The sequence below is a fragment of the Delphinapterus leucas genome, chromosome 12 (genome assembly GCF_059928025.1).
Source record: "Delphinapterus leucas isolate spDelLeu-1000000601 "Yukka" chromosome 12, BTC_Dleu_Yukka2, whole genome shotgun sequence".
NCBI classification, from domain to species: Eukaryota; Metazoa; Chordata; class Mammalia; order Artiodactyla; family Monodontidae; genus Delphinapterus; species Delphinapterus leucas.
This window is the reverse complement of record NC_143140.1, coordinates 95757356-95879251: the sequence shown is the minus strand read 5'-3', so window position 1 is coordinate 95879251 and position 121896 is coordinate 95757356. Positions and strand designations below refer to the sequence as shown.

The 121896-nt window shown below is 44.3% G+C and overlaps 1 protein-coding gene and 1 pseudogene across 1 annotated transcript; both read left to right on the top strand.

The window, feature by feature from the left end:
• Positions 1-2204: 2204 nt before the first annotated feature.
• WDR27 (WD repeat domain 27) lies at positions 2205-56950 on the top strand. Its single transcript, XM_089921689.1, is given in 33 exon segments — positions 2205-2623; positions 7488-8001; positions 9409-9520; positions 10590-10641; positions 11364-11434; positions 13356-13419; positions 13422-13807; positions 14272-14477; positions 15683-15786; positions 16703-16773; positions 17004-17125; positions 17552-17634; positions 19007-19188; positions 19562-19569; positions 20902-20999; positions 22262-22371; positions 24285-24401; positions 24785-24952; positions 25177-25506; positions 25731-25964; positions 26144-26299; positions 26474-26883; positions 27759-27832; positions 27835-27889; positions 28633-28686; positions 28688-28728; positions 30315-30351; positions 30353-30548; positions 33025-33271; positions 33823-33962; positions 34569-34989; positions 35751-36091; positions 38165-56950. Coding segments are annotated over 33 exon segments (5754 nt in total). The 5' UTR covers positions 2205-2211; the 3' UTR covers positions 38303-56950.
• Positions 56951-70413: 13463 nt separating this feature from the next.
• On the top strand, positions 70414-82773 carry LOC111167905 (eukaryotic translation initiation factor 1 pseudogene; annotated as a pseudogene).
• Positions 82774-121896: the final 39123 nt, after the last annotated feature.

Genomic DNA, 121896 nt, shown 5'->3' with positions numbered 1-121896 from the left:
GTGTGTCCTGGGGAGATCGGGGAGCGCACAAGGCCTGACTGGGCCTGGTGTCTGGCCTTACAGGTGCTAAAATAAGGCCTTCTATCCACCTCCTATTGGAAGTGCTTCCTGCCTTCTTTGGGGTTATTTCCAACAGAGTTTCCTAGGTAGCATGTTTTTGTTTGTCTCCTTTGTCTTGTTAAATCGCGACCCCTGCACCTGCAGGCTGGGAGGTGATTACAGCCCCACCCATTGACCCAGGAGGTGTATGCTGGGGGGTCACCCTCCATGAAGTGGCCTGGGGAGTCTAGATCTGTGCATTCCTCGTCGTGCGGGTGTGTGCTGCGTGGGAGCCCCGGCCTGAGGCCCCTCGGCCGGTCCCCTCTGGCAGTGAACTTCCCACCGCTGAGGTCCTGCGCTCCCGCTGTCTCAGATTGTGTGCTGTTTCTTTTCACAGTTGGAATGAAATCAGATAGTCCATTATTTAGGGCTCTCTGGTTGGAAATAACAGAATAGCCTAGACGAAGGGAAACTCCACCGAATCCAAGACAGAAGGAGTAGAACCAAATGCTGGGACCCAGTGGCCCAGAGCCAGTCCTGCTGTTCTCTACACAGCGCGTCCTCTGCTCCACACCCCACGGCAGCATCCCGCTTGCCCTCGGCTTCCGTGTTCTTTGCTTCTGTGCTAATGGGATTCTGGCCCCCGAAAGAGAGAATCACTGCAATTTTAGCAGGTAACCCACCAGGTTCTGCAGCAGATTTGAGGGACTTTTAGGATTGGCGTGACCCTTCACTCGCTGGGTGTTTGAGGGACAAATCTGAAATTCCCCACGGAGAAAGAAAGGGCTGGGCATGGATTGGATATGAGGGCAAAAAAAGGAAGGAATTAATATTCACCCAAGCTTTGTGCCTGGAAACTTGGAAACTAGGAAAACGGTTGTGCAGTTAAGAGAAATGTGGGGACAGGAAAGGTCTGCAAGGGAAGGAGAGGGTGGAAACTGAGGTGTTGGCTGACCTTCCGTTGTCCTTGCAGAGCTACTGACCAGGCTCTCTGGGCCAGACCCCAGGCCTGGGCTTGGCTTTAGCCACGTCGTCCCCACCCAGCCCCTCTCAACTCTGACCCCCGGCACTGTGGCCAGATTGACGTGTGTTTCCGGACGGGCAGCCCTGATTGTCTGAGTTCTTAGCTCCCCAGGGTCACCTGAGCATAAGGATGAGACCTGCTCTGCGGTCTGTTGAGCAGCGACCATCCCAGGATCTCCCCTCGGGAGCATCAGCTGCCCCCAGTTCCTAGCCCCACCCCATCTCTGCTGGCAACTGTCCAGAGTCTTATTCTGTGTTAACTACCACTTCCCCCATGAGGCCTGTCCAGGCCGAGTCCATACAGCCAGCATGGTGACCACATGGCTGGGTTCTTTGAATCTAAACAACCCGCTTGGTGGCCGGACGGCGAGGCGCTTTGCTCACGACTTTGTAGCTGAGGCTTCAGGTGTGTCTGGTGCCCGTGAGGCGGTGCGGAATCAGGGGTGACCCAGGGCTACTGCCGCGTGTGTATAACCTGGTAGCCGTTACGGAGTTACTGACTGTGAAGTGGGACAGGTCTGAGACTGTTTTCATTTCTGTCTGTGTGTCACTGATTGATGCTTTATAAGACACAGCCAGTGAACCAGTGGTTGTATAAGCCGAGGTAACCAACTTTAACGACCTAGAATGTTGTGAACTAGTTGAACGAGTCCCAGATGCACAACGGGTATGGATTTGTTTTGTAGTTCACCACTGACTTTGTTCATCAGTGTAGAATATAACTTTGCATCTTAATCGTTGCTAACAGTCTTCGATTTTGGTCGTGGCTCTCTGAAAGCACTTCTTGGTGCCGGTGCTGGAACATCGTTTGGTCCTTGCGAGGCCTCTGTGAGGGTGGCCGGCGTTCCCTCCGTTCCCAGTGGGGGAGCAGGCGCTCCGCGTCGAAGCAAGGTCTGCTCAGTGGGAGCCGTGGCGCTGGAACCGAGGTCTGCTTAACTTGAAAGCCCGTGAGAGCAGTGAGCAGTCATGACAGGGAACTTCCGGGGTGTCAGTGATTTTCTTTTTCTTGGGGGTGGGGAGGGAAGACGAGTCACCAGGTGTGACGTGTGTGTGATCATACTGGTAATTACGAGTAAACAACAGACTGTCCTCTGCATGAAATACCATACCCATAGTCCGCTTATATGTACTTTGTGTTTCAGGTTGAAGATGGAATAACCACAAGAGATTTTCTCCATGAATGATGACCACGCAGGTGATATAGTCGTGGAAAAATACCAGGTGGATTCCAAGAAGTCCGCATCCCACGTTCAGCTCGCCTGCAGTGGGCAGTCCTGTGCTTTCCCCTTAGATGGAAACGAACTTTGTGTATGGGACACCAAGGAACCTCCTCACCAGGTGTTTAAAAAGTTATACGTGTTTTTTGTTAAGTCACAGAAATTTGCCGTCAAGCTCTGTTCCTCTGATGCTGTTTGGGTGAGTTTGCCCTTTGTGGATTCAGTTACCAGCTGTAGGAGAAAAATGCTAACAAAACAAAGCATATTAAGTTTTGACTTAGGAAATAAACTGGAATCACTTTATTTAAAAATAAATTTAAATACTTTAAAATCATTTAAAATTTCTTCTTGAGTAAGAATATTATCAAGAAGAGGTTCTTCTTAACGCAATCAAGACAAGTTGAACTTTTAATTTTAATTGTAGATTTTTAATACAACATATAAGTGAGTTTATTGTGTTTATTGCAGAATCTTTAACATCAAACTGATAGGGTTTTAAAGACATCAATTTTCTTTCTAAAGGTTATTTCATGACTAATATAATTATCTTAATACTCTTAAAAACAGGTTTTATTGTAAAAAATAAAAAAGCAGAAGTCTATCAACATTTTTGGTTTTGGGATAGTTTTAATCTTCATTTTGGGCTTCAGGGGTTGGAGAATAGTGATGACAGTACATGCAAACCAAACTGTATTTGCTTTGAAATTTTCTTTAATTATGCTGGCAAACACCTTACTAATAGTGGAAGCTGTTCATTGCTGAAGGGAAATCTGTATTTTGATTTCTTTCCCACTTAGTTAAGAGAGGTTTTTATGTGTTTCTTCAACACAACTTGCATTGATGAGTTGACCCTACATTCCGATCTCCGGCTTGATCTCTCTTGTTTTTCTATCGAGCATAAAATACTTAGAAAAATGTGTCCCAGGTGTTAAGTGCACATTGTAGTGATAATACCAAAGTGAACACAGCCGGGCGGCCACTGCCCAGGCTCTGCCTCAGCTGGTGCTCCCTTGTCTCGTCCCCGGAGGTGGCTCTGGCCCCACTTCCAGCATGTAGCTTTGCTCGTGTTTGAACTTTGTATAAATGGTGTCACACATTACACATTCTTTTTTGCTGGTCTCTTTGGTTTGCCATTATGCTTATGAGATTGATCCACATTGCTTGTTTTCATTGCTGTGCAGTATTGCGTTGTACGGCTAGACCACACTTTAGCCATTCTATTATTACTGGAGGTTTGGTTGGTCTCCATGTTTTGATTGCTGCATTCTTTTATGTGTCTTTGACGCACATGTATGTACAATTGCTGAGTCTTAAGGGACGCATATATTTAGTCTAAAAGTTAAAGCTAAGATTTCCAAAGTGGTTGTACCAACCTGTCCTTCTTCACATGGTGGGTCCACGTCCTCACCTACACTTGGTCCTTTTAATGTTGTCCCTTCGGGTCGGTGTAGTGGTACTTAGTTATGATTTGCAATTCCCTGATGATTAATGAGGTTTAACTCCTTTGTGCACGTTTATTGGCCATTTGGCCATTCTCTTTCGTGATATATGTGTTCAATCTCTTGCCAGTTTTCTACTGGATTATCTGTCTTTTTCCTGTTGATTTGAAGGGGTTCTTTATGTATCTAAATATAAACTTTGTACTGGTGTGTGTGCATTTTCTAGAGTTTTATGTAAGTGGAATCAGGCAGCTTCTCCTCGTTTTGTCTGGCTTCTCCCACTTAGAATAATTATGTTGAGATTTATCTACATTGTTGCATGTATCAACAGTTTGTTCTTTTTTTATTATTGAGTAGTATTCCATTGTATGGATATACTGTAATTTGTTTATCCGTTCTCCTGTTGGTGGACGTTCAGGTTATTTTCACTTTTGACTATTATAAAGAAAGTTGCTATGAATACTTGTGTGTCTTTTGTTTTAGTAATGTCAGTTAGATCGAGTTGGTTGATAGCGTTCTTCAAGTCTTCTATTTATGACCACCTGCTCTATCGGTTATTGAGAGAGGCATATTGAAATCTATGACTCTAAAGGTGAATTTGTCTATTTCTCTTCTATCAGTTTTGCTCCACGTATTTTGAAGCTCTGTTATTAAGCACGTAAATGTTCAGTATCTTTATGTCTTCTTGGTGAAGTGACTCCATTAACATTATGAAGTGACATGCTTTATCCCTGGTAATATTTCTTACTGTGGAATTTTGGCTACACATTTCTTTTTGGATTCTACTTTTTACTTGCTTTTTGTATTTTGAGGCCATTATTTTTTAAGAGCAGTTTTAGGTTTACGGAAAAATTGAGGGGAAAGTACAGAGAGATCCTATATCCCTGTGATATGCGCCCACACATGCGTGTTTTCCCCCGTGCTCAGCATCCTCCAGATGGTACATCCGTTACAGTTGATGAACCGACATTGACGTTGTTTTCACACGAAGTCCATCGTTCGCCTTAGAGTTCCCCCGCTGTGTGGTACATTTTGTGGGTTTGGACAAGTGTACAATGATATGTAGCCACCACTCTAGCACCACGCAGGGTGTTTTCACTGCCTGAAATTCCGCTGGGCTCTGCTTGTTCGCACCTCCCTACCCCAGCTTCTGGCAACCACTGATCTTGTACTGTCTCCAGAGTTCTGCCTTTTCCAGAACGTTGTATGTTGGGATCATACGGATTGGCTCCTTTCTCTAGTCATGTGTAGTTAAGGTTGCTGCATGTCTTTCCACGACTTGATAGCTCATTCCTTTTTAGCGCTGAATCATATTCTACTGTCTGGATGGACCAGAGTTTATTTATTCATTCACCTACTAAAGGACATCTTAGTTGCTTTCAAGTTTTGGAAATTATGAATAAAGCTGCTATAAACATAAATTTCTCTGCAGATTTTTGTGTGGACATAAATTTTCAACTCCTTCGGTGAATACCAAAGAGCAGGACTGCTGAGCTGTATGACGAGAGTATGCTTCATTTTGTAAGAAACTCTAGTAAGGTGGCCACACCACTCTGTGTTCCCTCCAGCAAAGGACGAGCGTTCTTGTTGCTCCACATCCTCGCCAGCACTTGGTGTCGTCAGTGTTCTGAATTTTAGCCATTCTAACAAGTGGATAGTAGTATCTTACTGCTGTTTTAATTTGACTTTCCCTGATGAAAAGTTTCATATGTTTACTTGCTATCTGTGTATCTTCTTTAGTGGGGTGTCTGTCAAGGTCTTTGGCCCATTTTTAAATTGGGTTGTTTATTTTCTTGTTGTGTCTTAAGAGGTCTTTGTATATTTTGCGTAACAGTCCTTTATTATCTATGTCTTTTGTAAATATTTTCTCCCAGTCTGTGGTTTGTCTTTTTATTCTCTTGATAGTGTCTTTCACAGAGCAGAATTTTTTAATGCTAACGAAGTCCAGCTTATTAATTCTTACTTTCATGACTCATGTCTTTGGTGCCTTATCTAAAAAGTCGTTGCCAGACGCAAGTCGTCTAGGTTTTCTCCTGTGTTACCTTCTAGAAGTGTATCGTGCTCTCCGCTGTATTGCCTTTGCTCCTTTGTTAAAGGTCGGTTGACTCTTTCTGGCTCTCTGCTCTCTCCCAGTGATCTGTTTGTCTTTTCTTTTGCCAACATCACTCAGTCTCGATTGGTGGAGCTTTGGAGTAGCTTTGAACTCAGGTAGGTCAGTCCTCCAACTGTGTTATTTTACAGTATTATGCGGCTGTTCTCGGTCTTTTGCCTCTGCGTGTAAACTTCAGAGTAAGTTTGTTGATTTCATTCGGATTGCATTGAATCTGTAGATAAAGTTGGGAAGAACTGACATCTTGACAATGTTGAGTCTTCATGTCCACAAACATGGAGTATCTCTCCATTCATTTAGTTCCTCTTTGATTTCTTTCAGCAGAGCTTTATAATTTTCCTCATGGTGATCTTATGCATATTTTGTTAGATTTGTACCTATTTCATATTTCATTACATTTTTGCTAATGTAAATGTTATTGTATTTTTAATTTCAAAGTCCACTTGTTTAATGCTAGTATATAGGAAAGCAACAGAATTGTATATATTAACTTTGTGTCCTGCAAACTTGCTATAAATTGCTTAGTTTCAGGAATTTTTTGTTCATTCTTTTGGATTTTCTACATAGACAATCATGGAAACATCTGTGAACAAAGACAGTTTTACTTCTTCCTTCTCAGACACTATTCCTTTTCTTTTCTTGTATTAGTGCATTAGCTAAGACTTCCAGTATGATGGTGAAAGGAGTGGTGAGGGGGACATCCTTGCCTTGTTTCTGATCTTAGTGGGAAAACTTCTAGTTTCTCACCTTTAAATATGATAACTTTTGATATTTTGTAGCTATTCTTTATTATGCTTAAATACTAGTATACTGAGAGGTTTTTTTTTTATCATGAATTGTTATTGGATTTTTAAAATGCTTTTTCTACCTTTATTGATGTTTTTGTGTGATTTTTCTTCTTTAGCCTGTAGATATGGTGGATTAGTTGATTTTTGAATGTTGAACCAGCCTTGCATACATGGAATAAATCCCATTTGGTCATGGTTTATAATTCATTTTATGCATTGTTTAGTTTGATTTGCTAATATTTTAAATATTTTGTTGATTTTTGCATCTCTGTTCATGAGAGGTATTGGTCTGTAATTTTCTTTTCTTGTCATGTCTTTGTCTGGTTTTGGTATTCAGGTAATACTGGCTTCATAGAATGAGTAAGGAGGTATTCCCTCTGTTTCTTCTGAAGTGTTTCCTCTTATTTTTCTTCTATTTTCTGAAAGACGTTTTGGAGAATTGGTCTGATTTCTTTCTTAAATGTTTAGTAGAATTTACCAGTGAGCCCATCTTGGCCTGGTGCTTTCTGTTTCAGAAGGTTATCAATTATTGATTCATTTTCTTTAACAGATATAGGCCTATTTAGACTACCTACTTCTCTTTCTGCAATGTCTAATCTGCTTTTAATCCCACTTAGTGTGTTTTTCATCTTTCATTTTAGTTTTCATCTCTTGAAGTTAGAATTGGGTCTTTTAAAAATATATTCTAAGCCTCTGTTTAACCTTTTGAACATATGAAATGAAGTTATAATGACTGTTTAAATGTCCTTATCTAGTAGTTTTGACACCTGGATCAGTTCTGGTTTGGTTTCAAGGTCTAAAGGACTTGTGGGTGTTTTCCATCATTTCTTATTTCTCTTGTTTTTTGACCGAATGGTCTTGTCTCCTTGAGTACCTTTCTGCTCAGATGGGCACAGTGTCCCTTCTGCCTGCTTGCCGCGGGCCATAGCAGGTCACTGGCCAGGTGTGGAGCCGCGGCGGATGCAGGGAGGAGGGAGGATGGGATGCACAACTCACCTGGAGTCTGTGCGCGTGGCCTTCTGCAAGACACGCCGTCATCCTCGTGATGCAGTGTCTTCCCTACAGACAATGCCCGTGTTCCATGTGTTTCCAGAACTTTTCAATGTTTTTAATGCTCTCAAAGAGCCAAAATCAAACCAAAGCTCACGCCATTCTGCACGTAATCCTGGAATAGAGGGTTACGCTCTCAGCATCTCCCATGAGGTCATCTCGGACATTACACTAATGACCCAACCCCCTCCAGGGCGACTTCCACGAGGGACCATCCTCGGCACCCTCCTGGGAAAGGTGCTGTGTTTAAGGCCTAGTCCCACCGATCATGTTACTGCGGTGTGTGCTGGAAACAAAGTATTCACACTGGACGTTGAGCTAAGACCCGACACCGCGTGAAGTTCCCCGGCACGACGCCCATGGCACCCGGTGCTGGGCCTCACCTGCCTCTTCTCAGCAGGGTTTGTAACTGGGCCTGTTTTTGTAAAGATGTGAGGGGCAACGAATGAAAACATTTCTTTATCTTGCGATTGGAAAGCACTGGACCCAGATACTGCTGTTCTATGTAAATTAGGAAACCTTTCCAGGAAGTCTGGACACCAGGGCTCACTGAGCACATGTGTGGTAAACTGTGTTTCTCTGATCGGCTCCTACTTGAGCGGTCTCTTCAAGGCCTGGAAAGCGTAGTGCTTTTCTCTCTTCTAGCAAAATTTGCTTTTCATCAAGAATTGGCCTCTTCTGCCTTAATTCTCAGTTGGGATGAGTTTAAGTAGGTGTGCCACCTCTTGCGGGTTCTGTGCTTCGGTTGCTCTATGCGCTGGCCGGACGCCAGGCCTGGAGAGCAGGCGGCTTCTTCCTCAGAACTCACCTTCTGCCAGAGACGCAGCTTGGAGACAGATCTTCCAGGGCCTGGTGTCGTGTCTTGTCTTCCATTTGCCAGATGAATGCAGTCAGCAAAGCTAGTTGCCTGCAAGGCGTTTTCTTGCCATTTCCACCGGAAAAACCTAGCGTAGCAGGGACGTTAGCGCACCAGACCTTCACTGATGGTTAAGCCATGGGGCCTCAGGTGTGCCAGGCAGTTTGCGGGGCAGAGTGTACGTTTCTGTCTTCAAACAATTTTGGGCCAGATTGTGAAGTTGAGGGTCGCACATAACAAAAGGTCAGATGGTGGAGGTGACCTAGGATCAGGGCAGGGCTGTGAGCTTGTTCAGCGACACGTTGGCATTTGAGCTGTAAATATTTAAAACGTTTTGTGCAGACACCTTTTGATGGTTAACTGGATTAGCACTAGGTCACCCCCCAAACCTAACAAACACCATCTTCATGTCAGGGGAAGGTAAACCAGGATGAACAGGAGGACACTTAGCACGTACAGTGTTTGAAGGAAGACAGATGCTCCCGAAGAGAAAATGATAAGCCTGGCATGGAGTGCGGACGCCTCTGCAGGGCCGGCCTGGCGGCGGGTGCGGCGGGGCAGCGTGTGTGGGGTGTGGGCCGTGGGGAGGTGGGGCGCCCCAGATGCTGCTTCAGGGCGTGACGGGGGTGTCGGCCTTGGTCAGTCTCATTTCTTCAGTCGCTGCTCCTGGGGCCACAGGACCGCGGCGCTTCCCTCTCGGCTCAGCCCCTGAACTTTAGCTTCCAGCGTTATGCACAGGAAGTTACAAATTCGGACCAGGGGATTATGTAAAGTAGAATTAATTTTAACAGAAACTATTTTCTGTGAGATTCATAGAACTTATTAATAAAAATAATAATTACCAGAACACTCGGTGCCTGGTCTTCCCTCACCAATTCCCCCAGAGCTGGTCTACCCTAGCCGAGCTGCAGGGTCACCAGGGCCCAGTGACCGCGGCCGGGCTTTGCACTTGGCAGGCACGTGTCATCATCGCGGTGTCCGAGGACAGAAGCTTCGAGGTACGGGACGGGCATTAGACTGTGGTAGTGTGTGAACGATTTGTGTTGTGCTTTTGGTTCGTGGTCACCGCCACACGTGTAACGGCCGAGGGGTGACTGTCCTGGACTCAGCCTGATGTCTTGGCTGCTTGCTGGGCGGGTGTGGGGAGCCGGGGCTCATGGCACCCTCTGGTGAGCTGGCATTCCAGGTGGGCTGAGTCAGTGACGGGACCCTCCTTCTCCCGGAATCCAGGGCCCTGGAGAGCTAGCACCTTAATTTACCTCCACAGTATATCCCGGGGGCCCAGCAGCAGGGCCACTTTCCAACATCAGAAGATTCATTCAGAGCTAAATTAGGCTTAAGAAGGAAATAACGCAAAACGCAAGCTCAGTTCCCATCCACCAACAAGTCAGTGCACTGTGAGTATTTTCTAACTGACAAAGTGAGGATGTCCTATGTTGTGGCTGAAGAAAAGTTGGGGGTGATTAACAGGCATCTGCAGAGAGAGCGAGAGAGGAGAGAGATTGTTAAAATGCTTCTGTTGTCACCTTGAAATTTCGCACTTGCAAAAGCTCTGGAGCAGGCTGCTGGGGCCAGAACCCCAGCTCACTACTTACCAACTGCTGCTGACAGATTAACCGAGCTCGCCTGACCTCTCTTATCTGGAAAATGGAAATGATGGCCTCTGTCTCCTCAAGGGGTGTGAGAATTAGAGCTGATGTTTGGAAAACAGGAGGGTGCGCCTGTTGCTTAGTAACTGGTACTTTCTCTTCAGGATACAGGTGACAGTGACCTTGTCCCCTCTCCTGGGCAGTGCTGATGAAGTGCTGGAAATGTCTCCAACCTTCTCTTGTCTGGGTCTTCCAAACCTATAGGTTGTTATTTCTGGAAATGTTTATTTCCTGTATGTATGATGCTGATATCTTTAATTGTATTTCTGTAGTTTTATTATTTATATGCTTATTATTTTGTCCTTTAGATAACCATTCACATAAATTAATTTGTAATTTTGGTAGAAGTATTAGTTCAAACTATAGCAATAATGGCAAAATTTTTACCTCTTCTAAAGAAGCGTGTGTCTGTCCAAAGGTTTGGGACCATCGTATGGGATCATTAACATACAACTCATCAGTGTTAACAGGTAACTTAAAACTTTTACCTGTTTTCTGTCCGTGGGCTATGTGTAACCTAATACATGTTAACCTGTAAGCCAGAGCTGTGACAGTCAAGGGGGTCTGAATCCATTTATCAGTCTCAGGGATAGAGCATACTTCTTGGAATTATGTTGGAATTATTTTCCTGAAATTGACTATGGGGACTTTATTTGACTGTTAAGAAAACAATTATAAACTTGATTTTGATGTCATCTATAAAGTTTATTTAGGACGTGCAGTGTTTTCAATATTCATGTATCCTAACTCTCCTTCTAAATCCTTGACACTGTGGATTCACAGTAAGTTTTAAATGAAATGACATCCTAGGCAACGATTTAAAAAAGAGACATTCATTTAATTGCTGTTTTCACCACTAATTCCGTAGTCTTATCGTTTCTTACTTAAGAATCGTTGTTGCTGCGTGTTTAATGTTTGTGGTGCTATATTCTCACTCTGGGAGTTAGTGACTCATGGAGGCGCTGGGATGACCCCCCAGGCTTCCCCCCGGGCCGCTCCGACCACTGTCTTCCCACACTCACGCACTTTCCAAAATTTGTGTTCACTTACAGTTTCTACTTCCTGGTGAAGAACTTACTTTGGAATAGTTCACATGTGGCTAAAAGAAATACCATCAATAAAAGTGCTGGCTCCCAGTTTAAACTCTGTCAGGCGCCTTTAAAGCTAAGAACTCGCCTGCCCCCTCCAATAGCCTCTCCCCTCCCGAGTCTCCTTGTGAACCAGCGAAGGCTGCAGCTGGTCACCGGCTGTGTGGATGGCCAGGTGAGAACCACAGGCTAACTCCAGTTTTCAGACGTTGTTATGACTAAGTGAACACGTGCACAAAGGTCTCTGTTTCACTATTGCTTTGTATCCTTTGCTGAGGCCATACCTCCAGCGCCTGGTGGGGTTTTCATACCCGCGGGGCCTCGCCTGCAGAGAAGCTCGGTCCTCTGTAAAATCTCGTACAACCATTAGTGTCAGCTTTATATATTTTGAGAAATTTGAAGATATTTGATATTTTTAAAAACTTAGTTTTGTTGACTTAAAAAAATATGCACAATGTGAGAGCTGTGAGTTAAGTTTTATTTGAGGCAAAATGAGGACTGCGGCCCGGGACATGGCACTTCAGATAACTCTGAGAACTGCTCCGATCCGGCGAGGGGCTGGGAGGGTGAGGGCCAGGGTATGTAGGAGTTTGGCAGCAAAGGGCAGGTAGTCGGAACATCAAAGGACTATCGTTAAATAAAGAAATCCAGGCATCTCAAGTTAAGGAATCCAGCGCTTTTCTATGTATGGGAAGATGCAAGAGTCTGGCCTCAGTGAAGTCATTCCTTTGACGTGCACCTCAGCTACCTGGGGCCAGTATTTTCACGTCCTGAGTTGCCTCAGGGCTCGCCAGGGCTCGCCGAGGGGAGTGGCTGCAGTCTGATGGCTGCTAGATGGCAGCTTTCTTTTCAGCCCTGAGTTTCCTCGGCTCAAGTTGCAGGCAGGGCTGCAATCTTTGGTGACTGTGACATCCTTTGTTTATTGATGTGGCAGGAAATATTCCATTTATAAATATTCCATTTACCAGAGTTTAGGTGAGCAATTGAGGTTTACTTCACAAAGCATGGATACTGTTCTCTTTTAAAAACAGTGGCTGTTGATATAATTTGGGAAAGACCTCGCGTGAGGAGGTAACCCAGGTCTTCCTCCTGTGCGTCTCCTTGGCTTTCACATCGCACTCTTCTGATGCTTCTGTCCCCAGACCGGGGGGAGGGGGTCCCCCAGGAAGCCGGTCAGCACGACACCAGTGGGGGTCCCACAGTTAACCCAGTTCTGACACTGTCTACCTGGAGGTGGCTAAGGGCTCAGTCCTACGAGACTGCCCCTCACTTCAGATGCCAGTCGCAGGCAGTGGGGTCCCCAGGTCACCCACAACTTTGCTTGACTCGGCTGCAAATCAGAGGTTCCCACGGCCCCTTCCTCTGCTTGATTAATACAGGCGAGCAGCCAGAAGAAGAGCTACCAGGGCAAGGTTTGGGGGCGTCGTCAGCACAGGAGCTTCTGTTCCCATGGACGTGGGGGCATCGCACCCCAGGGGGGATGCTGTCACCCACCTGGATCTCCCTGAGCCTGTACTTCTGGGGTTTTTATGGAGGCTCATTGCTTAGGCAGGATTGACTCGATCCTTGGCGGTGGGTGATTGAAGTCCGTCTCCAGCCCCTGCACCCCTCCCCCGAGGTCAGGGGTGGTTCCCCCGGCAACCAGTCCCCATCCTCAGGTGACCTGAGGGCTTTCCAGCAGTCACCTCATTAACATAACAAGCGACACCGTGGTCAATCTCATCAGGAGATTCCAAGGGTTTTGGGAGCTCTGGGCTGTGTCCGCAGTGCTGTGTCTGGAGAGACCAGGCGTGTGGCGCTGGGGACAGGAGCACATCGTGCTTGGTCCAGTGTTTTACAGAAGACAGTGACCGCTGGGTTGTGTCTGCACCTCAAGTCGGCACTGCCCCCCCGACGTGCCGTTAGGAGGACGCCCCCGGGTGGGGGCATGAGGGAGGGAAGGATTGGAGGCCAGAGGAGAGCAGCCAGGGCGCCGCCTCTCACCCTGTCGGCTCCCTGCTCACTCTTCTTGGCTTCCTGCTTTGCATCCGACCACCTGGTGAGAGTCCTGTGTCTACACGTGTTCTTGCGTGTCTAGACGTGTTTTGCTTTTCCAGCTTCGGACCTTCGCTTTGGTGGAAGGACACCATTATCGCTGCGTGACACACGTTGACCTGAGGAAAGAGAGAGTTTCCGCACCAGGGGGGTGGAGTCCAAGCCATGCAGCTGGCCAGGTGATGCCCTGCAGACCCGCCCACGGGGCTCAGGCCCACAGCGACCCCCCTCCCCAGCAGGGGGTGGAGGGAGAGGGAGGAGAAGCCAGGGTCCCGGGCGGGTGGGGCGGGTGGAGGCCTGTCTTAGTGGACAGCGGGCCGCGGCTCTCCAGCCCGTTGGCAGTGTCACAGCGGGGGCTGCCCAGGGGTCCGTGGCTTTTCCACTGAGCCCGCTCGTCACCCCTCCCTCCCCACGCCTGTCCCCGTCGCCAGGTGCCCGAGTGTCTGCCAGTCTGCCCCAGGAGGAGCTGGGGAAACTACTGGTTTTACTGTTTAATCCCTCTGTGGATTCTCTTTCCTAGGCACCTGCGTCGATTCATTTTCTTGTTACAGCAGGTGTGTCTCTGCTCTGCTCGCCTTCAGATTTATCATGATTGGTGTTCTTTCAGTTTGTGATATATGTATATATATATATATATATATATATATATATATATAGGTAAATGGCTGTAAGCTGTTTCTTTTTAAAGTAGGTCAGAAATTGCCTTTATCCATTAGATCTATTTTTTCCTAATGTGTTTGCCTTGGCTTTCATTATTTCTTGTGTAAATACTCATTTATTATGAAGTAATAAGCCCACTTTAGGAATTCACAGTTATCTCTAAGTAGACCATTTCCTCCTCACCCCCTTTCTGTGGATCTATCCTTGAGACTCCATCTCTCTCCCTACAGGCCTCATGATATAGGGTCTAATGTTTATTTCTAACCTTGTGCTTTATAATGTATAAGCCTAAGGATTTTTCTTGATTTGTGATCTGAGCTTTCCAGCAACATGCATTTCCTACAACATCCCACTGGGTCAGCTGTTAGCTTTGACCTTGACATCATTTTAATGTCGCCTCTCAGATTGTCAGTAATTCTGTCCGTAGAAGACAGTCAGCCTCCCTCCACAAAGGCACCGGACACAGGAGAAGAGATTGAAGTGACACTTCCTGTCCTGAGCCTGGCGCCCTGTGACTGTGGATTGTAAGTACCATGGACTCCACCACGGCCGTATGGAGAAAGCCTCCTTCCTAAATTAGGTTCATTTTTTTTCTAGAATGATTAAAATAAAGCGAATTATCTTTGTCTGACATAACCGTAAGTGTTCTTAGGACTGCGTATTTTATGTCTTAAGGTTGATAATCTCGGCCAGTTATTTTTAAGTCTATTTAATTAAAAAAGCGAGATTAATTTTCTTCACCCAAATCTAGGCAGATCTTGACTTCTGCAATAGGGCAAAGGGTGATGTCGTGACCTCATTCCCCTTGGCTCCACACAGAGTTTGGAGAGCTCTGGAGATGACTAAAGAGCAGCCTCTGGTCCTGCTGGGGTGGGAGACCTGAGGAGGCTGCTGGTGCGGCTGCAGCCCTTCTGTGCTTGCGCAGCAGGCAGTCGTGTCTCTGCACAGGTGCCCCTGCCTGCTCCGGAACAGCGCCTGGCCTGAACTTGAGCTGACTAGTGGGTCTGAGGCCTTGGGTCCCCACCGTCCCTCAGGGAGCAGTGATCCCACTTCTGCTCAGACTCGCTTGGTCTCCCTGGGCTGGTGTTGGAGGCTGAGGACCCGAGAACAGCCTGGGCAGTGGCTGAGGCTGCTGTTTGGCTTCATGCCCAAAGCGCATGTGGGACAGAGGTGTCTGTGGAGCCGTTCTGAGTCCAGGTGGTGAAACCGGAGGTGGCTGATCAATCAGATTACAGCCTGCATCTAGTTTGTAAACGGAAAAACGAAGAAGAAATGGCAGATCTGTGTGTGCCTTGATGTGCATGCTGCTATCGGTCAGTCTCCAGTCTGTCAGCACCACCCGGCAGGGTCTTCTGTGCAGCCGTCACACAGGCGTGGAGCCCGCCCACGGGGAAGCCCACCTGTGTGGGGTCTCGTGGGGGCCGATGTGCTGACCTCCTGTGACATCAGGGGGGAGAAAAACCTCCGTCCAGAGTTGAGTTGGGCCCAGCTTGTGGCCCTTTGAGCTACCTGTCTTCCCTGGACAGTGGGTGTCTAGGAAACCCAGACCCTGGGATGTGCTGAGAGGTTATAAGTGATCGGACTGGCCTCCTGGGACACAGGCAGAGGGACCCTCAGGTCGCCAAGGTTGTGCGTCACCTGTTCCTCTCACGTGGATCCAGCGCAATTCTCGGTGCCCTGGAGCTGAGGAAGATCAGGACACTTTTTTCTCCTTTTCTTTTAAAATTAGTCTTTCTTCTGAGAATGCCAGCTGCTTGCGGACTGGAAGCTCAGCGGGTTTATTCATATTTAAGTTGGCAGACTTTGAATTGGAGGCCATTTTACGTTGCAAGGGTAAGACCTACGTTCAAAGGATCTTTGGTGTGAATTTTGTGTAACTTTAAAATTTTGCTTTGCCTGCTGCGTTTGGAGGTCAGAGGTGAGGAGGACAAGATGTGCTGGTCCCCAGCGCCAGCTGCTCTCACCAGGCTGGCGGGTCACCGCTGCGCTGCCCTGGCCTCTCCTGGTGTCCCCAGTCCCGCTGGCAGCCCGGCGCCCTCCCTCCTTGTCCTGGGGCTCGGCCAGGCCGCGTCAGGGACCCTGAAGTCGGCTCTGCCTGTGTTCTCGCCGCAGCCTTGGTGTGGTGCCTGGTCACCCTCACACCTGTCAGGCTGAGCGACGTCTCCTCGCCCCTCCTGGTGTCCGCTGAGCTGCAGGGATGACCGACTCCTGCCCGCCCCCCCCGGCCCCCCGTGGGCCCTACAGCCGAGGCCACTTCTGAGCCGGCTGCCTGCACCCTGCGCTCTGAGGGATCCTGGCCGGCCAGGGGTGGGGCCCAGGCCACACCTCACCTCCTCGTGGGACGTCACCCCTCCCTTTTCATCTGTCCGCTTACGTGACGGTCCCTGAACTCTCCAAGCCTCCACTGGCCTCGTGCCCACGCCTGCCCCCCTATCCCACTGGTCTATCCTTTAAGACCCAACTGGATGTCCCCTAGACCCAGCTCTGTGTTCTCACAGGGACGCTGCGCTTCCCAGCACTTTCACAGCCGTGTTATGTGTTTAGTCCGCGGGCTTGGGCTGGGTCGGCTCTCCATGGGCCGGGCCTTGAGCTGCGGGCCCCAGTGGCAGGGCCTGTCTGCTCCCTCCTAATGTCCTGGTGTCCTGAGGTCGAGCCCCCGGCCCCAGCCTGTGTGCAGCAGGCACTCAGGGAGAAGGCAGGGAGCACCCCTGCCATATTGCTTGTTTGTTCCTCTTTGCTGGGAATTAAGATTTCAGGAGCCTCCGCATTCAAGTTGCTGGCTCGTGTGCTGTGATGAGCAAAACCAGTGGTGGTCGTGAGGTCAGTCGTAGGCCATTCACTGTGCGTAGAGTCTGCACAGTGCACCTGTCTGTACTGTGGTTTATCCTTCTTTTCTCCCAATGGCGCTGTAGTGGCTGCTTACTGAGACTGTGGGTGTGAGAGTTCAGGGGATCACACGGGGCCCTGCAAGCAGCGTGACGATCAGCACAGCTAAAGCTGCGTCCACAGTTCGAGTTCATCATTAATTCTCTCACGACCGGTCCGTGCAGGCCTTCTGCTTGCTCACATCCATGTTCGAAAATCAGATGGCCCTGGTGGAAGTCAACCCCGCCACCCCGGTGAGGTCTCAGCAGCGCCCCGGCGTGGGAAGGGATCTGTCCGTGCCGCCCCGGTACAGTCTTTCAGGAAGGATGTGTACGTGTGGGTTTATCACTCGGGAGAATTTAGATTCCTTTTTATCTTAAGAAATAGAAGTAAAGTTTAGTAAACTCCCAGCTATACCAGCAATAAAGAAATTATTGCTCACACCATGGCTCCTATCTTGTTTAAAAGTAAATGGCTTGTGGTTTATTTTCATGTGAAACATTATTTTATTTCAGGATAGAAGGTAGACTTTACAACAGGACTTTCATTAAAAATATGAATTCATTTTTTAGCAGGATAAGAATAAGCTTGACGTTTTCCTCACTTCCAAATGCTGCACATCTGTATCTGCATGAATTAATCGTCCAAAACTGCCTTTAAGTTGCACGTCTCCTTGAAATAACTCCGTCATATAAGTTTGCTCTCACAGACCGGTTTTGTGTTTTTATTTTAGCTCCTGTGTCTTATCGACTCCTCCGCTGTATTTCGGACTTGTTAAGAAAAAAAATACTAAGCCGGCTACTCACAAACAATCTGGTTAGTGTAATGTAGTCTGAAATACAAAATGCAGAGGGGTTCCTTGTCTGAGTTACCTTTGTTTAGCTTCGCTCTGTCGTTTTGTGAATTCACGTTCGTCGAAGTGCAAATTCAGCGTTTTCTTCTTCCTTCACTCCTTCCTTTCTGTGCCTCTTGCGTGTTTTCACACGGTGTTTGTGGTGGGGAATGTGCTGACATTTCTTCTCCTGAGTTGGGTATAATTCATAGGAATTCAAAACATGAAAAATACTGGTGGTGGTTCTTTAGTGGCCAGCACAGAGTAGACTTATTGTGAGAAAAGTTTGTTCTTGTTTCCCTTTGCTGAAGAGTTTCACATTTTATTTTTTTTTTTTTTATTATTTTCTTTTTTTGTGGTACGTGGGCCTCTCACTGTTGTGGCCTCTCCCGTTGCGGAGCACAGGCTCCGGACGCGCAGGCTTAGTGGCCATGGCTCATGGGCCCAGCCGCTCCACGGCATGTGGGGGTCTTCCGGGACCAGGGCAAGAACCCGTGTCCCCTGCATCGGCAGGCGGACTCTCAACCACTGCGCCACCAGGGAAGCCCAAAGAGTTTCACATTTTAAAGTGAATCTCAGACATGATGCTACGTCTGTGTCTTGCATGTGCATTTCTTTTAATTTTTAAAATTATTTATTTATGTTTGGCTGTGTTGGGTCTTTGATGCTGCGCACGGGCTTTCTCTAGTAGTGGCAAGCGGGGGCTACTCTTCGTTGCAGTGCATGGGCTTCTCATTGCGGTGGCTTCTCTTGTTTGGGAGCACGGGCTCTAGACGCGCAGGCTCAGTAGTTGTGGTGCATGGGCTTAGTTGCTCCGCTGCATGTGGGATCTTCCTGGACCAGGGCTCGAACCTGTGTCCCCTGCATTGGCAGGCGGATTCTTAACCACCGTGCCACCAGGGAAGTCCCTGCATGTACATTTCTAAAGCACACTGACGTTTCCTTACCCAGCTTCGGTGCCAGCATATCCGCACCAGCAGGGATTCTTTGGTGTTTTGTATTAGCCAGGCTTTTCACCTTTGAGTATGACATTAGCTGTGGGTTTACCATAAGTGACCTTTGTTATGTTGAGATATGCTCCCTCTATACCAACTTTGATGAGAGTTTATCATGAATGGATGTTGAATTTTGTTAAATGCTTTTCCTGCTTCTATTGAGATAATCATGTGATTTTTAGCCTTCCTTTTGTTAATGTGGTGTATCACATTGATTGATTTGTGAATATTGAACCATCTTTGCATCCCTGTAATAAATCCCACTTGATCATAGTGTATGATCCTTTTTATACATTGTTAAATTCAACTTGCATATATATATATATATATATATATATATATATATATTTTTTTTTTGCAGTACGTGGGCCTCCCACTGTTGTGGCCCCTCCCGCTGTGGAGCACAGCCTCCGGATGCACAGGCCCAGCGGCCATGGCCCATGGGCCCAGCCGCTCCGCGGCACATGGGATCCTCCCAGACAGGGGTACGAACCCACGTCCCCTGCATCGGCAGGCGGACTCTCAACCACTGCGCCACCAGGGAAGCCCTCAACTTGCATATGTTTTGTTGAGGATTTTTGCATCTATATTCATCAGTGATACTGGCCTGTAATTTTTTTTGTAGTATCTTTGTCTGGCTTGGGGATCAGGGTAATGGTGGCATTGTAGATGAATTTGGGAATGTTTCATCTCTTCAAGTTTTTGGAATAGTTTGAGAAGGATAGGTATTAGCTATTTTTATGTTTGGTGGAATTCCCCCGGTGAAGCTGTTCAGTCCTGGACTTTTGTTTGCTGGGAGTTTGTAAATTACAAGTTCAATTTCACTGCTAGTGATCCATCTATTCAGATTGTGTATTTCTTCCTGAATCAGGTTTTGAAGATTGTATGTTTCCAGAAATTTGTCCATTTCTTCTAGGTTGTCCAGTTTGTTGGTATATAACTGTTTATAGGATTCTCTAATGTTTTTTTCTATCTCTGTGGCATTGGTTTTAATTTCTCCTCTTTCATTTCTTGTTTTTGTTTATTTGGGTCCTCTCTCTTTTCTTCTTGATGAGTCTGGCTAAAGGTTTGTCAATTTTGTTCTATCTTTTAAAAAAAATCTCATTTCATTGATCCTTTCTATTGTTTTTTGGTCTCTATTTTATTTATTTCCTCTCTGATCTTTATTATCTCCTTTCTTTTGCTGACTTTGGGCTTTGTTTATTCTTCTGTTTCTAATTCCTTTAGATGGAAGTTTAGGTTGTTTACTTGAGATTTCCTTGTTTCTTGAGGAAGGTCTGTGTCACTTTAAACTTCCCTCTTAGACCTTATTTTGCTGCATCCCATAGATTTTGGAAAGTTGTGTTTCCATTTTCATTTGTCTTGAGGTATTTTCTGATTTCCTCTTTGATTTCTTTATTGACCCATTTGTTTTTTAGTGGCATGTTGTTTAGTCTCCACATGTTTGTGCTTTTCTCATTTTTCTTCCTGTAATTGATTTCCAGTTTTATGATATTGTGGTTGGAAGAAATGCCTGATAGAATTTGTGTCCTCAGTCTCTTGTTGAGACTTGTTTTGTAGCCCAGCATGTGATTTATCTTGGAGAAGGTTCCATGTGCACTTGAAAAGAATGTGTATTCTGCTGTTTTTGGATGGAGTGTTGTAGATATCTACTAAGTCCAACTGCTCTGTTGTGTCATTTAAGACTAACGTTGCCTTATTGCTTTTCTGTCTGGATGGTTTGTCCACTGATGTCAGTGGGGTGTTAAAGTCCCCCACCATTATTGTATTGTTGTCAATTTCTCCCTCTATATCTGTTAATATTTGCTTTATATATTTAGGTGCTCCTGTATTGGGTTCGTATATGTTAATGAGTATAATATCCTCTTGTATTGCTCCCTTTATCATTATATAATGCCATTCTTTGTTTTTTTTTATAGCCTTTGTTTTAAAGTCTGTTTTGTCTGATACGATTACTGCTACTCCTGTGTTCTTGTAGTTTCCTTTGCATGAAATAGCTTTTTCCATTCTCTCATTTTCAGTCTGTGTATGTCTTTAGCTCTGAAGTAAGTCTCTTGTAGGCAGCATATAGGTGGTATTTCATGGTTTTGAATAAGAGTTTATATATATATATACATTTATGTAAACATATATATAAATGTTATGGAGTAAAGTTATACATGTAAATAGGGAAACCTTCACCTTGTTTCTGGTTTATTTTTTATTTCTAACGCCACTTCGGACTATCTCAGTTATTTTCTCTTATCCTCCTTGAAGTGAGGAGTACCCTTTGGACAGTCCTCTGTCAAGCAGGCTCATCAGGCAGTTTGCTGTGGCCCACGACCGAGCTGCCATGCTCTGTGTTCAGGATTCAGGTACACAGTCCAGCCGGAGCCGCGCTTCTCTGCATTTGTAAGAGTCTCTTATTCTGCCCACTGTTCCATTTTAAACAGATTTTTTAAATCTTGGTTACTTGAAGTTATATGACAGTGTTTGAGTCGAGATTAAAATCAAAACTCACTTCCCCTGGAACGTTATTAGAATTAGCCCAGAGCGTCTGTGTGTGCGTTGCAGTTCCCGCAACACGAGCAGTGGGTCCAGGTCTGCACTCCGTGTGTGTGGCCGTCTCCTCCATAAGCTCCAAGGGAGCCTGGCAGGAGGGCTGCACATAGAGGCTTATTCATAGACAAAGGGAAGCTGCAGAATAGCCACCAGCTGCCCCCTGGAGGCCTGGTCTTCTGGTTCCTCAGTGGGTTGAGCCCTTCCTCCCCCAGGTGGAGTAGGGCACGCAGGGCCGGGCACTCTTGGCCTCGTGGCAGCACCGTGATGTCAAGTGCATCAGAATGCCTTTAATTCCTTTCTGGGACCTCAGCAATTTCCTCGGTGAAGTTTGGAAGAAGTCGGGAGGCAGTTTTCATCCAGGCAGCTTCACTCTGAGCTCTTCTTTTCAGAAGTAAACGTCATTTCTGCTCCCTAGATTTGCTTACAGGTGAGAACATGCCTTTGCTCCCAACCCAGGGTCTGTTGTGTACCAGCACCCCCTCACCCTGACCTCCATGAGTGCTTGCCATCTGTGCAGAGCAGATCCCTAAAGCTTACGGTTATTTATAACTGTGCTGACTTCCTTCTGTTTTTCATATAGTTCTAGCCAAAGAATTTTTTTGAATAATTGTAGGAAATTAGACATGTAGTGTTATCGGTAAACTGAATATTTTTGTGATACTCAACATGCTTGCTTACAGAGTGTTTGATTAAAAAGTGGGCCCTCAAGTTTGAATGTTGGATCTACAACTGATTTCTCCCTTGTTTTAGGGAACTGTTCACATGGAATGGCTTAGCCGAGCATATGCCTCTCAAGAGCCGTTGAGTGGGTGGCCTGGGCTCAGACCTGCGTCCTGGGCGTGACCCTTGGCTCCCCGCCCTCAGGCTCCTCGCTGTAGAAGTCGGGCCACGACGTGAGGCACCCGGCGGGCCCTCGGTGCCCGGGCATGGGCAGACTGTTGTTACCTGTTTCGGGTTTCCTCACTACCTGAGAAAATGAGCGCCAGGTTAACCGGAGATTCTACATTTTATCTGCTGCAAGTGTGACTCCTCTGAGTTATGATTTATAAGGAGTTCCTCTCACGTTTTTAAGCAGGAGATGGACAGCAGCTGGCCTGTGGCGTAGTCAACCACTTGTCCCTGGTCTTCAATGACGATCTGCTGTTTTTTCAGGTAAAATGTAGAATTTTAGTTCATGTGGATTTATGAGTGGGTCTTGTTACCAAACTAGGTCCGTTTGCCAGACGCTGAGATGCCATGGGGTTATTCATGACGAGACGGGAGAGCACATCTCAGATTCGCTCCCCAAGGGTGGGGACTGAAGCCCCAGTAACCAAGGGACCCGTACGTCAGAGGCGTTATCTATAGAGCTGGCTAGGGAGTCAAAGATAAGGCGAGCTTGGTCGGGACGCGTTACCCGTGAGGGTCCTGACCAGCTCTTCCCTCACCTGCTGTTCTGTAGGACGAGCTCGAGGGTTTCTGTTGGTCACCCATTGCTGTTAACCCTGTGGGCATGGTTTCTGGACAGGCCTTTTAACCCTATGGGGCATGGTTCAGCCTCATTATGGTCTTGTTATTAGTTGCTAAGTGCAACTCTCGTTCCCTTCAAGACGAGGACAGACTAGAACCATGGCTTGAACTGGGGAATGAAATGACGAGATTTAACAAACCAGATTCCACTGAGCTCCGCTAGACCAAGAAGGGTGAGTGTAATTTGTGAGACCGGAACTGCGGGCATATTTGTGGCAGGGGCCCCGAGGTTTTGGGGGAGTGAAGTCGTCTTACAGACAGGACAGAAACATGGTTTGGAAGTTAGTAGCGTTTGTAAATAAACATTTTTATGAACGGAACAAGGCAAAGAACTTTTTTAAGCAAGTAGGTTTGAGATGAGGACAATGATGTTAAAATTACTGCCTCTTTGGCTTTGTAACTGGGACCTGTAGGTTCCTGGTCCTAAACCTTGAGGTCTCACCGCTCTTCGTGAGACTCCTGGTGCTGCTTGCTTCAAAACTTACACTTGGGGCTTCCCTGGTGGCGCAGTGGTTGAGAGTCTGCCAGCCGATGCAGGGGACACGGGTTTGTGCCCCCGTCCGGGAGGATCCCACATGCTGCGGAGCGGCTGGGCCCGTGAGCCATGGCCGCTGAGCCTGCGCGTCCAGAGCCTGTGCTCCACAGCGGGAGAGGCCACAACAGTGAGAGGCCCGCGTACCGCAAAAAAAAAAAAACACAAAAAAAACCTTACACTTGGTAGGTATTGTAACAACAACCGAAAAAACAAAATATCTTTCACTAGTCCGTGTGTTTTTGTGAACTATAGAGGAGGAACCAGGGGTCACTGGCCCCAGCCGGTGGGGAGGCCACACCCGGCAGTGGATGAGCACGCCCCGGCCTCTCTCCGGTTCCCGGCCTCAGCTCTTCCCAGAGTCTGCAGCCGGCTCCGGACAGAGGGAAGGAGCGGCCCTTCCCAAGGGCAGACCAGGGCCTGGGGGGCATGCTTCTTGCAGCGTCTCTTTTCCTCACCCACCCAGCCTCTAGCCCATGTAATTCCAGGACGGCCCGTGGCTCCGCCGGGCTCAGTGCCTGTGTCGGGAGTGCGCTTTTAGGGCCCCTCGTGCACGTACACCGGGCAACCCCCATGATGGGTGTCCACGGTGATTGCGTTGGTTGTGGACGTCTCTCTGTGGATTTTATTGTTGGCAAAAGGGCTTCTGCTGAATTAAGAAAATGCAGTAGATAGTCCAGCCTGCATTTTAAAATGGGCTCTATTTCCATTTTGGGGAAAAGAGTCATCATTAGCCCCCTTTCCTGTTATCAGCACAGCATTTTGCCCCATGCGGGTAGTTGGTTAATGGGCATACGGTTCAGCTTTGAAAATAGGATTGGTCTCTCAACGTTTACCCGGAAGGCAGGAAAGTGGGTTTTTGTTTCCATCATCGTCTAAGGGAAATAGGAGAAGTGTGTTCTGGATAGTTTGATTGTGGTCAGTATTAGGTGCTAAATTAAAATTCCCTCCTGGAGGACCTGACCTCTGAGAGCACAAGCAGGTGGTGTGTCCCGTGTGAAAACCACGGATCACAATGATATTTAATTTACTAACGGGGTCTGTGTTTATGCTTTAGGCTTTAGAACGTCGTTTCCCACCACACGCTGCTGTCCGGCATGGAGACGTGGGGAGCCTGGCCCCATGCCTCCTCTTAGCCTGTGCCTGGCACCGGGCAGACGCGGGGACAGGCTGGGTGGGTCTGAACGCGTCCCTGGGGGGCCCACCCCCTCTCATGTCGGGCTGAGGGCAAGGGGTGTAAAGCCAGATCCTGGGGTCAGTTATTTCGGAAGATTAAAGTAATTAAAATTTCATTAAGTATTATGGAATTGTATGAAAACGAATTCTTATAAAAGGATGCAACTGAGCTGAGAACTCTTGCTTCTGGGTCTTGAGTCCTTCGTCTGTCTGGGCGCTGCCGAGTTGGCCCCCTTCCCGCTGCCCTTCCTGTTGGTGGGGACCTTGCGCCCCATCCCTGTCCACCCACCGTCCGTCCTGCTTCTCGCCCGGGCGGGAGCCTCCTCCCTGGGGGAGAGAGGACTGCGGGCCTGGGTTTTGTGTCGCTCACTCTGTTTCTAGAGCGCGTCCCAGCCCACACCCGGCATATCGGTCTTCTTCGGAGGCGAGAGAAGAGAAGACGTGTGTGACACGTGGACACAGAGGAAAGCGCGTCCTGGCTGGGGTCCCTGGGGTCCCGGCGCTCACCCCGAGGCCACGCGTCGGCACAGGCCTCCGGCTCCGCGCTTCGTGTGCCCAGGCGGAGCTTGGAGGAGAAGGTCCCGTTGGGGTCCCGTTGTTGTCACTGGGAGTTGCGGGTCTGTCCTGAGGCGCCGGGCAGGCTCCTTATGGCGTCTGCTCCGCTGCGCCCCTGCCTGCTTGGGTACTGCAGCCGCGCCGTCGGGAGCCGGGGAGGGATGCTAGTCAGTGGTGGGAGGGCTGGGAGGACGAGAGGAGGGTGTCTCGCTCCGCAGTGGATGACTGGGGGCCCCGCTGGATCCACCACGCGTGGCCCCGCGGCCTCTTGCCGCCTGGCGAGGTGGGTGGTGCGAGCGCCCTCGTTTGACGTGCGAGGAAAGGCCGCTCAGCGCGACAGGGGCGCGTCCGGAGGTCCGAAGGGACGGTGTCCGGCCCTCCGCGCCCACGCGGAGGCCGCAGCGCCGTGTCTGCGCGGGGGGCGCGGGGGCGCGGCGTCCCGAGGAAGCGCCGAGGTGCCGCCCCTTCTGCGGCCTTGGTGCTTCGGCGAAGCTCCCGGAAACTTACACCAGAGGGCAGCAAAGCCATTTCGGATAGTTTTCTGCTCGGTAAATTTTAGCTCTCAGTTTTCTCGAGGTCATGTCACAGAGCTGCAATGTGCATCTTTCCCGGTGTTTCCAGTTCTTCCTGTTAGTTTTCTGACAGGTGTGATGTGGTGATGTTGCAAGTCACTGTCTAATCTCTAAATTACCATCTGTAATTCACACGCCGAGCCCACGTGAGCACAGGCTGCTGGTGGTGAGCTCCTTGCGACGGCAAGGATGTCTCCTAGCCCTGCTATTTCAGTCACGAAGTGTCAGACTCGGGAGATCTGAGGCCTTGGATCGCCCAGGATCACGGCGCCCAGGACGTGGGGCTGGAGCCCTTCCCAGCGCGTGGCAGCGGCTCAGAAGCGCAGCTTTGCTGCAGCACAGGGAGCATCGCTGGTTTTCTGGTGCGAGTGTCTCCCCGTCGCCAGCCGGCGCACCCGCCGGAGTCTAGTGGGCAGCCCAGCCCTGCCCTTTCCGTTTGGCACCACTTCTCGCAGGACCACAGTTTTCATTTCCCAGACTCCAAGAACCCACCTCCAAGAAGCCTCTCGCCGCACGGGCTCCTCAGCGTGGCAGGCGGTGGCAGCGTCTGGGGGTGACTTTAAGGGTGCCCCTCTCCCCCACCGCTGCGAAGGCCTTTCGAGTTGGTCACTAGGGCGGGGCGGGACGGGGCCCAGACAGAAGCCACAGCGCTTGCCGCCGCTTCATCAGGACGGAGCTGACGGGCCGGGCAGCCCAGCGCTGGGGCCGACGGGGCGCGGGACCCCTCGTCTGGACGGCCGTCGCGCTGGCCAGCGGCATGACCTGGGCAGTACTGCCTGTCCCTTCCTGAGCAGACGCTTATTTTCCTGTAAAAGGAGGGGATGGATGCAGTAAGTGATAACCGGTCCGTTATCTGCAAGTTTAATTATTCTGATGCTGTAATTGCTGGTCAAGCCGATGGGTTACGTCACAGTTCAACACCTTCTTCAGAAACCATATTTAGCCTTTAAATGAAGTAAAATCCACCTCCTTGGGCGTTGGTTCCTCTGGGTCGCTTGGCTCGGAAATGCCTCTGGCTTCCAGCGTTACTTCTTCCTGGACGAGGTGCGGTTCTGGTGTTTTGGATGAAGGTACTCGGTCCTTCCTTCCTGCTCTGTCCCGCTCAGGTCACGACAGAGCAGTGAGCACTGTCCGCTTCCTGGGACGGACGCTGAAGGTGTGGTCGGTCCGCAGGACAGAGCCGGCACTGCGTCTGGTAATGGTGACTCCAGGGAGACTGTCGGGCAGTCCGCTGTCCGAGCAGAGCTTCTCCAGGGTCCCCGTGTCCTACCCTAACCAGGAGGCTGGGCAGCTGGGCAGCACAGTGACACTGATCGATGGTTCAGGACTTTCTTCTGTGTGTGCGTGCGTGGTGTGCGTGTGTGTGTACACATACGTGACATGCATGCGTGCACAGCACACAAGTACATGCATGCGTGCACATATGTACACACAGTTAAATAAGCCTTTCGTTTGTGTGGCCTAAAAATGACAGCGATTAATACTAAAATACTGGAATAATTTAAATTCAACGTGATTTTGTAGTACAGATGAAAATATGCCCAAGGGATACTATGTGGAGGAAGTACCTTCTGGGGAAAAAAATGTTTCAGTGAACTTATAGGAGATCATTTGGAAATGGAATGGGAAAGGGGGACAGGAACATGACAGGAAAAGAGGTGATGACAGGAGACGTGGCTTCGATTCATCAGATTGTGCTGGCAAAAAGCATATTTTCAAGAAAGCTGTTAGCATTTATTTTCTATGAGCCTTGTAAAAAGGGACTGAATCCTGGGGAAACTAATCAGGAAGGGAAAGTTGGTTAATTCCCAGGCCTCTGCAGGGTGAGGCTCTTGGCAGCAGTGAAGAGAGAGGGAATTTGTTTTAGGCCCTTAGTCCTATCAACTTCTACCCTGTGACATGGGCTGTGCAATGAGGCAGCAGACACCTCAGAACTATGTTTTAAAACAGGTTTAGAATTTTGGCTTGAATATGTTTACTGCCCAGTTATTTTAGAGTTTTTAAACGGCCAGAATTCAAAACACTCATTACAGTAAAATTTAATCATGTAACATCTTTTAGAAAGTCAGGAAGAAAAACCAAAAACTAAGCTGGTTCTAACAAAGTACATTCTATACATTTAGAATAAATAGATGTTTGGTGTTAAGATGAAAGGATTTCATATTTAGAGCAGTAGAGTTTTTATTGACATTTATTTTGTTAGTAATAATTACTGATTTTCATTGCAGGGCAAAGACATTTCCTAAGTCTGTACAGTCTGTGCAGTTTTATTACATAGACGCGTTTATTTTGTCGTCCTCGGCCTTGAGTTTCAGCTGCTCGAGCATCACATCGACACCAGCAAAGGCGCCGCATGAAGGCAGTCATCTCCTCTCGGGCCTGTCCTGTCTGGACTCGGGGTGCCGCATTTCAACAAGGAGTTATGTGTAAATAAAGCGTTTACATTTACAAATGCCATCCAAAATGTGATAATAGCCTCCTGTTACCAGAAATCCCCCTTCTCCACACGTGGAGCTTCCCTGTAGGGCCGTCCCTGGGCTTGGGGTGATCTTGCCAGTGGCCGGGGCTCAGGAAAGGGGGTCATCACCCTGGTTCAGCAACATATTTAACTCATTTCGTATGTAGAACCATTGCTGTTTATAATAAGTTGAAATTACGGAATATTTCATATATATCCACAGATGTACGTTCGTGTGGGCTACTGAACACCTGCCTGGCCACACCTGACTTCGGCAGATATTAATGCTTTACTGTCTTTTTTTTCAAAACTTTTTGAGGAAACGAAACCTTGCAGAGAAAACTGGAGGCCTCCCCTCCGAGCCCCGTTCCCTCCCCCCGCTTTCCTCTTCCCGAGACCAGCGTGCTCGCTTCCCGTCCCTGCTCTGTATTTGCTGTGCTTCCAGGTGTCCTTGTGGTTTGATGGAGGGGTCGCGTGTGACGCGCCTTTCGTGCTTACAGCCGCGCTTATTCCTTTAGTGTTAGTAAAATATGATTATTAAGTGGCATGAAAACTTTTTTTTATTTTCAAGTTTTTTAAAGGTAGAATCTTTAGTTGTAGTGAAAGGGAAACAAAATGATGGATCATGTTTCGTTCTCTTCCAGGTATAAACAGAAGAGCAGGTGCACGCCTGTTTTCAGGATCCCCATGACAGATGCAGCAGATTACTAGCTTATCAGCAGTGAGTGATTTTTATCCCTGTATCCTTTCTCCTGCTGTCCTCCCATCACATCCTTACCATTGCCCTTCCAGCGAAAGCATGTGCTGAAGGTCCAAGCCCCAGGCTCGGGCTGAGCGCCGGGAACTCGGGGAGCTCATGGTCCTTTGTGTAATGGCTTCATCTCAGTAGTGAAAAGAGCCTCAAAGGAAAAATAAAACTGGAGGCAATAGAGCATATGACATATAGCAGGGTGATATAACCTGATGCTTCTGGCCTATTAAATAACATAGTAATTTAGTACATTTAAAAAGTAAACTGCTACACTTAGTATGTGCACCCTGTGATGAACTGAACAGTTTACCCCATTTCATGTGGAAGATGGCAAAAATTACAGCGGTTGCTGTTGAATAGCAAATTGATTCCAAAACTTTAAGTTTTGAGCTTTTGTGGCTAACATCATCATTTTAACATAAAGAGCACTGATTTTAATTTATTTAGAAGCAAAGCTCTGAGCTTCAGACACTCATTTTATAAACTTTTAATTTATTCAAAGGTCTAAGTCAAATTCTTCTGAAAAGTGTTATACTTGAAATTTCAGAAGGACTGATACAAGGTGTTACAGGTTCTAGTATATTTTGGTTAGAAATGTGACATCTTTATGCTAGAACCTTTTGCTAAAAGAAAACCCCAAACCAACCAACCAAAAAGCACCTATAGCAGAAATGTGTCACCCTGATTATTCTGGCCTTGAGTGAGGATTTCTGCATGTTTTGGTGTTAGCATCGGGTTTATTATTGAACCTAGTACTCTTTCTACTCTATACTTTTCCGCCACATATACTTTCTTTAAAAATTTATTTTATTTTATTTATTTATTTTTGGCTGCGTTGAGTCTTCATTGCTGTGCGCGGGCTTTCTCTAGTTGCGGCGAGCGGGAGCTACTCTTCGTTGCCGTGTGCAGGCTTCTCACTGCAGTGGCTTCTCTTGTTTTGGAGTGCGGGCTCTAGGCACGTGGGCTCAGTAGTTGTGGTCCACGGGCTTCATTGCTCCGCGGCATGTGGGATCGTCCTCGACCCGGGCTCGAACCCATGTCCCCTGCATTGGCAGGCGGGTTCTTAACCACTGCGCCATCAGGGGAGCCCTCCCACATATACTTTTTAAGACAGTGCTCTGGGCTAAACATTGAAGGTTAGGTCATTGGTACATTGTCCCTCCTATGCCACATTGATGAAGTTTACCCACCACGTGCTGTGTCGAGGGCTTGTCCTTCATGTGTGCAGCCTGTGCCTGGGGTCTCTCCCGCCCACGGCCTCGCCGTCTAACCTCTGGCCCAGACCTGTCTTCCATCTCAGTACCTACATGCCGGACGGCCGTTCCACCTCTATTATGGGGTGTCTGACATCTGCAGCCTCACTTACCTCTAAGTAGACTCTTGGCTTCCCACCTGGAAATCCATACCGCCCGGGTCTCCCCACCGTTTGAGCAGTGTGCCCACTGGCTCCGGCCAGTTGCCTGGGATCAGCTAGGGGAGGGGCTGTGGTCAGGCCTCTCCTGTTGGGCCTCAGAATCATACCTAATCATCCATCTGTACGTCTCTGGTTGGAAGGAGTTCCCAACCGAGTCACAGGCCTCGTGGTTGCTGCTGGCTGGAGCAGGACCCTGGAGGTTTCGACCTCAGTGCGGCTGCAGCGCCGCCATCACGGCGGGAGCCCATTCTTGTCCCGTCCACCAAATTTGTCAAAGGAAAGCGAGTGAGTTTTTGACAGTGCACAGCCTTTGTCAACTTTGTTTAAAGTGTTTAGCAGATGCAAAGGTACGATGCAATCAGTTTGCTGCCAGGTTCAACGGTAGTTTTTACTGGGCATGAAATTCTTCTAAGCCTTGACATTAGAAGACATTTTAATTCTGTATCGAATGTTAATGTTTACACTTTTGTCTTTGATTAGTTTATGGGCCCAGTTTTTGATTTTACTGGTAATCCATTTTCACTTAAAATGTGGTGGAGCGTTTGGGTGTTTCAAGCGCTAGGCAGACTGGGTGACAGCCATGGAGGTGCTGCGGGAATGCGAAGCAGCCTTTGTGAATCCGCAGGTTCTCTCTGTAGGATGTAGCTAGTCTGTCTCTACAGAGGATGTGTTTAAAAATACTCACAGCTGACGGTTGAAAATCGGGGAATTGAGGAGGTGGCCCCTTCAATGAATTCATTGCCTCACAGTTTAGTTCAGAAGACACTTTGTTACCCAAAAGAACAACTGAGATACTTGTGAACAAAACTTTTGTTTGTAGGACTACAGCTACAATTTTGATTTTTGATATATTTGGAATGGCTTTCTAAATTAAGGGTTTAATGTATAATGCCTTCTGAAATCTGCATGATGATTCAAGGGTATCCTCTTTATTTCAGTGAAGTCTTACCGCATTGCTTAAAAGGACTCTCTTTTTTTTACTGTTTTTTTTTTTTTTTGCGGTACGCGGGCCTCTCACTGTTGTGGCCTCTCCCGTTGCGGAGCACAGGCTCCAGATGCGCAGGCTCAGCGGCCATGGCTCACGGGCCCAGCTGCTCCACGGCATGTGGGATCTTCCCGGACCGGGGCACGAACCCGCGTCCCCTGCCTCAGCAGGTGGACTCTCAACCGCTGCGCCACCAGGGAAGCCCCGGCACAGAATCTTAAAGGGCAGAGGCGTTCACCTCCAGATGCAGGTCCTTGTGCCCCTGGGATGGCTGTCCATCCCTGGAATCTGCTGACCTGAGTCACAACTGACTGTTACCAACAGAAAGCAACGGATACAGTCCCTTACAGGAAATGAGATGTACGTGCTGAGGGCAATGGGTTTCTTGAAAAGACCAGTCTGCACACAGACTCTAGGGGTTATAGTTTGACGAATAGCACTTAGAATGTTTAATGTACTATTCTCAAAATGCAGTACGTAAAATTTATCTTAAAGATACATATTTCTAACATCCAAGTGTCTCTCTTGAAATGTTACATAGGTTGTGTATTTGATCAGTTTTTGCAGAGTTTCTTAGAGTCTTTAGTTAATATAATGCAGTAAGAATTGACTAAATTTACCAAATATCGCCATTCTTTAGTTAAAATGTTTCAGTCATGAAGATAAATAGGAATCGCACATGTGATGTTCCTTTAATGCTGTTAAGTGTTACATTTAAAACATACTTCTTTCCATGCTTTCGGACACTTGCTGTCTCTGAAGTATTATGAGTTGCAGTATTAGAAAAAGATTTCTTTGCTCATTTAACTTTTGAATGTATTGTACGTGACTCTTATTAAAGGTGGTCGTTTCAAAGCTGTCATCATCATTGCTGTCGTCGTCACCGTCATCATTTTCTGTGTGTGGAAAATGGCTTGTCAGCGTTTCCACTCTACATTTTCTTTTTGCATGTTCTAATCTTTATTTCTTTCTGGAGTTTATCACAGAGTCATAAAGACTTGATTGAAACTTGGCATATTAGAGCCTAGTGTGAGATTTTTTTTCAATTTGGTTCCCAAATTTGTTTCATCTGTTTAAGTTAAAAATGAAAAATACGATTTTGGAGCTTTAGACGCTCTTTTACTTATAAAAATAAAGCCCTGGCTTTAGAATAATGGTAAAGACGATTCTTTTCAACTTAGGTAACCAGTTTTTCTCATATTCTCAGAGAAGTTATTTCATTTTGAAAAGTAACGTGATGCTGTTTTGTCTGACATCTTCCTCTGTTTCCATTTCATAAAAGAAGATATGTTAACCTTTTGCATAGAATACTTTTCTCTGTTATAAGGATTAAATAAGATAATGCATGTGAATTTCTTAGCATATGCTAAAGTCATTAACTGGAAGCCATTTTTAAAATACAAATTTATGAAGGCTGGTGGACATTGCCTTAGAAAACTTTCGATCTTTGCGTGCAACTAATTTCACACAATTCGTTTGTTCCCACGAGTTTAAGGAGAAATGCACAGAATTTTGCTTCCTGCAGTAGAAGGTCAGAAGCTGAATTAGAAATGATTTCTGCTTTCAAAGAAATTGTCATCTAGAAGGTGGTAGATGTGGGCGTGAATAACATTTACACAAAGCTGACTCTTTAAGCATCGTAAAATGAGAGGAAAGGGTGCCGCAGAGCAATGAGGACTGGGACATTTATTCTGTCTGGAAGATGAGAGAAGTCTGCGTTTGGCTGGAATCCCACGTCCTTCCTATTGTTAGACAGAACTTGATTTTACGGGGACTTTGAAGGTACATAAAATAGAGAAGCAGGTTGACTGAACTCGTTCAACTTCCCATGTATTGGAGGGTCTGGACTGGTCCCCGGGTCTCCCCAGGCCTCTGTCTGTTCCCAGACTGACTCGTATTTAAAATCCCGGAAGAGGGTTGACGTGTGTTACCGCGGTGAGTGCAGACCCTCAGAAGGGAGGTACAGGGGTGTGCGGTCCAGCCCTCTGTCAGCCTTCCTGTCCCAGCGGCCGTCTCCTGCCACTCCAAGCAGCCCGTCTGCACCGGGCTCTTCCCCAACCACCCTGCTGCTAAAACACACGCCACCATTTCAACGTCTGGCTTTCAATTCCTCGAGGTCCCAGCTGCTTCCGAGTTGGAATCAACTTTGCAGGCAGACTCTGGCCACTGCTCTTGTCTCATCCCTGCCTGGTCTCCTCAGGTGTGGGTGTGGACCCTCTGGTCTCGGGCCAGGCATCCAAGGGGGGCCCGAATTGCTGGGCCCAGGCCATTCTCTTGCACCGTGGGCGCTGCTGTGACATGCACCAAGCCCTGGAGAGTTTTAGATGCCCCAGGGGCACTGACCAGGACAGAAAAAGGGCAAACCCCAGATGTTTCCCTGTCCCCTCTTGGGTGCAGTTGGTGATAAATACTGCTCACCGAGGGTTCCTATGCGCCACATGTTCCGGCGTGGTGTCCTCACAGGAATCCTAGTTCACAGACGAGGCGGCTGAGACCCTAGCATTGGCAAGTCCCGAGACCTGTGGGCCGTGCGTGTGACCTCAGGCACTGGCTGGCCGCAGAGCTCATGCTCTTAACCCTGGCAGAAGGCCACTGGGTGAGGGTCCCCACGCTGGCTTCTTCCCATCCAGCCTCGGGGAGCTGTTGCTAGAACACAGATGAGCTCACATGCTCCACGTCTACAGCACTCCCCCGGGAGGTCTTGGCAGATGGCCAGACTGCACCTCCCACCACCTGCCTCCGTGGCCTGGACCAGCGGCAAACTCCTGCTTCTGTGTCAACACTGGCCCCATCGCTGCCCCACGAGGCCGCCCTGGCCTGTCTGGTTGAAATCAGGGCCTTCCTTTGCTCAGCGGCCGTGCCTCCCTAAAGCTCTCCGTGCCGGGGGACGGTGTGTGACGCACCCTCCCCGTGAGATCCTGAGACTCCAACCTCCTTGAGGACAGAGCCGTACCTGGCTGACATACAGTTGGCGCTCAAAAATGCCTTGCGTAGTCAGAGCCCAGGGGGCTGCCGCGGGTAGTTTAAGGGGCCCATCTGCATGGTGCGGAGGCGCGTTTCTGTTTGCCCACGGGGCACTGGGAGGGTCTATCCTGCCTCAGGTTCTCCACGGCCCTGACGTAAGGCGGCCTGTGAGTCTCTTTCTGCTGGAACCTCAGCAGGGGTCAGTCAAGTCCCTTTAACACCCTGTGAACGTTTTATGTTTTGGCATTTTGGCATTTTAAATACATTTTTTGCTCTTCTAAATTGCCTTTTTTTCCCAAACACTGTTCGTTCACGTTAAACTCCTTGGTCCATGGCGCAGTATTTAACCAGGCTGGGATGCCACCTCCTTCTTAGCGCCCAGCTGAGCCGTCGGGGGCCTCGCCTCAGGCAGGAGGGACCCCGTGGCCTGGGCCGTGGGTGTGGTCTTGGTGAGCTGCTCTCTTAGATGAAGGCGGCTGGGTGTCCTACGTGGGAAGCCCAGCTCCTGTGTCTCGCCCCACTCTGCCGGGGCCGGCTCGGCATGGATCTGGTGTCACTTCCACCGGAGGGGTCGCTACGACGCGCACCTCCCGTCCCTGGGCGGCAGGCGCGGGTTCGCAGCGCTCAGCGCGCCTGTCCCGCACGCGCCGGTGGCGCTCTTCCCGGCCCTAGCGGAGCACAGCTCTCCTTGCGCCCGGGTCGGGCCATAAGCTGCTTTCTCCAGTGGGGGCTCGGGTGCAGCTCGATTCCGAGCAGAGCCCGCCGGGTCGCCTCGGGAGAAGGGCAGGAACAGCCGGCGGACCCGCAGAGTCCAGGGCCGGGCGCCGGGAGCCTCTCCCCGCACGACTTACCCTGCAGCGCCCTTTCGAGGAGATGCACCTTAAGAAGTGACACATTTCTTTTAAAGGCTCCCTGTTTTTATAGCTCTGACAAAAATAATGAGTAATAGTGGATTTTACATGAAACTTTGAGGAGATTAAGTTTTGTCAAGATCTGGTTTTCCAAGTGCTTCTCTTTTCTCTCTGTAAAAAATTCAGTCGAAATAACCCAGGGTGGTTTACTGTGGCAGTGTTTATTTCAACAACTCCCGCCTTAAAGCCAGTGTGTGGGTACATATGTGTATATCCATGTAACACGCAGTGCACATGCACACATATATGTGCAGGCTTTATGTGTACACGCGCACACGCACCTTTGTGTACATGTACATGTGTGTATATACACGTGTGTGCACGTGTGCGCATGTATAGTAATCTACCTGTGAATGAACCCCTTTAGTTGTATCATACCTATTGGTAACCACTGGTATCTGGCACTGTTCCAAGTACAGGGGCACATGAGTGAATGACACAGCAAGGTCCTGACACTTGAGAATTTTGTAGTCTTACAAAGAAAGAAGCAAGTGGGTTCAACGCAGGTCAGACACCCTGAGCCTGAGCCCCTTGGGGGACCCTCCCTGACAGGTAACCTGAGCCGCAGGTGTGTGACGTGGGGAAGGGAGCCAGGTTGATGGGGGAGCCCAGCTCTTGGGAAGCGGGGTCACGGAGGAGCGGGGTTGGACTGGGGGCGCTGACCCGGGCAGGGGTCAGTCCCTTGGGCTCATGGGCCTTGGTCACATAGGGTTTTGTTCCGGGCGGGGGGCCATCAGGAGGGGTTGAGGAGGAGGCCGGTGCCCTCACAGCGCCCGAGTGCATGCGCGTGGGTGCTGCGCATCCCCTTGTCTACGTGGACGTTGGAAATGGCTCAGTCGTGCCGCCAGGGGCCCAGCTCAGCCTCTGGGTGCGGCTCTGCGTGTTGGGGGCCGGGGCTGGGGTCCGGAACGGGCTGCAGGAGGGTGAAGGGGCTTTGCACTTAGCTCCTTCCTCATGCTCCCAGGAGCAGGCACCTGGTGACCCTGGCGGCAGCCCCAGCCAGGCTCCTGCTCAGGGACCCAGCACCAGCCTCCGAGGTTCCCCTCTGTCGGGGGTGTTCCCAGGTCCCCCGTGCTGGGTGGGTCCTGAAGTTGCAGTCTGAGGGTCCCTCGTTCCCTCGGGAGAGAACAAAGCAGCTCCGGGAGACCATCCTCCAGATTCCACGTGCTCTGCCCAGCGTCTGCCGTGGCCCCTGTCCTCCTGGTCCCTGGCTCTGTGGCCATGTCTGGACCAGAGAGCCACGGGGCGATGCAGGGAGGGCGTGGGGACAGTCCAGGCAGGAGGTGGGCCGTGACTAGACCCGTCTTCACACAGTGCTGTGAGGCCCCCTCACAGTGGGCACCTCTCTGAGCCAGTGCCCCTACAGGGGGGTGACCCTACAGGGGTCCTGGGAAGTTTCCTTCCAGATGCTCCCTCCTGGGCCATGAGTGACCGTCTGGGATGCCAGCGCGGGGAGAATTCCTCTCTCTGAAAACTGCGTGTCTTTTCGCTAGGAGTTTCAGTGCATTCGCTTTAGGAAATGGCTAAGGATGTCGTCTGTGCTGGGCAGCTGCTCACACAGGGACTGGACAGGGGCCCAAGTCACCGCAGACCCCAGGGTCTTTCAGTGCCGAGTGTGGTATTCCAGGACTCACCGTGGCGTGCTCTTGGATGAGAGGTGTTAGGTTGGGAAAAACGGTTCTGAGGGGTTTTGATGGGAAAATAACTGGTTTTACTTCCTGAAAATAAACATCTGAATGGTATACGATGGAATGAAAGGACAGGAGTTTAAGGTTACGGAGGTTTACACCATGTTTTAATAGCTTGTTTTCTTAAATTTCTGTTCAGTTACGCAGTGTACATCAAAGAGTTCCAACTAACCACAGCCCCGTAAGGCCTGTCATCCTGTAAGTCCAAATTCAGGGGAAGCACAAATCACAATTGGCCCAAATGTCCTATTTCCAGTAAAATAGAAAATAGGTCGTTTCTGATTTCTTCTAAGCTTACTGACAAGTGTAGCCACATTTATCATGCATCAGTGATGCTCTTTTGCAAGCATCCTGCTACACTGTAATGACCTCTTCTGAGAATTACCCCTGTAGCTGTCTCCTTGTGTTGGACAAGCAGAATTTAACTCATTTTATCATCCAGTTCACAAAAAAGTGAGGGCCATATTTTCATATTTTTGAATTATGTTTTATATCATTAAATGGCTTATTTTTAGAATGAAAGTATGTAAATCTTTTTTATGATTTATTGATATCTTTAAGAATTATAGCAGATGTTTTTTCCTTACATATTTAAAAAATCTGATTGGCTATTACTCTTTTTTTGTGTGTCTGAATGAGATTTTGCATTTGCATTTTTTTATGATGTAAATATGTAACACAAGACAGCTAATTTGAATTGAAAATCTAAAAAATATGTAAAGGTTTAAATAGTGTTTTTTTAAAAACATCTTTATTGGAGTATAATTGCTTTACAAAGGTGTGTTTGTTTCTGCTTTATAACAAAGCGAATCAGTTATACATATGTTCCCATATCTCTTCCCTCTTGCATCTCCCTCCCACCCTCCCTATCCCACCCCTCTAGGTGGTCACAAATCACTGAGCTGATCTCCCTGTGCTATGCGGCTGCTTCCCACTAGCTATCTGTTTTACATTTGGTAGTGTATATATGCCCGTGCCACTCTCTCACTACGTCCCAGCTTACCCTTCCCCCTCCCCGTGTCCTGAAGTCTGTTCTCTACACCTGCATCTTTATTCCTGTCCTGCCCCTAGGTTCTTCAGAACCATTTTTTTTTTTTTTTAGATTCCATAGACATGTGTTGGCATACGGTATTTGTTTTTCTCTTTCTGACTTTTTTCACTCTATGACAGACTGTAGGTCCATCCACCTAATAAACGTATATTTAAAACTGTTCACAGGGTATTGTGGAAGCTTATGATAGAAAATAGAAAGTATGAAGTAAATTCGTGAAGATGATAAACTTTCTAAAAGGGAAAAGAGGAAAGCACATTTCATGAAGTTACCTCCGTGGCTTAGGCGGCATTTTGTCGACGAGCTGCTGCTCTGATGCCTGGTCAGCTGGCGAACATACTTCAGCTGTGCACAGTTCCTTGTGGCTCATCCGAGTCGGCAGCGCGGAACACCTGTGCGTTCTGTCGTCTAGGCGTTCGTGTACAAAACCAGCTCCAGCACTTCCTGCTGCAGACTGGCAGGACGCATGGACACGGTCACGGCCGTGGCCTTCAGCCCGGCCGCTGCCCAGGTATGGTCTCCTCTGTTTCATACAAGTCTCACATCATAGCTTTTCTATCTGTCAGCCTGTATTTTGGTGCAATTTTGTAATATTAAAGATTACATGCCAGCATTCATCGAGTGCGGGGAGATGAACTTAGGAAGTAGACCTTTACTGGGGAGAAAGAGAAATCGAGGGTGTTTTCTTTTACAGTGAAAGTGTTTGTCATTTGGTGCCGATGGACAATTTCTCTAACTGAAATATAAAAAAATAATGAGATATCCATGGACAGGAACATTGAAGGAAGAAAGCAAGTACACGGCAAGTAAGGAAATGATTTTGAAATTCCTGTGAAAAGGATTTAGATGGAGAAGGAGTTCTACAAAATTTAAAGAATCTTAATTAGGAGAAAGGATTAAGAGAAAGTAACATCAACTGCAAATCAACCCAGAAAAGTGAATGATCTTCTATTAAAATGCAGAGGGAGGGGTTTCCCTGGTGGCGCAGTGGTTGAGAGTCCACCTGCCGATGTAGGGGACGCGGGTTCATGCCCCGGTCTGGGAAGATCCCACATGCCACGGAGCGGATGGGCCCGTGAGCCGTGGCCGCTGAGCCTGCGTGTCCGGAGCCCATGCTCCGCAACGGGAGAGGCCACAACAGTGAGAGGCCCGCGTACTGCAAAAAAAAAAAAAAAATGCAGAGGGAGATTTTTTGGTAAAAGATGTAAGCAATGTTAAATATTAATGAAACTTGAGTATTTGGGAATATTGATTTCACTTTGTCCCTTTAAGTTTGAAGCTTTGATTCCGAGAGTGCAACTGTTGTGTGATTGCACACGCGAGTGTGGGTGTGTACTATGTGGGGCTGTACCATCGATGCTGTTTTCCGTACCTGCTTCCTTTCCCTGACACTGGATTGCTGCAATCCAGGGTGTGTTATGGTGCCTGGCAACATAGTTTACTTTCCATTTGTATTCAATGTTGGAAAAATGAATAAATGAAGCTTGTGTCCTTGACTACAGAGCTTCCATCGCTGTCACCTGAAGTGTTCTTTGTACCCCATCCATCACTGACCCTAATTTAGCCTTTGCATCCTCTGCTGATGGGTACTTAGGTTTAAGTTTGTCTATCCTCGTATAAACAATCCTGGGATGTACACTTGGTTATGCTTCACTCATTCCCAAAATGAGGTTGTGCTGCATATACGGTAGTGTACCAGCTTTTCTTAATTCATAGTATGCATTACAATTACCTATTTTAAATTTTTACTGTGGTTTTTGACATTGTTGGATTCCTTTTTAAAGCCTTTCAGTAGCACAGCCAGTAATACTGAGGAGTGGTCATGAGTGACAGAGCCAGAAGAGAAGAGCTAGGCTAGGAGGCAAGTAAGGTGTGTGGCAGGGGGCTGGGTGTGGTGATTGACAGGTGGAATACTGAAAATTAAGTGTTGGCCTCAAAATACCCTTTAGCATAACTGATCAGAGGAACTTTTTTGAATACTTGAAAATTTTCAATTAGAAAACGTTGTGTAGGTCTCTGTTGCCATCGAGGTTATTTTCATGAATGAAAGAAGCAAATGTGACCTATGCACATGAGAAAGAATGGGAGGAAGGAGGACCAGCACTTCTTAGGGACGCGCTGGCTCCCGACAAGCTGCCACCCTAGAGCCAGCAGTTGGAGAAGCCGACGTTCGTGTTCAGCATCTCAGGAAACCACGAGGCCACGCAGAACCTGCAGGAAGGTTTTCAAACGTTCATACTCTCTACCACACTTGTTTTTGTAGAACTGCTATTAAATTGGAGGAATGATGATAAAATAATGCAGTGCTAAATGTCTTTGTAATAGAAATTTCTAACAAAACCCCTCATTGTTCCAAAGTCCTGTGTTTTGTCTGAGCACAATGGTCAGAAGATCTCTGTGAAGGAGCAACACTTCTTCAGTAATGGACTCACGGTGTGTTTAACGGGCTTTGTCTCTTAGTACCATATTTATCTGATTTAAGATACATGCTATCCGTTCACTAACATTTTTCCGAGATCAGGGTGAACCTTAGAATCCTCATGCTTCCTTTTCAGTATGGAGTATTCTTCTGTTTTATTGAATCTCTGGTGCACCTCACACTGATGTTTAAAATTGTGTCCATAGAACGAAATACTGGACTCAAGCTTTGGTTTTAAAACATATACTAAATGGTCCATCAAACAACCATTTGAAATTTCTACTTGTAGAAAAAGACCGCTCTGAGTTCTAATCCAGGCCTATTAACATTTAAAATGCATGTTTAGGCATAGAGGGTGGCTTGGTCCATTTCCTGACCAACAGAGAGTGGCCTGGAAGGTTCACCTTCCACGGCTGAGGTGTCTGCGTCTTGGGTGGTGATACTTACCTCCTAGTAGGGGCAGGAGGGTAAAAACATGCAAGGGCTGGCTTTGTGGTGGGCACCTTATAAATGTTCCCCTCTCCACGAGAGACAAAGCAAGTAATACCATGGGTGTACTACCACAGGGAAAAGTTACACATGACAAATTAGTGGGATAGGTACGTGGCTCTAATTCCTCTGAATCTTGCAGATTTAATGCTACAGCTAAAATGGCTGCCCTCCCCCCTCCAACCCTTTCCTCATTTTCTTTATTATTATTTTTCATCTCATGAATTTCAGGTGACTTCCCTGGATTTGAATACATGCGTGTAGTTCTAAGCCAAATCCTCCAAGCCCCTTCTTCCTGGTTGTGTGGTCAGCGCTGGCCGCTCCCTGGTGGCTGGTGATGCCCAGCCCTGCCCAAGGTTGTTCTTGCTGGACTGTGGAGAGAGGGACCCACCAGCCCTGCACGCCTGCTGGGGCGCTCGAAAGTCCAGCCCTCATGAGGATCAGCTGTGTCCATGAGCGTCGGCAAAGGGAGCATTAGCTCCTGCATCTCAGTCAGGAGGGTGATGTGGAGCTCCTGGGACTTATTCAGGAGCTGATTCAAAGTGACTGGCATGGTGCTGACTTTATTCCAGGGACATAACATAACTTTGGGGAAAGCAGGAGACAGATCCCATGACTAGTTTTTTCTTGTTTAATAAATTTTAATTGAGAGAGATATTATCCTCTTTCCAAAATGAAAGATTTGAGCCCCTCAGAATAAGTTATGAGATATGGTTCAAAAGTAGTGTTTTTCATCATTGACATTTGCTCAACTGTCAGAGTAAGACTTGTGAGTCTTTTGGAAGAAGATTATACTTGTACTAATGGAATTATTATTAGCAATGCATGCGGCTAAGAGTCGGGCTCTGAAAATGAAGGGGGAATCCTACCAGCTCAGGAGGAGCAGGGCCTCCACAGGGCGGCTGGGACCCGAGAGGCTGTTAGGATGCTGCTACGGTCCTGCCGGGAAACGCAGCTGTGCCAAGTGGGCCTGGTCCAGTGTGGCTCCGGAGGGCGGTTGTCAGCTTTGGGCTTATTGGACATGCGGAGGGCATTGGTGTATTTGTCTTAAGATATATCCATTTAGAGGGCTTCCCCGGTGGCGCAGTGGTTGAGAGTCTGCCTGCCGATGCGGGGGACACAGGTTCGTGCCCCGGTCCGGGAAGATCCCACATGCCGCGGAGCGGCTGGGCCCGTGAGCCATGGCCGCTGAGCCTGCGCGTCCGGAGCCTGTGCTCCACAATGGGAGAGGCCGCAACAGTGAGGGGAAAAAAAAAAAAAAAAGATATATCCGTTTAGATACTTCACTGTTGAGGTGGGAATAAGTTCATAGTTAATCTATCATTGCTGAGGTGATAGCCAAGCAAGACTGTGATTTCTGGCAAAAAAGATGCATATGGTATTGAAACCAGAGATCAAAAGAAGACAGAGGAGCATGATGTAGAGGGACGGGTGCCCTGGGTGAGAGTGTGGTCTGGGGTAGGGCTGCAGACCCAGGAGAAGTGCAGGAAAGAAGGTCAGGGAACTTGTAGGTGAGCCACGGAGGAAAACCGCTCCACACGGCTTTCCTCTGAGGACAAAAGTGCATGAAATTTGTTGGCAGGTATAACAGAGAGTCACAAATATACCTTTGCCTTATGCCATCAAATTTATCTTACATTAATATCACAATCACCAATTTCATCTGATGTCAATGATAAAATAATGAAATGATGGCATTAATGAAAGAATATAAGAGCCCTTTCTTACTGACAGTGGATTTTAGGGTATTTAGTAGGTATTCATTTTCAGTTTTCCAGTTCTGTATCATGTGGGGTTTATTATGGAATATTCTGCTTTGGTCTTTCCAGCGTTACTGGGTTGCATTTAACCATGTCACTAATGTTACCCTAGAACACGGAGGAGAAACATGGCAGACCTCAAATAGTTTATGCAAAGAGACAAGATATAGGTGGAGTCCAGAGCGCGGTGTGGTTTAGTACCTGGTGGGGGAAGAACCAGGAGTAGTTACGGGACATGCGCCCGATGCTGGGACGGCTGTCCTTCCCCTGCAGCCTGGCAGTACCCGGGGAAAGAGAGGGGAAAGTAAAGAAATGGAAATCTGAAAAATTATTTCGCTTTAAGAAAGTGATACTTCACTATCTTCTTATAGTGGACATTTAAGTTGTTTCTGGTGTTGTGAGTAATATTCTGATGTACATACTTGAGTATACAGGGTTTCTGTATCTAGATTTATCTTCTCAAGATTATTAGGAGTAGTAGCGCTGAGTAAAATAGCGAAACTTTGAAAGGATTCTGATAAATATAGACAAATATTTCTCGAAGAGTTTTTTGTTTCCTTACCACATTCAATTATTAATACCTTCATTATCTTGTTAAATTCATTATCAAGAAATAGTATCCCATTATTTTGATTTGCCTTTCTTTGACTATTAGGGAGAATATGCATTATCTCATATGCTGTTGAGTATTTGTTTTCTTTTCTTCTTCTTTTTTTTTTTTTTTGCGGTACGCGGGCCTCTCACCGCTGTGTCCTCTCCCGTTGCGGAGCACAGGCTCCGGATGTGCAGGCCCAGCGGCCATGGCTCACGAGCCCAGCCGCTCCACGGCATGTGGGATCTTCCCGGACCAGGGCACGAACCTGTGTCCCCTGCATGGGCAGGCGGACTCTCAACCACTGCGCCACCAGGGAAGCCCTTCATTTCATTTTTAAATTGCTTGTTATATCCTTCATATCTTTATATTTTGGGCCCAAAGTTTTGCTTACTGATTGTTCTAGCTTTTAATTTAAAATTGACACTTTGTCCTTTGTATTAGAGTCAATGCTTTTTCCCGATTTGGTTTTGCTTTTTATTATCTTGTTTCCTCTTTTAAAAATTTTATTTACTAAAGAATATGAGGATGAAATTTAAATCCACCTGTTTTAATTGGGCCACATTACTTTGAGAGTTATGGTTTAGCTCTTCCAAGGAAAAGGAACCTAAGTCTATACGTGGAAAAAGTCTGTACATGTCAATTATAAAATAATTAATGAAATGATGGCAGTTTTAAATGGAATTAAATTTAAAGTTTGTGATATTTATGATTGTTTTGTCAGTTTGGATCTGTAAGTCCCGTCTAAGTGCCTGTAATGCACAGGAGCTGCTCTTGTGACGGTCTGGAGCAGCCGAGGGCAGGCTCGGGGAGCTTCCTGGAGAAGCTTCCTGCTACCCGGCTGTGCTGTTCCCACCACTGCTGCATGGCCAGGGCTCCTGGTCCTGGTCTCCCTCCGCAGGCAGACAGATTTCCTGCTTTTTAAAGACAACACACGGGATTGGCCGAGAATGAGTACCCCTGCGTTCCGTAAAGAGAATAGATGATTTACTGAAAGTGTTTCTAGACCAGGAGGCACCAGGCACACTGGGTTTTCTTGTCTCCTTGCAAAGTGGTGAGGAAAACACCCCGTTTCTAAGCCCTGTCTTCTGTCTGGGTTGCGTGGTCTAGATTACTCATTTGTGCTGAAATGTCTGTGTTTTATTTCTGTCTTACTCCTTGTGTTTGTCCTGGTTCAAAGTTCGGTTTTTTGCTGCCCGGTCCTCACTCGTTGACTTTTCTGGAAGGCTGTGCTCTTCACCATATTCTCTGGGAGAGCTGCCTGTGGGTTCCTTGTGCCCGTGACTTTGATCGTGGAATCAGGAGAAGGCAGGAGAGTCGAGCTGTATCCGCGTGCGTTGTGACCACAAAGACCAGAAAAGTAGCTCAGAGGGAAGCAGCATTCAAGCACGTGGTCAAGTTGAGGGGGTCACGAAGAGTTACGTGTGAGCATAAAATTCCTCGAAGCTGTTCTCGGCAGTGTGGGGAGACAGCAACACACCTCCGGAAGACTAAATACAGCAAAGGTCACCTAAGGTCAGGAGCAAGTGAGCTGCCTGCAGACAGGGCAGGGGAGTCAGGAGCAGCTGTGCCCTGACCTCAGACTTACAGAGCCCTCCAGGGCGTAGGCTTGAGGACCCCGCCATCATCGCGGCGATGAAAAGGGCTCACCTGCACGTCTGCATGTGGCCTGGCTCCCCCAGAATGAGACCCCAACTTCCTTCAGATCAGAAAATGTTTCTTTAGTGCTTAGAATTAAATGTAGAGAAGTACATCCAACCCACACTATTAATAGATTTTCATAAATTTAGGAATAATCTGAGGATAAGTGGTATTTAAGGTTTTTGTAAATGTTTTAAGGACTTTGATATATTAAAATATCTGATTGTAATTTGAGGTGTGAACTGGCCTTAGACGCATGACTTTTTAATTGAGAAAAATAGGAAAATTTCACTAAGTTTGTGAGCAGCATTTTCATTTTTAGGAGGGCTTGAGAGTCACCATACTTATACGGTTTAGTTTTTTAGAGTTGTGAGAATTAAGAACTTGGGAGCATTTTGGTTTTGTAGTTTTGTCATTTAAAGTATGCTAGAAAGTGTAATATCTTAATTTGAAATGAATCGTGACAATTTTAAGACAATTTAAATGATATTAAATCATTGCCTCAGGGATTTTAATCTGTTCATCACGAGTAGATTCAACATAAACTGAAGGCGACTTTGCATGTGACCGTTAAAATCTGCTAGATTTATAAATATAATAAATAAGATATTAAGTTAAACACTTAAGGTAACTAGGTTTTAAAATGTAAACCCTTAATAGATTGGATGATAATTTAAGAAAATGAAAATGAGCACAAATCATTTTCTTCTGTATGAACCCTCTTGGCATGTCAAAAACTCACGTTGCCATGGCGTCCCAGCACCACCCTGGGTTGCATTGCTGGTCTTTCTGGCATTAATATTTCCTTTGTGGGATGGCGATTCACTGCGTGCCGTGTGGGTGAAAGAGGGCCACACAGAGGGAACGGAGTCTTCTGCTCCTGGGATGGGTGCTGGGAAGGTGCGTCACTGTGCCAGAATCACAGCCCCAGAGCCGCCAGGGGCACCACTCTGCCTTTACACCCAAGATGCAGTGCCACATCCCACACAGAAATGCTTACATACGTGGGACCTGACATGAAAGAACTCTATGTTTTCTCTCAGTTCCACTTCTTTTTTTTTCGGCTGCACCACACAGCATGTGGGACCTTAGTTCCCCGACCAGGGATCGAGCCCATTCCCTCAGCAGTGGAAGCGCAGAGTCTTAACTACTGGACCACCAGGGAAGCCCCTCCTCTTCTTAATAAGACTCGAAACCTTAGATGAAACAACAAAGAACACATAGGAAAGAAAACCCTCAGGCCCCGTCAGTTATTGCGAAGGTGCATTAATTCATAAGGAATTGTGAAATCATTCATCTCTTTTTGTTTCTACTCAGGAATATGCATTATTGAAAAGTAACCATCTTGATCTTATTTTCCTGGGAGAGAAAATGACCAAGTCCTCTGTTCTCTTCCTCAGCGTCATGAGAATGGGTTTCCCACGGCGGTGGCCGTGACATCATTTATTTCCCAACTTCATGTCTTTACGGATTCCAGCGGGTGTAGGTGCGTTTGCATTTTCAGTCTGCGCATGGCTGTCTTGTTCTATGCACCCCTCCCCCATAATTTGTATGTCGACGTCTCCTGTAATAGACTGGCTTTATCGTCTCTTTTTCAAGTTGCCCAGATTATTGTTGGAGTTGCAGCCTCAAACTGACATAGAAAAAGAGGCGCTGATGGGGAGAAGGTCCTAAGAGTGTCCTGACATTGCTGAGCCAGGGCCAGCCAGGCAGCTCACGGGCGGGGGCTTCTTAAGGTCTTGTCCGGCCCAGGGCAACTGCATTGTTTCAGAGGGTGGCACATGTGGAGGCCAAAATTTGTTTCTCAATCCATCTCCTTTAGTCTTGTGGTTATAGGAAAATACTTTCCAGATTTTTGCAATCGAATGTTTGTGGCTGGTGCTTGTTTGTGATGTTATAATTTTCATCTTTTATTTATTTATTTTTTGGTTGGAGACTGCTAGGGAGGCACCATTTGGGATTCTGAGACTGGTTCCATTTTATTTTATTTTTTAAAAAATTTATTTATTTTATTTTTGGCTGTGTTGGGTCTTTGTTGCTGCGCACGGGCTTTCTCTAGCTGTGGCGAGCAGGGGCTACTCTTCATTGCAGTGTGCAGGTTTCTCATCGCCGAGGCTTCTCGTTGCAGAGCACGGGCTCTAGGCACGCGGGCTTCAGTAGTTGTGGCTCACGGGCTCAGTAGTTGTGGCTCGTAGGCTCAGCAGTTGTGGCTCGTGGGCTGTAGAGCGCAGGCTCAGTAGTTGTGGTGCACGGGCTTAGTTGCTCTGCGGCATGTGGGATCTTCCCGGACCAGGGCTCGAACCCGTGTCCCCTGCATTAACCGGTGGATTCTTAACCACTGCACCACTAGGGAAGCCCTGAGCCTGGTTCCATTTTAACCTAGAAGTCGCCATAGAACTAAAACTATTTAAGAAGAACTTAAGGAGATCTCCTGTGATAATTAGTTTTATGTGTTGACGCCTGGTGAGGGATGCCAGGCAGCTGGTAAAGCGTCATTTCTGGGTGTGTCTGGGAGGGTGTCTCCAGGAGAGATGAGCATTTGAGCTGGTGAACCGAGTAAAGACTGCCCTTCCCACTGTGGGGCGGGGCCTCACTCAAACTACTGAGGGCCTGGAAAGAACAAAAAAGGGGAAGGAAGGATGAATTCCCCTCTCCCCTTGAGCTGGGCGTCCACCTTCTCCCGCCTCAGATCTCAGGCCTGGTCCTCAGGCCTCCACCCTGGACTGCATGACACCACCAGCTGCCCTGGGTCTCAGCCTGCAGACAGTGGATCCTAGGACTTCTCAGCTGCCGTAACCACGTGAGCCAGTTCTAGAATAAATCTCCTCGTATGTAATGAGTCTATATCTGTCCTGTTGGTTCTGTTTCTCTGGAGAACCTAACACATCTCCGTATTCGGAATTTCCTTATTCCTATTTCGTTACTCCTAAAGTTTAAATGCTTAAACTTTAAGCATTATAAATGATGTCACGGCCACCGCCGTGGGAAACCCATTCTCATGACACTGAGGAAGAGAACAGAGGACTTGGTCATTTTCTCTCCCAGGAAAATAAGATCAAGATGGTTACTTTTCAATAATGCATATTCCTGAGTAGAAACAAAAAGAGATGAATGATTTCACAATTCCTTATGAATTAATGCACCTTCGCAATAACTGACGGGGCCTGAGGGTTTTCTTTCCTATGTGTTCTTTGTTGTTTGGTACCAAAATAGAAACGCGCCCTGTCCCCTCCCATACAAACAGTCTTGTCAGGGTGCCTTACGCTGTAGCCCCTGTGCCTGGATTTCTTGTTTTCGTAGGAAGATGCGTTCAGTCGGCTTCTCAGCGGACAATCCTGGTGTGTGTGCAGCAGTCCACTCACGCCAGGGCTCACGACATCCCTGGTCCTTTCCCACTGACGCCAGGAATCCCCAGCCCCCCGAGGAGCAGTGCCACAGCCCGACGTGCCCTGATTCACTTCCAGATGACCACCAGGTCAGCGCAGGCCCCCACGGAGTCCCAGCCCCAGCCGTGCCCAGTTCCCTCCAGTTCTCGCTTTGTCTGAGGGGCTGCTCCGCCCGGGCCACTGTGTGCCTTTTAAAAAAATTTTCAATGAAACCAAGCAAGCATATTAAATATTCCTTTGTCATTCGAATCGAGTCCTCAGTTTGAATTCCCACACTTCGTGTTAACGCACACGTTTATGGCCAAGCACAAACCATGGCTGGTACGTTCATCTGAGTTCTCCAAACTGAGATCGGATATCTTTTTTTAGAAAACATTTCTCCAGTTTCATTTTGCTTCTTAGATACCACTCTCTAAAGAGGAAGAGGTGCTAGGATGAGGACCAGATGGTAAACCTAATAACAGTGATATTTATCAACTGATTTTTAAAAAAATTTATTGGAGTGTAGTTGATATACAATGTTGTGTTAGTTTCAGGTGTACAGGAAAGTGAACCAGTTATACACATATCCACTCTTTTCTTAAGATTCTTTTCTCATAAAGGTTATCATAGAATATTAAGTAGAGTTCCCTGTGCTGCACAGTAGGTCCTTGTAGGTCACCTGTCTCACATGAAGTAGTGAGTGTATGTTTCCCCCAGGCTCCTGACTTACCCCTCCCCCCTCAGCTGCTTTATAACTGCCGGGCTCTGAGCCGGGCGTTTGGTTAGTGCCGGTTGATCTAACAGTGTCAGCAAAAGTTAGTGGTGAGCAGCGCTGCTGTTTCTGTTTCTTCTATCTGAGGAACTTGGGCTCAGAGATGTTCCGTAATTTGTGTAATAATCACAGTAAAATAGAGACATTTTATATAAACGTGGTTAGGCTGTGGGCTTGGAGCCGTGGCCTCGTCAAGGTGTGCTCCCTCGCTCAGCCCTGCGAATCTGTCTCATCGCCTGCGTTGTGGGGAGAAGGGCTCCCGTGCAGAGCTCTGTCCCCAGGACGTGATGCGCGTGTGGTGGGCGCACGAGGCCTCCCTTCCCGGTGGTTCAGTGAAAATTTATGAGTGGCCATCCTCAAAATAGTTCTGTGTTTTCCTTTGAATGTAGCATGTTTTGAGGGCCAGGAACACCATAGGAATGCGGTCTGGGTCCAGGAGGAGAGACGCCTGCTCTCTGTGACTTTGGCAGGTGCCAGGGTCACCAGACCCCGGGTGACTTGACCCCTGCCCTCTCAGGGGCCCCGGGCCGGAGAAGAGGGCTGCTGTCTCCCAGAATTAACCCCAAGATTTTTAGAAATCGAAAGTAGCACTTTATTAAGTGGTGCTATTTTCTGTTGGTTACGAAATGCTTTTCTTTGTTACCTAGTTGATCAAAGGGTTCCTTTTAATGTGTGATCATTCGCAGACCAAAACACTGGGCTGTTGAAGAAAACTTGATAATAAAGGTAAAGAATGAACTTATAATATCGGCTAATGAGAAACTGGAGCTTGGTTTACAAAACTCACTTTTTAGCGCTCAGCTTTTTAGGAACAGGTTGGTTACAGGAGGTAGGAGGCCCCTCTGTGTGCAGACCCAGACCTGCCAGTGTCCGTGGGATCAGTCAGCACCCACTGCTAAAGGAAGGAAGGAAATCATTGCATATATCATAGATGTTTAATATCTGGGGAAGGTATTTTTGGTAGATGGGAGTCAATGATCCCCTTAAAATATGAAACAAGTAATAGATCAGGGCGGGCAGTGTTCCGTCTAATTCGGAATAGGGTATCGATCGCCCGAGGCGTTTCTACTTCTGAATACTGTGGAGAACTAGCACCGGATTTCTGTCTCCTGATGATTGATGCAGGATAAAGTTTCATTTTGGTTGAAAATTTTACCAAAGAAAGTTAGGCTCTACATTTAGGAATTGGCCCTAAAGTCCAGGCAAAAGCACGTGAAACAGAATTAACATTTTGTTGGGAAGGGAGCACTGCATTTCTCTGCCAGTTCTTAGCTGCCAACAGGCAAAGTATGTCAGGACAAATACAGTGCCGTTCAAGCAACATGAGGGTCCATCTCCCAGACCTGCAGTCTTCTAAAACCCCAGAGGTCACATGAAGCCCGGTACGGCTGAGTGACCTGACCTTGGCTGTAATTTCTCTAACTGGAGCAGCTCTCCTGGACTGCGCCTTCAGTCAAGGGGGCGTCTGAGACAACGGCTTACCTTCTGTTTTGTTTGCGCTTGGATTTCAACAGACGGCCGTGCATTCACATGTCTTGACTTTTGTCAGGAAGTTCTCAAACGTGCCCATTTTGGGAAGTGGTAGGCGGGAGCGGGGACTCTGTGTGTGACACGAGTGGACCTGAGCCCCTCCGTGGGCACCGACAGTGTGTGTGTCCTTCAGCCCGTCCGCATCTCGGCGTCTGCAGCCTCAGCTGCGAGCAGTGGCCTTGGCGCTGGCTTAAGTGACACTGGGTTGATCTGTTCATTTACCGGGAGTATTTCAAGAGCTCCCAGGACTGGTGGCAGCACCAGAGCCGGGCTAGGAAACAGGCAGAAGCCAGGGTGTCCACAGGGCTGGGAAGCAAGGGCCAGAGGAACTTTCCAGAAGCTGGGAGAGTCTGGCCAGGGCCACGCCCAGGACAGGTGGGTTCCAGCCGAGCCCTCCGTGCTGGAGTCAGACAGGAGCGCAGGTGTGTAGCCGTCTGGCCGCATCTGATGCCGCTCCCCGTCTACACTGGGCAGCGTGGCCAGAGCCCGGCGGAGGGGCCGCCCCCTGTATTTAGGTTTCGGGTGCCTGCAGTGGCGCCCGTAGGTTTCCCAGGGCGAGGAAGAGCGGATCACCCACAAAGTGTCCAGTGCAGCAATGAAAGGAAGGGCCTCCTGGGAGTGAGAGCACAGCCCTTACGAGGGACGCTGCCCGCTGGTCATGGAGGTTAAGTGTCACGTAGGTCCAGTTTTGGTGCCGGCCCGGCTCTTCTGAGGAAAGAGCTCGAGAAATGATGATTATCCTTTTAAACCTTCCTCCTACCCTCCTGCCCCCCAGGATCACAAAGTTAAGCCAACCTGTGAACTTGGAAAATAGATTTCCTTATCCTCATGGTTTGGATTTTAAATTTTAGATTTTAATTAACCTCAGTCCTTAAAAATTACATTGACAGGAAAAAGGCTTTTGCTACCACGCCTAACTACTTGAACCATTTCTCCTAACTTTTTGTCTCTTGTGAAAAAACAGATCCTTACAGGCTCCTTTCATTCTTGATGACAACAGTTAGAAAAAATCCTGCTTGACATTTTCAGTAGACAGCAGTCTGTGGTTAGTTAGGGATGTACTGACGTCAGCAGACGCACACTTTTGAAATTGAAGCCTGTTTAGTCTGATTTGGTGTAGGTGACACTTTGAAGCAGCGGCATCACTTTGCATCGGAAGTAGCTGCTCCTGTCAGACCTGTGGCCACCGCAGCTGCTTGCTGTCACCTTCTGACTTTTTCTTTCTTTAAAATTGACTCCTTTTCCTCTTTGAGTCAGTGATTCTCCTCCCTGGATGCTCTTAGAATTGCAGGAGGTCCCCAGCAGACCTCCCTAAGGAGGAGATTAATCCCCCAACCAAGGAGATTAAGCCAAAGTCTTGGCCGTGTCATGGGGGTCCTGGGGTGCTGCTTGCTGGGGTGCTGGGGGTAGGGTGGCCCCGGGTGAACCCCGTCTTCTTGGTGCAGGTTTTCTCCGGGCGGCTGTACGTTGTGTGCTGATTCTGAGTGCTTTGTCCTTTCCCTCACCTTAGACTCCTGTCTCTGGGCCTCTTATCCCCTTTAGACCCAGGTTCCATTTGCTGCTGGGCCTTCCCGCCGGAAGCCCTCAGCGTTTCCAGCTCCACGTTCCGACTCCAGACCAAGTATTTTGTCCCAGGCGCTGGCCCCTGGATGGGTCCTTCCTTGTTTGACTGTCTGACCGCCACCCACCCGGGAGCCGTGCCCTTGGTCTCCATCCCCACCTCGTTCACTCGCCATCAGACATAATCCAATCAACTATCAATCTACGTGTGATTTCTCCTCCACTCATCCTCTCTTCTCCCCACTTCACTTCTGGCAGGTTGTACAGACACTTCTTACCCACCTTCCCCATGCCTGGACTTCCATTCTGCAGCAGATCCCGTCGCGCGCCTCCTGCCCCCCGTCCCTCACCCCTCCCCTTTAATCATGGCCATGCTTGCCGTGGACGGTGAGACCCCGTGTGCCATGATGTGTGAGGGCGAGACCGGACTCCCGATTCCTGCTGGCCGGCCTTGCCGTCTGCCTGCTGCCCTGGATTCATCCTCTTTGTGATCGGAAGGGTCCTGGCATAGGTTTCTGCCCCGTCAACTCCCCTCCTTGCACTGCTTTATAAGCAGCATCCCCGCAGTTTTGATATGTTATCTTTTCACGCTCATTTAGTCCAACCTCCTAATTGCCCTTTTGGTTTCTTCATTGGTTCATGGATTATCTAAAAGTGTGCTATTCTGTTTCCACATATTTGTGGGCCTTCCCAAGATCTTTCTTTTATTGATTTCTGATTTAACTCCATTTGGTACATTTTTTGCATGATCGGAATGTATTGAACTTTGATTCACGGTCTGTGTTCACTTGAAAAGAATGTGTTCTGCTGTTGGTGGTGGAGTCTTCTCTAAATATCAGTTAAGACAAGTGGGCTAACAGTGTTCTTTGAATCTTCTGTATCCAGAATAATTGTCTATGTGTTCCATCAGCACTGAGAGTGGTACTGAAAACTCTGACTGTACTCCCGGGTAAAAGACCCTCCACTAAGGAGCCTCCACTAAGAGGAGCTCTTTTCCTTGTAATTCTGTCAGTTTTTGCTTCATGTATTTTGAAGCTCCTGTATTAGGTTAGAATAGTTATGTCATCTTGATGATTGGATCCCTTTACTGTTATGGAATGGTGTTCTTTCTTTATTTGTTTTGAAATATACTTGATATTGATATGGCCACTCCAGCTTTCTTTGGATAAGCATTAGGCTAGTATATCTTAAAACATTCTCTTCTTCAACCTGCTGGGTCTTCACATTGGAAGTGCATTTCTTACAGGTCGTATTCAGTTTGTCTTACTCTTTTATCCAATCTGATGATGACCTCTGGCTTTTAATTGGTATCTTTAGACCATTTACACCTAATGTGGTTATTGATATGGTTGTGTTTAAGACTCTCACTTTGCCTGTTTGTTTTCCATTTGTCCATCTGTTATTCGTTTTTTTTCTTGCCTTCTTTTGGCTCAATTGGACACTTTTTGTATTTCTATTTTATAACCCTTTTTTTCTGGATTCTAGGTGTAACACCTTGTTTTATTAATTTCACAGTGTATACTTTAACTTATGCCAGCCCACCTTCAAGTGATATTACCCCACTTTGTCTACAGTAAGAACCTTACAGGTAAGTAGAAGTTCACCTCCATTTCTCCTCTCCAGGTCTTTAAGCTATGATTATGGGGTATTTTACTTTTCCATATGCTATAAATTCACATTATGTTATTATTAATTTTGTTCAAACGTTACCTCTTAAGCAGATTTAAACAATAACAGAAAAATCTTATATATTTGCCATGCAATTCCTCACCAAACCTCTTGAGCCTTGATCTTCTTACCTCTAAAACTGGGTTGTTGAATGATATGATCTCTGTGGTTCTAGAATAGCTTTCTTCTCCACTAAGAGGATTGCTATAGTGTTGAATTCTGTGTGCAGGTGCACATGTGGGTGTGGTATTTTTTGTATCTGTGTATATATATTCTTTATTCCCCATACCTTATATATACATGTATAATTATATACAATATACAGTAAACCAATCTTAATGATTACCGTATGTACTGGATAGGTCACTGAGGATTACAGGGGTAAGTTGACCAAGGTCTGATATCCAGTGAGTGACAGAGCCAGTGTCAAGCCCATCTTTGTCTGGATTCAAACCCATGGGGCATCAACTCTCAGTTCTGATTTTGCCTCTGATGCCACTTGTGTTTTCCTGTCAAGTTGCTGCCAGCCTCCCTATGCACTGGGCTAAAATGGATGTCATTTAGAGTTTCTCTTCTTGGCCACATGCCCAAGCCTAATTTCTTACTTGTAGCCAAAGACAAAATGGTTTGAGTTCAATTTAAACATTTCCTTTTATTTATTAGATAGGTACTGTGTAATATCACTATTATAAGTGCTTTATTTATTTAATCACCACATCCTAGAGAAGTGGGTACTTAATTATCCTCATCTTACAGATAGGGAAACGAAGGCATGAGGAGGTTAACATACTTGAGCAATCCTTACTGTTGGCAAGTGGATATGCTGAGATTGGCTTCCCATTGAACTGGCTTCAGGTCCCACCTTCTGAAGCACTGTGCCCGCCTGCACACCCAATGAGCTGTGTAAGAACAGGAGAGAGAAATCCTAAGTGCCCCCAGTGAGGACCGGAAGGCTCCTAGGAGAAAAGAGGCTTGAAAGGCAAAGGATTTTAAGAGGCAGGAACAAGAGTGGAGACCACCTCTTACTCATGGAGACACGGGCACCAGCAGTATGTTCTCCATCTTAGATCACCTGACTAGAGATGAATTCTAAATCAAGATTTCAAAAAAGTTGCTTGTTTCCATTCTATGAGAGGCAATATATATTCTATTAATGTGGCATTAATGCTTTTTTTAGCCATCAAGTGCTTTCAAACATGTGTTTTCATATACAGTGTTCTAGTTCTGAAGAGTATTTTATTCCCAGACACTTCCTGACTTTCCCATCATGCCCACATCATAAAAGTTAATTTCACTTCTAAAGAATCTACAGTATCTCCCTTTTGGAAAATGTTCTGCAGATTCTAGCAAAGTCAACAGCCAAACCATAAATTTAAATGTAGTATAGACTTGAGGAGTAGGAAGCCTGCTAATGTCACATTGCTTATTTTATTTATTTTATTTTTTAAAAATTTATTATTAATTTATTTATTTTATTCATTTTTGGCCACATCAGATCTTTGTTGCGGCACACGGGGTCTTCATTGAAGCATGTGGGATCTTTTATTGTGGTGCACCGGCTCTTTCTTGTGGCACGCAGGCTTCTCTCTAGTTGTGGCGTGTGGGTTTTCTCTTCTCTAGTTGTGGTGCGCAGGCTCCAGGGTGCATGGGCTCTGTAGTTGCGGTGCATTGGTTCAAGAGCTTGTGGGCTTTGTACTTTGTGGCACACAGGCTCTAGTTGAGGCACGCGAGCTCAGTAGTTGTGGAGCGTGGGCTTAGTTGCCCCACAGCATGTGGAATCTTGGTTCCCTGACCAGGGATCGAACCCACGTCCCCTGCATTGGAAGGCGGATTCTTTACCACTGGACCACTAGGGAAGTCCCTGCATTGTTTATTTTAATATTCAAGCAATTTTCTATGATGGCCAAAAAAATGTACCACAAATTGATCTTTCACTGTAATGTAGGCATAATCTGTCAGGATGATTATTTAAGATGAAACAAATAAGGTATTGACTTCATGATTTCTGGTTGCTGATGGAATTTCTGCAACAGAAGAGGAAGGAAACTCAACGCTAAAACTAGTAGGGAATTATTGTTTGTGCTGGAAACCACCCGAGTCGACGAGGCTGTAAGAGCCACATGGACAGGGTGTCGTGTTGCACAGCACGAGACAGAGGATTTTCAGCTTGAACCGTTAGTAGCAGAATTTATTCCAGGACTCAAATGTGAACGACTTACCTCTCGCCAACAGTAGTCAACTGAAGTCTGTTTTTTGCTATAGATTTATGGCTCATGTGTTCTGGAGAAGTACTGGATCTATTTTAGCTGAGCAACAAGTACTCGGGTTGGAAAATCATGGTATATAAAATGTACTTGCATAAAAATCTCCTAGAGTGTTTCTAAAAAAAGTAGGGATATTTGTGTCCTATCCCAGATGTGCTATTTCCATAGATCCATGCAAGAGGCTGGGCACTTGAATTTTTCTCCAGACATCAGCATTTTGTTGCAGCTGGGCATCAGATCCTACTCTGAGAGCTTCCTTATTAAGTTACCTAGATGGTGGTGCAAGGCTGTCCACCAGATGCATTGTCTTCCTGATTGACCGCCAGTACTCAGCTGTCCAAACTCTGGGTTTCAACCCCTGACTTATACCCATTTTTCTAGGAAGACGCACATCCATCATTCGATAGCAAGAATCCACATGGATCTGAGCCCAGGGCTGTTCTTGAGCTCAGTGGTCTGGGTTTGCCAGGCTCCGTCTCCAGCCTGGCCAATGACAACATGGGCGTAATTACCTGCATGAAATCCGTGGTGCCCGAGGCCAGTAGGTTACACATTGGACTGACCTGTTAAAATAACAAAGAGAAAGTTCTAAATTCAGATATGATCCAAATCACTAATTAATATACTTTAAATGCAGATTACTTCAATGAGAAAAGCATTTTATATCCAGAAGCCATCATTTGTTTGTAGGAAATGGAAAAGTCAAGGGGAACGTTGGATTTAGATCAATTTCTGATGAAACGCAGGTCACACTTGCTTGTTTGAACCCAGAAAATATTAAATCACGTGGGGAAATACGATGACATTATTTACTCAATACTCACGGTTTTTAGAAATCATAAAATACGATAAATTTGAAAGGGTTTTATAGACATTAAAGTTTCTGTGAACACTGAAAAATATGTCTGTGCATTTTTACACTATAGTCAATGTATTTTTTAAGTCTAAAGTATTGTACAGTGTAGAAAATTACAATGAAGTCAGTCATTTTTGCTTCTAACCCTCCTTTCTGACCATTTTTTTACATATGTGGAGGGAAAAGCAAGATGTTTTTCTACATTTTGATATTTTTAATCAAAATGAAATAAATACCGTATGCTAACACATATATATGGAATTTAAGAAAAAAAAATATCATGAAGAACCTAGGGGTAAGACAGGAATAAAGACACAGACCTACTAGAGAATGGACTTGAGGGTATGGGGAGGGGGAAGGGTAAGCTGTGACAAAGCCAGAGAGAGGCATGGACATATATACACTACCAAACGTAAAATAGAGAGTTAGTGGGAAGCAGCCGCATAGCACAGGGAGATCAGCTCGGTGCTTTGTGACCACCTGGAGGGGTGGGGTAGGGAAGGTGGGAGGGAGGGAGACGCAAGAGGGAAGAGATATGGGGACATATGTATATGTATAACTGATTCACTTTGTTACAAAGCAGAAACTAACACACCATTGTAAAGCAATTATACTCCAATAAAGATGTAAAAAAAAAAAAGAAAGAAATACTTTAAAAATAAGAGATAAAAAGGAAAGATTGAAGGTAAAAGAGGACGGAGTTTTGAACGTTTATCCACAGTAGTGTTAAAATAAGCGTGTGTGGTGAATCACGCAGGATGACGCCTCTCTTTCTGTAAGAGGTGTGATTATCCCCCAGAGCTTGGGGCACAGCTCATTGGGGTGTGGGCAGATCCACACACCTGTGTGATGCTCACCCTCCAGATACACAACACCCTGCACCCCAGGATCTTCCACACCCTTCCCACCCGCCCTCCTGTCCACACTGCGGGGTGAAAAGTGTTCAAACATCATCTCAGAGGCTGGTTTGTCTTCTTGGATCTTCACGTGGATGGAGACCTCGGCTCTGCTCAGCGATTTTGAGATGTGTGCAGGTTGACACCTGCGCCATGGTTCCTAACTTCATGTGGTGGAGAAGGGTTCCAGTGCACGCGTGCAGCAGGGGCTAACGGTTTCTCAGTTGGGGAACTTCTGATGTTTCCAGCTTCTGGTGATTGTAAATATGATTATGAAAATTCTTATAACAAATTCTTGTGTGGCATGTAGTGTGTAACCTCGGGTGATGGGGTGTGCAGGCTTCAATTTAAAGTAACTGCCGTTAGCTTCCAAAGTGGCCACGCGTTTACAGCCCCACCAGCACTGCAGCAGGGCCCCAGGAGTTCCGCATTCTCAGCTGCATTTGGCTTTGTTAGTGTTTTTAATTTTAGCTATTATGGTATTTTTATTGTGGTTTTAATTCGCATTTTAAAAATAATGAGTGGTACTGAGCACTTTATTATATGTTTATAGGCCTATTATTATTATTATTGATGAGTTGTAGAATTTTTAAAAAGTGTATTCTGGGTACCATCACATGTCAGATGTACGAATAGTGACTATTTCCCCCTAATCTATTGGTTGTCTATTTATAATGTATCCTCTAATGAAAATAAGTTTTACATTTTTATGAATTCCAACTTCTAGTTTATGCTTAGTGTTTTCTGTGGCCTAAGACAGCTTTGCCAGCCCAAAGGCAGTGAAGATATTCTCATTTTCTTCTAGAAAATTTACAGTTTTTACTTATACTCAGGTCTGCGACCCACTGAGTTAGCTTCCATTGCTGCCCGGCAGTGCTGGCAAAAACAGCACACGTTTATTATCTCGCCCTTTCTGTGCTCCAGCAGTCTGGGCACGGCCAGCTGGTTCTCCCCCCAGGGTCTCTCAGGGCCGGGGCCGTGTTGTCATCTGAGGCTTCAGGCCCCCTCGGGTCGTTGGAAGGTTTTAGACCTTTGTAGTCGAAGGACCGATAGCCCCAACCTCTGGCAGCTACAGTCCAGTCGGAAGCTGCCCTCAGCTCCTAGAGCCCTGCAGTGCCCCCGGCAAGGCCACCTGCTTTCTCAGTCAGCAAGGAGAGACTCCAGCGTGAAGCTACGTCCCATCCCATCTGTTCTGTTGTGCAGGCCCGGAGCAAGGCTCAGGCCACCTACTCTCGAGGGGGGAGGCGTGTCCCCGGGTGAGAGCACTGGGAAGCCGTGTCGCCTTCACACCGTCTTGGATGAGCTTGCGGGCGTGGGGAAGAGGGGAGAGCAGAGTCGCTCTGTCCAGGACGAGGATCCTTTGATCCAGCAGACAGTCCTTAAGAATGTTTTCATCTTCCGTTGGATTTCGTTAGTGTCTTTGTTGAACATCGATTGACTCTCTAAGTGTGGGTAAAATAGCTTGCTTAATACCTAATCTTTTTATAATTTGGGAAGATATTTAAGTTTATTAACTTGGTTTTACTCGCAATGGTATGGTTGTTGTTGTAATTGTCTAGCAGAGAAAATTGCTGCCTCTTCTAATCATGGCTCTACGTATTTTTGCCATAAGCATCTTTGCTCTTAGCGTTTTTGCTGCAAACATTTTCGCTGCATAACTGACTGGCTGTAAGGCAATTTTGCCATAAAAGATAAAATAACCAAAAATTAAAAGAGGTACATTTAAAAGTACATAATAAATGAATAGCAAAATTAAAAAGACTTTATTGTGAAATACAAAACATTTGAATAATATAAAATGTGTGTAGATTCATGGCGATCCTGTGCTAATAACCGATTTTATTTTGTGGGTTGTACCCAAGCACCTGCCTTCCAGGTCTTTCCTTCATAGCATTTTATACTTTTTTTTGTTTGATTCATCTTCTCATTCAGCATTGCACTTTTTCTTTTTTTGCTAATATTTTTTTCTTCATTAAGAGAGGTACCAGCTTCCAAATACTGGGATGGTGTTTGTAACTGAGCTCTGCATCATGTCCTGAGGGCCTCTACCCTGCTGTGTCCTCTGGGTACACTGTCACCTGTCCCATGTCCGTGTGACAGCTCTGCACCTTCAAATCACCAAAGAATTTGCAAACTGATGAGCTAATCATTTTCTGGTAGAGTACGCAGTATGGCTTTACACTGTCTCATTTCACTCTTCCAGTAAGTTTTATCCCCATATTTTCTATCAAGTTGATATGCATGATTATAATCATCCACTGTTTTAAGGCCGCCACATACATTTGTCACTGTGTAGACCGTGAGGGCTTCGACTTAACCGCATCGATGGAGAAACGAAACCAAACCATCAAACAAACTGTCAGCCAGCTCTTTAATCTTTCACTGCAGAATTGCCTTGTGGCCCGTTAGTCACGTGGTGAAACCTCTGTGGCCAAGGTGCTTATGGGGAAAATTCTGGACGCGCCTAGTAACACTTCTAAAATGTTTTACAGCCTTGTGATTCCATTATAAAACTGAGCGCTCAATGTCATTCTGGAAAATAACTCAATATAATATTGTAATTGACCTCATGGTAATTATATGTAATGTGACCTCATGTAATGTGATCTCATGGTCACAGTTTCGCTTAATTACTGTATAATTTTCCCTCTAGGGTTTTAGTGAAAAAATGTAAATGAAAATTTAAGTCCTCCAGGATTTCATCCAAACTCCCTGGCTTGGTCAACGGGGTCTTAGCCAGCCCACTGCCCAGCTTTGTCACCCCACACTGTGTACTGCAAGTCCCGTGCTGGCCCGGGGACCACTCCTGTCCTCGTCCTGCCCCTCAGGGCAGATGCCCGCCTACCCCGGAGGCCTCCTCTAAATGCTGTCTTCTGTGACATTTCCCCTGAAATAAAGTCGGCTTCCTATCTTGGCACTTCAATAACAGGTTTTAGATACGGATGTAAAGAGCACATAGGGTGTTCCATTCTTAAATTATCAATTTATGTGTCACCTTCTCCACTAGAATTTGAGTTCCTCGGGAGGATAGGTTTTCATCTTCATTTTTATCTTTATTCCTGAGACTCAGGCCCATCACCAGCAGAGCAGCGGCTTACTGACTCTGGAAGAAGTGCATTGGCCGTGTGTTATGTGTTATGATAGCATCGTTACTTCTGACAACTTTGCTCACTTCCATATTGTCTCGGAATTACACTGCTTTTCCTCTGCAGGTATTTCCCTCATGTGGAGGCAACGATGCGCATCTACAACGCAGAATTCCAGGAAACTAAGCTATGCAGCCGTTCTACTTTGAAAGCATTTAAAGTGGTGAATTAGGTGTTAGAAACAGAGTGAGTTTTATGTGTAAAATGTAGGCTGTAATGTAACCAGAGGGTCTCTCACTGTACCAGCGTGGAAAGGGCAGCCGCGTCCACCGCTGACTAAATCGGAGGCTGGTGGCACCGCAGCCCTGGGAGTGAGATGCTAGGGTCTGAATGGAAAAGGGGCTGCACAAGGGACATCTATTTTGTGGCTTTAAAAGTTTGAGATCTGGGATCCTAAGATGTTTATATTTTCTAAGGATTCACTGCTTCAGTATTTTTATTTGGGTACACCAGTGCTATTTCAGTATTTAAAACTGCATTTTCCCAGTAATGACATATAAAAATATGAGGGTCATAAAGCAGGGCCACTCATAATGGCGCATCAGTGATTTTCTGCAAACAGCCGCGGGGCACGTGCAGCTCTTCTTCACATCGTCTTGATCAGAGGAACTTCCGGCGTTAATTGCGCTCCCCGCCCCCCTTCCTGCACAGGCCCATCAAGTTTCCGTCAGGAGGCTGTGTACATCTGTGCCCGTCTGCCAAGCCACTAAGTTCTTCCAGATCCTGAGGCTGAGGGAGCCTGTGGGCCGGGCTGTGTAAACCAGCCCACAGTTCTAGGCTTAGAAACGCGGGTCAGTATCAAATTTCCACGATTGCCTTAACTGGGAAGGAAAAGTCCCGTGTGGTTCGTTCTTTGCTGGTTCAGATAATTATGACTTGTTTGTCAGTCTTTTTGCTCACGTTAGATTTTAACAGAACTGGAACACTGCTCTGTAGAGCTGACAGTGACTGAGAGATTATAAAGAACCATCTCTTCATTTTCCATTTTTGATAGCCACCTCACCCCGCATTTAGAAGAGTCAGGGCCATAGAGCTAAGGTGTGGCAAAGCGCAGCAGGAAATCCAGGCTGTGGCCCTCCCTCCCCTCACTCCCTTCCGTACCCCAACTCAGCCCTGACACGTTAGCAGACACCCTGTGGCTTGTGCTCCACGTTCATGGAAATAGCTTTCATTTTTCTTTTCACTTTTCTAGGACCTTGAGAAGTCATCCTTATGCTTCCATAGCAAGTTATCATGTTCACATAAAATAAATATCTTTTTAACCTTCAAAGTCATCCTAGAAAGGTGTCATCATTTCTTATAGAAAAATAAACAATTACAGCGAGGTTGACATGGACCCAGGGTCACACAGTGGCTGGGAAACAGTTTTGAAGCAGAAATCCCATATCCAAAACCAGAGACTTCCCACGATAGCATAGCTGATCTGCTTTTTTCTGCCTTTCCATTGTATTGCATTTATCCTTTTGTGACCATTCATTCCTAATGTTTTCGGATAATAGCATTTTGTTAAAACAGCAAGTGCTTTCTATTGACTGTAAGCTTCATGACTACCGGTGAAGGTGCGGGGCTGCCTCTGTGACTCTTCCCCAGCTGTACTGAGGTGTACTTGACACATAGCACTGTGCAGGCTTAGCGCGCTGACGTGACATATGTTCCAAAGTGATTACTGCTGTAGTATGAGCTAATGTCTGCATCATGTCACCTATTTACCATCTTTGTAAGGTGAGAATATTTAAGGTCTACAATGAATTCCTAATTTCTATTCTCAGGTACATTATAAAGATTCAAGAAAACTTTGGCAGAGACTATTGTAATATTGTTCTTTCTAAAAAAAAAAAGGCACCAGCACTTCCTTCTGACATTTGTGCGATAAAGGGAAGAAGGGCTTAGTCTGCAGGGGGACAGAGCATGGAGGTGGGAGGGGGCGAGGCTGGAGGCCCTCGGGACGGACGGGTGTTGACTGGGCCACCTGCCGCAGGCCAGGAGCTGAGCCCATGGAGCCGGCCCAACGGAGAACGGCCGTCCTGCGCACGCAGAGCAGCTGCGTCTGGACGCGGCCGTGGGCAGTTGTCACATGGACTCCACTCGCCTCCCGGTCCGGGTCACAAGCCCCGCCGACTCCACCCAAGGGACACACGGAGCGCCTCAAGCACCTGGGCGTCGGCTCCCTGGAGCCCAGGCTCCCGCGGATGACCCGAGGCCTCAGGGAAGGGGGCCATTTTAGCCTTACTGGAGAGACAGAGGTCTTTTAAAATAGTTAAAAACTCCCAATACGCAGAGAAATGCAGATTAATTATTTTTACATACGTGGTGATAAAAATTCAACTAACAATGTTTAGACGTAAGTAGTAGAGAAAGTGACGTGTGACTATAACGTCAGAGAGGTTCCAGGGCAGCCGTTTATTCACCAGAGTGGGTCACCCTGTGTGACCTTGAGGGAGTCACATGACCTCTTTTATTGCTAGTTTCCTCAACAGCACACTGTTGAAGTGTTTATTCTACAGATATTAATGAAGCACCTACTGTGGGGCGTAGGACTGTTCAGAATAGACGTCACCCGTCCACACAATCCAGGTGCACAGGTACAGTGACTCCCACAGGTCCTGGGTGGGTTTTGCGGGTGTGAGTGAGGCAGACCGAGGCTCACGATGACGGGAAGGATAAGCCAGAGACAGAGTCGCTGAAGGCGACGATGAGGAGAGGCTAACCTCCATGTTAGGGAAGCGGTTGGCAGATCGAACCACGTCCTGTGGGCGCAGAGCAGCCGTGGTGCAGAGCGGCAGAGTTGGCAGCCCTGCCTCGGTCCTATCTCTCCTTACCGGGCTTTACAGAAGCCTCGTCCCCGTGGTAAGAGACCCACGCAGGCTGCTGAGTCAAGATAAAGATGTGGGGAGGCAGTGGACACAGGAGACGGAGGGGGAGTGGATGGTCAATCAGGAGAGAGAATGAGGGGACACAGGCTGGCCAGGTGCAGGGGAGCAGGTGCAGGGGGTGGAGGGGGAGGGGACACAGGCCAGCCAGGTGCAGGGGAGCAGGTGCAGGAGGTGCGGAGGGGACACATCCTATGAAACATGAAGCAACTGATTTGAGAAAACGCTCCTATTGTCCCCTTTTCAAGATTTAGTGGAACTTCGTGAAATCCCCAAAGCGAAGGGGGTCAATGTGAGTTTGGATGTGTTTTCCAGCTTTTCAGGAGAGCTGAGGAGACATGGGTGCATTCCGCCCTATGCTCAAGACCCCTGAAGTTTTCTCATGTGAAAAGGGACACAGCCTCAAAGTTCTGAGTGGGAGTGGAGGCACGTGGATTCCTGAGGCCTGAAGTTGCTTCATGTTTCATAGGATGTGTCTGAACTACAAGGGAAAGGGACAGTCTGCTCGTGTGGGCGTGTAGTGAGCTAGGTTGTCAGGGAGGGCGATTCCTCCCACTTTGTCCTCTGTCAAGATTGTCTTAGTTATTCTAGGGCATGAGCCCTTCCACATAAATTTTAGAATAAGCTTGTGTTTGAATAAAAAAGTCCTAGTTGGGGTTTTGATGGGAATTGCATTAAAACTATAGATCAATTTGGGGAGGATTGACATTTTTAGTTCACCCATGAACATGGTTTGTCTTTCTGTTTATTTTTGATTTGCTTTTGTCAGTATAATTTTCACCTTACATATACTGTATATGTTTTTAAAAGTTGTGTCTAATATATCATTTTCTTATTTATTTGTGTAATTATTTATTTATTTATTTTTGGCTGCATTGGGTCTTCGTTGCTGCGCGCGGGCTTTTCTCTAGTTGTGGTGAGCGGGGGCTACTCTTCATTGCAGTGCACGATCTTCTCATTGCGGTGGCTTCTGTTGTTGTGGAGCACGGGCTCTAGGCACATGGGCTTCAGTAGTTGTGGCACGTGGGCTCAGTAGTTGTGGCTCGCGGGCTCTAGAGCACAGGCTCGGTAGTTGTGGCATGCGGGCTCAGTGGTTGTGGCAAACGGGCTTAGTTGCTCCACGGCATGTGGGATCTTCCAGAGCAGGGCTCGAACACATGTCCCCTGCATTGGCAGGCAGATTCTTAACCACTGCGCTACCAGGGAAGTCCTATAATTTTCTTTAGAGTAGTTGTAAATGATACTGTGTTTTTAACAGTGGTTTCCATAAGGTCATTGTTAGTATATAGAAATGAGATTGAGTTTTGTGGTGATAGTGTATCTCGTGACTTTGATGAATTTACTTATTAGTTCTAGGAGTTTGTTGTTGTGTGTGTGTGTGTGTGTGTGTGTGTGTGTTTGGTAGATTCCTTGGGGTTTTCTAGGTAGACAGTCATCTGCACATAGGGATAGTTTGTCGCTCCAGCATGTGCGTACTTTACGTCTTATTCTTGCCCTTCTGTAACCGCTGGAGCTTCTGGTGGGAGCAGGCTTTCTGTCATTGTTCCCAGAGTTGGGGGAAAGCATTCAACTTTCATCAGTACATAGGATGTTTGCTGTAAGCATTTTCCTCATGGTCTTTATCAAGTTGAGGTAATTTTCCTCTTTGATTGGTGAGAGCTTTTTATCATAAATGTGTGTTGGTTTTTGTCAAATGCTTTTTCTGTATCAGTTGGTATCATCTAACTTTTCTTTAGCTTGTTGATATGGTTGATTGTGATATTTTGATTTTGTATAATGTAATGTGTCAGTATTTGAAGATCTGCATAGCTCAGTGAACTGATGTTTCCACATGATTAATGCATGGTGTTACAAAACCATGCATTGGTAAAGATCCATTCATTCAAAGTGGAAGAGAGGCCAATAGATTTTAATTCTTAAGGTTACAAAAAGTTTGCGGATATGGCTTCAGATTCTACAATTCACATAGCCTTTAAGAAACATGCACTCGTCATATTTTGGAGTAGTATCGAAGAAGATTATTCACGATTATCTGAAAGAACTATTAAAAATACTTCTTCCTTCCCCAACACATATCTTCAACCAAAACAACATATTGCAGCAATTTGAATGCAAAAGCAAGTATGAGAATCAGCTGTATTATTTTAGGATAGACATTAAGGAGATTTGAAAAATATAAAACCATGCCACTCATTTCACTAAATTTATTTTTGTTTTAGAATATATAGTTAATTTTCCAAAATAGATTATTTATGTTGAAACATAATGGATTTATTATTGTTAACTTAAATGAATTCAAAAGTAAATGAAAAATTCTTAGTTTTAATTTACAATTTTCTAAATATTGGTAGATGTAAACTACATAAACAAAAGCTCTTTGAGGTCCTCAATAATTTTTAAGAGTTTGAAGGGGTATTGAGACCAAAAAGTTTAGGAAATATTGCCCTATGATAGGATTACTCTGGCTTTAAATAATTTCTTGGATTCATTTTAGTAAGATATTTTTCTAAAACCTTGCCCATTTGCTAAGATTTAAAATTTATTGGCATGAAATTATTTATCGTATCCTGTATCATTTTTATTATTTGATTTTTATTGTAATTTTAAAATGTTGATACTGCTCGAAACTTATAGAAAAATTGTAAGAATAATACATGGACATACTATATAGTTTTTACCCAGATTAAAGAATAATTTTATTTTTGTTTTATACTGTTTTTAATTGATTTATTGTTTATTCATGTCCCTTCTTTCTTACTCTCTCTACATGTAGCTATTTGCACTTGAAATAAGGCTAGTTCAAATTGAGATGATCTGTAAGTCTAAACTACACAACAGCTTTTGAAAACTTGGTACAAAAAATATAAACTTTCTCATTAAAAAGTTTTATATTGATTATGTGCTGAAATAATATTTTTGTATACTGCATTAAAGCAAATATCAAAATTAAATCATTTATTTTGATTTTTAAAATGTGGCCACCAGAAAATTTAGAGTTATACATATGGCTTGCATAATATTTCTATTGAATTACATCCATATAAATTTATTTTTCAAAACCATTGAGGGTAAGTTGGAGACATAATAGCCTTTGTGCCAAAGCACATTATCATGCCTTTCCTAAGAACAATGACATCCTCTTACATAAATACACACAGTTACCAAAGCCAGGAAATGTGACATTAATACATAGTGTACCATCATCTATTGGTCTAATCCACAGTTCATTTCCAATTAACATTTAAACATTTTTAAACTATCTTCCCGTTCCAAGATGAGGCATTTCACGTTAAGGATCATGTCTTCTAGTCTCCTCTAACTTGGAAGAGGCTTTCTTTGTCTTGACCTTGACTTTTTGAAGAGCACAGGTCAATTCTTTTGCAAAATTTCTTCCTTATGATTAGATGCTTGTTTTGTCAGGAGTGATGTGTTCTTATTGTAGCAACACGAGATTGGTTTGTTTTGATGATCTTGTTTATGTTCATAACTTGGTTAATATTCTTTGCATCAGGTTTCTCTATTATAAAGTCAGTATTTTTCCTTTTATAATTAATAAACATTTTTGGGGTGGATACCTTGTAATTATATAAATATTCATTTGTCATTAAACTTTTACCTACTAATTTTAACATCCATTGATGAACTTTGCCATTTAGGAGCATAGATTTTTACTTCCTTTCTTTAAACTCATTTGTTTTCTAATAAATTATGGGAAATATGAAACGGTACAGATTAAAAGTGTTATCCTCAGGATTTCTGCAAATGTCTAAAAGTTATACCCCTTTTCTACGTAAAGTTTTGAGCCAGTAGCAGTGAAGTTATTTAACAGCTTGTTTATCTTCATGAATCATAAAACTGTCCCTTTCATTTATTATTTTTTTCCTGTTTATTTGGAAGAGGAGAAAGCCTAGAAATGGTCAATCATTAAGAAAAAAAATCAATCTTTGTTAACTGGCCTTTAAGATTTATCATTAGTTATTGCATTCAAATTTTTTAAAGTCTCAAGATATTTGTCTGATTTGTGTCCTTGCAGACACACCTGTCGGGTAAGTGTCAACACAAATAAACACCTTTTCTTTTCCTGTTGCTGGGTCGGCTCATGGCTGCATTCGCGGGGCACTTTTGCTAAAAACTTTCCAGTCATCTCCTGGTTAGATGAAGCTTATCTTTGACTACATTCCTCAGAAGGGCTCATGGTGACAGAACACCCCAGTTCTTGCATGTTTAACCCTGTTTTCTGTGCCTGGTGCACAGGTTCTCTTACTGAACTTTTGCAAATGGTGCTCCATTGTTTTGTACGTGGTTGTTTTTAGAAGCTAGATGTCTTGTCTGATTCCTCGAGGCCTTGAGGGTGTTGCCCTTCAGCTTTGAAGCCTGAGGTTTTACTGGCACACATCTCAGGGGCCGTTGTTCCCATCAGTTCCCTGTCAGGCCAGCGCTCTCCACATGTGGGTGGAGGGACTCCTTTCCTCCCCTGGGAAGTCTCCCTAGATGACAGTTTTACATGTTTACCCCATCCCATTCCTCGGGTTCTGGTTGCTCAAGATGTCTTTTATCTGCCTTTCATCCCACTTTATTCCATTTTCATTCTTAACCCTTTTACTTCTTTTTACACCATTTCCATTTCTTTTGGTTGTTTTCTTGCCTTTCTTCAATGCTCTTAATTACATTTTTTTTAAAACATCTTTATTGGAGTATAATTGCTTTACAATGTTGTGTTAGTTTCTGCTATATCACAAAGTGAATCAGCTATACATATACATATACATCTCCATATCCCCTCCCTCTTGAGCCTCCCTCCCACCCTCCCTATCCCACCCCTCTAGGTGGACACAAATCACCGAGCTGATCTCCCTGTGCTATGCGGCTGCTTCCCACTAGCTATCTATTTTACATTTGGTAGTGTATATATGTCCATGCCACTCTCTCACTTTGTCCCAGCTTACCCTTCCCCCTTCCTGTGTCCTCAAGTTCATTCTCTAAGTCTGCATCTTTATTCCTGTCCTGCCCCTAGGTTCTTCAGAACCATTTTTTGTTTTTTCTAGATTACATATATATGTGTTAGCATACGGTATTTGTTTTTCTCTTTCTGATTTTACTCTGTATGACAGACTCTAGGTCCACCCACCTCACTACAAATAACTGAATTTTATTTCTTTTTATGGCTGAGTAATATTCCATTGTATATATGTGCCACATCTTCTTTATCCATTCATCTGTCGATGGACACTTCGGTTGCTTCCATGTCCTGGCTATTGTAAACAGTGCTGCAGTGAACATTGTGGTACCTGACTCTTTCTGAATTATGGTTTTCTCAGGGTATATGCCCAGTACTGGGATTGCTGGGTCGTAGGGTAGTTCTATTTTTTAGTTTTTTAAGGAACCTCCATACTGTTCTCTATAGTGGCTGTATCAATTTACATTCCCACCCATTGCAAGAGGGTTCCCTTTTCTCCACACCATCTCCAGCATTTATTGTTTGTAGATTTTTTGATGATGGCCATTCTGACCGTTGTGAGGTAATACCTCAGTGTAGTTTTGATTTGCATTTCTCTAATGATTAGTGATGATGGGCACCCTTTCATGTGTTTGTTGGCAATCCATATATCTTCTTTGCAGAATGTCTATTTAGGTCATCTGCCCATTTTTGGAATGGGTTGTTTGTTTTTTAAATATTGAGCCGCACGAGCTGTTTATATATTTTGGAGATTAATCCTTTGTCCATTGATTCATTTGCAAGTATTTTCTCCCATTATGAGGGTTGTCTTTTCATCTTGTTTATGGTTCCCTTTGCTGTGCAAAAGCTTTCAAGTTTCATTAGATCCCATTTGTTTGTTTTTGTTTTTATGTCCATTTCTCTGGGAGGTGGGTCAAAAAGGATTTTGCTGTGATTTATGTTATAGAGTGTTCTGCCTATGTTTTCCTCTAAGAGCTTTATAGTGTCTGGCCTTACATTTAGGTCTTTAGTCTATTTTGAGTTTATTTTTGTGTATGGTGTTAGGGAGTGTTGTAATTTCATTCTTTTACATGTAGCTGTACAGTTTTCCCAGCACCACTTATTGAAGAGGCTGTCTTTTCTCCGTTGTGTATTCTTGCCTCCTTTATCAAAGGTAAGGTAACCATATGTGTGTAGGTTTATCTCTGGGCTTTCTATCCTGTTCCACTGATCTATATTTCTGGTTTTGTGCCAGTACCATACTGTGTTGATTACTGTAGCTTTGTAGTATAGTCTGAAGTCTGGGAGCCTGATTCCTCCAGCTCTGTTTTTCTTGCTCAAGATTGCCTTGGCTATTCGGGATCTTTTGTGTTTCCATACAAATTGTGCAACTTTTTGTTCTAGTTCTGTGAAAAATGCCATTGGTAGTTTGATACAGATTGCATTGAATCGGGAGATTGCTTTGGATAGTATAGTAATTTTCAGAATGTTGATTCTTCCAATCCAAGAACATGGTATATCTCTCCATCTGTTTGTATCATCTTTAATTTCTTTCATCAGTGTCTTATAGGTTTCTGCATACAGGTCTTTTGTCTCCTTAGGTAGGTTTATTCCTAGGTATTTTATTCTTTTTGTTGCAATGGTAAATGGGAGTGTTTCCTTAATTTCTCTTTCAGATTTTTCATCATTAGTGTACAGGAATGCAAGAGATTTCTGTGCATTAATTTTGTATCCTGCTACTTTACCAAATTCATGGATTAGGTCTAGTAGTTTTCTGGTAGCATCTTTATGATTCTCTATATATAGTATCATGTCATCTGCAAACAGTGACAGTTTTACTTCTTCTTTTCTGATTTTGATTCCTTTTATTTCTTTTTCTTCTCTGATTGCTGTGGCTAAAACTTCCCAAACTATGTTGAATAAGAGTGGTGAGAGTGGGCAACCTTGTCTTGCTCCTGATCTTAGTGGAAATGGTTTCAGTTTTTCACCATTGAGAATGATGTTGGCTGTGGGTTTGTCATATATGGCCTTTATTCTGTTGAGGTAAATTCCCTCTATGTTAATTGCATTTTTATTTGAGTCTGTTCTTCCTTGTTCACCTTGTAATTTATCCTACTTTCTGAGGGAGACTCATGTAGACAGCAAGCAATCAACTGAATTGCAGGCTAGATACAGTCATTTTCAGTAACACATAGGTATGAAGTTCACTCCAAGACACTCTTTCTGAGGAAAGAAATTTACTTGAGCAAATATTCCAATAAATTGAGGGTTGGGAAAAAAGGGAAGCCTTGAGATCCAGAACGTGATTAATCCAACCCAAGATGTAATGAAGGGAATCCCCAGACTTCAGCTGTGCATCAGGTTTAGAAAGCACTAGGTCCAGATTCCTGCATGTGGATGGAGGGTTCTGGGGAAATCTCCAGGAAGAAAGGGGCTCCAGGCAGTAAACAGTGATATTGAAAAATAGAACATCTTCAAGATATGATGAAAGTTTTTTAATTAATAAAAAATAAGAAGAAAATTAGAGAGTTTAAGAAAATGAAACAAAGCATTTATGGTCCTGGTATGAAAGAAATTAAAATGAGTTTAAGCATCATGATTCTTAGCAATTTATGTAATGTGAGAGTGTGTATTTGATTAAGCTTGATTCTAGGAATATTTTTCTTCTGATGCCTGAATAGTTGTCCTGTGGGGTCTTGGAGAAGGAGTGTTACTTGGCTGAATGATTAAAGATATTTACACAAGTATCATAAGGTAAGTGCTGGTTATGATTTTGAATTTTTCCTTATGGTCCATAAACTAAGGATAGAAAATTTGGTTATAGTTATAGAAACCACATAACTGTTGACACCTTGACCATTTAAAATTTGGCTAAGAGATGTGAGAGGTGAAAGTGGGAGGCTTGGTTGTGAGGGTGGGATGGCCCGTATCCTCGCTGTACACAGGTGTACACGCTGTGGACCACACAAAACGAATCACAGTATAATTGTGAGGCCCCGGGACCGAGAGGTCTGCAGAGAGTTCTGTGTTCTAACTGAGGTACATTCTGTTCTTTTGCAGTAGAGAGCCAGGAGACACAGTTGGTTATAAACACGGAATCAGCCTTGCTGTTGAGAGACGCTGTCTTTGAGGTGGGCTTGGGAGTGGGGAGAGCTGAGATGAACAGGTGTTGATTTTGAGCACAAAGTCTGAACCACACACATCCTCACCATGAACATCCCATTAATGTGATGATTTTTTGTGCTAAAGGGATGCTGGTGAACGTTTAACATGATTCTGAGAGCAAGAAAGAAGTTCAACATTTGGGGCACTTTGATTAATATGAAACACTGACAGAAAGAACTGACTACAATACTTTTATTTTGAATTATTACTTCCTGTCAATATGAAGTGTAATATTATTGTTGGGTCAGTTGCTGTCCTTGGTCCAGTTAACAGTGGACAAATGACATGGCAGTTCTGGCTATTACCCCGTGGGTAGGGGCAAGCTTCAATGCTAGAAATTATATAGTCTAAAGAGTAGTTTTGTACTTTTTAATTTGTGTATGAGATTATATCACAGAAATGTTATTCACTATGTGTATTGCAGAAGAAAACAGATTGAGAACTATTGCTGTATACATTTAGGATTTATTCAATATGGGGCCAATGTATGTGAATAAACCAGTGAAAAGAAAGGCCTTAATTGAAATTGCAAGTTCCTAGAAGGAAGCTAAGAATACCTGAGCTTGGGGAAAAAGGAGGAGGAACAGGAAGAGAACAATTTGTAGGAAAATCTCTCCTTTTGGTTTTAGGAATGATTTAAAGGATCAGCGTTTCAGCTTGTAGAAGACAGGAGAGCTGTCCTTAAGTCTGTAGAGTTACCATGTAGGAAGAGTCCACTTGTTTCTTGGCTTCCATGTTGCTGAACTAGGTCCCAGGGTTGGAAGTTTCTGAAAGATTTATTTTTAGCTCAGTGTAACAAAGAGCTTCCAAACTACCAAAGAAATTGATCACTTCCACCAATTAAAGTGGCTTAAAAAGAATGCATTCTGTTCAAAAGAACTTTCCTCCTACTCTAGGCAGACAGGAATCGCGGTTGCAGCGGCCAAGGGTGGGATGAGTGGTTCTACCAGTAACTCACAAGTTGCTTTACAACTCCATGACCATAGGAGTCCTGTCCCCGGACTGTTCAATTTCAAATATCTTATTATGAAAAAGTTTAAGCATATATTCAATACATAACAGATCTCCATGTACCCATCACCTAACTTCAACAGTTATCAACTCAATTCTTGTTTCAGCTCCCCACCCCCAACACATGCTCTATTTATTTTGAGGAAATCTCTGGCACGGTATACTTTTAGCTGTAAATATTTCAGTATATAGTAATATCCTCAAAAGATAAGGACTCTTGGCCATATATATTGAACCATCCTTTATTGAGGTGTAATTTACACACCCCTGGCCATAGTCTTGACAGGTAAGACAAATCCCTCCGTTTCTTGCCATGTTTTTCTTCTACCACCTTAGTCCAACCACCATTATCTCTCTCCTGGACCACTTTCACGTGACCTCCTCTTGTCCACCCGGCAGCCAGACCATCCTTCTGAAACATCAGGCAGACTGTGTCATTCTTCTACTCCCTGTGGTGGCCATCCCGCTGCCTAGAATAAGATAAGAGCTTCCCACTGTGGCCTCTCAGACCTGCCCGGGGCCCGCCTCCACCCACTCTCCTCCTGGTCCAATAAGCTCCACCCGCGTAGGCGTAGTTTAACATCTCCCAGTCATTTCTGTTTCACACCAAGCCGTCTGCGTTAGAAATTCTGCCCTTGCTCTTCTTCCCGACTAGAATGATTTTCCAGAAATTTTCTCATGAACGGCTTCCTGCCTTTCAGATCTCAGTTCCTTAATCATGTCTTCAGAGAGACCTCTGACCACCTGATCTGAACAGTCTTCTCTCTTGTTCTCTGTCCTATCGCCCCGTTTCAGTCTCCATAGCACACAGTTCTCTAAAAGCAGTCTGTCTGTGCACGTGTGCACCCTCTTACTGGCTTCTTCTCTGCACAGAATACCAGCCTCGCGAGAAGGGGGTTGCATGCCTGTCTTGTTTAATATCAGGGAGAAAGGTGTTAGGGCAGCTTGACTGTGATCTGTTTCCCTCTAGTTACTGGGAACACACAGGGGCCACTCGGGAGAGAGAAGGCAGGTAGGCTGGACTGTCTCTGTCACCAAGGCAATACCCCATCTCCTGGTACATAGACTCATGGTATTTGCTGGGAAGAGAGTCTTAATCTATGTGATGCTTTTAGCAGGATGTCTCTGGGTTAGGATTGCGTGTGGTAAGTAAATCTATGATCTGTGGATCTGTGAGCCATGGCTCCCTCAGAAACGTCTACAAGCTGCACAAGTACCTGAGGTATGAAGTGGAGATATTCCATAGCCTGAAGGTTCCCCGCTGTGTGAACTGACCCTGTGCTTGGCCCAGAGGCCCGGAAGAGGAGGAGGCTCCGAACTTGAGTCTGCTTTTTCATGCCTCCTGATGGCTTCATCCTTGAAATTGCTAGTGAAACCTGATCCAGGGTGAGAGCTCTGATTCGTGTGAGTCCAGTTTGAGTATCTGATCAATTTGTTGGCCCCACTGTCTGATGCCCAGAGCCTACAGCACTGCTTGGCTCGAAGAGCAAAATAAATCCTTGCCTGTGAATGGGCACGATCCAGTATCTTGGGGACGGTCGACTGGAATTAAAAGAGCCATCTTTTTTGTAGCAGTTTTCTTCACTTTTAAGCAATCCATGTTACTTGTTTTATTAGTTCCATACTTTATATGGGATACTCAGATATAAAGAAATATATCCAGATTAATAGTGACAGTGGCTAGAATCAAGGTTCATAAAAATAACTGACGTACTTTGGAAAATGCTCCCTTGCAAGCGTGTGTCACAGTGACCATGCGGGACTGATGAGGACTACGTAGGGCCTGGCTGTGCTGGTGTCCCACAGAACACATGGTAGGTGCGGTCCTGCTGTAAGGCGTATCATTGCATTTTTAAAAGCTTCTCCACAAGGGAATCTTGAAAGAAAAAATCCTCAAGTTAGAAACCACAGAAACTTGCGCTCTCATTTGAGCTATCAGCACAGAACTTCATTTTTGCTCTTTTGAGTCTGTTTTTGTTAACTGGCACAGAAGGATACTTTAATATTTTCCAGAGATGAAGACTTGCAGGCACACTGGCAGCTTCTGGGTTTGCTTCTGTAAAGTGATCCCTCAGTCTTGTGTGTGGTTGTTGGTCCTGATTCCTTTAGATGGAAGTATTTGGGAAAGGTATTGGGTTAAATGGAGACACAAATCTGAAATAATGTTGCTATTTTCTGCTGGAAGCAACTATTCCAACGTGGATGTATTGGGCATGAAAACTAAACAATAATTGTTTTTATTTATCATTAACAATTCATACAAATCTATATGGAAAACTGCATTCTCTGAACTTCATCTTTGGCCTCCTTCATTGCCCTTTCCTAACTTGCCAAGTTTTGTATTATCCTGACTTCAAAAAAGATGGAAATTTCCCAAGTATGGGTGGTCTTGTTTCAGGCAGATAGCACATTGTTAAATTATTACACCACATTTTAACCAGAGCACAGTTGTTTTAAGCTATATTAAGTACATCTGGGTAACAGCTAGTAAGTTTCATTTCCAAGGATAAGGTGAACTACTGGAAAATATCTTATTGCTTTTAAATTTTGCCTTTGCTTTCCATGATTTATGTCATATTATAAAAGAAAGAAAGAAAAAAGAACTTCTGATGGATGAGTTTGTTTTTTCCCCTGTTGCTGAATTTAAGAATTTGAAATAGTTCATGGTCTCCTTTATAAATATAAATAGTTCATGAGGTCTCCTCTCATGCCTTTTAATTGTCAAACCCAAGAAAATATAATAATAGATCTTTGAGCTTTAAAGAAAATTATGGAAAGGGAATATGGGCACTAAGTAGCGCTACCTTACGCTTGGCATGCCAGGAGACCTATGCTCAGACTTTGGTTCTGAGCAGAGTTTATTTGCTGCTCCTCAAGTTCTCTATGATTGATGGCAATGTATTAGCTCACAATCCTGCCAGGTATGGGAATTACATTTATAGCCTAAAGAAAATAAGTGACTTACTGAAAATTATGGAGCTAGTTCATAGCAGAGCACGTGTTATAAGAGGTCTCCAGAATCTTAGGTGGGTGTTTTCCCACTATACTGTGGTAGCCTTTCAGTACAACTTAGAATTTTACTTGTGAATGGTTAGCTATCTTAATTTTTAGGTAAGCCATCTTATAAAATTATACTTTAAATGGTTCACAGAATTAAAAAGATGTTCATAGATACCTTTTACATTAAAATATTCTTATAGATGAGTAGAAAATACAAATGATTTCAAGTTGTACCTGGATGAGAAATTTGTATATCCAGACATTAGAGTATATGAAGTTACCAAGGAGGGAATTTAAGATAAGAGCTAAAGGTGACCAAGAAAAAAGAAAGAAGACTCAAATTACTGAAATCAGAAATGGAAGTGGAGACATCACTGACTATCTTACAGATGAGCTCCTGTATGACAGTGATGTATGTAGCTTGGGTGAAATGGAAACAGTCCCAGAAAGATACAAATTAGTGAAATTGACTCAAGAATAAATAGAAAATTCTAGTAGATTTCTAACAAGAGACTAAATTGTAATAATAATTAAAAAACTTCCCACAAAGAAAATCCAGGACAAGATGGCTTCATTGGTAACTCCTACCAAACCAGAAGAATTAATACCACTTCTTCACAAAATCTTCCAAGAAATTAGAGGGAACACATCACAACTCATTCAGTGAGGTCAGTATTACTCTGATTAAAAAAAAAATCAAAAGGACTGAAAATTAAGACCAATATCTGTTATGAATATAGACACAAAAATACTCAACAAATGACTAGCAAATCAAATCCAGCAAAATATATAAAAGATTATACACCATTACCAAGTGAGATTTATCCCAGGAATGCAAGGTTGGCTTAACAAAAAAGTAAATTAATGTAATATGTTATGTCAATAAACAAAATAAAACATATGATCATCTCAATAGGCACAGAAAAATCATTTGACAAAATTTAACACCCATTTATGAATATTCAAACAATGACAACAATAGAAGAACTTCTTCAAAATGATAAAGTCTATCTATGAAAAACTCACAGCTAACATCATTGTTAATTTTGAAAGACTGGATACTTTCCCCCAAAGATGAGGAAAAATACAAGGATGTCCACTCCTACCACTTCTATTTGTGATTGTCCTGGAGGTTCTAGTTGGGGCACTTAGGCAGGAAACACACATACACATTTACATCTTGAGAATCATTACCAGCTGGTGATCCACTACCAGTTACTTATGGGATTGTCGTCCCTCTCAAGTGTCTTGGGATAAAAACAAATGACAGTCATTGTAATCGATGAGACCCAAGGTCTCTTCTGCCCATGTGGCTCTACGAACACAGAGCTCCTTTCCTTTGGGGTGCCCAGAAGTGGAATCTCAGTGCCATGCCATTTTGCCTCTGACTTTTCTGACTTTGAACACGGGATGCATGGTCTGTTGAAACAGGAGTCTGAGACCTTACTGCATGGCTGCCGTCTTTAGGAAACCCTTAGACTCCACTTGGGCAGAACTCTCTTAGGACCTTTCTCAGGATATAGGAGGATTCGCCACTAATTCCTGTTTAGTCACAGTTGTCACTCCCACAGAAACTCATTTTCAGTCATTCCCAGTCACTCCTGGGCGTGGGATATAAAACCCGTTGTGTATCTACTACTTGTTCCTCTAACCTCATGTCCTACTGTCCTGCAAAACTCTTTGCCCAACCTGCTAAATTCCACGCCCTTTCCATAGACTCTGTTCTCTCACACAGCTGTGCCTTCCCCTGTGCTAGCTCTTCTTTCTGGAAAAGTTCTCTCCACTTGTCCCCTCCCTAATTCTTATTTGTCATTCAAGGCCCTACCTACCCTACCCAGGGTGCTCTCCCCTGGGGCTTTGTCTTCTTCTGGGTGAGGATTACCTCCCAGATCCTTTACAAACCTGTTAACTTACTTTTCTGTTTCCGTTCTACACTTTCATCTCCTACAAACTCTGCATCTCCAGAGTCTAGCATATTAGTTACCATAAACCATAGATGCTCAAAAGTATGTGCTGAATTGGTATTGATAGTTAGATGACCTCATGGTGACACAGATCCAGTGATAGCTCCCCTTCAAGGTGTACCTTCATCCTAGGCATCTATTTTTTCTGAAGTTACCTTGTCCTGGGGACCTGGTTGAGACATTGTCTGAAGTAGGAGCCTAAGCTTCTTATTTTAGTTAAGCTGTGAAAAGAACATACTCTACCCATTGACCTTGACAGATACACCTTTATCACATCAAAAATTGAAAACACTTAAAGCCCTGAGTTTTATATGACTAAAATTAACAAAATTTCAAAAATAATTGAATATAATTACTGTGCAAGTTTGGGTGTTCTGCTGAAGGATTGGCAGTGGAGTTAAATCCTCACTTAATGAAAATAGGAATAAAAATAGGAAAATACGCCAGCCTTGGTGACAAGCACTGCTTCCACCCGCTGCTCACTTCCAGACTGAAGAATCCTGCAGGCACCTGCATCAAATCCATGAACCTGGGTCAGGGCTACACGTCCGTGCAGGGCGCTAGGAAACCGCCTCCTGGCCTCTGCCTGGAGATCAAGAGGTGGCCAATTCCCTAACATCGGGAGGGTCTTCGGAAGGTGCTCAGTGGTGAGAAAACATGACAAATATCCTTTATGGAAGACAGACAAGAGTCTTTGCTAAGTGGATGTGCGTGTGATGCCACGATAGTGGGATTACACAGAGGAGGCTGAACAGTTTCCTTTGTGCCTCTCTTACACCTTGGTAGTGATGTGGGGACATTATCCTGTTCATATCTGTTAGACGGGAGAATGTTTGAAGATGCTTGTTGTAAAATCAAGGATTTTTAAATGTAGGTGTTGTTAACATGCACTTGTTTCCCCACTAAGAGTTAACATTGCAGTAGTCTTTCTTGGTCCAAGGAGGGGCACAGCAAGGCTGAGCTTCAGCAGGAAAACATACAAAAGCTGAAGGTCATTGTTAATTGCAGAAAACATCATTGCTTCCTAACTCTTTCACACAAATATGTAAATATGAACGTGTGAAAACTGACCTAAGGAAACTGGCAGCAATCACTTTCATTAAAATATTAAAGTCAAGAGAATATAATTTTATGTATCAAATGTAACACATTCAAACATTCATACATTCATTCAATCAAAATTACTTAGTGCCATGAAAAACAGTAACAGACAGGCTGGTGAGATCCTTGTTTTCATAAAACTTAATCTAGTGAAGAACACAGACAGTAAATGCGAAAAAACCAAAATAATGCTGGGCAGTGTTAGGGTCTCTGACAAAAGCAGTGGGATTTGGCGTGGAGGGGCTCTCACGAGTGGGGACTATGAAATCAAAGCACAAATAAACTCTCTAAAATGCAAAAGACGTTGCTGTTATTTCAGAAATCATGGGTGTGTGTGTGTGTGTGTGTGTGTGATGTTTTAGGTAGGTTTGTTACACTTCTCAGAAAAATAATTCTCTAATCATAGACTTTAGACCTGTGTCTCAGGACAACGTTAAAATTCAACCTTTTGGTAAGCGATGTATTATTTTTATCTGATCCACAGAATAGAGAGGTAGAAGGCATTGTAAGTGGGGTAGGGGGGAGGCGTGGCCGCTGGACCTCTGACCCCCTTCAGGACAGAGCTGTTCTTTACCAGCAGCGAACACCAGGTTCACACACCCTGGAACCAAGTCCCTCAGGCGAGAGCCCAAAACCTGTGTTGGGTTTTTGCACAGTTGAGGCCATTTCCTCCCCCCGTAAAAGCCAAATGGGTACATGTGTTGTGAGGCAGACGTGGGGTCCGACGTGTGTGCGTAACTCACGGAGAATGGACGCGTCTGTGCATTTGGGTCCAGAGAACCAGAACTTTGTGACAGGAGGGCTTGAGGCCGTGGAGGCGAGGTTCCCCCTGCAGCTTGGGGACCGTCGGTGTGCTGGGCCCCGCGTCTCCAGTGACAGATCTGTAGCTGTTTGTACTTGCAGCTTTTGAGCCCTGGCCACGGAAGATGGTTCATATTATATTTAATGGTTGTTGATCTAATATCTGGCAAGTGCGAGAGCTCTGTTCCTGACGGTCTGGCGAGGCCCTCAGCTCTGCGCTCCCTCACCGCTGCGGCCTCCAGCCCCGAGCAGCTGTGGTCACATTACAAGAATGTGACAGTTGGACTGTAGTTTCAGGCCTGCTCAGTTTCTTTGTAAATGATTTATAAGCCCAACTTGAAAAAAATCTATCTTTAAATAAGTTGCAGCGTTGGAGTTATGTTCAACACATAGGATTCCTATTACACATAATTCTATTATTACTAGTTATGGCACAGTCCTAACAAAGTCTGTGAATTATAAAAATATGGCAAAATTTTTTTTGCATTTAAGGATAAATGGTGTTCAAGAGAACAGAATACCAAAGGAAAAGGTACAATAACAAAAGTTTCCACATATAAAGCCCACAGACTTTACTGCAAGTGTGCTGGTGGTAAATCTCCCTGAATTTTTAAGATGGTGGCCCATTTAAACAGGGTTTGTCCAAAGCTCACTGCTTTCATTTACTTACTGAAGGACAAGCCAGAGTTGAATTAAAAAGTGAATCATAGCCCCAGTCACTGAGCCGCCGCCGAGGACCCAGCAGCCTCCCCCTCGAGCCCCCTCGCTTCCCGACGCTCCGTAGCCCCCGCCCGCCTTCTCCAGCTGCCGCCTTCCGCAGGCCGTTTCCACCGAGGAAAAGGAATCGTATCGTATGTCCGCCATCCAGAACCTCCACTCTTTCGACCCCTTTGCTGATGCAAGTAAGGGTGATGATCTTATATCCATATAAGAATTCAACAGAGAAACGGCAGGAAGACCCTTACTACTGTCCAAGGAATCGTTGGTGATTACGATAAAAGGAAGCTAGTGAAGGCGTTTAAGAAGAAATTTGCCTGCGATGGAACTGTAATTGAGCGTCCAGAATATGGAGAAGTAATTCAGCTTCTTGACCAGCGCAAGAACATATGCCAGTTCCTCGCAGAGATTGGACTGGCTAAGGGTGATCAGCTGAAGGCTCATGGGTTTTAAGTGCTCCTGGCTCACTGAAGCTTAAGTGAGGATTTCCTTGCAATGAGTAGAATTTTCCTTCTGTCCCTTGTCACAAGTTTACAAACCTCACAGCTTGTGTAATGTAACCACTTGGGGGTCTGCTGTTAACTTGGACGAGTGTAACTGCTTCACGCAATAAACTGAAAACAGCCATGCTGTGTAGTCTTGAAGTCCCTCATTTAAACAGAGGTCAAGCAGTAGGCACCTGGCAGGGTCCGGCCTGAGACAAAGCAATAACAGTGATGTGTCAGCCAAGTCCAGAGCCCTGAGATCACAGACGGCTATGTCTGGCCAGAAGCTCCCAGCAATCCCTCTATAGAGTTCCCTGCCCTAAGACAATGTCGCCACCTGAACAGCCCTCGGTGAAGCTGAGAGTGGAGGATGGGGTGAGGCAGCGATGGCAGCTGTACTGCTAGAGGGAATCTTTGATCGTCAGGGGAAAGATCCCCTGATATCTCCAACGTGACCAGGTGGGCAGAGCTTAGAGCAGCCACGTTCATTCTACTGAGGTGATATGACATCTGGCTTGCCACCAAGGTCTTTTTGACCAGACATATCCCAGCTGATCGATGAGCAAACTAGAATGTGAGGCCAACCTTCTATCAGAGTTAAACTTTTGACAAGGGAACAAATTTCAAACCGATGTATTAGTCATGTAGCTGTAGAGCTCGCAACTTACTAGCAACAGCTGCCTGATGCCATGTGAAATAACAAACTGGTTTTTGGTTTTCTTTGGGGTTTTTTTCCCCTTCAGTTTTAATGTTATGTAATGTATTTAAACACTTATTTATATAAAACTTGTTTTCAGAAAAAAAAAAGTGGATCATTGCTCTGATATAATGAGTGTGGTTTGTCCATGATTAATAAAACCCTCTATTCTTAGTATAACTTGTAGAATATGAAGTCATTTTATGGGACATTTAAGATACAGATAAACAAAAATATGTTGGTGGAAATTTTTTTTTTACTTCAGAGATGATATTATTTCTAAATACGTGCCCACTTTTAAAGGAACAGTATATATTATTTTGGAAAATAGAAAACATACGTGGACAAAACAAAGCAAATGAACAAAAGGGAAAAACAAAAGCTCTTAGTTATTACGTGCTCACACCCGGAAGTAAGGGCTGTTGACATGTTAATGTTTAAACTTTGAGATTTTTTCCTGAATATGTGTGTATATAACACATGCACATGCATATGGACATAGGAATATGAGATCCTATTGCAGATACTGGCTTTTAGTCTAATTTTTCAAGTCATCAGCTTTGATGTTTGCATCTAGTTCTCATACAGGGGTGCCCCATGGTTCATGTAGTCAGTCTTCTGGTGCTGCATTCAGACTGCTTCTCATTGTTTTGCTGAGATGTACAATGCTATCATGAACACCTAGTAGATGCATTTTTATACTTATTATTTCCCTACAATAATTTTCAGAAGTGTAATTGCTGAGTCAGTTCCCTCACTTTTTTAACAGCTTTCGATAAATATTGACAAATTTTCTCCGAAAAGGTAGGGCCAACTTATATATCTGCTAGTAGAGTGTGAAGAAACTGTCTACATCAAAACATAGAAATTATTATTTTAAAAATATTTGTTAGCCCAGATCACAGGCCTATGCCCAAACTGTAAGGGCCTAGGAGAGACAGTAACTTACAGTTTCCGTTCTTGTGAATGGAGTTCCTCATTTTTGCCTCCACAACTCACGAAGGGGCTTCTCCAAAGCAGAAAGAGTCTCAGTTATTAGACAGCAAGAAAGGGAACTGTGCTTAGTATCTTGGGCATGTATTTCATTTTTCTGTGAATTATTTGTTCACCCTTTAAATTATTTTTTCATTAAAATACCTTTTTTGGGGCTTCCCTGGTGGCACAGTGGTTAAGAATCTGCCTGCCAATGCAGGGGACACGGGTCTGAGCCCTGGTCCGGGAAGATACCACATGCCACGGAGCAACTAAGCCCGTGTGCCACAACTACTGAGCCTGTGTGCCACAACTGAGCCTGCGCACCTAGAGCCTGTGCTCCGTAACAAGAGAAACCACTGCAGTGAGAAGCCCGTGCACTGCAACGAAGAGTAGCCCCTGTTTGCTGCAACTAGAGAAAGCCCGCATGCAGCAACAAAGACCCAATGCAGCCAAAAATTTAAAAAAAAAAAACACCTTTTTTTTCTCTTTAACTATTAACCTCTTTCCATATGTGAGCAATATTTTTTCTCAATTTATGATATTTAAAAAAATTCCAAGATCTGTTTTTTTATCAGACTTAGGAGAACTGCCCCCAAGATTACATATTCATTGATATTTCCCTAATTTTGTTTCATATTTACATACTTTGTTCTTATATATTTTTAATTTTATTTAAAATATAATCCTTGTGGATTATATTTGTATGTATGGTATGAGGTAAGTCTATTAACCCATTTATTTTTCTTCTAAAGGATTATGTAGGTATCCCAATTACTGATCATTTATTTCTTACTGATTTAAAATTCCAAATCCTTCATATAATGTTCTTAGGTCTGTTTATTAACATTATTTTCCATTCCAACACAGTCCACTGATTTTGATTATGCAGCTTTATAATAACTATTCCTCAGTATCCTTTTAAAAACATTTTACTTAGTTGTTCTTTAAAAATAATTTTATTATGCAAAGTTCCAAATATATCCAAAAGTAAGGAGAATGCTCTAATGAACCCACTCTTACCATGGCCAGCTATAAGTTTATCAACACTGAACCAGTCTATTGATATTATTTACTCCAACCCCTAACCTCAAGATCATTTTGAAGCAAATCCCAGATGTTACTTCATCTGTAAATATTTTAGTATGTATTTTTATCAGATATTTTTATTGAGGTACAATTTACATGACTTAAAATTCATCATTTTCAACTGTGCAATTCAGCTGGTTTGAGAGTTTTTGTATATTGTACAACTATCACCACCCATCTGTTCCAAAACATTTTTATCATCACCAAAAGAGGCCCCGTACCTATTATAATCAGTGTCAACTCCAGCACCGCCAACCCCCTGGCAGCCACTAATCTACTTTTGGCTCTTCGGCTTTGCCTTTTCTGAATATTTCATATAAATGGAATCTTACAGTATATGTCCTTTGTGTCTGGTGCTCTTCATTTAGCATGATGTTTTCAAGATTGTATCAGTGTTTCATTCCTTTTTATGGCTGAAAAATATTCCAGTATGCATATGCCACATTTTGCTTATGTATTCATCTGTTGATGGATTTTTGTGTTGTTTCTACTTTTTGACTATAACAAATAATGCTGTTGTGAGGAGTCATATACAAGTTTTTCTCTAAACATATCTTTTCATTTCTCTTGTGTGTATATGTAGGAGTGAAACTTATCAGTCATATGGTAATTCTATTTTTAGAAAGTTTGAGGAACTGCCAAACTTTTATACAGTGGCTGCATTATTTTAAATTTCTATAGCAATGTGAAAGGCTCCTGATTTTTCCACATCTTTGCCAACACTTATTATCTTCTATTTTCTTTTTTTATAGCTATTCTAGTGGGTGTGAATGGCATCTCATAGTTTTTATTTGCATTTTCCTAGAGATTAATTATGTTGAACACCTTCTCATGTGCTGGCTGGCCACCTGTATATCTCTATGTCTTTTCTGGAGAAATTCCTTCCTTTGGAGATATTCTATTCCAATTCTTTGGAGAAATTTTATTTAAGTCCTTTGTCCATTTTAAACTGGGTTATTTGACATATTGTTTAGTTGTAATATTTCCTTATATATCCTGGATATTGGACCTTTATCAGACAGTTAACTGGCAACTACTTCCTCCCATTCTGTGGGTTGTCTTTTTACTTTCTTTATAAAATCCTTTAATACACAAAAATCTTTCATTTTAATGATGTTCAATTTGTCTTTTTTTCTTTGGGTGCCTCTGGTTTAGGTGTCATATCAAAGGATCATTTGCCAAAGCCAAAGTTATAGAAATGTACTCCTGTGTTTTCTTCTAAGAGTTTTGTAGTATAAGTGCTGACATTTAGGTCTTTGATTCATTTTGAACTAATTTTTCCCTATGGTGTGAGGTAGGGGTCCAAATCCATTTTTTGGCTCAGGGATATGCAGTTATCCCATACTGTTTGTTGAAAGGATGATTGTTTTCCTGCATTGAATGGTCTTGGAAATCTTGTCAAAAATCAATTGACCATTGATTATGAATGTATTTTGGGGCTCTCAGTTCTATTCCATTGTTTTAAATATCTAACCCTATCCCACTACCACACTGTCTTGGTTACTGTAGCTTTGTAGTAAGTTTTGAAATTGAGAAGTGTGAGTCTTCCAACTTTGTCCTTTTTCAGGATTGTTTTGGCTATTCGGGTCCCTTGCATTTTATATGAGTTTTAGGATCAGGTTGTACTTTTGTGCATAAAAAGAAATTGGAATTTTGATAAGGATTGCATTGAATCTCTAATTCAGTTTTGTGGGTATTTGTATTGTAACAATATTGTTTTCCATACCGTGAATACTGGATGTCTATTTATTTGTTTATTTATTTATTTATTTATTTTTATGGATCGTATGGTAGTTTTATTTTTAATTGTTTGAGAAACCTCCATAGTAGCTGCACCAATTTAGAATACCACCAACAGTGCATGAGGTTTCCCTTTTCTCCACATCTTCACCAACACTTGTTATTTGTTGTTTTTTGATAATAGCCATTCTGAGAGGTGTGAGGTGGTATCTCATTGTTGTTTTGATTTGTATTTGCCTGATGATTTGTGATACTAAGCATCTTTTCATGTGTCTGTTGGCCATCAGTATGTCTTCTTTGGAAAGTGTCTATTCAGGTCCTCTGCCCATTTTTTAATCGGGTTGTTTTCTCTTTTGATGTTGAGTTGTATATGTTCTTTGTACATTTTAGATATTAACCCATTATTGGACATATCTTTTGCAAATATCTTCTCCCATTCAGTAGGCGACTTTTTCATTTTGTTGATAGTTTCCTTTGCTGTGCAAAAGCTTTTTAGTTTGATACAGTCCCATTTGTTTATTTTTGCTTTTGTTTCCCTTGCCTGAAGAGACATATCCAAAAAAATATTGCTAAGACTTATTTAAAAGAGAGAACTGCCTATGTTTTCTTCTGGGAGTTTTATGGTTTTAGGCCTTATATTTAAGTCTTTAATCCGTTTAGAGTTTATTTTTGTATATGGTGTGAGAAAGTAGTACAGTTTTATTCTCTTTCTATTTATTTAGATCTTATTTAATACAACAATGTTCCATAGTTTTCACTGTAAAAGTCATGCACATCTTTTGTTAAATTAATTCTAATGAATAAGCTAATTGTTAAACTAATTAATAAAACTAGTATTTTATTCTTTTTGATGCTATTTTAAATTGTTTTCTTAATTTCAGAATGTTCACTACTAGTATATAGAAATGCAACTAATTTTTGTATATCCATCTAGTATGCTGCAACCTGGCTGACCTAGTTTGTTAGCTATAATAGATATTTTTAATGGATTTTTGAACTTTCAATATATAAGCTCAGGCCATGTGCAAATAGAGATAGCTTTGTGTCTTCTTTTCCATTGTAGATGGCTTTTATTTCTTTTTCTTATCTAACTGTTCTGGCTGTAACCTCCAGTACAATGTTGTATAGAAATTATGAGAGCAAACATCCTTGTCATGTTCCAAATCTTAGGCAAAAGTGTTTAGTCTTTCATCATTAAGTATGATGTTAGGGGCGTCCCTTGTGGCACAGTGGTTAAGAATCTGCCTGCCAGTGCAGGGGACAAGGGTTCGAGCCCTGGTCAGGGAAGATCCCACATGCTGCAGAGCAACTAAGCCCATGCACCACAATTACTGAGCCTGCACTGTAGAGCCCACGAGCCACAACTACTGAAGCCCTCATGTCTAGAGCCTGTGCTCTGCAACAAGAGAAGCCACTGCAATGAGAAGCCCACGGACCACAACAAAGAGTAGCCCCCACTTGCCACAACTAGAGAAAGCCCATGTGCAGCAACAAAGACCCAATTCAGCCCAAAATAAATAAATTTATTAAAAAAAGTATGATGTTAGCTGTGAATTTTTCATAAATGGCCTCTATCAGGTAGAGGAAGGTCTTCTCTATTTCTAGTTTGTTGAATGTTTTTATCATGAAAGGGTGTTGCCTTTTTTTCAATCTTTTCTGTATCTATTGAGATGATCGTATGTTTATTCTATTGATATGATGTATTACATGAATTGATTTTTCTATGTTCTACTAACTGGGATAAATCTCACTTGATTATAAGGTATAACCCTTTTTATATGTTGTTGCATTCAGTTCTCCTGTATTTTGTTGAGGATTTTTGCTTCTATATTTATAAGGAATATTGCTGTATAATTCCCTTTCCTAGTGATGGCATTGTCTGGCTTTTGTATCAGAGAAATACTGGCCTCATAGAATGAGTTATAAAGCGTTCACTTCTCTTCTTTTTGGAAAATTTGAGAATGATTGGTATTAATTCTTCTTTATAGTTTTAGCAGAATTCACCCATAAATATATTGAGTGCTCAGTGCTTCTTTGTTGGAAGTTGTAGTTATATCATCATCATTATCACTCCGTCTTCTTAGCTAACAGGTCTGTTACTTCCTCGAGTCAGTTTTGGTAGCTTGTGCATTTATAGGAATTGTTCCATTTCATCCAGGCTATCTGATTTGTTGGCATACACATGTTCATGGTATTCCCTTACAGCCTTTTTAATTTCTGTAAGGTCAGCATAATGTCTCCTCTTTCATTCCTTAGTTTGTGTCTTCTCTCTCTCTTTTATACATTGCTTGCCCATAAACATAGATTTATATTTATTATTTATAATTATTGCTTTATGTATCTGTCTTTTATATCAGATTAAAAATACAAGGAGTTACAAACAAACATACATTTATTCTTTTATATTTACCTATTTAGTCTCCTTTACTGGTGCTCTTTATTTCTTCATGTGGACTCGAGTTATTATCTAGTGTCTTTCTATTCAGCCTGAAGGGCTCCCTTTAGCATTTGTTGCAGGGTATGTCTGCTCATGACAGACCCTTTTGATTTTTATCTGCAGGTTTCTTAATTTCTCTTTTTTTTTTTTTGGCCACACAGTGTGGCATGCAGGATCTTAGTTCCCTGACCAGGGGTTGAACCTGTGCCCGCTTGCATTGGAAGCACGGAGTTTTAACCACTGGGCCACCAGGGAAGTCCCCTCTCCTTCATTTTAAAGGGTAGTTTTTCTGGATATAGAGTGGTTGAAATGTTTTTTTTTCTTTCAGCATTTTCAGTATGGCACCCCACTGCCTTTTGGAATCCATGGTTTCAGACGTTAATCTCATTTGTGATAACTGGTACATGATGGATTGCTTCTGTCTTGCTGCTTTCAAGATCATCTCTTTGTTTTTGTCTTCGGATAATTTCATTATGATGTATCTAGGTGTACATCTATAAATTTATTCTACTTGGATTTTGTTGAGCTTCTTGAATGTATAGAATAATGGTTTTCATCAAATTTGGGAATTTTTCAGCCAATATTTTTTGAAATAATATTTCTGATTCTTTCTCTCTCTCCTTGCCTTCTGGGACTCCCGGTATGTGTAATGCTGGTACGTCTGATGGTGTCCCACAGGTTTCTGAGGCTCTTCTCCTTTTTCTTCATTCTTTTTCCTTCCAGTCCTCAGATGGGTACTCTATTGACCTAGCTCAAAGTTCATTGATTCTTCTGCCAACTAGAGTTGCTGTTGAATCCCTCTGGTGAGTTTTTCATATCAGTTATTGTACTTTTTTTTTTTTGCGGTACGCGGACCTCTCATTGTTGTGGCCTCTCCCGTTGCGGAGCACAGGCTCCGGACGTGCAGGCTCAGCGGCCATGGCTCACGGGCCCATCCGCTCCGTGGCATGTGGGATCCTCTGGGACCGGGACATGAACCCGCGTCCCCTGCATCGGCAGGCGGACTCTCAACCACTGCGCCACCAGGGAAGCCCTATTGTACTTTTTAACGTCAGAATTTCTATTTCATTCCTCTTTATAATTTCTCACTCTTTACTGAATAATTTCTATTTGGTGAGACATCATTCTCAAACTTTCCTTTAGTTTTTAGGCATAGCTTCCTTTTTCTCCTTGAACATATTTAAAGTCTTGGTCTAGACAATTCCACGTGTGCGTTTCCTCAGGGACAGTTTCTATTGTTTGCCTCCTTTTGTGTGTATGGGTCACACTTTCTTGTTTCCTTGCATGATTCACACTTCCCTTTTTTTGTTGAAAACGGGTTATATGAACATTATAAGGTGATCCCTCTAGAAACCAGATTCTCTCCCCTTCCCAGGATAATTTTTTATTGCTGCTTACAGCAGGCATTTTTATTTGTGTTTTAGTGACTTTCTGGATGAGTTCTGTAAATTCTGTATGTATTATTTGTCATTTATAGCTGTTGAAGTCTCCATACAGTTAACTTAGTTGTCAACTAATGACTGGACAGAGATTTCCTTAAATATCTGGAACCAAATTATTTCCCAGTCTTGGAACAGGAGCTGTGTGTGTGTGTGTGTGTGTGTTTGGACACACCTTCAGTACTCAGCCAAGAAGTATACAACTCTGTCTTAGCTTCACTCCTTCACTGAGCCTCAAGATCAGAACAGAGGTGAGAACTTAGGTCCTTTTTGGACCTTTCCTGAGCCTGTGCACAGCATAGGTGTGCACAAGGACTTCTCAATTTCCAGGACTGTGGCAATTCCCTTCTCTAGCCTTTCCTTCCAAGGTTTTTGGTTCGTGAGTTTTTTGCCCCAAATGTTATCTGTCATTCAGGCAGCAGCAAGGAAAGCATTAGCCTGTAACAGTTTTAGACAAATGCTTTAGCACGGGCCGGTTCTGCATCCGGTAAAACAAAGACAAGCCTTTTGAGCCAGTCTTCCAAGGAGACATCAGATAGGTCAAAATAAATGATTAAAATTCTTGTAAATGAGGTCTGTTCTGCTCCATCCAGTATAGGAGATGCAGTGAATTATTTTCACGGCTACCACTGAGCAAGGGAGTTGGCAGTGGGAATGGGGTGACTCAGACACCAAAAATCTTGTGGTTCTCACTGAGATTCAGCTGCTCTGTTGAGTAAATGCTCTTATGGTTCCTGTAACCCTTTGATTAACTTTCCGACTTCTGAAAAAAAGCGAATTCTGACAGTTCAGGCCAAGTTTTCATTGCTTTTATGGAGGGGCAGAAGTTGGAGTTTCTTATTTTTCTGCTGCTTTCCTCTTACTCTTGTGATTTATTTCTTCAGCTGAATGTCAGAGTTATTTATTCATATTGAGGTTTTGACTTGGATTACATTCAATTCATAGATCAATTTTCAGTGAATTGAGATCTTTATAATTTTGAAGATTTCATTCAAGAACATGATATGCTTTTCTGCTTATGTGTCTCTTTGTAAGTTATTTAAAAATATATAGTTCTCTTACAAATTTTAGGTTTATCCCTTCTTTTATTTTATTTATTTTAATATTTATAATAGATAAGTGTATAATAAATATGTATGCATATTTATATTTATTTTATAGTAATGAAATAGTCCATGAAGCCTATTTTTCTATTATATTTCCTAAGAATATATTGTTGGTATGAGAAAAAGCTGTCAATTTGCAGATAATTCTTTCATTCAATATTTTTATTCACATGGCATCCTTGAGGTTTTTTTTAAGTAAACATGTAAAGAGTGATAATTTTGACACCTAATTTTCAAATTTATGCTCCTTATTTTATTCTATTCCAATATTTTATTAGATAACATCCCCAAGTACTATTATATCAGTGTGGTGGTAGCAAGCATTCTTGTTTGATTCTGACATGTTTTAGATGTAGCTTTTAAAATTATAAAACAATAAATTTCTAACCATAGAGAAGTTTCAATAACCATAGACATGATATACATGAGTTTGGCAGAAATATCTGCAGAGTTCAAAAATTCAGCGTGCTTCTGATTGTTGGCTTGAATTTCCTCCCTCTGTTTACAAGTAGAATCTTGTTTCACTATTCTTTCCCCCTTTTCTTTTTTATTGTGAAATATAATGTATTGAAGACATGTATATAAAACAAATGTGTACACCTCAGTGATTTATCATTGAGCATTGTTCCAATAGGTACAGAACCTATTTCCATTTCCATATTTCCAATGGATATTTCCTATATCCATTTCTCCAAAAATATATATGGTATTCTAGCTTTTATGATCATCACCTCATTGGCTTTATTTTTAATTTTAAAAACTTACATCCCTGAAGCATATATATATTCTTGTTTTTGAACTTTTTATACATGATACACAGTATATTTTCCTTTGTTTTTATACTTACAAATAATGCTATCTTGCACATTCTCACACATGTCTCTGTTGTTTATGTAACTAGGGCAGGAATTGATGGGTCATAGGCTTGTGTATTTTCAACTATAGTAAATAAAGCCAGTTTTCCAGAAATGTTTTGCTGATTTAAAGACCCATCATCCCTGAATGAGATTTTTCAGTAGCTCTATATACTCACCAACACTTAGTGTTGTTGTTTTTTTAATTAATTAATTAATTTGTTTTTATTTTTGGCTGTGTTGGGTCTTCGTTGCTGTGCGTGGGCTTTCTCTAGTTGTGGCAAGTGGGGGTTACTCTTCATTGTGGTGGGCAGGCTTCTCATTGCGGTGGCTTCTCTTGCTGTGGAGCACAGGCTCTAGGCATGCAGGCTCAGTAGTTGTGGCACGTGGGCTCAGTTGTTGTGGCTGGCGGGCTCTAGAGCACAGGCTCAGTAGTTGTGGCTCTCGGACTTAGTTGCTCCATGGCATGTGGGATCCTCCCAGACCAGGGCTCGAACCCATGTCCACTGCATTGGCAGGCGGACTCTCAACCACTGCGCCACCAGGGAAGACCCTCAATGTTAAATTTTAACACATGCTATTTCTCCATCTATTGAAATGATCATGTGTTTTTTTCTTTTTTTAAAAACCTTTATTCTTAGAGCAAATCCAACTTGGTCTTAATGTATTACACTTTTAATATACTGAGGGATTTATTTGGATAATGATTTATTTTGCATTTAAAAAATTTATGTTCACAATTGAGTGGGGTATATATATAATTTTTTTCTTATAAGACTTTTGCTAGGTTTTCATTGTGTAGGTGCTGATTTTATTGTTTTCTCTCTTAATTCAACCTGAAGTAAAGTGAGTCTTATCTAGATCTGGAATTTGTAAACAGTCAGACTGTGTGGACTGCCAGTTGACCATCGCTTCTTCATTAGTTATCTGTCAAGTGGCTCTGAGATAACAGCTAGAAGCTACTGGGAAATGCACTGTCCAGTGGGGGCTCTGCTGGACAAAAGGGTTTCCCATGTCTTACCTGTGCTCTTGGGCACCTGAATTCTCAGAGTGGCGAGAACAGAGAAAATGTCCAATTTTTTTATTGCTGCATCTGTATCTTTTAGTACAGGACCTGGCAAATAGTAGACCCTTGATATACAGTAAGTAGGTCTACAAATGAATGACTGACTACAATTTCTAGCACATTTACTGTTAGAGATATTCCTTTAGAACCTCATTTATAAGTGATGTACTGCTCAAAATGTCCTAATCTAGTCCTAGACTCTCCTACTTCAGGCCTAGTTACTTTCTGGAAGTTGTTGTCTCTGAATATATGTGAATATGTCAAAGTGGACAAATTCTTATCAGGGACTGAACAGTGGGGTTCTGAACATAGAATTTTAAAACATGGCTACGAATTATTTGATGCTTCTTTCATGAAGAGGTGAGTGCCTGTCCCTTCCTTATGAACCTGGGTGTTCTTATGACTGTTTTGACCAAAGAAGCATGACCACAGGATCCAAATGCTTTCTAAGGCACAGCATGGAAGTCCATCCAGCTTCTACTCTGTCTGCTAGAATGTTTGCTCTTGGACTCTGAGCCCCGCCGTGGAAGCCTCACCAGGCTAAGGTTACCACCCTGCAGAGGCTGTATCCGTGCCCCTTCAGCAGCACAGCTGAGCCCAGCAGGTGACAGCCACCAGTGCAACATGGAGCAGAGGGGTCCCCCACCTGGACTTGCCCTACAAAACCAGGAAATATAAGAAAATGGGTACTATTTTAAACGGCTAGGTTTTGGGGGTAGCTTGTAATGCAACAATTGGAGCATCTTCGGATATTTTTTCACATATTCTTTATTTCGTGAAGATATATTTTATTAGTCTATTTCCATTTCCTTTTGAGTTGGTGGTGATTTTGTCCATATTTTGGCATTCCCATTTCTTAGTTTTTTACACTGTCTCTTTTCTCTCTCTTAATAGACGTTGTTTTAAGACGAAGAGACTATGATGGGCCTACTAGGCAGGCACTGATTTTAACATATTTTCTCTTGAAACAGTGAACATGACCTTCTGTTAATAAAGAATGATTTATTCTTTAATTAACCTTCTGTTAAAAAGGTGATTCAAGCCATTATATCTAGTATTTAAAAAAGCAAAAATAGACACAGATGGTACTATTGCGTCCAGTGTTGCAGTGCTCATGTGTACAGGCTGTTTTTGTGTGTGTGTGTGTGTGCGGTACGCGGGCCTCTCACTGCTGCGGCCCCTCCCACTGCGAAGCACAGGCTCCGTAAGCGCAGGCCCAGCGGCCATGGCTCACGGGCCCAGCCGCTCTGCGGCATGTGGGATCTTCCCGGACCGGGGCACGAACCCGCGTCCCCTGCATCGGCAGGCGGATTCTCAACCACTGCGCCACCAGGGAAGCCCTGTTTGCAGGCTTTAAACAGGTTTTAAATAACAAAATTAAAATCTACTTGTGTGTAGTCTGGAAAGCCAGTGTGATTTCTTGACAGTCTCTTGCTAGCTGTTATTACACATTTCTTTGCCTTACTAATTCTATTTTCCTCTAGAATAAAGCAGCTAATTGGAATAACACAATTTGAAGTTCCTTTTGGGATCCGTGATTATACTTCTCTTTTGTTAACTCATTCGATTTTAAAATTTAATTTAACTTTTTGGTCATCTAAGAGATCACATTATGAGTAGGTTTTGAAATGTTTGACTTTTTAACTCTGCGTTTCCTACCTTAAAATAATCTAAAAAATTGATTGACTTTGTGAACTAGAACACAAAGCTAATGCCTTAGGTAAAACCTCTCCGGAGACCCTCTGGGAAAGAGCAACAAAAAGGACCCACCGTAGGCTTGACCCTTGAATTGAATTGTTAGTTTCAGGAGACAGTGTAATTTGTTTATAGTGAAAGCTTCCTGTCAGTTGTTTTGTTTTTCTTTTTTTTAAGCCAGAAAATTGGGTGTGAACTGCTAATGACTAAAACTTGACATTTGGTTTTTTCCTTCCATCAGGGCAAACAAGCAGCTAGGAGGAGTAGAAGAATTAGTATTGGATAATTTCATAATTTTTAAAGACTGAAGCAACAGAATGACTTGCTTTGTTAATTTAACAATAATATATTACAAGAGAAATGGCTTGCTTAAGGTTGTCTCAAACTTACCATTGGAAGCTTGAACAGCTGATACTAGAGAATCCACTTACGGTTCCATTTCTGTTATCAGTTTACCTTAAAGAAAAGTTCCCTGAGTGAGACCTGGGGATAATAACATTCTGCTGAGCTGTTGATTCCAGGGTGAAGACCTCTAAAAACTACAACAGTTAAACGTTATTTAGGAATTTACTTCAGTTGCATTTAAAGTTGAAATAGCATTTTGTTGTCTAAAGGCAAAGTATTGGATTACCAAAGTGTAGTTTGACAAAACAATGCGCTATTGCCATTGGAAGGGCAATTTTTAAATGTATATTGTGTCAGTCCTGCTTCTCTATGTAGAAGGAAATAGCATAATATTTTGTAAATGCTCAGTAAAGCTATTTTTGCCATAATTTGGACTGAGGCCTTTGAAATAAATAATGTAAACTGCCCCCTGTAGACATGTGGCTGTGGTGAGACCCTGACCAGGCCCTGCTCCCCAGCCCCGGCGTTTTATGACGGCTCCACCTCCCTTTCAGGACAGCAGTAAACTGATGGCCATGGCTCGCTGTGTTTAAGACTACAAAACAGGAAGTTATCCATCCATCCATCCACACATTTTTCTGTGAATGACAAAACCATGTAAGATGATGACAGATATAGGCATTAGCTAAAAATACTAAGTATAATTTGGGGACTAAGGTGATATCTGGAGCAAAGGTTAGAAAACTTTTTTTTTGGTGAAGGACCAGGTAGAAAATATTTTAGGTGTGGGCCAGGAGGAAAATTGAGGATAAGGAAAGGAAACAAATCTCAACAATGTTTTCACTAGCGACTTTCAAAATATAATTATAAAATTGAGTGCAATTTTTGTTGTAATACAGATCTGCAGATGAGAAGAATGAAATAATATTTTTTGGGAGGGGTAATATTTTATTTAATTGGGGTTCAAAGTTAACATTCCTTATATCAAAATTAATTGCAAATGTTCATCTGTTCATGCTTATCTGTAATGAAATTCTCCATATTTCATCGTTGAAAATTTCTTTTCACACAGATAGGTATTACCAAACACTGATATCAACCCACAGATATTTGATTTTAATTGAGCATGTTCATTCCTTGGCAAGTAGTCGTAGAATTCCAGTAGATTTTACTCTTGATATTTGTCTGTTAATATTTCATTAAGTTGCAGATTAATCACCTTCAGTTGAAGGTTAGGTAGGAGCTCTTAACACGCAGCTAAATGGATTTTGAAATGTGGAGATTTCTTTTGCCCTGCTGGAACTGTTACAATAGCTGAGCTTGGGAAATATGTCTGCTTCAAATGTATATGGGAATGGAGATCTCACTTCTTGTTTTGACTTCTGACAGCATAGGAAATGTACAAACCCTCTGTAACTCTCAATTCAAACATTAGTTGTCATCAAAATGACTTTAGTGCAGTATAAATTTTGCATGTAAGTATTGTTTTGCCTTGTAATTTTAGGTTGAATTTATTAAGACACAGTATCAAGCTAATTACACGGTTCTTCAGTGTTTGATAAAAATGGTGGAAGGCAGGTCTCATTTAGAAAACTTTGTCTCCACCTTGAACTCAACAGCTGCAATAGAGCTTTACTGGTGCTGAGTTGCTGGGCTGCTGTGTGGTGAGCAATTCAGTGCTCAGCTGGTATTTCTGACAGACTTCACAGCCCTGGGGAAGATTAGGTAACCAGAGCATTAAAGCTCACCATAGTCACTGCAGGTTCAGTGAGATAGGATAGATCAAAATACCTTCTGCAAAGTAGGTAATAAATAACCCTAAGCTTCACACAATTTACATTCTCAAAAGTGTTGTCAAGCTTTTCCCTCCACAGGTTTTACCACCAGCAGTTATAACACATCTTAGTGGATTCCACTTCAGGTTGTACCAAATCCATGTTTTTCTCAACTTCTTTTGAAATATTCTCATCTGTAGTTGATCCAGGCTGACTATTGACTGAGACTAATTCTTCAGTCACTTTGAATTGCTGACTTCTTAAGTCAACAACAACATTTGAGAAAATATTATCAGTAACATTTGTTGACTCATCAGGAGTCGAGGAAGAGCTCTTGAGATAATTTTCCTTGTTGTTAGTGAACTATTGATGTTGCCACAATGTCCTCAATTCTTCAACATCCTTGAGTCAAAAGGCTAACAAACTTCCACGAGCTTATTTGCTGGGGCCCATTTCCACGGCTGCTGCAATCAACCGTGATCTACTTAACTCACAATTGGTTAATTGTTCTGCTTTGTTGAGATATATTCTGCTTTAAACTTTCTTCATTTTCTGACCAGGCCGTCTGTGAGTTCTGATGAGCCTCAGTCTAGCCTGTGGGTGGATGAGGCATCCTTTGGGCTCAGCTTGAGTGTCATGGCAAAACAAGCACGATGTTGTAACGGTTCTGTAACACAACTACCACACACCCCCGCACCCCAATCTGGCTCACTGAGTCCACTTTTCTCTTCTTGTTTTGACAAGGCAATAGAACGTCATGGTAAGGAGTGTGTGGGCGGCTTGAAATGCTGCCAGTTGATGGTGCACCGCATGGCATGTGGTGCAACAAGCACAACGTGAGCCATGGGACCCACATCAGGTGGCCACCACAGCCATGCCCTCTGCATCACGGCAGCAAGTATCCACTGACAACATGGGAGCACGTGGATGTGACTTTCTTCGTGGACATTGGAATTTGAACTTCATGCCATTTTCGTGGGTTACAAAATATTCCCTAATTTTTTTCAACCACTTGGAAACATAAAAGGGGCTCTTAGCTCACTGGCCTGTACAAAAGCAGGCGGTGAGCAGGGCTGGTTCCTGAGCCCAGTTTGTGGACTCACGGAGGAAAGTCGCAGAGAAGTCAGGTGCAGTTTGCAGTTAGCAAATGGGGAGGAGAGGACTCCATCCCGGGTAAAGGATCCGGGAGCTTGACCCGGCATCACACATGCTCTGGTTATGCACCCATGTCCACCTTCACTCAGCTAAAGGTCAGAATTGTAGGAAGTGTGAAGGGTGGAGCTTGTGTGGGGCACCTCCATTCTGCATCACTCGCCCACTTGCGGGCCCACCATTAGCCTGCAGACTGTGGACGTTCCTGCTGCAACCTGGGCATCTCACGGACACTCTGCCTCTACCTTTCTCCCCTTCCACCTCCTCTCAATAGGTCAGGTCAGAAAAACGGCAAGAAAGGAGGAAAACACGCTGCTTTGGGGTTACACATCTAATTTTGTGCATGCCTTATTCTTAACCAAGTCTGTTAAGGAAGAAGGTCAGAGACCCAAGGTAGAATTTGGAAAATCAAATCTTAAATGGAAAGAACAATGTTTTTCAGAATTCAAAATATTTTAATTTTTTTTTTTTTTTTTTTTCGGTACGCGGGCCTCTCACTGTTGTGGCCTCTCCCGTTGTGGAGCACAGGCTCTGGACGCGCAGGCTCAGCGGCCATGGCTCACGGGCCCAGCCGCTCCGTGGCATGTGGGATCCTCCCAGACCGGGGCACGAACCCGCGTCCCCTGCATCAGCAGGCGGACTCTCAACCACTGCGCCACCAGGGAAGCCCCAAAATATTTTAATTTTTTTAAAAAATCATAAATAATTTAAAAAGTTATGTTTACTTTGATGCTATTTACATCATTAGAAGTGTAAGCAGTGTTGTTTGGACTAAATGCTAATCCACGCAGAGATGCAATAAATGCAGAGTTCATATGCGGCATAGTTAAGGTATTTGTAAAGTCCACGGACCTCAGTAAGTGATAAAGACACATTTTCAGAATGTTAAGTGAATGCGTGGAGTCTGAATCAAATCAGAAGAGCACTGTGGAAGCAGTCCGTTCAGTGCCCCAGGCGTATCCCAGGCTAGAAAGGGCACACCTGGTCTACAGTATCCACTCCACTTCTGTACAGTCTAGCAATGCAAGGTACCAGAAGACTCAGTGTAACAGAGGCGTACTTTTTTTTTTTTTTTTTTGCGGTACGCGGGCCTCTCACTGCTGTGGCCTCTCCTGCTGCGGAGCACAGGCTCCGGATGCGCAGGCCCAGCGGCCATGGCTCACGGGCCCAGCCGCTCCGCGGCATGTGGGATCTTCCCAGACCGGGGCACAAACCCGTGTCCCCTGCATTGGCAGGCGGACTCTCAACCACTGCGCCACCAGGGAAGCCCGAGGCGTACTTTTTTTAGATGACGACTGTAGGTACTTTTACCTACTCTACCTGTGTTCGCCTGTACCGCCGCATTCCTATCCTGTGAATGTGCTTTTGTAAACTCACTGGGCCCTGCTTCCTCTTTTGAGTCTTGGAATCACTGCATTTGCCCTCATTCAAGCAGGCTTGCTCTTCATTCGGTACAATGTTCTGATTTCTTTGCGCTTCCAGACAGCAATTACGAGGAGAGGCAGGGTTTAGAGATTATAGTTCAGACATTTGGAGAAGTTCTTACTATTGTCTGTTCAGATAGGCACCAACAAGACCCTTGAATTTTCTTTTCTGATCCCTTACTTCGAGTCCTGTCAGCATGTGAATGGGATGGAATTTGCAGCTGCTCAGGGTTTGTTAAGAAGGGCAGTGGACTGTGATGGGACGCGGTGCCTCCTGATGGTTGTTGTCTCCTTGGAAATACAGGCGGCGTGGTGTATGTGCCGGTTTTCTTCCATCAAAGGGAAACGTTACTAAAGTGGAAAAATTAGTGCCTGGACGTCCTCCAGGTGTAGCTTCTAAAGTTGCAGCATTTCAATTTTTAGCTCAGATGAAATACCGCACGTTTGCAGAGAAATTGCAGTTCCACAGAAGACAGGAAGATGTTCTAAAAGTGCAGATGTACACCATAGGGTTAATTTCTGGAAGCTCTGTCTATCAGTTTAACAGCTTGCAAGGCGTTAGTAGCGTTTATGTCCTCCATATAAACGCAGCACCTAAGGCGGCGTCTGGGTGGCCGTGCTGCAGAGCTCAGCGGTTCTTCAAGTGTGGTCCCTGGGCCAGCAGCGTCACCACCATTCGGGAACTTGTTGGATGCAGACTCTTCCCACCACCCCGCCCCCTGCCCAGTCCTACTGAATCAGAACTCTGGGGAAAGGCCCAGCGATCCATACGTACTCAGCTCTCCAGGTGATTCTGCTCACACAACGTCTGGGGGCCACTGGTGCGATGGTTGAGGGGACTGGGTCTGTCGGCACTTCTCCGACTTCAGTGCCTTCAGAGAACCTGAGATCCTTGAAGACACAGACCTAATTCAATGGATGTGGGTGGGCCAGTACCCTGCCTTTCTAACAAGCTCACTAGCGACGTTCACTGCCGCTGGCCCAGGGAGATGCCTGGGCCGGGGAGTGCCAGCCGTCTACTTGGGGCTGAGTATCAGCTCTGCCCTGCGACCCACCCCTTAGATGGTCCGAGTCCTGCGGTGGGGTCAGTGTGTATGTACGTCTGAAGGAAGGGTTCTTGCTGCTGCTGCCCCAGTGGGCTGAGGTTGGTGGCTTCGTCCAGGTGGCCGCGGGCACACCAGGGAAATCACTCAACATTAACTTTCTCTCTCCGTCCAGAGAGACCCCCTGAATGGAGCTAGATTTTGACAATTAGCAAGTGATTTTTAACTGACCGGAAGTTATCACTGTCTTAAGAAGACTACAATAACTTGACTAGCAAGTTAAGGCTGATACATTTTTATATAATCGGTATTCGTTGCCATAGCAAAATGTGCTCAACTGTAGCCTGGTCATCGTCACATGGAACCCCACGTGCCACTTATTATGAGGAATGACAGCCAAGTAATACTGTCTTTGTTGATAGATCTCATCTGAGGATCTCTGGCAAATTACACGAAAAGTAGAAGATAAAGTTTTCATTTCTTTTGTAGAAACCCTAAGCCTAAAATAATTGATTTTTATAAAAGCTTTGAGAGGATGTTAAGAGTGGGTAACAGGATACCTTCATCTAAGACAGAAGCCTGCTATGCTTCCCCAAATTATTATGAATGTATTCTAATAGACATCAAAGTTGAAAGAGTTTTGCAGTAAGCAGTTGAATTCCCATTATTTCCATCCTGGGATTAATATTTTACCACATTTGCTTTATCACATAACTATCCATCTGTCTTTATCCACTCAATAATACATCTGATTTTTGATGCATTTCAAAATAAATTTGACACATCAGTACACTTCCTGCCAATACCTCAGCAGTATCTATACTTTTAACCAGTTACTACCATTTTAAACTAGAATTTTGTCCCACTTATTGGCAAACCTTCCTTTTAAAGGCATAGGTGCCCAGCATGCTACACCAAGGACATAATAAAAAATAGACAGGCTTTTAGATTTATGGCTTTTGGGCTGAAATCTTGTGTAAGTGTCAAGCTAGATTGATATGGGTTTAAAATAATGAGAAAAAGATTATTAATGATTAGAGTTTAATTGACCATTGGTTCTTCTTTATGTAGCTGTGGAAATACTGGGCAGACCCAGGAAATGACAGCAGAAATTAAAAATGTCAGCTGGCTCCAGGCACTGAAAAGTCCCCAAGACATGTAGCTAACACGTTAAAGTTTGCATTTTTTTTTTTTTTGCAAACTCTCTCATCTTCCTTCCAAAAGAAGGAGCATGTAACGAGCTGATGGATGACAGGCTGTATGTCTGGGGATGGCTCTTGGAAGCCGGAGAGAGAATCGTATTCTCTGAATGCCTGCCTCATATTTCTTCCCAGAAATGTTTACACAGCATACGGGCGAGGGACCTGTCACCCATCATTAGCTTGGTGAGGACCATCCTCCTGACCCAAGTATGAATACATTTGTACTGTCTTCAGCTTTGGACCCGTTAGTACCCACCCTCGATCTGAGGTTTTTCAGGAGGTTACATTGTGGCAATTGGCTGTACACCCTTCAGAGTCTTCTTGGTGGTGGTTGTACGTGTGACCCCCCTCAGTGACCCACCACATTCATTAACCTCGGGAACACCTTCACTCCTACACTTGCACTTGAGCTGTCGTCTGAAGGCTTGAGAAGTTTTCCCAGCTGGACATCCCAATATTTTCAGCCCAACTCCTCCACTCATGATGTGGCCAGAGAAGTCTTGCTTATGGGCACAGCCAGAGAAGCACTCGGCAGGTGTCTTTGCCCCGTGTGTCCTGATAAAGCTCAGGACAGGACAACAATCTGATCTTCCCTTTGGCCAGGTGCACATTTCAGGACGAGCTACTGGGATTTCAGGGGCCCTACCACAAGTTTTCTTTGACCTACAGAAGACTCAGCTAACCTCCTGAATCTCAGTTTTTAGCTGCTATCCAAGAATGGACAGAATAAGGGTCCCAAAGACATCCCCGTCCAAATCCCCAGAACCTGCGAATATGTTACTGCGCGTGGCAAAGGGGGATTAAGACAGGTGGAATGAGGGGCGCTCATCAACCGAACTTGAAGTTGAGGTTTTCCTGGGTCATCCATATGGGCCTAGTGTGGACACAGCGTCCTTAAGGGGGAGGTGGACTCGGGGAAGAGGTGGAGCAAGGCCTGTGTCAGCCCAGAGCGGTGAGGCGGCCGGCTGGAACCTCCAGCTTAGCCGCGTGGGGCTGTTCTGGGCGTCTGGCCTGCAGAGCTGTATGGTGACAGCTGATGCTGTCTGAGACACAAAGTTTGTGCTCGTTTATTTTCGGCAGCAGTGGAAGCCGTGTCGAGCAGGCCTCACCAGGTGAGGCCTGAGATGTGGGTTGCCCTCATTCCAGACACTGTGTCGAGCCTCTGTTTTGGTGGCAGAACTTTCCAGGGATAAATGCCACAGGACACGGGGGCCCGGGCTCCGGTCCCACTGTCTCCTGTCTCGTGCAGTCGGGGTCCTCAGAGGGATCCTGCCTGCGGCGAGGGAAGGTCTCGCGCCTGGCCTGCTCTCCTGCGCATGTGTACGCGCCCCCTTCTCCCTCCCTGTCCGCTGGGCCACTCACTCATTCGCTCTATCGTTAATGCCCTCCAGGCGCAGGACTGCGGCTCCAGCCTGCGAGAGGGCTGCAGGTTTGCTGGCCCCACGGCCCAGCGAGCGCACGGGCGGCTGCTCGTCAGCCTGGAGTGGTTTTTGGCCCTGTCCTTGCGTTTTGTGCTGGGGAAGTGTCCGGCTGCCGTCTGCAGTAACCAGGTCCCCACCCCCAGCACGGGACGGGATCACTCCAGGGACACAGCGCTTGACCCGCCTCCGCGCAAGCCTGCGGGGGCGGCTGCCAGAAGTTCCCACCAGACAGGGCAGCACCGGGCTTCCTGGGTTACCGATCAGCTGACTCCCAGACACCGCTTTCATCCTATCACGCGCGTCCTCAATAGTTATGGAACAGGATGTGGCAAGATAAAGGGTCGGTTCACACCCCGCTAGTCCAGAGTCACCTAACGAGAATATTCGCATGTCTTAGTGCCCGAGAACAGTCCGTTTCTTCACACACCTTCATGCACTGTGGCTCCTGCTTGTCGGAAGGTTCATCGCGTTTTCTTCTGTTGGCTATGTTAATTGTTGTTCAATATCTTTAAGCATAATTTTTTTCCTGAGGGTTGTGTTTGTGGCCTAAAGTATTTTATTCATCTTGGCACAATAGCTGGCATGTGGAGGGAGACTGAACACTGTCTGCTGCATGGCTCGGGGGGGAGCAGGTATTCCTCAGCTATTGCTAAAAAAAAGATAAACAAAGCTGCGTAAGCAACCCCCCCCCAAGAGCTCAGTGGCCTGAAACGACCCCTGGTTCTCTCGCTATGTGGTTGCCTGCTGGCTCCACGCCACTGGGACGCCGGACGCCTTCCTGCTAGACCTGCAGGTAGCGTGGGTGGATCTGACCTGCCGGATGGCAGAAGATGCAGGCAGGTGCAGGAATCTTGGGAAACCATGGCAGGGATTCCAGCTCCTGCAGCCTCGCAGCAGGTGGGATCGTGCACTTGCCAAACGCCACCACCTGCTTCCCGAACCTTGGGAGCCCCATGGCCTCTCACCCTGCTGTCCCTATCCCACACCAGTGAGTTCTAGACGGGAACCTTGTTCTAGAAACCCTAGGAGCTAGAGCACCCCAGACACCCAGCATCCCTGCCGCAAGGCGTGCACAGAGGGCTCAGGGTCCCTGTGAGCACCTTCTCAACCCTTATCGCCAGGCGCCATCTGGTCCTGGCGCCTGCGGCTGGTGCCACTGCCTGGAGCAGCCGGGGGCTCCTTCTGATGCAGCCCTGAGGGGCTCATCGTTTCCCCTTGTGGCTCTTCCCCCCTCTCACGGATGGGGGTGCAGCACGTCCTCCTCCCGGAGGGGAGAGCCGTCCCCCAGAGCGTGGGCACTGAGAAACACGGGGCCCTCTGGATGTTCGGGGTCTTCTTCCCCCTCTGGCTCACGCGTCTCACCTCCAGAGGACGCACGACTTCCGGCTCCAGATCCTATTTGGCTGACACCCTCAAGGCCAGGGACCAGGGGAGGCAGTCAGGTTTCCTGCTGAGTGAAAGATGCCCCAGCTCAGATGCTGAAGGGACACGGCTGTCCCTGTGACGTGAGGATAAGTAGCTCCTGGTAAAAACACACACAGAGCATCTGCCAAGGTTGACAGCCTGCGGCCAGGGGCTTGCTGGCTTGGCGGGCAAGCACGGAACTCCCCTGGAACAGCAAGTTTGCACGTGGTCCCCATCTTGTTAAGCATATAAAATACACCTTTGTTTTCCAAGGGGCATGTATTGCATGCAGGCCAAATCAGGATCATAGGAACTAGAAGCTCTTCATTTTCCAAGTGGTTGAGAGCGGCGCTGATCTGCGCCGTCCCCCAGGGAACGCGCTGTTGCTTTTGGCTTCGACCTTCTGCTGAGTGCCAGTCTAGTCCCTTCCCTCCAGTGACCGGCCCCGCAGGGAGGGAGCTGCGGGCACTGCCAGCGGCTGTGCAGGTTGGTGCACGTGTGCACCTGGGAGCCTGGGAGTCACAGGCCAGCAGGTCCACCGTGAGGCGGACTTCGGGCTGAGGCCACTTGTCACCGAGCCCCCTTTCCAGCCTCCTCCTGGGTGTGTGCACAGGACCGAGTGGGTCCAGCTGTGTGTGTTACTGGGACCCCTCGTGGTCAGTGGGCTGCCCCAGCCTCGCCGTGGTCAGACCCTGGGATGGAGACCCCTCTCCCCAGGGTCAAGGCGGCCACGTGGCCTCTGCAGACGCTGCTCCCGGCATCTCCCATGAAACGAGGGCCCTCTTTGCCAGCCACCCAGGCACGTGCTTTTTCAGAAATGTCATTCTCCCTCACCAATGGGTTCCCCATCTTGCGGCGAGGGAAGGTCTTCTGGGCTGCTTTAGGTGGGGAGGGACAGTGATGTGTGTGGCACTGATTACACATGACTCCACACCCCAAAAATCACAGAGTCTGGGCTTCTCTCTGGGGGCTGCTCCTCTAGCCCCGCCGGGCACAGGTCTGACTCAGCCGCTCGGAGCTGCTGGGGTGCTGCCGGAAACCGCCCGACGTACACATGGACCCCCTACATCTGGCCTGAACACTGTGAGCCCTAGTACTGGGGAGGGTAATTCTTCCCACTTTATGTCTCTTTCTCAGCGTTAACTATTCTAGGCCTTGTGCCTTTCTGTATAACACTTAGAAGAAGCTTGTCTATATATACAAAAAAAAAAAAACAAAAAAAAGCTGGACGTTTGCGAACAATTGTATTAAACCCATAGACCAACTTGGGGAAAACTGACATCTTGACTGAGTCATGCAGCTCATGAACTTACATATACCAACTTATCAGCCATCATTGCCGGTATTCTGACTTTCTTCTTTAAAACTTAAATAACAAATCATACCAACTGTTTTGATGTCAATTCTGTCATGATTCTGATAAATTTATTTCCTCATTAGTTAATATATGAGCTGGTCGTTTTCCATTTTCATCCTCTTTTATTTTTAGCAGTTTCAAATAGTTTTTGAAGTAAGAAACTTTAAATTATAAACCAGCAGTATATCTAATAAACGCTTTTCTCATAGCTTACCTATATATGTTTATATTTAACTTCCAATGTTCTTATGTACTTATAGCTTACAGGATTCAATTTTTATATCCCATTAGCCATTTAAAAATTTTGCTTACAGTTTTGATTTTGGGGTGTTCATTTTATTTAACGTCTGTACAATTTCTGCAACAGCATTGTTTGTGCGGTGTGAGCGCTTCGAGGGGTAATTACGTCTTGTGAGGCACCCACTGTGTAACTGGCACATTTTAATAAATGCCTCTGTGCCTGTTTTAGCAAGTGTACTGATTACCTGCAGCACCATTCCTGGTAAACCTTTCTGCCCAGAGAGGAAGTGCTGTAACTATTCGTGTTCGGAATCCTCATTTAACAGTTTTCTTCCCCGTTTACTCGAGGAAACTCCTGTGCTACAGGAAGTACATTTCTGATGACTCCTGTGCATATTCTCAGTCTGGCTAATTCTCCATGCTGGAATTTAATCCCCACCAACTCAAACCTGCCTTCCTTCATCTTACTGAGGGCCTCACACCTTTCCACACCTGCCTATTCAATTCCATGACAACATTGTGGGAAAGGCGTTATTATCACCGCTTCCTGTGAGGGAAACTTGGGATTCTTGAAGGTATCTTGCCCAAGATACCACATGGAACCATAACTCAAATACAGCTTTCTTTTTTTAATATATATATATTCCAAGGAAAATGTGGCAAATGCCTGGTTATTGCATGTCTGGCTTCATAGACTAATATACTGCTCATCGTCTCCAAGCATAATTAGAAATGCAGCGTGATAATAACATGTACCAAACCATTTTTGGATTTGGATTAGCTGATTAAAAAGGAAAAGGAAAACCTACATCCTTGTGCTCCATTCCCATGTACATAAGCAAGTGAAACAAGCTGGTTCGTTTCGTATCACTCTGTAACTAGCAGCTGAAAGTAACAGAATCCTAGGAGGTGAGGACCTCACACCTGCGTCTTGCTGAGCGTGTGTGTTTGTCTGGTGAGGGGAGATGCATCCGGGTTATCCGTTGGGCAGAAGATCGAGTGATCTTTCCCTATTTTAACAATGTTGCTAGATGTGATCATCATGTCTCAAAAGCCTTTGCAAAACTCACAAATACCTGTACATATTATTTTAAAAGCCACATTAAACACGTGACATATGATTTAACAGCACACATATGGATGAATGTTGCTCTTACAAAGTTTCTTCTCTGCATGCAGAAAAAAGAGTTTTTTTAAGCATATTGCTAGTTGTGTAGTATCTTTAAGATATTTTAAATAACGTTCGCCTTTATAACCAGTTTCCTGTTATTGTGCAAGTAACCACAGACAGGAGGCGGAGAACTTATAGGTTTTTGACCTAGGAACTGCTGAGTGGTGGTAACACTTGCGGGTTTGGAGAAAAGCACTTTGGGTGGGAGAGGAAGTGCCCTGAGTTCAGGACCTTCGTGAGACAGTGATGGAGCTGCCTCCAAGGCCGTGGGACAGATGCTTCTGAGCCGACTTTTGGCATTTGCTGCCGTTGGCAAACCTGTGTATTTTTTCATGGTCGTCGGCTTCTCTCCATCGTCCATCCTGAGTGCTGGCTGCTGGAAAGGGTGTGGGCGTCATTAGTCATTTCAGGGGAACGGCCTTTGGCCTCGCTGATCCTCACAAGGATCTCTCTACTTTTTCTTTAATTTTTGCTCCTGTCTTTTTTCTCTCCTCCTATGTTTAGTACCATTCATTTGTACGTTTCTAGCTTGTTCAGTTGAATATTTCACTTATTTTCAGACTATTTTCTCTCTTAATGTTCACATTTAAACCTATAAATTTCTCTCAAAGTACCAGTTTAGTTTCAGTTTTGGCACGAAGTACTTCTGTCTTCATTTAGTGTTAACTATTTTAAAATTTCTATAACAGTTTCCTTTGTAGTCAATGAATTACTTAGGAGTGCTTTGCTTTGTTTTGTTTTGTTTTGTTTACGTTTCTGACCTAGTCCCTGGGATAGTGACCTGATTCCTGATTAATTTTCATAAAATTTCCATGTGTTTCTGAAAAAAATGCATATATTATATGTCTGTTGTTACAGGATTCTACTTAATATCCATTATGTCATATCTTTTGGATCAAACTTGATGCTGTTTTTCAGATCTTCTGAAACCTTATAATTGATTATATTTGCCCTTTGACCTGTGGGTTTGTAATGAGGATGAATTAAAATCTGCCTCTGCATTTATGCTTCTTCAGTGTTTCCTTGTAACCCTTCCAGCTTCTGCATTAGGTGTCCTGACACTCTGTGTGTAGTTTGTGATCATTGGTCTTCCCAGGGATTTTGCTTTGTATTATTATTTTTCATTCATTTTATTTCCCACTTATGTTTTTGGAGTTAAATTAATTTTCTTTTATCTTATATTAACAGCACTAAACCAACTTTATATTGGTTAATATTTATGTGGCATAATTTTCTCATCTGTTTACTTTCAGTCTCTCTAGTTGAATTTCTTAATTTTATAGTTGCTGCCTTTTCACTGGAGAATTTACCCATTCATGATATTTTGGACTACTGATACATAACGTTTAGACTCACTTTTACGAATGAGTTTTGCTGTGTTTCATCCTGTGCTTTGACTCTTTTGTTTCCCTTTCTGCCTCTGAGAGGTTGATTTTTAAATATTTTTCCCAGTGTCGGTTGGAAGCTCAAGATTGTAGTTCTGTGTTGTTTTAACTGTTACCCTTTAAAAATATTTATTTATCTGTTTATTTATGTTTTGGCTGTATCGGGTCTTAGTTGCAGCATGCGGGCTCTTCTTGTGGTGTGTGGGCTTCTCTCTAGTTGTGGTGCACAGGCTCCAGAGTGCGTGGTCTCTGTAGTTGTGACACGTGGGCTTAGTTGCCCCGAGGCATGTGGGATATTAGTTCCCTGACCAGGGATCGAACTGGCGTCCCCTGCATTGCAAGACAGATTCTTAACCACTGGACCTCCAGGGAAATCCCCGTTTTTAACTATTACCCTTAATACTGTAATGTATATACTTAACTATACATTTTAATGAAAGAATTTAAGGTTACTCTGTATCTCTGTTTCCACCTGGACAAGAAAAAAGATCTCAGAGGCTGATGTGGTGTAGTGAGCGGTATTACTGTCTAGAGTTTTGATCAATTTCTGTGTCTGTTATTTTTTGTCTTGTTTCTTCCTCTAGGTTACCTTCTCTTGCTGAAAGACATCTTTTCATAATATCTTTTTATTTTTTTCCTTGAGGTATTGAAAGTAAGTGATAATATCTCTTGGTCTTTGTATACCTGAAAATGTCCTCATTTTGCTGTCACTCCTAAATGATAGTTTAGCTTGGTATACATTTCTAGATTGACATAGTATTAACATATTAATAATATTATTAACACTTTGAAAATATTATTTTATTGCTTCCTGATAATCTAATGCTGCTGGTAAGGAATTTGCCATCTGTTACCTCTTCAAATATTGTTTCTCCAAAACTGCCTTTATTATTGTGTTCTGCATTCTTTTATATATATATACATATTTTTTTTTTTTTTTTTTTTTGCGGTACGCGGACCTTTCACTGTTGTGGCCTCTCCCGTTGCGGAGCACAGGCTCCGGACGCGCAGGCTCAGCGGCCGTGGCTCACGGACCCAGCCACTCCACGGCATGTGGGATCTTCCCGGACCGGGGCACGAACCCGTGTCCCCTGCATCGGCAGGCGGACTCTCAACCACTGCGCCACCAGGGAAGCCCTAGGTATATTTTTGAAAACCTTAAAGTATCATCCATGGCTCTTAGCTGAGCTTTTATATTTTAAAATCAATTTGTCTCTCTAAGCTGAATTTTGGGTGATTCCTCAATATTATATTCCAACCAACTTCTTTCAAATGTGTTTCGTCCTTGCAGGAAATGTTCTGCCACTTTTTTAATATCCATTTTTAGATTTCCAGTATGTTCTTTTACGTATCCACCTTCTTACACTTTACTGCAGTTTGTAAAATAATTTCTTTTTTTACATTTGGCTATTGTTCATTCATCTCTTTGGGGATTATAAGCATAACTTATTTTCAATTACTCTTCAGACTATGTTTTTTTATTTCAGATTGACCTGGAATGCAGTTATCTTCCAGCTGTTATTTGGTTATCTGTCTTAGCATTCAATTTAAATGTGTTTTTATGATTTTAATTTACAGATTTATTTTTGGTCAAGAAGCATACTTGGTCTTTCCCTTTCTCTTTCTCCACTGCTCTCTCCCTGAATTTGGTTTTTGCAATTGCTTCTTTCCAAGTTTTTTGGGACACAAGCGCAGAACCCGGTGACAGGAAGACCCCGGTTCTGGTCATCTGGAAGCTCAGGTCAGGGTCTTCGCCCTTGACGACTCTGGGTCTCCGTTAGGCATGTGTTTAGCTCAAACGGCAGCACCAGGTCCTAGTGTAAATGTCAGCCTCCCTTCAGGAACCCGGGACTCCCCACCATTCCTGGGCTCCAGCCTTTTTGTGGAGACTCACTCCCTGCCCGAAGCTGGGAGCCCAAGGCATAAGCTTGTGTTTCTGTTTCATTTCTGCTCATGGAAGAACTGCCTTGTTTTGAGCCTAGCTATGCCAGTTTATTTTTCTCTTGTTATATTTTATATATAGTTTTCTATATGTTTGAAATAAAGGAGCTGCTTCAAAGCTTTAATTAAAAACTTGATCTTAACTAGAAGTTTCATTTAGATATTGAATAATAGAACTGTAAGAGAGGTTAGGAATTTGGGATTTCACAGTTCAGATGTAGTTTGCAAACTTAAAAAACAATTCCTAAGTAACCTCACCCTCACCCTACCCCCAAAATAGGCAATCTCCAGATTCATTGCCATAAATTTGACTTCACTTAGTCTATGAAAACCTATGAACATTTTGGGCGTTATTGTTGAGGAAATGGCCACCTTCTCCCTTGGTCAGTTCTTTCTCAGGTGATGGCTGCAAACCGACATCATCCATTTCCCAGGAACCTGAAATTCCCATACACTGTTCAGTAACTTTTTTCTCCTTCAGAAAATATTCTTGGGCTCTGTAACAGTGAGAAGGGTCTCTACTTGATAAAATATGTGAGTGATTATCTCAGTCCAATTCTTTTTATGCAGCAGTACATTTTGTGTGTGTGTGTGTGTGTGTGTGTGTGTGTGTGTGTGTAGTCAGTGATATATGGATAGTTTAAACTAGCCCATAAAGTTGATTATCCACTTGGAAGTTCAGCTCCTGAACTTGGGCCCTGTCATTAACAAAGGTGAAGTTTTAGGCAGGTCAAGGTTACAATGCTTCACTCTGGAGGTTTCCAGGCCATGAAGAGAGTCGCTGGTTCTTTAGAGATATTGGAAAAGTAGAAATACCGCACGTTCTTCTAGTTATTAGAAGCACAGGTTCTGCCCTTCTGAGCTGGAGTCTGGAATGCCAAGTGGGCTGCGTCTGCGGAGTGTGAGGTGTGGGGAGAGCAGCCCTTGGCATGGTGTCTGGTCCAGCATCTCACTTCTATCTGCACGGAAGCTGCAGAACCGGGAGTCCCACACCGGCCCGTGAGTGGACTCTGGCAGGTCTGTGGATCCTTTCCTTTCAAGCGGGAAGCACTGCACACCCATTCCCAGCCCTGAGGAGGCAGCGCTGGGAGTTGGAAAAGCTCCCTGCCCCCGACCCCCCCGCCAGACCCCTTCCTGCCCGCGGCCCCCCCCCAGACCCCTTCCTGCTCCCGGCCACCCCCCCCGACCCCTTCCTGCCCCCGGCCACCTGCCCCCCAGACCCCTTCCTGCACCCAGACCCCTTCCTGCACTCAGACCCCCTCCACACCCAGATCCCCCCCCCGACACCCAGATCCCACCCCCGACACAGCCAGATCTCCACGCTGACCCTGAGCAGCAGGGATTCATTCCCTGGGCCTCACCCTGCAGACTCCCAAAGCCTCTTGGAGACAAACAGACCTGTTAAGTGGCCCTCCCCTCCCCAGGGCCTGTCTGCTCCCGGGTGGAAAGCAGCCAGTTCCGGGCCTTACCTGCCCTGCAGGAGTCCAGGGCACACGGGCCAAACTACCTCTAATAACGACGCAGGAAGTTTTGGGGTCAGGAAGGACACAGTTGCTGGAAGCCTCTGTGCGGAGGAAATGTCCCGTGGCGTCCCCAATGGCTGGGTGACCCTGCCCCCCGGCTCATCCTGAAGCCTCTGTGTGGAGGATGGGCTGTTCCACAGTGAACGCCTCCCTGGGTTAGTGGCTCAGTGCTGAGCCGTCCGGGGGAGTCTAGCCAGGGCAGACCCCTGTGTCTCCATCCAAATCCCACCCAGGCCCAGAGCCACCTCCCGCGGAGCACAGGGCAGAGACCCGAGCTGGGCCGGGGCTGGTGGAGCTGAGTTCCAGGAACGCCTCACGGGCAAAGCCAGAAGGACAACCACAAAATATTTCCACATGTCAGACTTCAGCAAACTTAAACGACGTGGAAATATTTACCCTGGATTAGAGACTTCGAGAAGTAATTAAATTATAGAATTTAAGTCTTTGGAGAGCTTAGCCTTGGCCCATGGTGGGACCGTCTGGAGAGATTTCAGAAACCATGGTACCCGGACCCATCCCGGAAGCTCTGAGTTAATTGACCACGAGTGGGATCTGAGTAATAGCCAAGGACCCTCCATGAGGCCTGGATAATCAGACAACAGGCTGAGACGGGCATGATCTGACCGGTGCCCTGTGGGAGAGACAGGTTACATACCGTGGAGGTGGGTGATGCTACAGCATGGGACTTTCTTTTCTGAAATCTGTAAAACGAAACAGGTGACCATCCAGGCTGCAACGGGGGAACAGTGGTGTGGTGCCTTCTCCAGCTTTTCTCTGCCGTGATGGCCTGTGAAACTAACACTCTCAAATATAAGCTAGTTTTAGGCTTTTAATCCAAACTAAATCCTTGCACTTAACTGCCTCTGTCAAGGCAAAGCACCCGTGTGGAGATACTGTTAAAGGTTTCTGCTGTGGAGGTGTTACATATGTTAGTTTGCACCTATATTAGTACTTGCCATATGTGTACCTCAATCCCCAATCTGGAACACAGTTACAGTACTGACCCCACTTGACAGATGATAAAACTGAGGTACAGAGAGGCTGGATAATTTACCAGAGGTTCCATAACTGGTAACTGGTCCACTTGCCTGTGAGTCTGCACTATTTCTGCCTCAATCACAGGGAAATCCTTGTTTTTTTTTTTTTTAACAAGATATTGAATATAGTTCCCTGTGCTATACAGTAGGTCCTTGTTGTTTATTTTATGTATATACACACACAAGTAGTGTGTATCTGTTAATCCCAAATTTCTAATTTATCTACCCTCGCATTTCCCTTTGGTAACCATAAGTTTGTTCTCTGCATCTGTGCCTGTTTTGTAAGTTCATTTATATCATTTTTTTTTAGATTCCACATATAAGTGAAATCATATAATATTTGTCTTTCTCTGTCTGACTTACTTCACTTAGTATGATAATCTCTAGGTCCATCCATGTTGCTGCAAATGGCATTATTTCATTCTTTTGTATGGCTGAGTAATATTCCATTGTACGTTCATACCACATCTTCTTTATCCATTCATCTGTCGATGGACGTTTAGGTTGCTTTATCCTTGGTCTTCTTACGATTTTATTCCATGCTATCCTCTAAAGTTTTGTGCCAGGTTAAAAAAGGGGAAAGAGAGTTGGAGAGCTCTCCTTTTGTTTTCATGCTGGCTACCAAACAAAATATAGAAATGTAATAGGATAAGGGGGTTTTAAGAGTGGATTAAAAAAGGTCAAACCCAACCCATCATACTGTCCCCATAAAGAGAGCTAATTCATACTGGCTCTGTACCAACCATTCTCATACTGCTTTTTCTCCTTTTCTACTCACTGTCCTGTTTGAAGTAACTGCATAAGAACAGCATTGAATATAATCTTAAAATTCTGCTTTAGAGAACATTTGAAAGTCTGTTTTCATTTTAAGTTTCTTCTTTTGATGGGCAAGGCTGAACAGTAAGTTTTTCATGGAGATTTCAGACCTGCCCCCTCATCTACCACATGGTCTCCCAAAGCATGTGAGCAAAGCAAATTCTTACCAGGCCCAAGACAAACAACAGCTGTGCCGGAGAGTCTGGTAGCTGATTCGTCTTGGCACAGATATGCCTTGTGTTTCAATTAGGCAGGAACCCAAGTCTGACAATTAAACAGTGACATGCCTTTCTCCCTTCACGCCAGCAACGTATAGGGGCTTTCTCTCCCTTTGCGTCCGTGCTGTTAGTGGTGGCGTTAATGATCAGGGACGCCACCACGTCACAGGACGTGTGGAAGGTGGATTTCCCATCTGGCGTTCCCGTGGTCTCCTCGTCACCTCCGACGGGGAGGGGTAGATGGGTTTTCCGGGGAGCATGCAGTCATGGGTTTCTGGGTGTGAAAGTGTTCAGCTATTGGGACGATTTTCAAATCAAACAGTTTTAAGCAAATAAGACTAAACATGCTTCTTTTACAGCATTTTTCATTAATTGCCCTTAACACTCCAACCTACTAAGCAGGTTGAAATAGAGATTTACTCATGCTCACTGCTCAGAGTAAATGCGATGATTTTTCTTGTTTTTTTTGTTTTGTTTCTTTGCTTTTGTTTGTTTTTTTGCAAGGATGCTCTGAGTTTGGGGATTTATTTACATTTAGGAAAGACATCTAGTGAAAGGATGGTTTGTAGATAACCCCACAGGCCAAATTAGAAAAAAATTGTATCTTATGCTGGATTCATGCAGGAAAAATAGTACATTGGAAATGTTTGGATTTTATTCGCATGACGGTTATGGCTTACATTTGGTTACTTCTTGTTATTCACTTTCTCCTAGTTCCTTGTTGACCTAGGACCTCGCTCATGGGGTTTACCGCCCTTCACAAGCAAGTCGGTCCTATTGTCTGGGGGTGGCAGCTCTCACAGCAGGCAAAGGCCAGAAGGTCCTGTCCGGCTCCTGATGGGTCAGCCAAGGATTGAGGGTTGATGTCCAGCCAAGCCAGGCTTTCCCTGCTGTCTTCAAGCTGGCGCCCCTTCTCTCTCTGAAATGCTTTCCTTAGTTTACACGTGGAGCTCGCTTACACATCATGGCACCTTCTCACATTCTAATCTAAATGCAGGAGATATTCCTGGCTGTCACAGAGGAGGGTGATATTTAGATGATAAAATAATAGTCTTTACTATATGCCAAGTACTGTTCTAAGACTTTGTTGATGTTAACTTAGTTCTCAGATCCCCTGAAGTAGATGCTGTTCTCATCCCCGTTTTATAGATAAAGAAGTTGAGGCAGAAGAGGTTAGGTAACTTTGTCCCGATTTTATGGATGAAAACATTGAGGCAGATGATCCTGTGTAACTTCACTGAGAGGACACGGCTGCTGAAGGGCAGCTCGAGGTTCGAACCCCACAGCCTGACCCGACCTGTGCCCGGCGCCTGTGCTCTGCCACCTACTACCAACAGTGGGCCGTACATTTTTGTATGGGGGACAAGGAAAGTACGAAGGTTCTAGAGAAACTTGTGTTTAGAGAAAAGCAGCTATTTTCAGACCTGTTTAGACAATAAAATATAGTAGGCAGAGCTGTATGACTTGCCCCTCTTGTTGCAAACTTGGAAGATGGCTCTGACTGAATGAAGAAACGGGCCTCAGAGCTTCTGGAAACACTGACACAAAGGACACATTTAAACACTTGTCTCCCTAATGGAGGAGATCGAGGCAGATGGAGGCTGTGTGATGTTTCATGATTATGAGGACAGCAACGAACAGAAACATTTAGCGCTTTAGCAACCTGTGCTGTTAGAAACAGATTTACAAGTTAGATGTGTACCGAGTGTGACCAAGTCTGGACTTAGAACCTACAGTGCTTGCCTATTTTTGGTGTATTCTTCTGTTACTGTTAGAATAAAACCCATCTGGTTATTAGTTATTTTTTCAGGATTGCTCCATTGTATCACATAAGGTGTGTGATATTGAAAAGAGGTCTTTTTTTATGCTTTGGGCATTAAAACACCTAGAGAATATCTCCCTCCCCCAGGTCCCACCACGATCTCGGTAGAGACCGTCCCACTCTCCCAGGTCCCACCACAATGGGTTTGAGGAAAATTCCTCTCACCCAAGGTCTCCTGAGCCCCTTTGCAGTCAATTCCCTCTTCCCGCTCTGGCCACATTTGATTTCTGTCCCTGCGTGTCTTTTCAGGAAGCCATATAAGTTGGATAATACACTGTGTATTTAGTGTGTGCATTCTTCCATGTAGCCTAATGCTTTCTGAGACTTTCTCATATTGTTGCACCTGCCAGCAGTTTGCTTCATTGCATGGTTATCACACTTTGGGTAAACATTCACCAGTTGTGGATGTTTTGGTTGCCTGAATTTTAGCCTGTTATGAATTTAGCTACAGAAACATCCACGAACAGCTCTTTGTGCCAACATATGTTTTCATTTTCCTTGGATACATACTTACATCTGGGATTTCTGGGTCATATATTAAATATATGTTTTACTTTATAAGAAACTTCCAAACCATTTTCCACATGACCATGCAATTCTATGTTCCCAGCAGCTGTGAATGTATGAGAATTCCACTTGCTTCACAATGAGGGTAGGGTACTTTTTATTCTAGCACCAGCTGAATATAAAGCAAAAAGTGATTATGGGCCCATTTCAGTTATGGATAGACCTATGTGAATCCTTAGGAAACCATGGCCCACTGCATTCAACTGTGCACTTAAAAATACATCTTGATTGATATTTATCCCCAAATGCAGGGTCGTTTCAACATCAGAGGATCTAATGACTTAACTCACTACTTGGATAAGAGAAAATATTTTGTATTATCTCAGTAGACACAGAAGAAGCATTTACATCCACTACTGTTTAAAATTAAAAGGAACTCTAGCAATGTAGGAATGGAAAGGAGAGTTTCCTTATATGCCAAATTATATGCCAAATTTTAGAGCAAATACTTTACATAATGGACAGATTTTACAAGCACTCTCCTTATAATCAGGCACATGACAAGGGTAACTATTCTGACAGCTCCTTTTCACATAATACTGGGGATCTTGGCCTATAGAACAAGGAAAGACAAATAAATGAGAGTGAAAGGACTTGAAAGAGGAAAGACAAAGCTCTCGTTAGTTGCAGATGGTTTGAGTCATTTAACTGGAAAAACTAATAGAATCATTAACCTATTAGAACTGATATGATTCAGCAAGGTTGTTGCATGTAATAACTAGTTACAATGATCAGTACACCAATAGTAAGCAACAAAACTTAAAAATAAGATTTCCTTCATGATACCAAATAACTCTTGAAACTATCTGGGAGCTGAACTACAAAAAACAAATAAAAAATGACCATGGAGCAAATTTTAAAACTCTAATAAACTGCATAGAAGATCTAAATAGTATTCCCCATCCTTCTATAATTTAAGTTACAGCCTAATATTATAAGGATGCCAGTTCTTCACTATTTTATAAATTTATTGCAATCTCAATCAAAATTCCAGTAGCACTCAATAAGCTTGTTCCAAAAAACATATATTGGAGAAAAAAGACCCATAAAAAGCTCAGTCAACTTCATATTTTCCCTATTAGATAATGAGAAATACGTCAAAACCACAGAAATGAAAACAATATGTTATTGGTTCAATAACTGAAATAAAGCCAGAGGAATATAATAGAGAATTCAGAGATATTTGTGGATTTAATATTTATTAAATATGGCACCACAAAACAATAGGGAAAAGAGAGATTATTTGGTACAATGTTTAGGAAAAATTAGCTCTCTATTTTGAGAAGAAATAAAACTGTATTTCTATTGAAAAATGCATACACCTGATAACGTTAATATCTAAGTTTGAAAGGTAAAACTGTAAGTAAGTAGAATAAATTATAGGAAAGTAACTTTGTGACCTATGCTTGGGAAAGACTTTTTTTTTTTTTACATCTTTATTGGAGTATAATTGCTTTACAATGGTGTGTTAATTTCGGCTTTACAACAAAGTGAATCAGTTATACATATAAATATGTTCCCATATCTCCTCTCTCTTGCGTCTCCCTCCCTCCCACCCTCCCTATCCCACCCATCCAGGTGGTCACAAAGCACCGAGCTGATGTCCTTGTGCTATGCGGCTGCTTCCCACTAGCTATCTATTTTACGTTTGGTAGTGTATATATGTCCATGCCACTCTCTCACTTTGTCCCAGCTTACCCTTCCCCCTCCCCATATCCTCAAGTCCATTCTCTAGTAGGTCTGTGTCTTTATTCTGGTCTTACCCCTAGATTCTTCATGACATTTTTTTTTCTTAAATTCCATATATATGTGTTAGCATATGGTATTTGTCTTTCTCTTTCTGACTTACTTCACTCTGTATGACAGACTCTAGGTCCATCCACCTCACTACAAATAACTCAATTTCATTTCTTTTTATGGCTGAGTAATATTCCATTGTATATATGTGCCACATCTTCTTTATCCATTCATCCGATGATGGACACTTAGGTTGTTTCCATCTCCGGGCTATTGTAAATAGAGCTGCAATGAACATTTTGGTACATGACTCTTTTTGAATTATGGTTTTCTCAGGGTATGTGCCCAGTAGTGGGATTACTGGGTCATGTGGTAGTTCTATTTTTAGTTTTTTAAGGAACCTCCATACTGTTCTCCATAGTGCTGTATCAATTTAAATTCCCACCAACAGTGCAAGACGGTTCCCTTTTCTCCACACCCTCTCCAGCAGTTATTGTTTGTAGATTTTTTGATGATGGCCATTCTGACTGGTGTGAGGTGATACCTCATTGTAGTTTTGATTTGCATTTCTCTAATGATTAATGATGTTGAGCATTCTTTCGTGTGTTTGTTGGCAGTCTGTATATCTTCTTTGGAGAAATGTCTATTTAGGTCTTCTGCCCATTTTTGGATTGGGTTGTTTGTTTTTTTGTTATTGAGCTGCAAGAGCTGCTTGTAAATTTTGGAGATTAATCCTTTGTCAGTTGCTTCATTTGCAAATATTTTCTCCCATTCTGAGGGCTGTCTTTTCGTCTTTTTATGGTTTCCTTAGCTGTGCAAAAGCTTTGAAGTTTCATTAGGTCCCATTTGTTTACTTTTGTTTTTATTTCCATTTCTCTAGGAGGTGGGTCAAAAAGGATCTTGCTGTGATTTATGTCATAGAGTGTTCTGTCTATGTTTTCCTCTAAGAGTTTGAGAGTTTCTGGCCTTACATTTAGGTCTTTAATCCATTTTGAGCTTATTTTTGTGTATGGTGTTAGGGAGTGTTCTAATCTCATACTTTTACATGTACCTGTCCAGTTTTCCCCGCACCACTTATTGAAGAGGCTGTCCTTTCTCCATTGTACATTCCTGCCTCCTTTATCAAAGATAAGGTGCGTGGATTTATCTCTGGGCTTTCTATCCTGTTCCATTGATCTATCTTTCTGTTTTTGTGCCAGTACCATACTGTCTTGATTACTGTAGCTTTGTAGTATAGTCTGAAGTCAGGGAGCCTGATTCCTCCAGCTCCATTTTTCGTTCTCAAGATTGCTTTGTCTATTCGGGGTCTTTTGTGTTTCCATACAAATTGTGAATTTTTTTGTTCTATTTCTGTGAAAAATGCCAGTGGTAGTTTGGGGAAAGACTTTTTAGACAAAATTTGGAAAGTATAAAACACTAGACAAAAAAACTTTGGTGAATTTATTTTCATCAGAGTTAAAGATCTATTTTCAGTGACAAACAGCATGACAAAGTTAATGGCCAGTAGCTGACAGTAGTACTTACAAATGAGTAATATATGAAAAAGTGGACCTGGATTCTTGCTGCATCTCAGAGTCACTTGGGGCCTGTGTTTTGGTGTTCCTGTTTTTGCCTCACCCCACCCTAAATGAACCCAAGTCTCTAGGAGTGGACATGGGCACTGGTATTTACCTAGAGCCCACCCCCATGTGATAAAGATTCATAATGAAGCCCACCAATTGAGAAAGATTATTGTGTGTACCATCCTGGAGACTTAGTATAAAGCATGGGTTTATTATTATTTAACTTTTCTAGAACTCATTTTGCTCCATCAATGACAATTAAATTTTCCCCTACTTCTGGTTATTTCTAGTTAATATTCCCTCAAATAGTCCCTCTTCTACATTTTCTTGGATTTCTCTTCTTCTGGAATTCCTATTAAATGAATATTAGACTTAGTCTGTCATCTAAACTCTCTTTCACATTTTTCATCCTTTCAACTCTATGAGCTACATTCTGGATGATTTCTTCATATCTGTTTTCCAGTTCACTAATTCTATCTTCAGCTGTTTCTGATCAGCTCTTCAGATCTTCACCCATCAATTGACTGTTTATGTTCAGTAACTAGTCTTATTTCTAGTTTCACTTTGGTTCTTTTCAATCTTTCCATTCTTTATTATGGTGCCTATACTCTTATTACATTTCTAGTCATTTTAAACAATTGATTTAAAGACTGTATATGATATGGCTCTATTGTCTAAAGTTTTTGTACTCCATTTTTGCTGATAAATGTGTCCACCAACTCTACTTCATGGGGAAATATTCAAAGATGACCATGATCAGAGTTTATCGTGAGGGTCCTGCATGGCTTTAGTTGAAGGAATGATTGAGGAGGGTCTTGGTTTGCTCTGTGAGGTGCTCTGGGAGTCTTCCTGGCCAAGACCACATTTTTTTGTTTTTGTGAGCTCCTTGGCTTGGATATTCTTGTTTCATGTAGCATAAGTTAAAACTGCAAGAGCAGCCCTGTGCTTATGGATTTTGGAGGCAATTTCCTCACCTCAAGCTAAGATAGCCTTGTCTTCCTGGGCATCCGGGTGGTCTTTCTAGTCCACACTTCACTCAGCTTTAGACACATGAACCTTCCGGCTTTGTGTGACTTCCTCAGTCCCAGCTCCCTTCCTGAGATCCCAAGTCCTTGCCTTCTGTGTCCATATGGCCAGTAAAGCCTGTGTCCCTCCCCTTCTTAAAACAGAAGCCAGTGATTTCCTGAGGCTGACAGAGTGTGCCTTGTAAGCTTACCACACTGTCTCTTTTTCATTTTTGCCCTTATTTTCTTGCCTGCTCAACTATATACATTCATGCATCCTGGGCAAACCCTGGAATTGTTGTAATCTTCACACTAACTGCCCTAGGGTTTGCTAGTGGAATCAATATCCCTGCTTCAGTTGGGTATCCTAATCTTATTTCAGGAATGGTGTCAACCCTGTCCCTCATAGCTTGTCTTTTATTCTCCCCACTGTTCTGGGAATTTTCTACCCACATGGTTATCATAGGTGCATCAAGTCGCTGAACACACAATCCCACTCAGGTCAAATTTTGAAACTGAAGCTGAGAAGAAGCAGTGGCAGAGCTGAAACCTGGTAGGTTAAGTGATGTAGATTTTTGTTGTGTTTGTTTTGTTTTCTTCCGGCCATGTGGACCAGAGAATTAGAAAGACATGGTTTCCAAAGGGAAAGAAGAATAAGGAATTCATGTATCAAGGAGCAGACACAGGTGATGAGGACAGAGTCCTGCTGACAGTTAAGTCTATGGCTTTGGCTTTTCCTGACTCCAAAGTCCATTTTGTTCTTTGCTTCTTTTGATATTCCCATAACACATAATAAAATGCCTTCTGTTAAGCTAGTCCAAGTTGGGTTTCTGTCCCTTGCAACCAAAGGAGTCATTCATGTCCCCCTCTGAGTTCCCACAGTGACTTTCCAGTCCTCCCTGCAGATGAATTGGGAGAGTTTTCCTTTTCTTGATTCTGGGTTGCACTTTGATACCTGGCTCCAAAGGGACTCAGGTCATGTCTATACGTCTTTAAAAAAGCGTCTTCTAGAGCTAAGTCATTCGCTGTCTTCCTACAGCTCCATTTTCCATGATGCTCCCACATCTGCCCTGCTGCCTCCTTTTCTCTCTTCAGCCACCAAGTGACACCTGCTCCACAGAGACCAATGCAGTCACTGGGGGTCGTACAGTGTATATTCCAAGTATATCAAGGGAGACCTGACATTCTGAGTTAATTCCTGGCCAAATTCGAACAAAATCCATGTGAATAAGATCTACTGCATCTACCCACTGGATTTTGCTGCTTTTCTCTTTTCTTAATGGTTCAAGAGTTTGGAAATAGAAGTGCTACTGCTATCTGAAAATTGTTTATGTTGTTTCAAGATCTGTTCTAAGAAAGGGTTATTAATGTTCTAAGATGTTGTTAGTATGAGATTTGTAGCAGTGTTTTGCAGATTGAGCTATTTTTTTTATCCTGGTTGTGTGTGGTTTATCATCATTGTCTCTGATATAATCCAATTCAAGAGAAATTTTAAAATAAATGTGACACATGCCCATGAGTATAAAATTATTTTGGATCTTGTGAATGAGTGCAATTCTGCCCCGATGTGAAATCTCCCTTTTAGCCTTTTCTTTGAAATAAGAACTAAGTGCTCCTTCTAGAACAGTACACATCCTGGGGCCCAAATCTGCACTGTCAGCATCAGTTTATCATATCAGGTCATTACAACCACCAGGCCTTGATCTTCCAGCCAGACTGTGAGAAATCAATGTCGGTTGTTCATACACTGCCCGGCATTTGGTGCTTTGTTTAAGGCCTGAAATGGCTAAGACGGGGTGTTTGTAAGTGTCTGGAGGACACACAGTGAGCTAGAGGAGTGGGTCGAGCCCCTGCTGGTGGCCCATCCGTGCAGAGGTCTCCCGTTGTTTCTT